At 41.3% G+C, this 144,179-nt stretch overlaps 8 protein-coding genes across 19 annotated transcripts; 4 read left to right on the top strand and 4 right to left on the bottom strand.

The window, feature by feature from the left end:
- Positions 1-27,373: 27,373 nt before the first annotated feature.
- Positions 27,374-38,000, top strand: wfdc2 (WAP four-disulfide core domain 2). Of its 3 annotated transcripts, XM_034086487.2 has the most exons (6): positions 27,374-27,507; positions 27,645-27,776; positions 29,191-29,247; positions 36,931-37,074; positions 37,220-37,357; positions 37,442-38,000. In XM_034086487.2, exons 1-6 carry the CDS (start codon positions 27,501-27,503, stop codon positions 37,573-37,575), a joined length of 612 nt encoding a protein of 203 aa, XP_033942378.1. In that variant the 5' UTR covers positions 27,374-27,500; the 3' UTR covers positions 37,576-38,000. The 3 variants fall into 3 exon arrangements, with proteins under 3 accessions (XP_033942378.1, XP_033942379.1, XP_033942380.1); XM_034086488.2 differs by lacking the exon at positions 29,191-29,247; XM_034086489.2 differs by lacking the exons at positions 27,374-27,507; positions 27,645-27,776; positions 29,191-29,247 and adding an exon at positions 35,163-36,790.
- A 567-nt stretch (positions 38,001-38,567) lies between these two features.
- On the bottom strand, positions 38,568-46,998 carry pigt (phosphatidylinositol glycan anchor biosynthesis, class T). Its single transcript, XM_034086484.1, has 11 exons — positions 46,564-46,998; positions 45,784-45,961; positions 45,484-45,611; positions 45,219-45,319; positions 44,865-45,039; positions 44,615-44,712; positions 42,557-42,713; positions 41,935-42,135; positions 40,365-40,530; positions 40,112-40,195; positions 38,568-40,006 (listed from the first exon to the last, which is right to left on the bottom strand). The coding sequence occupies exons 1-11, from the start codon at positions 46,970-46,972 to the stop codon at positions 39,757-39,759; spliced, it is 1,947 nt and encodes a 648-aa protein (XP_033942375.1). The 5' UTR covers positions 46,973-46,998; the 3' UTR covers positions 38,568-39,756.
- Positions 46,999-47,906: 908 nt separating this feature from the next.
- On the top strand, positions 47,907-80,760 carry phactr3a (phosphatase and actin regulator 3a). Of its 2 annotated transcripts, XM_034086485.2 has the most exons (13): positions 47,907-48,138; positions 66,627-66,791; positions 68,060-68,227; positions 68,739-68,954; positions 70,632-70,860; positions 71,297-71,344; positions 71,483-71,733; positions 74,162-74,315; positions 78,497-78,552; positions 78,955-79,016; positions 79,139-79,279; positions 79,620-79,696; positions 80,179-80,760. In XM_034086485.2, the coding sequence occupies exons 1-13, from the start codon at positions 48,036-48,038 to the stop codon at positions 80,192-80,194; spliced, it is 1,686 nt and encodes a 561-aa protein (XP_033942376.1). In that variant the 5' UTR covers positions 47,907-48,035; the 3' UTR covers positions 80,195-80,760. The 2 variants fall into 2 exon arrangements, with proteins under 2 accessions (XP_033942376.1, XP_033942377.1); XM_034086486.2 differs by lacking the exon at positions 71,297-71,344.
- A 125-nt stretch (positions 80,761-80,885) lies between these two features.
- Positions 80,886-102,876, bottom strand: sycp2 (synaptonemal complex protein 2). Of its 4 annotated transcripts, none has more exons than XM_034086349.1 (47): positions 102,783-102,876; positions 102,208-102,285; positions 101,943-102,083; positions 101,722-101,853; positions 101,528-101,632; positions 101,410-101,434; positions 101,094-101,179; positions 100,897-100,991; positions 100,786-100,820; positions 100,550-100,692; positions 100,372-100,424; positions 100,032-100,077; positions 99,776-99,880; positions 99,595-99,655; positions 99,175-99,323; positions 98,257-98,331; positions 97,953-98,036; positions 97,205-97,313; positions 96,566-96,729; positions 96,415-96,489; positions 96,257-96,320; positions 96,108-96,153; positions 95,877-95,956; positions 95,322-95,755; positions 95,119-95,246; positions 94,289-94,325; positions 94,141-94,205; positions 94,002-94,047; positions 93,820-93,863; positions 93,659-93,719; positions 92,146-92,311; positions 91,936-92,000; positions 91,595-91,810; positions 90,794-90,955; positions 90,109-90,267; positions 89,649-89,802; positions 88,630-88,952; positions 87,601-87,882; positions 87,385-87,436; positions 86,341-86,469; positions 85,461-85,666; positions 84,703-84,797; positions 83,249-83,348; positions 83,035-83,093; positions 81,821-81,899; positions 81,452-81,508; positions 80,886-81,271 (listed from the first exon to the last, which is right to left on the bottom strand). In XM_034086349.1, exons 2-47 carry the CDS (start codon positions 102,229-102,231, stop codon positions 81,215-81,217), a joined length of 5,073 nt encoding a protein of 1,690 aa, XP_033942240.1. In that variant the 5' UTR covers positions 102,232-102,285; positions 102,783-102,876; the 3' UTR covers positions 80,886-81,214. The 4 variants fall into 4 exon arrangements, with proteins under 4 accessions (XP_033942240.1, XP_033942241.1, XP_071059911.1 ...); XM_034086350.1 differs by having other exon boundaries at positions 91,595-91,807; XM_071203810.1 differs by having other exon boundaries at positions 92,146-92,308.
- Positions 102,877-103,334: 458 nt separating this feature from the next.
- Positions 103,335-105,357, bottom strand: ppp1r3da (protein phosphatase 1, regulatory subunit 3Da). Of its 2 annotated transcripts, none has more exons than XM_034086768.2 (2): positions 105,082-105,357; positions 103,335-104,802 (listed from the first exon to the last, which is right to left on the bottom strand). In XM_034086768.2, exons 1-2 carry the CDS (start codon positions 105,088-105,090, stop codon positions 103,855-103,857), a joined length of 957 nt encoding a protein of 318 aa, XP_033942659.1. In that variant the 5' UTR covers positions 105,091-105,357; the 3' UTR covers positions 103,335-103,854. The 2 variants fall into 2 exon arrangements, with proteins under 2 accessions (XP_033942659.1, XP_033942660.1); XM_034086769.2 differs by having other exon boundaries at positions 103,335-104,790.
- Positions 104,702-113,850, bottom strand: ttll9 (tubulin tyrosine ligase-like family, member 9). 5 transcript variants are annotated; one of them, XM_034086763.1, is made up of 15 exons: positions 113,706-113,850; positions 113,307-113,353; positions 112,905-112,997; positions 112,706-112,817; positions 112,393-112,578; positions 112,233-112,301; positions 112,053-112,143; positions 111,878-111,918; positions 111,705-111,792; positions 111,262-111,320; positions 110,847-111,043; positions 110,352-110,465; positions 109,932-110,056; positions 109,672-109,770; positions 104,702-104,790 (listed from the first exon to the last, which is right to left on the bottom strand). In XM_034086763.1, the coding sequence occupies exons 1-14, from the start codon at positions 113,718-113,720 to the stop codon at positions 109,700-109,702; spliced, it is 1,308 nt and encodes a 435-aa protein (XP_033942654.1). In that variant the 5' UTR covers positions 113,721-113,850; the 3' UTR covers positions 104,702-104,790; positions 109,672-109,699. The 5 variants fall into 5 exon arrangements, with proteins under 5 accessions (XP_033942654.1, XP_033942655.1, XP_033942658.1 ...); XM_034086764.1 differs by having other exon boundaries at positions 104,735-104,802; XM_034086767.2 differs by lacking the exon at positions 104,702-104,790 and adding an exon at positions 113,121-113,180 and having other exon boundaries at positions 109,538-109,770.
- On the top strand, positions 105,492-109,444 carry fam217ba (family with sequence similarity 217 member Ba). Its single transcript, XM_034086761.2, has 4 exons — positions 105,492-106,058; positions 106,179-106,278; positions 106,411-106,475; positions 106,580-109,444. The coding sequence occupies exons 1-4, from the start codon at positions 105,952-105,954 to the stop codon at positions 108,033-108,035; spliced, it is 1,728 nt and encodes a 575-aa protein (XP_033942652.1). The 5' UTR covers positions 105,492-105,951; the 3' UTR covers positions 108,036-109,444.
- A 23,657-nt stretch (positions 113,851-137,507) lies between the features above and the next one.
- LOC117449926 (endothelin-3-like) lies at positions 137,508-143,227 on the top strand. Its single transcript, XM_034087858.1, has 4 exons — positions 137,508-137,703; positions 137,833-138,049; positions 141,565-141,723; positions 141,839-143,227. Exons 1-4 carry the CDS (start codon positions 137,634-137,636, stop codon positions 141,891-141,893), a joined length of 501 nt encoding a protein of 166 aa, XP_033943749.1. The 5' UTR covers positions 137,508-137,633; the 3' UTR covers positions 141,894-143,227.
- The last annotated feature ends 952 nt before the right edge of the window (positions 143,228-144,179 follow it).

Raw genomic sequence — 144,179 nt, 5'->3', positions numbered from 1 at the left:
AATAATGCAAGATTTCTTTTCAGCACTGTAGCCAGGCTGACAGAGAGCCACAGCTCGATTGAGCCTTCTATTCCCTTAGCACTCAGTAGTAATGATTTTATGTGCTTTTTTAACGATAAAATTGTTACTCTTAGAAACAAAATTAATGACCTCTTGCCTTCGACCAGTATAGTGTTATCAACAGCTCCCGGAATCGTAAGTTCTAATATTACACTAGATAGTAAACTAGAATGCTTTTCAGCCATTAACCTTGAACAATTACATTCAATGATTCTCTCTTCTAAACCATCAACGTGTATGTTAGACCCAATTCCAACTAAGCTGTCGAAGGAAGTTTTTCCATTAATTAGCACTTCTTTATTAAATATTATGAATATGTCTTTATTATCAGGCTATGTTCCACAATCATTCAAAGTAGCAGTGATAAAACCGCTTCTTAAAAAGCACAACCTCGATCCAGAGGTTTTAGCCAACTATAGACCTATTTCTAATCTTCCGTTCCTCTCAAAAATTCTTGAGAAAGCGGTCGCAAAACAGTTGTGTGATTACTTAAAAAACAATGATTTATTTGAAGATTTTCAGTCTGGCTTTAGAACACATCATAGCACAGAGACAGCTCTGGTTAAAGTCACAAATGATATTCTAATAGCCTCAGACAAGGGACTTGTCTCTATTCTTGTTTTGCTCGATCTTAGTGCTGCATTTGATACTATCGACCATGATATCCTATTGCAAAGACTAGAGCACTTAGTTGGCATACAGGGAACTGCTTTAGGCTGGTTTAGGTCCTATCTATCTGAACGCTCTCAGTTTGTACGTGTTAACGATGAATCTTCCACGCAAACCAAAGTTAGCCATGGAGTGCCACAGGGCTCAGTGCTCGGACCTATTTTGTTCACATTATATATGCTTCCGTTAGGCAATATTATAAGGAATCATTCTGTAAACTTTCATTGTTATGCGGATGATACTCAACTATATTTATCAATCAAGCCTGATGAAATTAATCATCTAAATAAAATTCAAGACTGCCTTAAGGACTTAAAAACGTGGATGACCTTAAACTTTTTGATGTTAAACACGACCAAAACTGAAGTTATTGTACTTGGCCCGAAGAATCTACGAAACAAATTATCTAAAGACATACTAACTATGGATGGCATTAATTTGGCCTCCAGTGAGACTGTAAGGAATCTTGGTGTTATATTTGATCAGGATTTATCCTTTAACGCCCACATAAAATCAATTTCAAGGACCGCCTACTTCCATCTACGTAACATTGCAAAAATCAGGCATATCTTGCCTCAAAACGATGCAGAGAAACTAGTCCATGCATTTGTTACTTCTAGGCTGGATTATTGTAACTCTTTATTATCAGGGAGTACCAAGAAGTCAATCAAGTCGCTTCAGCTGATTCAAAATGCTGCGGCTCGTGTACTAACCAGAGTTAGGAAAAGGGACCACATTACTCCTGTTCTGGCTGCCTTACACTGGCTCCCTATAGAACACAGGATAGAATTTAAAATTCTTCTTCTCGCCTACAAAGCCCTTAATGGGCAGGCGCCATCTTACCTTAAAGAACTCATTATACCCTACTGTCCTACTAGGGCATTGCGTTCCAAGAATGCAGGGTTGTTGGTTGTTCCTAGAATCTCTAAAAGTACAATGGGAGCCAGAGCCTTTTCTTATCAAGCTCCACATTTGTGGAATCAGCTTCCAGTTTGTGTTCGGGCGGCAGACACCCTATCCGTTTTTAAGAGTGCGCTTAAGACCTTCCTTTTTGATAAAGCTTATAGTTAGGGCTGATTAGATTCAGCCCCTAGTTTTGCTGATATAGGCTTAGTTTGTCGGGGGACATCTTACTTCTTCCTTCTCTCTGTCTATACCCGTGTACACTCATGTTCCGATTAACCCAGCTTCCCCAAATGTCTTTCTTTTTGGTGTCTATATACGCTGGGATCCGGAGTCATGGATGACCCTGCGGTCCTGTGTCCTGGATCGCGAGCGCTGGATCTTGAGTCGTGGCTGAGGTCCTGGATCATAGGTCCTGGATGGATATCCTCGTGGATTCATCTTCCTATTATACACACATGCATTTCCAAACATTTGGACTACCTATGTTGCAAATGTATTATCTTTTCAATTTAAACACGGCATCTATTGCACGTCTGTCCGTCCTGGGAGAGGGATCCCTCCTCTGTTGCTCTCCCTGAGGTTTCTCCCATTTTTCCCTTTAAACTGGGTTTTCTTTGGAAGTTTTTCCTTGTACGATGTGAGGGTCTAAGGACAGAGGGTGTCGTATTGTCATACTGATATTCTGTACACACTGTGAAGACCACTGAGACAAATGTAACATTTGTGATATTGGGCTATATAAATAAACATTGATTGATTGATTGATTACAATAGAAAAATACTGTGCAATTTTCCAAACTCAGATTGGTTTCTCATACATTATCTCTGTATAGTATGAGTTCTCATTCATAACACTCCATTCGATGTCTCACTATGGGATGCACCTCATCGCGGAGCAAACAGAAGCATCAATCCTGATTGGCTGGTGATCTTGACGTCAGCGTCAGGGGAAATCACCCCCTATAAGTAGCTTGCGCCACAACGCATGCATAATTCAAACACCTCTTCTCGCTTCAGAGCACATCTCACAGTAGCCGGGCAAGCTTCACTGTCCACAGACTGAACCCAAAATACCATTTCGGTTGACAGGCGCTAGCCGGCTACTCCTTCTGCTTCGCAGGAAGACGGTAGTACTAACGCCGTTAGTACTTAAAAATCGACCTCGCCCTTCTCTATGAGAAAGTAAGGGAGGTCCGATTTTTTCAAGCTAGCAGCACACCTGTTGCTAGCTCGCTCCCTCTCTAACGACACCACGGTAGCGAGGAAGTTTTTCTTTTCTCTTCCTCACGGAGGGGAAAAGGATTAAAAGAGGAGCATACTGCCACACCAGTCAGTATTCTCCGGGAATAAAAGACCCACACCGTCCTTTTTTCTCCGGATTACGGTCAAGGTGGTAATACCTTTTTTCCCGTCCCACCTGTCGAGAGCGGGCCCTCTCCACGCCACGAGGCGACAAAGATGGACGCCCCTCTCCCTCACACCAGAGGAGTCAGGGACTCGGTGGCACGACTCTGCGGCTGCGGGTTGAAGATCTCGGGCACAGACACACACCAGGTCTGTTCGTCCTGCCTCGGGCTGGAACACGCCCGAGGCGCTATCGACAACCCCGGCTCATGCGTTCCGACAGGCTAGCGAGACAAGCTAGCCTGTCGGAACAGGACCCCCCCATGTCCATGGACCCGCCGGCCGGCAGTCAAGACACGGGGGCGCCCGCCACAGGGAGCGAACCCCTCTCCGTGTCGGTCTGGGGCTCATTATCAGCCATGGCCTCAGAACCGGAATCCCGCGCCCTGGCAGGCCGGGACCCGGTGGCGACAAGACACCCAGCTTTACCAAGCTGGGGCTCCCGGTTAGACCTCACCATGGTCTCACCCGCGGAGGATGTCCTTGAGTTGGACTATGAGGAGGACGATGAGGGGGACGCCCTGGCGTTCCTCCTATCCGAGTCGGATGACCAAGAAGAGGACACCTTCATGTCATCGGCCCAGGCTGCAAAGCCTGGAGCGAGGGCTGCTCTCCCGGGCGACAGCACACCAGCTTGGCCCGGTCTGAGCATGGACCTGCAGGCCGTGTGCAAACGCGCTGCGGTCAGACTCAATGTTCCGTGGCCTGAAATGGCCAAGGAGACCTCCAGGTCCCGCTACGAGGGGAAGCATCTTCCCCAAACAGCGGGCAAAGGGAGGCAACTCCTCCCGGTTTTTCCAGAAATGTTAGATGAAGTGTCGGTCTCGTGGAGAGACCGGCCCTTCAGCAACAAGGTCCCAATCCAGGGTGCCTCCTCCCTGGATTGCGATGGAATGGAGAGGCTCGGCCTGCTCCGCATACCGCCCATGGAACCGTTGGTGGCGGGCCACCTTCGGTAGAAGGTGGGCCCCTCACCGAGCAGGAACCCCACGCTGCCAGCAAAGGCACAGCAAAGGCTTTCAGTCCACAATGACTGAAATGTCCTATAAAGCTGCAGTGCTGTCCGCCAGGGCCCTGAACATGTCCTCGCTGCTAACCGCCTACCAAGCGGAGCTCTGCGAGGACCTGTCGCGTAGCCCGGGAGTAGCCACTCTGGACGAGATGGCAGCGGTCACGGACATTTGCCTCCGTGTCCAGCGCTGCGCCGTCCAGGCCACGGGCAAAGTAATGGGGATCATGGTGGTGCAGGAAAGAGCGAGATGGCTCAACCTCACCATCCTCCCTGACCGAGAAAGGGAAGATGTGCTGGATATGCCCATCGTTCCCGAGGGAATTTTCGGCTCCGCTCTCGCCTCCATGCAAAGGAGGTGTGAGACGAAGAAGAAGGAGGACGAGGCACTCCACCTCTGCCTCCCTCGAAGGGTCCAGCCGCTGCCCTCGCAGCAGCAGTCCTTCACCCAAGCGAACTCTGCCCGGTTTAAAGCACCGGTCAAGCAGAGGTCGCAGCCCACCCCGAATCCCCAGCCCAGGCTGGAGACAGGGGCAAGTTGGCCGAGAAAATCTCCGGTTCCGGCTGCAGCTCAGGCTCAGCCAACCCAGAATTTCGGCCAGCAGTCGAGGAAGAAGAAGCGAGCGGCGTGACAGCCCCTCCTTCTCCCCTCTGTGAATGTTTTCCCGCCGCTTCGAGAGATGCCTAAACACCATCCTCAAGTCCGCACAAACACATGTCACATGTTGATTGATTCCTCTGTCATAAAACATTTGCCGCTGATGCATCCAGGCTTCAGGCCGAGGGCGCAGCTCAAAAAAATGAAAAGAAAATCAATAAAACCAATAAACAGCCCGCCAATTCTTCCCCTTTTGAAAGCAGCTACGGCATCTCTCAAAAGGCGGATTATTGACGGGTCTGTGAAGGCACCATCGCCACGCGCACGCGCAGTGCCGGCTGGTTCTTTAAGGGCTCCACCGTCACACGCATGCGCTGTGCCGGCTGGAGCTGTAAGCGTGACATCTCAGCTGGCTCTCAGGAGCATACAGCAGGAGATACTCATGACATCTGCCTGGGCTTCTCAAAACAGTTATACTTTATCTGTTTTCACAAGCCCAGAGAGAGTCAACCCATATTCTGGAGAGAGAGCTTCTCTCTCTCCTAGAAAGAAGGGTTTTATCTATAATGCCCGTCGAGCAGATTCAGATTATGCAGACAAATGTCCTCGTAAAGCACCCGCTCAACATGGGTCTCATAATAAAACTAAACCCTGCGCGCCACGGCGTGCGGAGAGTATTGGTTATTATGTAATGCGTAGTGGCACGACACCCGACTTTTCTAGTGCGGTACGCGCCTACGGTTGCTGTCCTTTCACGGAAGGTGGTCACCATGGACGCATGTCAGACAGGCTGATAGGGTATTTACGAAGGTCGCCCGGTGAGAGGTCTCTAGAGCAGAGACCTCCAGCGGGCGCACGTAAATCACCCGGAGCTTTTAGCGGTGTTCCCCACCCTAAAACGCTTCCTGCCTTCTCTCAGAGGACACCATGTCCTCGTGAGGACAGACAACACGATATCGTGTATGAACCGCCAAGGGAGGTTGCGTTGTCTCCAGTCACACACACTGGCACACAAACTGATCCCTTGGAGCGGCAGACGTCTCCTCTCTCTGAGAGCGACACAGGTACCGGGAGTGATGCACCTCGGGACAGAACTACTGTCCAGAGGTGCACCACTCTATGCAGACTGGACTCCACATCCAAGGATCGTGAGTCCGCTGTGGGTGCGTTACGGCGGAGCCGCGTTAAATCTGTTCGCATAAAGAAAAAATGCTCAATGACAGCTGTTCTCTTTAATGCACGATTTAAAGGCACTGTTAGGCGGGGACGCACTCGTACACGATTGACCTCCGGGTCCTCTGTACGCGTTCCCCCCCTGGCTCTGTTACCCCCAACTCTGGTGAAGGAGCAACGCCACACACTTACGGGCCGTCCACACTACAGCGTCAACAGCGTCGAAAACTCCAATCTGCCCATTCACTTTCAATGGGGTGACGTCACGTTGCCCCGCTTTTTCGCCGAACTGAATTGTGGGTAGCAGAGCGGTCCGTCTCCGCCATCTCCGGCGTCAGAAGTTGAACAATGTTCAACTTCTGACGCCGGAGACGCCGGAGTAGCCAGCGCCAGCCAATCAAATCCCGTTTCTGAAAATCTGACAGCTCAAGCCGTAGCCAATCAAACCGCGTCTAAGCTGGGAGAGATATCCCGCCGTTCATTTCTATATTTCAAAAAAAGTTGGAGGAGAAACTAACCATCGCGGTAGCGAATCACCCGGTTTTGTATGACCAGACCCTCTTCACCTACCGGGATACAAACCGGAGGAACCAGGCATGGAAGGAGGTGGCAGAGACAGTGGGTGAAACTGGTAGGTTTTCGCCTGTTTGGGGAGTTTATATATATATGGCTCCCATACAATCCCCGGGTTTTTTTGCTTTGTATGTCGGGGGCGGGAGATTCATGTGATTGGTTGTTGGTCGTGTTGCTTGAATAAAATCCCCAAGCTCCAGACACGCCCAGCTCCAAGCTTTTTTTGAAGCTGTAGTGTGGACGCTCCGTTACTCTGATGTTTCCGCCCTAGCCCGCAACGTACGGGCTGGCGGAGATATATCAGCTGTTGTGCGGGCAGCCATGGCAGCCCCTACCACGCAGGGACAGATTGTCTCAGGCGGGGGGGGGGCGATCCTTCACCCACGTCCAGAGCGCGGGGCACTATGGGCCTGACCCGTGAGTGGTACAATCTGAATACAGTGGGACTCCCTCAGAAGGTGATAAACACTATTCAGAGTGTGAGAGCTTCCTCCACCAGGTCTCTTTACGACTGTAAGTGGAGGGTGTTTGAGGAGTGGTGCCTTCAAGAAGGACACATCTCTTTTCAATGTCCTGTCGGGGTGATTTTATCATTTCTACAGGACTTGATCGATAAACACAGAGCTTTCTCCACGATCAAGGTGTACCTGGCTGCTATTGCTGCATGCCATGTGGGCTTTGAGGCGTAGGACGGCTAGCCAACATCCTTTGGTTTTCCGTTTTATGAAGGGAGCTCGCAGGCTCCTCCCTGTCTCCAGGTCGCTGGTGCCCTTATGGGACCTGGCAGTGGTTTTAAATGGGCTCAGAATGACCCCATTTGAACCCCTGGAAGGAGCTGACATGAAACATCTGTCACTCAAGACAGTGCTGTTACTGGCCCTGGCATCCGCCAGGCGGGTCAGCGATATTCATGCACTGTCTGTACATCCCTCATGCACTCAGTTCGCCCCAGGGCAAACGAGAGTGTTGTTGAAGCCCAACCCTGCCTTTACACCAAAGGTGGTTGGTTCGTGTGCCCCAATTGACATTGAGGCATTTCCTCCGCCGCTGGTTTCCTCCGGGGAGCAGCAGCAGGATCTGTTGTGTCCAGTCCGGGCTTTACACACATATATGGACAGATCAAAGGAGCTTCGTCTTAATGACCAACTCTTCGTGTCCTGTGCTAACCCTCACAAGGGCAAGCCTGTTACTAAGCAACGGCTCTCCCACTGGATTGTGGAGGCAATTGCTTTGGCCTATACCAGTCAGAATTTGCAAGCACCTTCGGGTCTGCGGGCTCACTCGACACGGGGCCTGGCTACATCCTGGGCTTTGTTCAAGGGTGTTTCCATCCAAGACATCTGTGCAGCGGCGAGCTGGTCCTCGCCGCTCACTTTTGTCCGCTTTTACAGGCTAGACGTCTCCGCTCCAAGCGTGGCCCGAGCAGTGCTGGGCACCTGGTTGATCGGTGATTTTCGAGATAAGCTCGTCTGGCAATACGGGAGCTACAATATCCCATAGTGAGACATCGAACGGAGTGTTATGAATGAGAACAATAGGTTACTTACGTAACCCCAGGGCTCAGAGTAACATCAAGTGAGATGTCTCACCAGACGGCCCTCCTTGCTATGGTGAAGCGAGAAGAGGTGCTTATTTTGAATGACGCATGCGTTGTGGCGCAGGCTACTTATAGGGGGTGATTTCCCCTGACGCTGACGTCAAGATCACCAGCCAATCAGGATTGGCGTAATGAGATTGATGCTTCTGTTTGCTCCGCGATGAGGCGCATCCCATAGTGAGACATCTCACTTCATGTTACTCTGAGAACTGGGGTTACGTAAGTAACCTATAGTTTTCACTCCCTGTGCTAAACGGCTCGATGGAGTTCCTGCCCCCACCCTCCTGTGCGCCCAGTGTGCTCCGATTGGTCAGCTCTGCCACTCTGTTCTGATTAGTCAACCACCAGAGAGGCTCTGCCCCTGTTGACATCTGCCGTAAAGTGGTTTAGCGGGTACTTAGCAACATAGCAATACTAGATTTGCAAATCGATAGATAGATAGAGAGTTATATAGATAAATAGATAGCTTACATATAGCATACAATGACGTATTGAGCATACAATTTCGAACCTCCGTTCGATCCTAGAATAGACCAAATCGCGAGTCTTGCCTCGCCGTTCACTAGAGCAGACCAAACAGTGTCATTGTGTTACGTTTTTATCTAGTATATGTCTTACATTTCAGATGTCATCAGATGTACCTCCAACTGTTGTTATTTAGGTACCGTTGTGGAAACTGCGCTTTGATGCCAAGTGACGGAGAAAACGTGTGCTGCAATAGCATAAGAAAGGTAGCCTAGCTTAGTTACATTATGTCGACAGCTAGCTGAAAACACCAACAGTAGCACACATATACTAAGATATACAGCATACATATTTTTCAAGTCAATAGACTATTATATGCACTTTTAGTACTTCCTTAGTAATTGAATGTTTATTTTGTAAACCTTTCCCATAGTTGGTTTAATTGCTAAACGTGTTTTGTAACACATCTTACCTTCATAGGTTGTAACACGCATGCTGCAAGTTCCAGAACCCATTAACTGCATGGTTGACCACCCAGGACTAGAGCCTAACTGCTTGAACCCATACACCCTGCAGAATCTCCACAATATTTATAAATACAGTTTCGGACCTTTGACAAATACAACGGAAGAAGAGTAAGTTATTGTTACCTGTAATAAACTACTACCGTTTGATGAAAAGTAAAATCATGGTTTGCTATATAGGAATGATATGTTATAGGAGCAAATAATTCAGGAAAGAAAGGCTACTAAGTATTTCCATCAAACTTTATTTTTACAAATGTACAAAATGTGTGAATGTATACACTATACATCATCCATTCCTCTCCTGATAGGTGTTTTCGATATCTTGCGTATCGCAGCTTTGTAAGCTGGTGCTGAGGATATTTAGGGCGAGGCATCAGAGTGGTGATTCCGTCGTGTGTTGTGCTCCGGATCCGCCAGGAGTTTCCAGATCTGGCTGGACAAATAGTAGGATTTCGACCTCCTTTGGGGGGAAACGGGAGAAATGGCTGACAATCATTTCCTCCTTGGGGGGCCTGTCAAATTGAGTTGACAGATCCTCTGGGACGTGGATTCGTTTCAGCTCGTCCACAAAGGGTGTAGGGTCCAGAAAGACTTTGTGAAACACAAGCCTCGTCAGCTCATCCACATAGACTGAAAAAGAAAGCATTGTATAAATAATTTGTTATTGTTATTCACTTTTTGTATTTAATGTAATACTTTTATTGTTCATTGTATCTTTAATCATTTGAAATGTAAGTTCTGTTAATAATAATAAAAACAAATATTTCACAACTTACTGTATGTAGGGTCGTTCTTAACAGGCTTGACCGTAGACTCTCCCCTCTTTGATTTTGGATAAGCCAATTTGAAGACAAGTTTTCCTGCAGCAGTTGTCGCTTGGTTACGCCCAGCATTCTCGTTGTGATGCATTGCTGCTAGACACAACCTATAGAATAGCTAAATAAAATGAGACTTTGTGTTATGACAGAATAACACCCTCATGCCACTAAACAGTGACTGTGTTATAAGATGCTACAGAATAAAGTATACAGTGTATTACCTGCACAATATTCCAATGAAGAGGAAAACCACATTCTTTGGGGTAAAACGCAGAATTAAGTTGTGGAAGAACACCAGGGATGAGGTCTGGTAGTGATGGCTTAGCTTTAGCACATCTTTGAGAACTCTCTTGTTGGTGAGTATCATTTCAACTCTGGCGAGTGTTATTGAACCTTGAGTAAAATGACAAAGACATTAGGTAAATCACCAGCACATTACAACAATAATTTGCCATAACAACAATGTTATATTTACATTCTATATTGTTGATCTTATGAAGGAAGTGAAATATTGAACTTACCACCTTTTAGGTAAGGTTTATTTGCATTGCTTGCGGCTCCTACAGGATGTGTGCACTTGGGGAACAGGGGGTCATCATGCACGTGAACGTTTTGTAGGTGGTTGACCAGTGACGTCCACCAGCTGACATGAAAACAATGTTTTTCATAACATCTCTAGGTTAGAGCTTCTAGCTTATCTTATTAATGGTAGCTTGGTAGAATACACGAACGGCAACTGTAATTACTGACCGTACGGTTAAATCACCCGGAGTATACTGTCTATGAGTATTTCGTGTGTGTTTGCAGACATTCTCCTGCTATGAGATACATGTAAGGCCATGTGCTAACATCGGTGTTGAGGTCTGGGAATGCTCGTTAGCCCTCGTGTTTACCTCGGTAGCATAGCATTAGCATAGCATAGCATTTACACAGTCATGGTAGATACATTGTTTGTTTTAAACAGAATAAATACACAAACCACAATGAATACTTACAGGTTGTGTACCCGAATCTCCCGCTGGACCAAACAAAGTAGGAACAGCATCGTCCTCCAATATCAGCTTTGCAAGTCCGAAGCTAAACATTGTTACGTTTTTAAAGCTTTGGTCCGTGAAATGCCGCGCACAGTCGCACACACAACAGTACCGGCTGGTAAATCAGCTGGAACAGTGTTAAAAAGGAATGTCAACCACTGACTTCGTCGTGGTTCTTCCTTCGGTACTGCAAACATTAGCCGCGTTCACACTGCGGTACTTTTCCCACAAAGGTTCATGCGAACTTAGTTCATGCGAACTCTTTAGTTCGCATGAACCATGCCGGTACCACAGACGGAGGACTGGAGAGCCATCGCTGCTGGGTTCCAGGAGCGCTGGAACTTTCCAAATTGCGTTGGTGCCATTGATGGGAAGCACGTGGTGATCCAGGCTCCGGCACATTCTGGGTCCCTGTACTTCAACTACAAGTCCACCCACTCCTTGGTACTGCTGGCTGTCGTGGATGCCCAGTACCTCTTCAGGGTAGTGGATGTCGGAGGTTTTGGAAGGAGCAGCGACGGTGGAAGCCTGCGGAATTCCGCTTTTGGAGAGAGCCTCCGAGATGGCAGTCTGCAGCTACCACCTGACACCGTCATCCCAGGAGCAGAGCGGCTGGGCCTTCTTCCCCATGTGTTTGTTGGGGATGAGGCTTTTCCGCTGCTGGACAACCTGCTGCGTCCGTTCCATGGACGTCACCTCACAGGAGGCTGTTCAACTACCGCCTCGGCCAGGTTGGTGGTTGAATGTGCGTTTGGCATCCTCTCATCTCAGTGGAGAATGTTCCGGAGTGTCATCACCACCAGCCCGGAGGTAACAGAGTTGTGTGTGAAGGCCGCCTGTGTGTTGCACAACTTCCTCCGCAGGAAGACAATAGGAAGGTCATCATGCACACCTGTCGTCGCAAAGTCGAGTGATGAAGCTCCAACCCTGCGCGATGCACCTATGATGGGCTCAAACAACGCCACACGCCGATCCATCCAACTGCGGGAGACCTTCTGCTCCTATCTGAATGAGGAGGGTGTAGTGTCATGGCAGCATAACGTGGTGTAGGGTCACCATGGCTCCTCCAAACCAAAAGCTCTTTTAAGAGCTACCCATTTTCTTTAAAGAGCAAATGTTCCAAATGAGCCATTTTAACATCAAACATTGCTAATAAACATGTTTCTTGAATTGATATTATTATATTATGATATGACTAACAACCTTTTTCTTTCAGCCCTGTTTTTACTGATAAACCACTCATAATTTCAATATGTTTTCACATGACCAATTACAGAAGAAAGCACATTATATATACCGACATACATGAAGCTTCTGGTATGTTGCAACTGACAAACCACATGAACAAGTGAAGACACAGTATAGCCATAACATACTTGAAATAATGTTTTATTTGGTGAATTTGAGTGAAGTGTGTGTGATGAGTGTAAAAAAATGTAATGTGGATCAGTACGTGTGAAAAAATTATACATTGTTCTCCTGGTCCACCTCAAAAATGAGCTGGTGTACCCCGAGGCGGACTCTTGCCCTCTGTGCCTTTGTCATCTGCCTCATGGTGGGCAAGAGGCTCTTGAAGAATTGAAAGTCCTCGTCCTCCTCCACCACTGGTGGGGTTGGCTGGGCCATTGGTCACAGCAGACAGCAGACTTCTTTCATCTTTTCTTGCAGATGTTCTCTAATGAAATGAAATGAAATAATAAAGTTAATAAATAATAAAGTGAATTTCTTTAATTTACTAAATTATTCCTCCATTAATGAATGCTATTGTTATGCTACATTCCATGCTGGCTAAATATACTGTCTATGCTTGATAGCTGTGAATCAAATCAAGTTTGATTTATATAGCACATTTATAAACGATTTTTGGTCGAGCCAAAGTGCTGTACATATAATAAAATTAGCCTACAGTAGAGACACTTTACAGCAAATACAACAACACAGATTGTTCAGAATATCAGTATGAGAAAAACGACACCCTCTGCATGTATTATATGTTATATATTATGCTTATACTTATATTATATATAATATTTTTTTATTATTATATTAATATATATTATATGTTATCCTACATTACTAGCTAGCTAAATATACTGTCTATGCTTGATAGCTGTGCATGTATTATATGTTATGTTATATATTATGCTTGTACTTATTATAATATTTTTTTATTATTATATTAATATATATGATATTGTAGTGCCGAGAGATATGGGAGTCGGAGGCGATGCATCGAAGGACCACCACCACAATATGTTATTATGCTACATTACTAGCTGTCTGTTCAATGCTAAAACGAAGTAAACTGGATATAAACTCTCCAAACAGTTGAAAACCTACCAGTTTCACCAACTGTCTCTGCCACCTCCCGCCATGCCTGGTTCCTCCGGTTTAGGTCCCGGTAGGTGAACAGAGTACAGTCATACAAGACTGGGACATTTGCCACGGAAATGATTAATTTGTCCTCCATTTTCTGACATAAGAAAAATAGTCGAGACCTGCATACACGCGGTTTGATTGGCTAGCGCTTGTAATGACGGGAATTCAAAAACGGGATTTGATTGGCTGACGCCAGCTTCGAGCAAGCCTCGAGCCTCAAAAGTTGAACATTGTTGAACTTTTGACGCCGATAGACGCTCGCGAGGCTTGCAACGCCTTGCCATGCTACCCACAATGCAGTTCGGCGAATTTTGAAAATATCCCACGTCACCCCATTCAAATGAATGGGCGAAGCGTTGGAAGCCTTTTTTGACGCCTGTAGTGTGTACGGGCCGTTAGGCAAATGAAGCCGCTGACGTCACTTCTTCTGCTTTGGGTTTACTGGCAGGCCGCAACCCACTTCACGGCGTATACTGCCGCCCAAAGTCCCCGGCCGGAAGTCCCCGGAGTTGGGGACTGGCTTCAGTAGAAGCTGCTGGGAGTCCCAGCAGCTTCTACTGAAGCCTTCCGAGTAAATCGCCAGAACGCCGACACCTCCTCATCTCCACCGCTCCCATGTTTTATTTTGTGTTGCCAAAAGTTAGTCTCTCTGCGTTTCTGCGCTGGGCTAATGCTAATAATGCTAATGCGAGGATAATAAAATGGCGGCTTCACAAAACTTTTTGGGAGTTTTACGGGGCGTGGTTTGCAATTCGCCCAGCCAATCAGGAATATAGCTCTTTTCTCAAAAAAGAGCCGTTCGAAAGTCCCTGCTCCCTAGCAGGGACTTTCGAGGGGGTAAAAAGGTTCGCATGAACTACTTTTAGTACCGGCTCTTTTTGGTGTGAACGCGATCATGAACTAAGTTCGCATGAACCTTTGTGGGAAAAGTACCGCAGTGTGAACGCGGCTATTCTGATTTCTCCACACAAGACAGGCAACAGACCCTCCGCGACATGACTGGATAGAGCTTTGAAAAGAAGCATGGTCTTAATATGGTCGGCTGGCAGAGGAAGTGACGTCACGCGGTGCAGCTACGTCACACGGGGCAGGAAGTAAACAATGGAAACTGAGAAATCTCCAACGAGGCTTTTGGGGGAGGTCTTTTCTGTGTTAGAGTTTTACTCCCTACAGGGTGTACTTTGAGGGGTTTTGACTTTGCAGACTGTTTACATGCATGGACACCTTCATAACACACAAGGAGACGGGTAATAACCGGAAAAGCATGCAATGGGCCCTTTAAACATTTGTAGAATACTAAGAGCTTTATTGAGTAGGTGTAACTGTATTAAGGGTTAAACTCATAACTTTATAACTTAGGGTTTAATGTCATTGGAAAACCATTGTGCCACTGAAAAGACAATAACAACTCAGGAGGGAGCCAGTCTCGATTGAGGCCCATCAGCTCTGATCTGCGGCCACTTCCCTCTGAAGGCAAGAATAAACCCTCTCCTAAAGAAATCCACTCTCAACCCGTCTGATGTTATAAACTACAGGCCTGTCTCTCTACTCCCGTTCCTGTCTAAAACACTTGAACGCGCTGTCTTTAAACAACTCTCCTGTTATCTCCATCAGAACAACCTTCTGGATCCGCACCAGTCTGGTTTCAAGGCAGGTCACTCAACAGAAACTGCCCTCCTTGCTGTCTCTGAGGAACTGCACACGGCTAAAGCAACCTCCCTCTCCTCTGTCATCATCCTTCTGGACCTGTCTGCTGCATTCGACACGGTGAATCATCAGATCCTCCTTCGCACTCTCCAAGAACTTGGAGTTTCAGGCTCTGCACTTTCCCTCCTCACCTCATACCTCAAAGACCGTACCTACAGGGTCCCTCAGGGCTCTGTTCTTGCAACCCAGTCTCACGGCATTTCGTGTTCACCAACACGATTTTTTATCTATTGATTCGTGTTCACCAACACGATTTGCCCCTTTTTTTCGTGTTGCACAGCACGATTTTAAAAGCAATGTATTTCTACTGCCTGCAGTACGTCTTTTTCTCCGGTCGGGTCATGGTAGACCGGAAGCTGTGTGGTTCATAAAACATGTTCTTACTCAATATCAAGCCACAATTATTGCTTTTATTTTAAATCGTATAATTTCGGACTTTTGTTGCCGCCTGTGAGAATACGGAAATCTGTATTTTTAAATATTTGTTTCCTTCTAATTCATTATTCTTTTCAAAATAACACACTGTTATTTACTCACCAATAACACACAATTATCCTTGCTTTTATTTATTGGTTTAATTCCATAATCTCGGGCTTTTTTGGAGTCCGTCAGGAACTGAATTTCAAAATAAAAATAACCGGAAACAGACGTAGGCCTATAAGGGACATTTCGAGCATCATTGCGATTGTCAACATTTCTGAGTTTAGGATGGCCGAAGACACTACACTACCCATAATCCCCAGCTATCGTTTAGGACTACAGTCCCCGTAAGGTTGCAGAGCGTCAAACAGCTGTGTGAAATAGAACGAAACCACGCCAGACTATCCAAAACTGGAATCGAACGCCCCCCCAGAACTACACATGCTGGCTATTGTGTTTCGCAAAATGTTCTATGGGACGTCTCTACTGAACGTTTTCGTTTTTCCCACAATTAGAAGTTGCCAGTATTAAACACATTGGTGTTATCAAATGTAAAACATATAATTAATAAATGGGTGAAAATCGCTTGTGTCCATAATGCGCAGCATTAATATATACCCACATGACAGCTCATTGCTACTTTGTAATTCTACTCCACTACAATTCAGAGGTTAACCTGGTATTTTTACTCCACTGCATTTATTTGAGTTACTTTGCAGATTCTGATTAATGATGTGAAATATATAAACAACCCTTAAATCAGACTTTAGTTACACGTGACCTGAGTAAAATTCAGGTAAGGTGATTGTCAAGTGCCAACAATCAGGAGAGATATTTGATAGTTGGTGCTTGAGAAGACTAAACATGTATCTGCAATTGACATGAATGGAAACGAGTAATAAAGTATATTCATTACTCGTTATTCTCTACTAATAGTTCATTAAAGACTGTATATTATGGCTATTTTGCACATCCCTTTCAAGATTTTCAAAGGTTTATTGACATATCATATACACAACTACGGTGTAGTTATGCAATGAATGAAACACTTGGGTCACAGGTTCCTCAACAGTGCATTACAAGACATCTATCAATATGTGTGTACCTCCACAATTAAACTGTCAAATTCTGCACATTTCTTATTCTATCTACATACATAAGAGTATAATTCATATGTATAATATCAGTTAAAATAAGTGCTTCAACATAGTTAACATTGCAGGAAAGCAATATATTAGACGTTAATTACTTTGTCAGGCTTAATATTTAATGTTTAAATAAAGGTTAATCCGTTTTTCTGTTTTGCACCTCCTCCTATTAATATCTTTGTACATCCTGCACTAAACTGTTTTATTGTAGAGATCACTTATAGTATCTTCTTGATTTTTTATATTCTATATTTCTATCACAGACCTTCTAATTTCCCCCTATGAAAGTATGTACTCTTCATATTTTTATTCAAATATTCAAATAATATTTGATGAAAAAAATATTAAGAGTACATTATTGTTTTTATGTGTTATATTATAACACATAAAAACAATAATTCAATAACGTGCTTTAACCACTAGGCGGTGCACACAAGGTACACACAGCCATAATAACTTATTAGTGTAGGACACGTTTTATTCATGCTTTCACATAATTTTACAGCATATTGCTATACTATTTCAGACTCAGTATTTACATTCTTACATTCAAAGAAAATCAGTAATATCTTTAAAAACTACAGTCCTTTTATATCAGCTGTGCACCGTTATGGTGTAAATATAACTTATCTGTGAATTAGATCAAATGTAAAAGTCAGCCGAATTAGTGTTGATACTGCAAGGAGACGTATTGTGTGAAGAGAAATTGAAGATGTTGTTTAATTGTTGAATATATTTATGATCCACGTCAAGTATTCCGTTTCGGCGGCATTTTCTCAGTTTTTCCAAAGGTCTTCTCATCAGGGCTCTATAAATAAAGAACTACGGCAGATCTGTAATATACAATGCAGCCGAACCGTGTATTACAATGCCGTTATGTGATGACTTTCAAAGAGAAAAGCAAGAACACTCGGAATTAAGTATTATTTTATTCTTTTAAAATGTTTTCCGGATTTCATATCATATAAACACCAAATCCCAGTATCCATTGCGGCTAAAACATCCAATAAACGAGCTTAAAACCATAGCTGAGGATCTTGGGTAATCGCTCGAAATGCCTACATCTGTTTCCGGTTATTTTTATTTTGAAATTCAGTTCCTGACGGACGCCAAAAAAGCCCGAGATTATGGAATTAAACCAATAAATAAAAGCAAGGATAATTGAGTGTTATTGGTGAGTAAATAACAGTGTGTTATTTTGAAAATAATAACAAATTAGAAGGAAAAAAAGATTTAAAAAATACAGATTTCAGTATCCTGAGGCTCTGAGCCCCATTTATTTTCCTCACAGACGGCAACAAAAGTCCAAAATTATACGATTTCAAATAAAAGCAATAACTGTGGCTTGATATTGAGTAAGAACATGTTTTTATGAACCACACAGCTTCCGGTCTTCCACGACCCGACCGGAGAAAAAGACGTGCTGCAGGCAGGAGAAATACATTGCTTTTAAAATCGTGCTGTGCAACACGAAAAAAAGGGGCAAATCGTGTTGGTGAACACGAATCAATAGATTAAAAATCGTGTTGGTGAACACGAAATGCCATGAGACTGGGTTGGTTCTTGGTCCCCTGCTCTTCTCCTTGTACACAAACTCGCTCGGATCAGTCATTAGCCCGCATGGTTTTTCATACCACTGCTACGCTGACGACACCCAATTAATTCTGTCCTTTCCCCGCTCAGAGACCCAGGTCGTCGCACGTATCTCTGCTTGTCTAGCGGACATCTCTCAGTGGATGTCTGCTCACCACCTCAAGCTCAACCTTGACAAGACTAAACTACTTTTCCTTCCGGGAAAATATTGTCCCACTCTTGACCTAACAATCAACATTGGCACCTCTGTTGTTTCCCCGACTCAGACTGCAAGGAATCTGGGTGTGATAACAAACTGTCCTTCACTGCAAACATCGCTGCTACAACCCGCTGCTGCAGATACACGCTTTACAACAGCAGGAGGATATGTCCCCAGCTGACCCAGAAAGCGACGCAGGTTCTGGTCCAGGCTCTCGTCATCTCACGCCTAGACTACTGCAACTCCCTCCTGGCTGGTCTAACTGCATGTGCCATCCGACCTCTGCAGCTCATCCAGAATGCAGCGGCTCGTCTGGTCTTCAACCTTCCTAAATTCTCCCACACCACGCCGCTCCTCCGCTCCCTTCACTGGCTTCCGGTAACTGCTAGAATCCACTTCAAGACACTGGTACTTGCGTACCATGCTGCGAATGGATCTGGCCCTTCCTACATCCAGGACATGGTTAAACTGTACACCCCAGCACGTGCACTCCGCTCTGCATCAGCCAAACAGCTCGCTGCACCCGCACTGCGAGAGGGACCCAAGTTCCCATCAGCAAAAACACGTGGGTTTGCTATCCTGGCTCCAAAATGGTGGAATGAGCTTCCCATTGAAATCAGGACAGCAAATAGCTTGCACATCTTCCGAGGGAGACTGAAAACTCATCTCTTTTGACTCTACTTCGATCAATAGAATTACTAACAAAGAATTGTTAACAAAGCACTTATATACTAATAAAGGGCTGGCTTATCTAAAACCAGTTGAGTAGCACTTGAAATGTTTTAGCTCTATGTAACCTGATGTACTTATATGATTCTGTTTTCTTCAAGTTTGTATCTTGTTGGTCGAATGCACTTATTGTAAGTCGCTTTGGATAAAAGCGTCAGCTAAATGCAATGTAATGTAATGTAATGTAACCGATTGTAGCGTGTCTGTGATCCCATCATACAAACAGTCCTCTGTGTTTCTGAAAGAGAAACAACGTGCAGAGGAAGGGCAGCGTTACCCCCGGGACTGCGGTCAAGCCAGCCTGCCGCAGTCCCCCGGGACTGATAATAATCAGTCATCACTCACAAATGAGTTTAGGGGAACAGAGACGAGGCATTTGAGTGCTGCAGGGTTTCCCCGTTAATATCAGTGTTTCGAAAACACATGTTGGCGACTGAAAGACATCCAGTGTTTGGTCTTTTCCGGAAGCATCCTACAGTGTCTCAACTGAAAGAGGACCACAAACACACAAAAAAATATAATATAATTTTGAGATTTTGGGATATTTATCTCCCATTCTTTCACTTTTTCGGACATTTTCGACACCAAACATGTCGTTAATGCCTCTGTTTAGTGAACTACAGCAATCTGAAAGCTTGTACATTATTTATATCACACTGCAAAAACATGCAGGAAATGACTTTTTTAATGCAGTATTTATATATTTTATGATTTATGGCGCAACACAAAGATATAACGCTCTGTGCAAACCTTTGACTAATATGTCAACAACAGGAAACAAAAATATGAACCTGGCTTTATCCAATGTTCACACAAGAGTTCTGTCTTTCCTACATCCTTACACATCCTTCATACACTGTCTCAACTGAAAGAGGACCAGAAACACACAAAATATAATAAAATGTGGAGACTTTGGGATATTTATCTCCCATTCTTTTACTTTTGGAAATTTTACAGACCAAACATGTCGTTGATGTCACTGTTTAACTTGACCAAACTACCACCTTTTTAAAAAATGCATAAAATGATGCAATATATGTTAAATACATGGTTTATACCATACTATCAGCTGACACCAACAGGCAGGAACAGGGAGACAAAACACTGAGAGCACAGCAGCCAAGGTTACAGGTGCGTGTGCTCAGTCAGGACAGTATGAACTGATAAACTGGGTCAAAGTTATGGGCCTTGGAAAATATTTACCCAACAGTCTATGCTGTTTTTGTTAGCTAAACCAGCAGGGTTTCCCCATTAATATCAGTGTTTCCAAAACACATGTTGGCGACCAGTGTTGGGACTAACGCGTTACAAAGTAACGCGTTACTGTAACGCCGTTATTTGTGGCAGTAACTAGTACTCTAACGCATTACTTTTTAAATGCAGTAACTCAGTTACCGTTACTACATGGTGCGTTACTCCGTTACTGCGTTAGTTTTTTTATATAGTCAACAGCCAGGCGAACAGAGATGAGAACTGTACTTAAGTACTTTGGGTACCTGGCTGGAGTGAGATTTTGATATCATGGGTTTAATTACACATAATGCGCACTAAATGACTGCTATCGTGTCAACAGCGGGACCTTAGCATATATATACAGGATATAGGATATATATACAATATATACAAATACACAAAATTGGACACAGACTATAAAGGGCACAAAGTTTCATTCACTAATGAAAGTCAAACACATGTTTGTTTCCACTGTTTTATTGTGTGCCTGTCGCGATAAGCAATTAATTGACTTATCGTACGATAAATTAAAATGAACTCGATACATTTTCATTTACATGAGGATGTGACTAGCAGTTCGAAAGGATGTACTTCAATTATTATTATATATTATCATTATGTCAGGGGTCTAAAATGGTCATACAACGGTGCCGACAATATTATTGTTTATCGCAATAATTTCCTGGAAAATGTATCCAACAAAATTAATTATCGTGAGAGGCCTATACATGAAACACACAAACAAATCTACAGACTTACTCCAAACTGCCAAACATATTAATTAACACACTCTATTTTGGCCTAGTAGAACAATAAGCAGCAGACTTTTACTTTTTTATCATTTCTACTGGATCTTAGATCTGCGCTTGCGCAATACGGGTCGGCAGTTGCCAGAGAGTATTTGTGTTGGGTAATCTATGGTAGGGCTAACCCATACAGTGGTGGGGTGAAGTCAGTATTTGCAATGTAATTACATACACGCTACCCCTTGACAGTGAAACGCCACGCGTGAAGTTTAGATTATTTCCCTGTCTCAATCCAAATTTAACTGTATGAAATAAAAAGGCACATTTGTCTTGTAAATAAAAAGGGCGACCTGGAGCCAATCCTGCAATTTACCCACAGGTGAAAGGGTTGACATGCTGAAAGCCCAACCCCTGTAGGGGGGTCTGGGGGGATTTTCCCCCAGGAGATTTTTTGAAATACTAACATAAAATACACATTCTGGTACTCTCTTGAGAAGAAAAATAAATACATCTATTACTACACGACATATTTAAACAAACGAATGACATTTTAGTTTGTTGTTACTTTGTTCTGAAAGCTGAACCTGCTGCTCCTCACAGAGAGAAGAGGGAAGAAGCTGTGTTAATTACTTTACATTGTGGATAAGGGTTGATAGCCCCCATTGTTCTGTGTGTCAACATGAAAGACAGCCCACACACCTATCAATCATCAAACCGTGGGGTCTTATTTCATTACGTGTTGATTTCTATCAACACGTAATGTTGTATCGATGTATAGATGTACTACAGCAAAAGTATTCTCCGTCGGGACTTCGTGCAACAACACCACGCCGTTATCTTGATTCTGATTGGCCAGAAGACATTATCAAAGATGTTCTATTGAGAAGACGATCACTACCTGACAAAAGTTTTCAAAACCGTTTCTAGTCTTCGGTATTCTTGTTTTTGGCGTGAGAATAGTTTGGGCAGAGTGAGAGAGTGAGATTGAGGGTGAAAGCGTGTGTCACACGCCAGATGCGTGAGAGTTGGCAAACTACCACCTTTTCTGAAAAATGCATAAAATGATGCAATATATGTTAAATACATGGTTTATACCATACTATCAGCCAGGGCCGCCCCTCCCTACTGGCCAATCACGCAGGCTGCATGGGGCCCCGCCTTGCGCAGGGGGCCTCAGTTGCTGTGTGCAGTTCACCGTTCAGTTCTCCGTGCACCCCCCACGAGAGTGAGAGGTGACAAGGGGAGCACGTCTGTAACCCGACACCGTTGCAATGAATCCACATCTGACCAATCACGGCTTTGATACGGCCACTAGTGCAGGTGAAGAGATGTCGGTGAAAAGACAGTTTCAGTCCGGCGCAAGCAAGAGGGGAAAAACAAAACATGAAGAAACTAGAGCATCACTCGAAGGTGGGTTATTGTATGAGTCAAATGTACAACTTGCGAATGTTGTATAAGTCAAATTGCCAATTGCCATATTAAAACATCAGCTGCAATTCACGACATGAAGAAGGCAGTCTCTGCAGAGCATATAGGCTAAAGGAGATGCAGTTATTTCCAGCATTCTTTATTTACCATTCATTCAAGTATGTGATGTCTTTTATCTGCTAATGTACAGGAGGAAGAGTGATACACTGTTTGTCTAGTTGGCTTACATAACAGTTAAAGTGTACAGCCTAAAAAACATGGAGCATTTTTTCCCCTTTTATTCATTTTTATGTCAATTTGCACATTTCATGGTGATGCTCAGCCTCTCCCCTTAACTCCTAACAGTCATCATCATGTCAACCACAACACAGAGAAATACTGATAGAAATGTGTGTGTATTGTTGATACATTGCTGACAGAGACTAGAATACAGATTTAAGAAATATCTGTTTTGAGCATGTCATAAGCATGTTTTATCTTGACTATATTACAACTATATTATAATAAAATAATATAGTATTTATATTATTGAATTGATTATTATTATTATTAGTAGAAGTAATTTATTTGCATTAATTATATTTGAATCTTTTTGAGGCTAGTATTTGGCAGGAAATGCAGACGTAGTCACCATACTGAACGACATACATGCACATTTACCATTTACCTCACTGTATACAAAAGTAACTGTGTTGATAATAATAATAATAAACAGGAATTATATTTGAACTTTGTTTCCAAAAAAAATTGTTTCACTCCTGTCGGTTGGGGGGGGGGGGGCCTCATCTCACAATGTCGCTATCAGCTGACACCAACAGGCAGGAACAGGGAGACAAAACACTGAGAGCACAGCAGCCAAAGTTACAGGTGCGTGTGCTCAGTCAGGACAGTATGAACTGATAAACTGGGTCAAAGTTATGGTAGGGTGACCAGACGTCCCCGTTTGTATTGGCCTGTCCCCAGTTGAAACTGTCCCCGTTTTTTTTAATATACGTTAAAAACACATAGCAAGGTGAAATAAAACGTTCCATGTCAGGAAACACTCGGTAACAGACTGTGGTCAAGCCAGCCCCCACTTCGGAAAACACAGTCAAGCCAGCCCGCACGTTGTATTGCGGTGCGCGAATATCCTATGCATTACGGTAGAGGCCTGTAAAAACTGCCTTCAAAATAAAAGCGTTTACTCGGTCAATAACAAATATACCTAAAAAACACACCAAACATATTCATATATAGCCTACTGGAGCTTAAATTAAGAAATATGTACTATATAATGTGATCAATAATCATTTAAAACAAACTATAACTACCACATTATAACTGAGTGAATGCAGGATACAGTTATGAAGACATATCTGACATTTCCACTGGGTGACTCATTCAATTGATGTTGACACCATCTCAAAACACTCCTAAAATAACATTACTTTCTGAAGCACAATTTAAAATGTATGCGGTTTAAAATCTCAAATTAGATCTATTGTCCATCTATATTTTGATTATTATTTAATGGAAACTGTCCATAATCAAAGAGTCGTTCGAAGTCAATCAAATACTTATTTCACTTCAGGGTGATAGCAGGAGACCCCATCTAGTCAATCAGAGAAAATCAGGACAATCTGATGAAGAATTTCAAAATAAAATACTTTTCAAATCTCATATATGGGCTATCGTCCTTCTGTTTTTCTTTTTATACAAGAATAAATAAAAAACTGTCAAATTATCAGAGACTTATTTCACTTCCGGGTGATAGCAGGACACCCCATATAGTCACTCAGAGAGTATCAGGACAATCTGATGTAGAGTTTCAAAATAAAAGACCTTTGAAGTCTCATATATGAGCTATCATCCCTCTGTTTTTAGATAAGAATAAAACAAAAATTATCCAGCTTCAAAGACTTATTTCACTTCAGGGTGATAGCAGGACACCCCATCTAATCACTCAGCGATAATCTGGACAATCTGATGTACAGTTTCAAAATAAAAGACCTTTGTAGTCTCATATATGAGCTATCTTCCTTCTGTTTGTATCCAACAGTTCAAATATTCGAATTACATTAAACCAGAATTGTCCCACTTTTTTCTTTAACAGTGAAGGCAATTGGATATGTTAATGATATATTGACCGCAAAACTCAAAATGTCCCCGGTTTTCATTTAGAGCATCTCACCTTAAGTTATGGACCTTGTAAAATATTTACCCAACAGTCTATGCTGTTTTTTTAGCTGGCCAGGATGGCTGGTGATGGCTGGTTTACCAGCCATCCTGGCCAGCTAAAGTGTCCAAAATCCCTCTAAACCAGCCAGGCTGGCCCATTTAGCTGGTCAAGCTAAATTCATCAAAGCTCTTTTTGTCAGCAGGGAAGTCCTCCTTAATCTGCTCCATCGAACTTTTCTGCGCCCCTTTTCTTAAATCCAGTCCACTCAGCCTGTGTCCCCCTGCAATCCGAAACGTTTTCAAACATGTTGAGCTAAAAAGAGGCTCTGCTGTCACTAACAGTGGCAGGGCCTCACAATCCCTCACTGAAGGTAAAAGTCCCTGAGTAAACACACAAATTACAGGAGGGTCCACGGTTTAGCATTTACGCAGTTAGCATGTTAGCCAGATCCAAATTGCACCTGTAGGTCTGTTTCATTTAGGTCACTTAGCATGTTAGCATGTTAGCTGGGTGATGCATAACAATCTGTGATTTAGGCAGGTGCAACCTGTTGGGGATTAATTCTGTCTTACTCCTAGGAGTCTAACCTTATTGCCTGTTGACGTTAATAACCAACCCTGACTCTGTTATCTCCTTTAAAGAATGTGCTGCTGCACTCATTCTCAGTTTTATGACCGGTCAACTCTCGGTCACAGAGCCTAGAGAGTCAGGCAAGTGATTCAGTATCTCCAGATGGTGGGGATATCTCCAGTGTTCCCAGGTGTTTACGCACCATATTAATATGTGGATTAACTCTATGTAAACTAGTTAAAAGGTCTATCGAGAGAGAGGCTGGTCAGAATTGATGTGGCAACCCACCCGTGCAGTCAGAACCTCTCGCTGCTGTGACTTGTGATGTGAATTTCTCCGGCCGATACTTGTAATAAACAACTTGTTTGACATCAAAGCTCCAACTCTCCTCGTGTCTCTCTGATTCCTGACTCTCCATTGCTACAGAAGTTTCCCTTACACAACCTTTATTTATTGGAATTATCTATTATTTATACTTTCAATGTTAGGAATTAACTATAACCCAGTAAGTACAATTCTGTGCAATTGTTTACTGATAATCACTAATTATGATCAGCAGGCCAGGTGAGGGACCTTCATGAGTCATTTCCAGAGTTTCAGCTTCTTCTGCTGCTGCTTCTTTTTCATGTGACTATTATTTTCTATTGTTCTGCTACATAAAAACGACTAACAGTTGCCTAAATATTTAATCTAAATGTAAGCCTAATTAGTTCAACACCTGGTACAGCACATTTCACAGAGAGATATTACACCTATTTCCACATGCAATAATCAAACATATCTATAGCCTTCTTAGTTAGGCTACTCAACAGACTGGACTACATGTTTAAAGTATAGTTTAAGTTAGCTTGCTTTCGACCAGTTAGACCATTACAATGGAGTTTACAGTATCAACCACTATGTTCTGCCTCCTTTCTGATAATATGGAGGTGAATGGTTCATGTGATATTACATTTAGAAATGAGGTACAGCAAATCTTTCCATCTTTAGAAAAAGTCATTATGAAAATGTTCATGAATCTGTAGCTTTGACCGTCAGTGTAATGCTGATATGTTGTGCTTTCAGCTGGTTCACCATTACACAGCACATTAGAGTGCATGCATTGGCACCAACTTATCAGGATCAGGGGACTGGATCAGATAGTCCAGTCTCGTTGCTGCAGCGGGAGCCTCAGCCACTCTTATCTGAAATCTAATACATGCAAAGCTGCTAGCTGACTCATGGAGAAGCAAAATGCAATTGTGCAGACTATCTCTTGTTGTTTGTTTCTATCATGGCTCATGGGCTCTGTGATGTTTGTCATGCTCTTAAGCAAAGAGATCAGATTTCATTCATGGAATACAAATAATATTATAAGTGGAGTCATACTGGAAATAAAAAAGGAAAAATAAAGATGATCATAAGGGAATTAAAAAGTAACGAGGGAGAATATTTTAAATTAAACTTTCTGTTCCCTTCAATTTATATTTTGGCAAAACATATTTGTTATTAATGTGTGATCATCTCCCTTCCTATAAAATGGTCAGCAATAGCTACACTTACATAAACACATACCCTTAATTGGGAGTAGTCCCCATATCTCGTCCAAATAAAATCGTTTTTTCCTTCATAACCATGGTGAATTGTAAAGAAAATACCATTTACAGTGCTTTCGGTGTGCAGCATAGTGTAACTGGGAACAGTTTAGATGTAATTCCAGATGTTGCCAATAGATGGTCACACAGGGGCAGGCTGAGTCTCCATGCTTTGAGAGACACACAACATCAGAGGATCTTTATTGTTTCATAGTATAGTCAAATAATAACATGAATGGAAACATGATCATGACAGTGTAATCACCATCTACTATCATTTTCTCAAGAATAATTTAATTATGCCCAATCGTTGTAAGATTATTCATGCAATAATAAGCATGGCATTTTAGATAAGTAATTGCTCCTTTTTTCCATGATAAACTAAAATGAAATAAAATGTTCTGCTGTAGTTTAATTCAAATCCAAATAAAAATAGAGATGAATATGTTGGCTGCAAGCACTCAAATTATGTTCAAACTATTACCTAAACATCATGTAATTTCTAAATAAAGTCAGACACTCTTCATTATTAGGTCCACCCCTCTGACAAGCTCAGGACCCCCAAAGTGCAAAAATATGAATGTAACTCTACAGGCACGAGGACCCAGCATCCTCCTGGGCTGCTCAGCCTGCAGGTTGTATAGATATAGATAGATATTTGTCCAAACGGAGAACATTCTTATGAGAAAGCCGGTAACATGGAGCAGCACGGGTCAGTTTGGGCACTGGTTTTACCACTCAGTGCTTTGCTGCACTTTGACATCGTTTTTGCTGTAGGTGCTGATGACAAGTAAGTTTGTTTTTTAAAGTTCAACCTCCAAATGTGATGTTTGTGTGAAACATTCCACTACAAGGACAATTCCATTAATGTAATCCAAGTTTCCACAGTTTATCCATCTATATGTTATTTTTCTCTTTCCCCTACAGCCAAGCCAGGAGTGTGCCCTCGCAGGAACAGCCCAGGACTGTGTGCTGAATTTTGCTCCAATGACAATGACTGCTTCAATGATGAGAAGTGCTGCCATAATGGATGTGGACATCAGTGCATTGCGCACACAGGTTAGATGTTAGTCAAATCCTCCAAATGTTCCTCTGGCAGGGTTTGAGTGATAAATGTGTTGACAATGTCTTTATTTTGGTAGATACCAGAATACATGACAAAATAAATCTTTGTAATATATTTATATTCTCTAGTTTAAATAATCATACTAGTATTTAAACAATGTATGCTGGTCACCTGAATGTATGCTGGTCACCTGGAATCCTAGTAAGCTTCCAGCATGGTATATTTAATACTGTTATTAAACATAAACTGGTGATAGATCGATGCTGGTGCTCAGCCCAGCATACCGGCTGGTCTATGTGGGGGGAAACTTCTGTGTAGCAAATTAGCAATGCAGTGGGAGTCACCGATTTAGGAAGGAGACAAGAGGAGAGCTGGAGCTTTGATGTCAAATACTGATGGTTTAGCTGGTTTGGCTGGTGCACCAGCTAAACCAGCTAAACCAGCCATCCTGGCCAGCTAAAGTGTCCAAAACCCCTCTACACCAGCCAGGCTGATCAATTTAGCTAAATTGGTCCAAGCTGGTTTTTTCAGCAGGGAAGTCCTACTCAATCTGCTCCATCGAACTTTTCTGCTCCTTTTTTCTTAAATCCAGTCCACTCAGCCTGTCCCCCTGCAATCCGAAAAGTTTTCAAATATGTTGAGCTAAAAAGAGGCTCTGCTGTCACTAACAGTGGCAGAGCCTCACAATCCCTCACTGAAGTTAAAAGTCCCTGAGTAAACACACAAGTTACAGGAGGGTCCACGGTTTAGCATTTGCGCAGTTAGCATGTTAGCCAGATCCGAATTGCACCTGTAGGTCTGTTTCATTTAGGTCACTTAGCATGTTAGCATGTTAGCTGGGTGATGCATAACAATATGTGATTTAGGCAGGTGCAACCTTTATTTATTGGAATTATCTATTATTTATACTTTCAATGTTAGGAATGAACTACAACCCAGTAAGTACAATTCTGTGCAATTGTTTACTTATAATCACTAACTATTGTGAGGGATTAATTTTGTCTTTACTTTAGATATTTGACCTTTCGGCCTGTTGACGTTTTACGACCGAAGCCGAATTAAGGAATGGGAAGTTTCACCTATTGCTGATCTTACCAATTTTATGACCGGTCAACTCTCGGTCACAAGAGCCATAGAAGTCAGATAAAGTAATTCAGTGCCTCCAGGTGTTCACAGATGCCTTCCCCAATATGTGGGTGGACTCCCTGTAAACTGGTTAAAAGGTCAACATTGATGAGAGGGTGATCAGAATTGACATGACAACCCACCGGTGCAGTCAGAACTTTCTGCTGCTGTGACTTGTGATATGAATTCTCCGGCCGATGCTTGTAATAAACTGCCAGTGTTTGACATCAGAACTCCTGCTCGTCCCGTGTCTCTCTGAATCCTGACTCTCCTTTGCTACAGAAGTTTCCCTTACGAATTGGCGTTGTCGGCAGGATACCAACATATCTTCAGAGACTGGTAAGTGTAATTTCAAATCCACATTTGGACATTGCCTTGCCAGAATCTGTGATTGACGGTATCCTAAAATTACCTGTGAAACTGAGCGGTTGTGTTTCATTTTTGGTTAATGAACATTTGGCTGATTGTCTCTGTGCATGCTGCTTGGGACGAAATTACCATACAAGCATGCACAGCTTATGTTCAGAGTAACCTTAAAGAAATAAATCAGTAAAGTGGAACTTCTGTTTAAAAGCAATGTAAAGATTTGTATTGAACAAATCGCAGAATTCTGGGGGTTTCAGCGGCCAAACACAGCAGTTAAAAATAAGCAGCCAGAGATATTTCCCTCCATTGCCTCTGTGAGCACGGCTCCAGCAGCAGCCGGGGGTGTGTGTGTGTAAATACCTCCCCGCGTTTGGGTGGCTGCAGCCGTGCAGCTGAGAGGAAGAAAGTCACAGCCTTTTTGTCTATAAGCTTTAACTCACACCACCGCCATCTCTATTAAAAACGAGATGGTCTAAAAGCACCCGTTGTTTGTGACCGTCTTCTGCATTGCTGGTAAGGCTGGGGCAGCATGAGGTGCGTGCATCACCTGATGCGCCACAGCTCTCTACTCTGCTGGAGGAACATTTCTTACGTTGCATGGAAGCGTTCCCTACTTTGCTGGATTCAGCTGGTGGCGGTCCGGGGTGCATACATAAAATTATAGGCTAATTGATCACAGGTGGGCAGTGGCAAGCAAGCGTAGAATCAAAACTGTGTTTCACCGTTGGGGTGAACTCAATGGCCGGTGTATAGGCTGGTCGTGTAGGACTACAGTTAACTGTGCTGTTTTTGGAGAGAAAGGGTAGCGGAAAAAAGTCTATGTTCTCCTGGTCGGGGGATCATAGCGCCACTAACTAGTGTTCAATCAGGAGAGACGTGATGTATGGAATACATGTTTATTATCGGTCACATTATATAAATGAAACATAATGATGACAGTTTATAACAGAAACAGAAATGAAATGTGTTTGGCGATTAGGCCCAGGTTTTGTAGGACATCATTCGGGAAGGGAAAGAACCGTTTCCGATGAACCCCCAAAAGAAGTGAAGTATGAAGTACTGAATGTGAAGACATCTTACCTTCTGGGATGCAGTGGAAATCTATGGATGAAAATGAGAAGTTAATACATGTGGGAATTTAGATGTACTGATGCATCCCGGCCGTACGGGGCAATCCCGGCCGTACGGGGCATCCCGGCCGTACAGGGCATCCCGGCCATACGGGGCATCCCGGACGTGCGGGGCGCCCTGAACGTGCGGGGCAACCTGAACTAGCAGGGACACATTTATACAGACCCGAAGGTTGACTACCTGGCATACAGGGTTTAGATATGGCAATAATATTAAACATGAACACAGACCCGGAGGTCACAACCTGACGTGCAAGGTTAAACATGAACACGGACCCGGAGGTCACGACCTGACGTGCAGGGTTAAACATGAACGCAGACCCGGAGGTCACAACCTGACGTGCAGGGTTAAACATGAACACAGTGACACGTATGCTGACGTGCTATGAAACCACCACCACCAGTATAGGCATAATTACCATTCTTTTAGTGTTTGAGAGACCTTGGATAGCCAGCACGTGCTGATGTCCGGCGAATGTGGGATGTGAAGGCGGAGGAGGACCACCGCCCGAGTTGCAGGGATGAGGGAGAAATGCCTGATTGCAGCAGAGGTGGCTGCGCCTATCTGAACGAAAGCCCTGATATGCTATTAAGACGCCACAACCAGTTATGCATTATTTACCATCGGTAAACTGAAGAGCTCTTGGATGCAGCACGAGCCGATGTCCGGGCGAAGAGGGAGAAGTAAAAGTAAGCACGAGCTGTTAGCTGGAGTACAGTAATGCATGAATATCATAACCTGATTGACGCGAGCCAAGTGAGCATGAACCCGAGAATATGAATGAAGTGCAGGATGCACGCAGAAAAGACGTACACTTAGTTAAATGCTGAGACATGACCCACGATATAGTATAGCTTAATTAGCAGTTAAGTGCGCCAGGATGAGTCATAGATGCTGATAAGCTGATTGAGTGATTAAGACTGTCTTCCATCATCTGAGTGAGGATGATGGAGGGACGCTAGTGTTAGATCCAGCGAGTGTGATAATAAATGTGTAGCAATAGTGAAAGTCTGAGTGTGCCGCTATGCGGATGATCTCATGCAGATATCCCCCCCAAAGCGGAGGATGTGCAGTGCACGTCCTTAAGTCGGGGAAAACGTGGTCGTCGTGAGGCCGGCGGATGCCACGTCCAGGAAACGGGAGATGATGCGTGCCGAAGATATCCGCATGCAAAGTACGGTTGCCCGGTGAGGAAGAGCAACTGTCGTTGAAGACGTTAATGTGGATGCACGCAGTTGGTTAGAGGAACGTTAATACCATGAGCTTGATGTGATGCCTAGGAACTCAGGTGTGTGACTGGACCTATATTTCCTCATGATTAGGAACGCTGTGCTCCTGGAGGATTCTCCTCTTCTTCTTTTTCTTTCTTCTTCTCTTTTCCCAGTTGAGCGGAGTTATAGTTAGTAATGTTGTATTTGAACACTAGATAGCGTAAAGGCAACGCATGAGGAGATCTCCCTGAGCAGTGGGTGATTTGAACTGGGGAGAGACAGCTATTAATATATTTACCCGAATAGCCGGTGCACGCGTCGTTTCTCCTTACTTGACTGCCGCTTGAGGCTGAAAGAGTTCCGCTAAACGGATGATGGAAACTTTAAAGCGCGTCGTTAATATCTGATTTGAAGAGCCTGCCTTGGCCTGCACGCTATTAAGATTACATTATCTCCGTGCGTAGAAAGGGGGAACATTGACCTTTGTCATCGAGATTGCCCTGAGCATTTAACAAATCGTATTAAATAATGTGATAACAGAACTGTAAACAGAATAGCTGAAAATGTAACAAATAAATAACTCAGTCACCTCTAATCATTAACCCATGTTTGTATAATATAGTTACTCCGTGTGTTGCTGCTAGCATACATAACCATGGCCGTATGTATCTACCATTGAGGTCACCGAGGTCCGGATATTTTCCGAGCTGTGCATAACAAAACTTGTGAAATAATTGCACTAAACGGGGTTCTTTGTAGTACTTCCATTTACTGACCATGGGGGCGCTGCATAACTACGTAGCCTCGATTAAAGCAAAGAAGAAGACGACATGTATCAACAAACCTCCCTAGCCCTGTATCGGAGCAGCGGAGGAGTGATGAAGTATCTAGAGATCTGAGTCCAGCGGGCTGCTTGTGTTTCTGTTCATCAGGACATCATATGACCATCATATGAGCAGATCCTGTGTGAACACACTACGTTAGTCAGTGGACGTCCGACAACATGCACACTAACTTATATTGCAGCTATAGGCTATACTTTGGTTTAAATTGCGTGAATAAACTAGCTAGAGAGCTAAAGTTAATTACGTTCATCCAATGTCAGAAGGATTACATTTTAACAAACGTTGTAATGCTTTTCTTTCATTTCAATTTGAGTAAAACATTGAAGATATAACATTGTATTGTTTTCTTTTTACATTGACTCAGATATAATGAAAAGACTACATCAGTCGATGCTCAGCTTTGGTAAGGAAAAGACAGGACAGGCAGAGAGAGAGAGGGAAGTCAGGGAGGAACTGGAGTCACACAAAATAATGTAGCCCATCTATCTATGTATCTATAACAATAGTCTTCATTTACAATAGGCATAATTTTAATACATACATCTATTGCAGTTATGTCATAACATACAATTGTATAAAACACAATTTGCTTACATCTTTGTTCTCTTTTGAGAATCAAACAAGACAGATTTAAATTAAAAAAGAATGCAAACAAACAAGTGAAATGAACTAAATAGCTGAATTGCTTTTAATTCACTGGCAGGAGCAACAAGTGAGGAGGAGCAAACAGTGAACAACGAGGGAGAGATTGAACAAAGAGAAAGAGTAGAGGACAGAGAGAGTAAAGAACAGGAAGAAGACAGATACTAAAGAAGATGGAAGAGAGGCTGCAGGTTATGGAAAGGAGAGAGACATGGAAAATGAATGTTGTTGACAATGTGTTGTGATCATTTTAGCCTCTTCTGCATGTCCAGATCATTAATAGTAACAATCAACTGATTCTTATGCATTACACTTTCAAAAATAATTGATGCTGACATTGTCAGCCCACTGACATGGTTTGAAATCAATATATTATCCAATGTGTGACCCCCCCACAGGACTTAAAAAGCACCTAACTAGATCATGAAAATCGCGGGGGGTATCCCCCGAACCCCCCCAGCATGTTTGGACCTCGGTATTTAGGAAATCCTGGATACGGCCCTGTACATAACACCTGACGTGGAAACATTACTCGTGGATGGGCTACGGAGCTACTAGAAAGACAGTCGAACCCGGTGCATTCCTCCGTCTGGATGTGGAGCGCTTTTGCTAAATGTTTAGACAAATTGCTCGTGTTACCGCCCTTACATGCTAAACACTTATTGCACTTTGCAAAGAGCATCTCCACATCGAGACAGGTAAAGTTTTACCCACACCTCGGAGCATGTTCTCTCCGCCACCTCCGCAGTGTGCTCCGCTGCATGTAGCAGCTGCGTGTGTGTACAAATCAGGAGAGATCTTGTCTGATTGAAAATACATCATAGCGCATTTGTTTGTCTTTTGTATATTAGAAACGAGTTGCAACACTAAGACTGCGATATAAGGTTTTTTTTTTTTTTTTTCAATAGCAATAATACATGACATATAGCCTATTATAGATGTCTCCGGTACCGATAAAAAGACCAATACGTTGGAGCTTAATGACTCGCTAGCCGACTGGGGAACGCCGTCTGTAGCTTAATCCGCAAGACTGCGGAGCTGATGAATAATGCCTGGAGCTGGGACGAAGCCCTGCTGCTGCTTGCGCGTTGACACCTGGAAGACAGCTGATAGAAAAAGGGAGAGCATATATAGAGGGATTAACAGGTGCGATAATTAGGCTTGAGAATGGAGGGAGGTGATAGGTTTAGCTAAGGAGTGGCGCTCCCTGTCATCTAGTGGAGGGAGCGAGTATTGCCATGACGAGCAATACGGAGTGATCGGTCTTCCTGACTGAACTTGCGCTGAGCTTCATGTGTCGCAAGAGGATAAGCTAGTTATCGCTTTTGGACGGTCTTCAGGCACGATCTTAGCACTTGTACAAGGGTGGATGCGCGAGTCAAGGTGCTCCATTTCAATAATTCCCTACCCCCTCTGAAAAGCTCCTAATTCGGACTAAATTGAGCTGAATGAACTTTGCTGTCGCGCTGGTGTTTATTGCGAGTTCATGTTTGTTTGTCTAATTGTTTCTATATTGGTTTGCCTACCCGCCGTCTTGTGTATGCTTTGAAACAAATAATAATGAATCAGTCCATAGCCAGGGTAAAATGAACTAAACTTTAGTTATCTCACCAAAATTAAATGACTTGAGAAAAAATAAATAATGTAAAGATGTAAAGCAAAATTATACATTGTAGTATAAATGTGCTGCAAAAGGAAAATAAATAGCAAAAGAGTGTTTTTATGTCCTGCATCTGTCTTACACCCGGGACCCTCAGAGGCATCACTGCTGGTCATAAATACCGGCCTGAGGAAATCAGGGTTGCAAAAAAATCTGTCTGCTCAAATAGGTCAATGTTGTATTATTTGTTTCATTTATTCTTAATCTATGTATTGTATGGTAATAATGAATAAAAAAAACGTAATGTATTGAACACATTCCGAAACAAAGCAGATAAGATAGAACTAGACTCAGACATAATACTCATTGTGATTGAAACCTTTTGCGCTGTTGCTGCAAAATGAAAACTTTGTTGATTGTCTGTTCCAACTGGCCACTGGAATCAGATAATTGATATAAGTTGAAGTTCAATTACAGTTTTAAATATAGTTTAACATTCTTTATTAAACTGTTTCAAATGATTTCTAGTACAATTGGTCTACAGACATTACTACAATTCTAATAGTTGTTAAATACTGAGCTTATGAACAATAGAGTAAAGGTTGCTGGTTAACCAGGATCAATATATTTGTTGAGGTTTTTATTGTGTACATAATAAATGTGTTTAAATGAAACAGTGGGAAAACTTTACATGTGTACTCCTTTCTCTGAGCGCTTGGAGCATCCCCAGGCAGCACAGCAAACCATGGGTGAGACTATATGCCAGGACAACACAGAGGAAAAGGCACAGACAAACGGCATGATATGCTATTCAATGTTTATTGAATTCCATTTATTTACAATGGATGTTCCTAAAACAACACATTTAACATCATCATCATGCTGCTGCTGCTAGTGCTTTGACTCATTGTGCTGTCAGTTGACAATCATTGATAGGCACCTGTGGGTCTCCTAACCCTGATAGGAACATCATAAGGGAATTAAAAAGTAACGAGGGAGAATATTTTAAATGAAACTTTCTGTTCCTTTCAATTTATATTTTGGCAAAACATATTTGTTATTAATGTGTGATCATCTCCCTTCCTATACAATGGTCAGCAAAAGCTACACTTAAATAAACACATACCCTTAATTGGGAGTAGTCCCCATATCTCGTCCAAATAAAATCGTTTTTTCCTTCATAACCATGGTGAATTGTAAAGAAAATACCATTTACTGTGCTTTAGGTGTCCAGCATAGTGTAACTGGGAACAGTTTAGATGTAATTCCAGATGTTGCCAATAGATGGCCACACAGGAGCAGGCTGAGTCTCCATGCTTTGAGAGACACACAACATCAGAGGATCTTTATTGTTTCATAGTATAGTTTAAGTGCCATTTTGCATAAGAAGGACAACTGAAGCCACATTACAAAAAATAAAGCAACACACACAAAAACAATTTAGTAAATACAAAGTGCTGATCGAGTGCAGCCAAGTTATGACGGCACAAGGTTTTCATCTTAAAATAATAACATGAATGGAAACATGATCATGACTAATTTATTAAAAACAGTGTAATCACCATCTACTATCATTTTCTCAAAAATAATTTAATTATGCCCAATCGTTGTAAGATTATTCATGCAATAATAAGCATGGCATTTTAGGTAAGTAATTGCTCCTTTTTTCCATGATAAACTAAAATGAAATAAAATGTTCTGCTGTAGTTTAATTCAAATCCAAATAAAAATAGAGATGAATATGTTGGCTGCAAGCACTCAAATTATGTTCAAACTATCACCTAAACATCATGTAATTTCTAAATAAAGTCAGACACTTCATTATTAGGTCCACCCCTCTGACAAGCTCAGGACCCCCAAAGTGCAAAAATATGAATGTAACTCTACAGGCACGAGGACCCAGCATCCTCCTGGGCTGCTCAGCCTGCAGGTTGTATACTGGGATATTTGTCCAAACGGAGAACATTCTTGTGAGAAAGCCGGTAACATGGAGCAGCACGGGTCAGTTTGGGCACTGCTTTTAGCACTCAGTGCTTTGCTGCACTTTGACATCGTTTTTGCTGTAGGTGCTGATGACAATTTAACAAGTAAGTTTGTTTTTTAAAGTTCAACCTCCAAATGTGTTGTTTGTGTGAAACATTCCACTACAAGGACAATTCCATTAATGTAATCCAAGTTTCCACAGTTTATCCATCTCCTCTTCTGCTTTACCGTTTCTTTTTCTCAGCGATTCTTCCCAAACCAGGCCACTGCCCACGCCTTCTTAATGTTATCCCATCACATAAGGGGTGTGAGTGTGATGAAGACTGTCCTGCTGACAACAAATGCTGTGTCTTTGACTGTGGAGCTGTCTGTGTCCCCCCTGCTTTCAGTACGAGCCTCAAACCTTTTCTCAAGTGGACAGTTGTTTAAACTTACATTTTTCAGTGACACGGGAACCAAGAATGGACAGGTTATTGTAACTAATTTATGCTTCATCCATCTTTGTATATGTTATTTTTCTCTTTTTCCTACAGCCAAGCCAGGAGTGTGCCCTCGCAGGAACTGGGGCTCAGGAATGTGTGCTGAATATTGCTCCAATGACAATGACTGCCCCAATGATGAGAAGTGCTGCCATAATGGATGTGGACATGAGTGCATTGCCCCGTACACAGGTTAGATGTTAGTCAAATCGTCCACATGTTCCTCTGGCATTGTTTGAGTGATAAATGTGTTGACACTGTGATTTGTCTCTTCAGTGAAGCGGGGTCGCTGCGCTCTTCCCCAGGGGACCTCCATGTGTGCCGAGTACTGCTATCATGACGGTCAGTGCCCAGGAGAACAGAAGTGCTGCAAGACAACCTGCGGCCACGCCTGTAGCGAGCCCTGCTGATTGGACAGCTCGGGACTCAGCTGCATGTGGAGAGACAATGTGTCATGTTCTCTTTTTCAACTCCATAAAAGCACCCTTTGGAACTATATCCCAGCATTGATTTGCACAAAGTTGGATTATTTGGAGAGGAGAGAAATGTGTCATTCAAATATAGTTAGGATATTATTTTATGCACCTGTACTTTAATAACCAAAATAAAAGTATTTTACTCTTCATTTAAAGAAGTGTTGGCAGGGTGCCATGCATAGTCTTCACAAACCCTACATTATGTTTGCAATCTTATCTTATACTATAACATCTGGGTTTTTTAACCGGTTTTGTGTATGGGTTTTGATATAATACCCCTCATCTCAATTGATGAAAAATGTACTGTACTATACTGCAATTCTTTGTATTTCAACCAATAAACCTGTTTCCAGAACTTAGGAATGTCTTATGTATTTCTCACCTAGCTGGTTATAGGTCTTGAGTTTAACAGGTCTCTTTTGTGGACTTATTAGGCGAGAGCTTGGCTGAATAAACAAAGATGAAATATGCCAAGAATGGAAAGTGCTTACTGGCAGAAACAAGACTATTAAAAGAGGTGGCCAAGATTGTCTGCAACTCAAACTCTGAAACACACATTACCATAGCTGTGAGGAGCCACTCATTATTGAAGATATGCATCCTTAACAGACTGTTTTCTCTGGCTGTGTTTATGTACTTGATTGGAAAGAAAACATAGTTTGCTTGCAGTGGAGCAGATATGAACATCATTTAGGTGGAATGCTGCTCTTTTCTTTGTTTTTGTTCCATGTTGCCAAACGTGAAGGGGTGAGAATCACTGACCGGCCAAACACAGAGTCGTCTGTGTTGGTTCTCTCGAGTCTGCCAGAAGTGGGGCCAAGTTTGTTTACACAAAAATGTGGGCGCTCGGTGGGAAGTAATACAGCTCCAGTGCAGTTTACACTGGCGTAGCTTCTTTCTCAGCTAGAAATGTAAATACAATGAAATAAAGTTGTTTTAGTTTATTGTAAAAGCAATAAAGAACATACATTTTTCCACACACACACAAAGTACCGCTTCAAACATTCTGTGCACTTTTTCCCAACCAGGGGACCAGAATGGACGGACAAACATAACAAAAAAAAATAACAAACAAACGCATGGTAGTGTTTCATGATAGGGTAAGGTCTTTTCCATAATGTAGGACTTCTTTTTGCTATAAGACACACTGAAACGGCTTTGAACTAATGAGTGAGTTAGGCCGACAAACTAAAAGGCATTATATTACGAAGAGACCTTCAGACAATCGCGTTCATCATTCAAGCATGCATCCAAAAACCAACAAGTGCAAAATTAATGTTTGGTAAGAGGGCTGTCATTTTTCTGTGGAGCAAGTAGTTCCAAACAAGCAATGCTATCGCTCAGATGTTATAGTTTTGATTACTTTTCATAGTTTTTGTTGACATGTCTTCTTTTCTTATATATTAAAACTACTATAAAACAGTTGTCAGATACCACAAATGACTTAGGGACAAATAAATAAAAGAACATACCACTCGGTGTCCCATAGTTACATTTTGATGCTGTGTACATTTCTGGTTTGACACGGGAAAGTTATTTGATATCCTATAATGACATAATGTGACATTCAAACTGATTATATGCATTTTTTTCAGCAGGAAGATAACAAAACGGCAGGTAAGGAATAGAGTATGAAAACAAAGATGATCATCCTTTTTTCCTTTCAGCTCTGAGGCTTTTTATGCTGTGAGAGGCAATCAGTTTACCCTAAACATCATCTTACCCTATTGTAACAAAATGGTTAAATATTATGATTTAATGGAGTTATGGCTTAAAACATTCAAAAAACAATAATATTCGAACCAACCCACAGTGACGCGCTATCCTCTGCAGCATAGTGCATAGCTTTGGTTCCTTACAATAACAGAGCTCTTACTTTCCGTCTAGGTAGAGAAACGTCTTTATGTATTTGTCCTTCCCCGGCATAATAATTCAATATTCAGAAAAACGATTTGTTGTCTGTCATTTAAAAAAACAAACCTTCAAGATGACTGTTTAGAGAAACATTCATAGCAGTGCTTGACTCAGTCCCTGAGTGTCACATGTTTACCAGTGGTTTCACCAAGAGGAGAACGTCCATCCTAAAAGTAGATCCAGTTGGCCTTCAGTCCAGCCTCAGAGTGGCGGTACGCCCCTCATCCTGCGGATGATGTTGGCTAACCGCTTGGCCAATCCCGGGCTGGGCTCCTCTATCTGGAAGCTGCGGGTCAGTAGATTGTAGAGCGAGCCGTAGCCCACGGCAACCACAGTGCAGGTCAGGCAGATTACGTTGTATGGCATGCTGAAGTCTGGAGTGGGCAGGTTGACCAGCAGAGGCTCCGTGTAGACGCGCACAAAGAAGCTTGACTCCTCTTTACAGGGGAAACTGGGGGAGATGGGAAATGTGATCATTGGTCAATTATAAATAGACTGTACAATGTGTTCCCCCACAGGAAGTCAACATCAGAAAAACAAAATACTCTATACTTACAAGCTGCTGAAAAGTGGCCGATCCATCGTTATGTTTGTATCCATGGCGACAATGCTCGGTACAAGAGAGCTGATTACTGAAGACCTAAATGTTGAAGAAAACAATGTTAGTCATTACGAAAGAGAGGAAAAATGACTTTAAAGACCTTCCACTCTTACACCCCTGAAACTCACGCGACACCACACTGTGTGAAGAGACACAGATAACATGTGCTGGAAACAATTGGTTTGAAAATACCCTACATGTTGCTTACCCAACATAGAAGCCGTGGTTGGGATCGGGGGTGTATTCAGTCCACTTGAGCAGAGCCCTCTCAAACTGCACCGTGACCTCTGTGACGGAGTTGGGAGGAAGCTGGACGAGCATCTCCAACAGGTGGGGCCTCAGGCGATCCTTAGATGGCTGGTAGTGGATGTAGCCTGGTGCAGGAAGAAGACCATTAATACACTATTGTAATGTTTATGCTAATCCTCTGCAATTTCACAAGTTTTATATACTTATTGAACAATGTGACAGTGAAACTCGATGACTGTGCCTTAAATAGCTCTTAAAATAGTCCAGCATTTTCAGAAGCTAAATATTTGATCATATCTATTTAATTCTCAATTTTCGTAGATTTCCAGTAGAAAATAAAGAACAGATTCAGGGTATATGCAGGAATCCTGAAGTCAAATGTAATACCTTTTAAGACCTTTTTTAAGACCCTTTCCATACATTTTAAAACCTCATCGCCACTTCGAGTTTTAACCGGTTACATTGGCGACACACTTTACCTCACATTATACAGTATTGATTGTCCTTCCTCCTTATCTTCCAACCATTTGGACGCAAACTTGCATTCCCCTATAACGAAGTTGTTTAACAACCGGCGTAAACGGACCGTTGCACGCTATCAAGCAATCAAAGTGCGATGTCCTGTTTAGATGACGTCAAATCCAACGGGATGCCATAAACTACACAGAATCACACTACACATCTACGCAATGATTACATTCAGGCAGACTTTAGAATACAACCTCTTTGCACAATTTATATACTTATTGAAAACAAGCTACAAAATGTAATACCTTGGAAAATGCCGTTTAATACTTTTTAATAGCCTTCATTTTCGCTAAATTGATTGATCAACTTTTAATACTTTTTAAGACCCCGCGGACACCTTGAGATTGTAAAATACTTCTTTAATGTTTTTGAATCCATGAATGGCTCAGCACTTTCTTTAGTCGTTGACATGGTCAGTGAATGAAAAAAAAGAGAGTTGCTAGAAAATATGACTCGTGTTCTCCTCCCTCTGGTGAGATGAAGCAATTGCAGGAAATTAGATAAAACAATGAATCCTGTAGGGATGCTAATGTCCAGTGTATAACTTATGAAGCTACAATAATTAACCTAGCTGTGAAGTTTTTTAGGCTTAAGGTGTGAAATCTCAAACAATAAAAGCAGTGTAATTAATATTGGGCAGAAATGTTCTGTTGTTATCCGTGCTGCTGACGATGCATACTACCGTTGGTGTGAGTGGGACATGATGGTAGTTTTAACTCAATTTGAGGGGAAGTAATTGTGTGTAAAATACAGGGAGTGTCAAGAAAACAGTTTGCATGGTTAATTAAAGTATATTTAAATAGAAATGTCTCACTTAATGTTTGCTCTTTGTTTGTTTATTGATTTCTATAATCTCCAAATGTAACCACTTGTGAGTTTCTTCCAATCTAACCAATGATAGAAGAATAGTTCCAGCATTTGGCACAATTCTAATTGTTAATCTCAGACCCTAATAGTGTGTGCAGCACAGTCATACGTCTGGACTTTCTAAAGTGACTCACTGGGCTTGTTGTCCTTCCCCTTGCTAGTCACAGTGAGGGTGTGGATGTAGAGACGGAGGTACCACGGCACAGTGTCCAGCAGCAGCACAGGGAACGACCTGTACGGGTGGTTGTTGTACATCAGAGTGTGAATCTCTCCTGTCTGCAGCCCGTAACCTGCCACGTAGCGCTCAGCATGGAGCAGGGGACGCAGCATGTCTCCTGCAGGGGGGGGTATGAGACATGGAGGATTATTGGTCAACCATATGGGAAACATTGTGCAGAGACAATAAGACACATGGGTAATGTTTCATTTCATGAAGTCAGAGAATATCATTTATGACTGAACTCAAAAATATCCGTTAGTATGACTAATGTTGAGAAACTAGGGAGCCTCTGGGAACAAATGAAAACTATCTGTCTTCGGTACAAAACACAATTATCTCAGACACTAGAAGTGTTTTCTTCTTTGACAGCCAACCCTGAGAATAGCAGAACAGAAGATGTAGCCAAGAGAGCGATGACAAACAGATGCAGTTGAAACATTTAGTTAACTCCTTCTGGTTGCATTAAATGTGTGAGAATACTGTATGTCCGGCCTCTTGTACAAAGCGGTGTGTCATCCTCTGCTCTGCTCACTCACCCTCACTGGATTTCCAGCGGATCAGCGGGTTGAGAGAGCGCACGGTGCCGAAGGTGACTGGCTGCGTCAGATCGTAGACGGAGAAGGTCCGTCTGTCCCCGAGCACCATCGCCTGGCTCAGCAGGGGAGTGGCCGGGCTCAACTCAAACAGCTCGCCCTGCAGAATCACATCAAATTTCTCTTGAGTTGCAAAACCCATACACACTGTAAAAGATAGAATCTATTTTGACATGTTTCTACGTCTGATCAAGTTATCTCTAACAGGTACTGTGTGGAGTTTCCTTATAGCAAACTAATGTTGTGTTTACATTCCGGACGTTGTTGCTAATCCATGACTCTAACAAATGTGTTCAGCGCATTTATTCCATCAAACATAGAAATGGTGTTTATTTAAAATCTTTTTATTTATTTATCGTAATATATATCCTAGGGCTGCAACAAACGACTAATTTGATAATCGATTAATCTATCGATTAATGAAACGATGAATCGATTATTCGGATCGTTAAGGTTTTAACTGTACTACTACTTATATCGATACTGCTTATCGATCCGGTCCTTTTAACGATAGTATTAACGGTTCTTTTGACAAGAAATAAGGTAAACTAACTAAACAAATTGTGAACAAAACTAACATCGCTTTTTATTTTAATTAAATGCATAATATTTCACATCAAAAGAAACAACAATGTTTTAACAAATCATATTAAATAATGTGATGACAGAACTGTAAACAGAATTGCTGAAACTTTAACAAAATAAATAACTCAGTTACCTCTAATCATTAACCCATGTTTTTATAACTGAGTTAACTCTGTGTGTTGCTGCTAGCATACAACACCTGACGTGGAATCGTTACTCTTGGACAGGGCTACAGAGCTGTTAGAAAGACAGTGGAACCCGGTGCATTTCTCCGTCTGGATCTGGAGCACTTTTGCTAAATGTTTAGACAAATTGCTCGTGTTACCGCCCTTACATGATAAACTGTTATTGCACTTTTGGTAACGAGTATTGTCCACATCGAGACAGCTAAAGTTTAACCACACCTCGGAGCGCGTTCTCTCCGCCATCTCCTCCGTGTGTGTGTGTTGCTGCATGTAGCAGCTGCGTGTGTGTGTAAACTGCCCCGCCCCCTCGCAAGCAGGCGGGGGAGAGATCTCTCGTCTGAATTGGGAAGATCGAAAATACATTATAGACGCATTTTGTAGTCATATTGCATATTAGAAACGGAGTTGGCGACACTAAGACTGCGATATAATGTTTATGTAGCAATAATACATATGACATATGTTTTAAATGTCTCCTGTACCAATAAAAAACAGCGATAACGTTGGAGCTTAACGGGGTGTTAACGAATCGACGACTGAATTAGTTGCCAACTAATTTGGTAATCGATTAAGTCGATTAGTTGTTGCACCCCTAATATATCCTTCATTGTTAACGCCATGTTTACTTGTGAGCAGTCTTCTTCTTCACTGCTTTTGTTTGCGCATTGCAGCACATTTTGCCAGCTCATCAACAAACAGCTCCATAGCTAATAAAGGTCAAACATTTCAAAGGGGGCTTGGGGGTCACCCTGGTAGATTATATGCCCCATGCAATATAGTCCTTACCGCGGGCTGGGTGTGATCCGACCCACCGCCCATGTCCCCTCTATTTCTCCTTTTTGTGTTTATCCTTTTACTATAGAAGTCTTTCCAAAATGTCCTCACTTCCTCATTTTATCCTATAAAAAGGCATTTGTGCGAAATGGTCATAAAAAGCGTATACATTTTTAAGTTATGCTCAAAGACGTGTTTTGTGAGGTCACAGTGATCTTTGACCACCAACTTAGATTATCTTTGAGTTCAAGTTGATGTCTAGGCCAAATCTGAATAAATTGCTTTTAGATGTTCCTGAGATATCGCCTTCACAAAAATGGATAGACGGTCATCTCAACACAGAGGCCATAACAAATATTAAACTCTGAAGGGAAGCTTTGACGGTTCAGTAAAACTCAAATGTTTTGCTTTGAGGGAATAACTAAAACTGGGTTAAGGGCATATTATGTAGTCAAACCTGAGGGTCGTCTGTGATGTCGATGTAGATTTTACTGGAGGAGGCCAGTGGACAGGCTTCTGTCAGGGTCCGAGAGAACATCTTAAACAGAGACCACTCTGAAACAACAAACAGCTTAGGTCAAAACAAAGGTAGGTTAAACAGGCGGGGGGGGGGGGGGGGGGCTGATCTTCTATTCTAATACAAAACACACAAAAACACCAATCAATCAATGTTGGATGAATGCTGAAAAGAATGCACTTTTGCTCACCTCGTTTGCCCTGACCAGAGGTGTGCAGGTCAAACACGACATTCAGAGTCTGCCTCAGCTCCCAGGAGGTGGTTTTACACTGCCAGTCCTGGCACACAGGTCTGATGTGCACTGCTTGGGAATGAAAACTGCTGTGGAACAGTTTCTCTGACTTCAACAGGACAGTGAGACCAGCCTATGAATCCAACATCGCCAACAAAAAGAAACGGAAGGAAGAACTGCGTTAGCTGCAATCAGCATGTCGGCCTCATATAGTTTTCAGACCTGGTTCAAGATGTCAACGGGTACATAAGACAAAGGAGACAACGTGAATTTTGAGATGTGTTAAAAATACAGACAAACATAGACGCCCACCTTTGATCCACACGGCAAGAGTTTCTTCCAGGGTGTCAAATTCTCAGTACAAACTATCTCTCGTGGGAGGGTGGCATAGCGGAGGAAGCGGTGGTCTGTCACTGCAAGTTCAACACAAAAAAACATAAATAACGCATCTTGGAACATCTCTGTAGCACCGGCACGCTGCCATCATTTAAGGTTTCCAATTATACCATTAGCTTTTATTCAGGATAATCAATAGAGAGCTTTACAAAATGCAAAGGGAGATAAAGCATCACTTTACCGTTCCCTATTCCCAGCGGTTTGAAAGACGCACTGGGCTGAACTGTGTTGGTGGAGTCAATGAAGTTCAGTGACGCACAGAAGATTCCAGAAAGAACATTTGTCAGCTCCTTCCACGTGCCATCAACACTGAAAAATGAAAGGAAATGTTATAAGCATATTGAAAAAACTGACAAAGCTCGTCCAATGAGTTGGATGGTAGTGCTAGTGTTTAGGGATGAAATTCTTTATAAGAAAAACATAAACACAGAAAATATATTTCTCCTCTGATGCCCTGCAGCCACCAGAGGGCCGTACTCACTCTGTCACCGAGTCCTGGAACCACACCCAGAGCTCAGCTCCAGGGGGGGCCGGCTGGAAGGGCTGCCCCCACTGCATGGTCCTCCAGTAGCCCTGCGTGAAGGAGATGTGCAGCTCTCGCACTGAGAACTTGGAGATGACCTGGCCCAGAGACTTTGGAAAAAGCCGGTAGTGGGACACTGAGAAACAAACATTACACAGTTAAGGCTTATAGTTAGCAAACTCATTGTCTACTGATGTGGGTGTGAATGAACAAAAGGAAAAACTGGTATTTATCAAAATCATCAAGCTATGCAACTTTGTTTACAGTTTACCAGTGGTCATAGTGTGAAGCTACATTTGTGGTAAAAAATAGAAGCCTGGCTAATAGCCTGAATGAAAAGCACTGGTACCCTTACTAAAATGTTGAATGCAATACATTTTTTTTTAGTATAGTTTATACAATAATATATCGTTCCTGAGGTAAATAAAAGTGCCTGCAAGTTACAATTTTAGTAAAGTATTTTCGGACCTCCTTATGTCAATCAGTAGAGTAGAAGTAAATCCAAATGTATAACTGAAAAAGCAAACTAAACACAAAAAATACCGTAGTTCATATGTTCCCTATTCTTACCAGACTATAAAAGTGAACCAGTTAAAAACCGGAATATTCACTTAAATACCATTACAGAACTTCCGTGTACACTACAATCGTCACCTTCGTTTAAATGGAGCGTTTGAATAATAACATTAGAAGGTGTGTTTCTGACTCAAATTAAATCAGTGCTAACAGTTAGCTTACCTTTGTTTCCACTCATGAAGTCAGTCTCCCACAGGGTGCGGAACTGGAAGCTGGCATAAATATCTCCTGAGTGCAGCGGTCTGATGACTAGCTCCTCCTGGAAGTCGTCTTTGGGCTGTGGTACCGGGGAGGGGGCCTCGGTTTCAGGGGCAGGAGTGTCCTGTTTGTCGGCTGCAGCTTCATGGAGAGTCGCCTCTTCAACCTCAGTAGCTTCCCATCTCCTCTCCTCCACCGCGGGCTGCTCGGACGTTTTTCCCGCTGCTTCTGTGGCTGCTTGTGGATTATCCTCGACCGCAGCAGCATGGTGACCACCAGATAGAGTCGTGTCTTGACTGTCTGTGACAATAAACACTGACACACTGCAAATAATCAGCAGCAGAGCCGAGTAGCTGCAGCCGTGCGGTGCCATCTTTCTCTTCCGGCGGTGGTTCACTTCCGTATTACGCGTCACTCTTGGAATAAACCAATGGGCTGCTTGCATATGTATTTCTGTGTCAAAACTGGACCTTCTTTGTTTTAACTAAAAATATTGTAATTTAAAAGATATTTACGGGGAAATGCTCATATAAAAGTGTGTTTTATTTTAAGCAATTACTCTAAACATAATAATATTGTAAAACAGCTTATAAGGGGTTTTATGTAAGGTAGCATAGTGTTTGTATGCATTGCTTGGATTTTAGATACGGGGTATAGACAATGTGCTTTTAACCATGTGCACATTAGGTTTTCTGACTTAAAACTTTGTTAGTTCGTTTTTTTATGAATAGATTTTTCTTTTAGAGTTTGCATTTTCTTTAATAAATGCTCTGTTGGCACCTACACATATAATATATAGGCTATTGATCAATGCACTTTTTCAGTATTTCCACATATAGGCCTATATAAGAGTAAAGCCAATGTTTGCCACCAGTGGGCCAATGTGGTGTATTTTAAATAATAAACCAATTAAAGGCGATGTCATAAATGTTTGATAAATAAGCTATTATGCGTTCTCGACTTAATCTGGCATTTTATAGCGTTATACTAGGGCTGATTAACCTATTTTATAGACACAATATAAACGATGCGAGAGGGCGATTTGTTATGAAAATAAATACACGCTGCAAAAATGTATCAATGTTTGCAACATGCTGGATATGTGTTGAATATGTTGTCGTGTTGCTGGACAGGGACGGGCATCATCGGGGGCATATCACCCCTCCCACATCCACACATCGACGCGCGCACACACACGCACGCACGCACACACACACACACACACACACACACACACACACACACACACACACACACACACACACACACACACACACACACACACACACACACACACTTCAGCCATGGCTCCCTGGTAGATGCTCAAAACGGCGATTGTCGGAGCGAATTAAATCTGTACGCTGCTTTCCTCCTGACCTTGCCTGCCTCTGGTTGGGTTTTCAATATTTTATTCAGGATTCCAGTGCTGTCTCCCCATGGCTACATCGGATGGACTAGACGGCTGTCTGAATCGAAGCAGATCTCAAAGTGACCCGAACATACTCACCGAACCGGGCATCGATTTGGCTCATGGCACAGGTAAGATAAGCGCGTTATTGTCTGGATATTATTTTCAAATGTATGCAAGTGTTTTTATGTTTCCTCTTATTTGGCGATTCAGCGGTTTCCAGCAGGCATCATCGCTTTCCCAGCGGGATGTAGCAACACTGAGGGATAATTAGCGCATATGCCTCCAATCTTGGACGTAAAGTGCAGGCTGTAACACTGAATCGTTGAGCTGCAAATTGAAAATTAATGTGCCATATCAGCGCGTCTCCAGATTTGCGCGTTATAAAGCTGCCTGTAGCCCTTAGAGCTGGAAGTAGTATTTACGAACAAGCATGAATGCCTTTCTAATGCCTTTCAGTCCATATTGCCACATGATAACCTCTCTCTGTAGCACGTATATTTTTCGTCACAAAATCCGCATGCATGTGGTTCAAGATGCTAAACTGAGTGTATTTTGTTGTTTTATAAGCCACCATTATCGCTTCATTATTCAGGAGACACATGGGTGTTTGGTTTTAGTGTTTCAAAGGGCACAGGCACATCTTTTTTTCTATAAAGCCCTTCGCTCTGACCCTGGGTATTGACAGCTCTGTCACCCCCACCCCCTTCACTCTTCCTCTCACTGAAATGATCACTGTGTTGATCAATGATCGACCGTCCACGTGATGTAGGCTTTGGGTGGAAATACGCCAATTCTGCACAGCTTTTCACGCGGTTCACCAATACCTCCTGCTGCAGGTGTGCTTTTCCAACATGGAGCATTTGTTTATCTCTCCTGTGGTCTGTTAGTCACCCCTCTGCATAAGGAATAATGAATTGATCTTTCATTAATAAAATGAGAACACCAGGGAGCAGTCTGGTTGTGAACTACCCTGATGAACTCCTGCAAATAGACTTCAGGTGGGTCTTGTGTTTGCTGTGAATCCTCCTCGCTCCACAATCTTTCCTCCGCTGCAAATACAATGTTAGATTTTTACATAAGTGAGGCTATTTATGGTCACATTGTGTGGGCTTAGAAAGAGTCATTTGCTATACTCCCACGCATGGTGAGTTTTACGCACATGAAGAATGCTTGACTGGATGATTCAGAAGAAACAAATCCACTGTCCCTCACCTTTCAACTGTTTACTAATGAGGCCGGTCTTTTTCACATCTCTTAAATCGCACCTGTCTGCAATCATCAACTGCCCATGGCACATTTTAATGGACCCTTGCTGAAATAAACCCTCCCGTGGATGATTTAATTCACACGTTGTTGGATGTGATAATGTCACACTGGGTCTGAATAAACAACCCAGCAGCCTGGCAGATCAGCCATTGCTAGTGTTGAGAGCTACAGCTATCGGGGAACACTGAATATCATCCTCTTACGCTCGAATATGCACAACTGCACAACTGTCAAACATGTGAACACCGTTGTCAATACACTGCAAGGACAATGTCAGTGTCTGGTGACCCAAAGTACACAAAACATGGCCCATCCCCTCTCTGCGTGGATCATCACTGCGCTAGCGTCTGGGACACCAGTCTTTGCCAAAGGATTACTTTGGCAAAGACTGCCTTTTTCCCCCAACACAGTGGCCTTTGCAGCTGCAGAGGCTGACACTGTATTCATCCCCTTACTCGTCATCACTGAGGAGAAGAGTCAATAGAGACAGAAGTCACAGATGCACATCAGAGAATCCTAGCTGTGTTTTCTCTTAATAAAGGTGCAGTTATAATACAGCAGGACGTCCTGAAAACAATCTAACCCTACTTCTTGTGTGTTTAGTCACATTTGCAAAAGTTTTCAGGTTTATCTCTCAAGGATTTATAGTATTGTTGCGATTGTTTGTCTTGTAGTCTGAGTGGAGACATTCTCTTTGAGCGGTTGCTGTTATATACTGTATATATCAAAGATATTTAGGAAGTCCAGTCAAAGGTGCCATATTGTAAAAACATGTTAAGTCAGTTTGTCCAGACAAGGGCCCTTTAGATTGTCCTGCTAATGAAATGTCACTTTCACTCAGTCATCGCAGAGTGTCGGTCAAGGTAATGGTGTGGAGAGGACACCTTGAGGCTTTGTGGACAGGGAGCGTGTCCAAACAGGGCTGTCCCTGTAGCTTCATGCCTCTGAGTCATTCCACTGTCCTACAGAAGGATATAAACAGCAAGAGAAGCAAGGTATATTTAGGCAGGAAGTTTGAAAATAGTTACATCGGACACACAGGGTGCTGTGTTTGCAAGAATCTGGCAATAACATAAGTGTCATGATATAAAGAAAACAATTCAACATTTTGCAATATATTGTGATACTGTAAAACAATGCGATATATATTGCACAATTTAAAAATAAAATGTACATCAACCGTAGTATAAAAAACACACCATATTTGCATACAATCTGAGTCAAATGTTTTACTGTTTTTTTCAATCAGCACATTAGGATCATAATTGATCTCCATGCCACTGACATCCAACATCATAGCACTGTTTTTTGTGCAGTCTGAGCCACTGTCACAATACCACAATACTCAAGTGTATCAATATGTTCCTATTTGCTACATTGGACCTATATCAGGATAGAGTAGAATGGGAAAATCAGCAACAATTCAGTTTATAAACACAAATTGAGACATGGCTGCAACTAACAGTTATTCCTATCAACAGCTCAGATAGAAGGGTAAAAGTGATTATCACAATTTACCAGAGCATAGACAGCTAGAGCAGGAACTTCTCTAGGGAAGTCAGAGCTCAGGGTAAATGAAAGAACAGTGTCCTCAGAGCCGATAGGTATTAGTCACTTTGCTCAAGGCGACTTCAGCCTGGTGGATCTCAGCCCACATGGCGGCTTAAACCCTTGAACAGTCGGACCCAATTTGTTCGGTTGTAGGACAGTGTCTCTTACCACAAGTGTCCCACTGATCAGTGATCTTGTTGGTCTCATCCTCTTCCGCGGGCCTGACTGATACCTGGGTAATCCTCTCAGATCTGACATCAGAAGAATCTCTGAGGATTGCAGGTTTAAGTGGAGCCCCCCTAATGAACAAGGAGACACGTCAAACCCTGTGAAAGCAGATATTGAGGCATGACGATGACTTACTCCAAACCAGAGCAGAGCAGTGTATGAGATATAATACCTCATGCCTTCATGAGTAAATAAGGGAAAATCTGAGTTAGCGGGTATTATATAATATTTTCCCCATGCATTTACCAAAGCTTTGGTTGAAAATGAAGTAATAATGGCAGAACATTGTATTCTTGCCACAGGAAAATCTCTAACCATGCATCCATCCATCTATCCATCCATCCATGCATCCATCTATCTATCTATCTATCTATCTATCTATCTATCTATCTATCTATCTATCTATCTATCCATCTATCTATCTATCTATCTATCTATCTATCTATCTATCTATCTATCTATCTATCTATCTATCTATCTATCTATCTATCTATCTATCCTGATTTCAGATATGAGCTCTTTAAACCTGTTTTGCTCCTAAAATAGCGTTATGGTAATAAAGGTTTCTGAGCATGGTATGGGCCTAAAAAATACCATTACGTTACTATGGTTTAACAGACAGCGGCTAGTTTCCACAGTTGTGTAAAGGGGAAGGGTGAGCGGAATTTACTCTAAGCTACGTAGATGCCACCAAATCCTAAACAATGTCCCTTTAAATCCCGTTATACTGAATATCTTTCACTCAAGACAAGTTGGATATCAAGTCACTTAATAACATCACTTTGGAATTTGGAAAAATGATATTCACATTAATAATTGTATTTTGACCTTTTATAGATAAAACAATCAAAGAAATAGTGTCAAACTATGTGTGTATAGAATGTTCTTTAGTTGACACATTTCGTTTTCAGAAGAAGCGCCCACAACTACAGGAAGCCTGAACTTATTTAGGTCTTTCTTTCTTCTTTTTTGGTAGCAGAGCTGTAACTACTCACTCCTCATGGTCACCCTGAAGGGACTGAGTCAGTCGAGGCCACCTGTTAGTGATAGACACTGGAGAGCAATTCATTTCCATCCTTCTTGATACTATAGAGGTCCCCACAGGGGCCAAGGAGAGACGCTCAGCCATCGAGTCTGAGAGCAGTAACAAGATATCTGCTCTCAGGAGCCATCCTGAAATGTTTACTGTAGTATTATTAATTGATGTGGTTGAGACTGTATGCTTTAAAGCTGGCACTTTGAGAAAGTGATACATATCTGTTGATCCACGACTAGCAGCACGGATTCATTCACTGAGTTATTTTCAAGTCTGATGCCTGATGAAGGGTAGGCCATATAAATACAAGTATTATAAAGCATTATATGCAGTAAGGAATCTGTCTTACTGCTCTACCAGGTGAGGGACCAAGCTGCCATAACAATATATTTTAAACCACTATAGTCACCGGCATAAAAATACGAACAAAGATTTTAGAAACATAGACTTCTGTTCGGGGCACAAGGAGTCACTAAATGGTTTAATTAAATGATATGAATCATATGCTGTGACCTTTACAGTCTTATTTCAGACTTTTGTTCTCTACGCACAGTTAAATATATTTATGAGGAACCTTGTTCATTCACTCCGGTTAATATCTTAGAGACTCTATGCTTTTATTCACTTTTTCACATTGGTTTTAACTTTTAATTAATTTTTTTATAAGTAGGGTTCTTCCTATTCGATGGAAAAATGATATGTTATAATTAATGAGTTCGGAATTTCTAGTTTTTGACTAGTCAATTTAAACACTTAAGGCACTTTTTTCATTTATATCAAATAAACAATGCAATAAAATCACTGATTGCAACACCGTCCACATTGGCTTGATTCAATTAAAGATTTTTACATTATACCTTTCTAGAAAATGTATGGCTGGACGAGGAAAATTCAGAAAAACTTCATTGTTGTCTTTTAGATATTGCTGCAACTAACTATATTCATTGAGACTATTTATTTTAAAGATATAAAATAACGATACAACCATAACCATCACAGTTTCATCACAAAGTCAAATATCTTGCTTTTTTCCAATCACCTGTCTGTAAAAAAACCCAAATGTTTTCAACTTACAATGTTACAAAACACAAAAGCAGCCTCATTTTACATTTGATAAGCCTGGGCCAGCCACTCCTTGGCTTTGTGTAAGTCTATCTTTCTCCTCTCTGTTTCTAACATAACTGCATGTTGTTCCAACTGAACTGTCACATTGTGGATGCTCGACCGCTGAGTAGTGAATGGGGATAAGCTGCATCTGGACGCCTTGTTGAGCCCCGCTCTCTGCGGATGCCTTAACTCTCTTTCAGCCGCCCATGAAAATAGAGCACAAAAATGAGGAGAACTACACTAGCCCTACATCATGCCTGCTCCCCGTGGAAGGGGGAGCACATTAGGCATTTGACAGTGTTTGAGCCATGTGTGTCTGCGCTTGTTGTTTGCGTGCGTACACCTGCGTGTTTCTTTTTTTGGCAGGTGCATCCAAGTGTGCATTGATCTGCAGGAGAACTGGCAGGCCTGAGCAGACTCATGCAATGAAAGAAATCTCAAAATCAGTCTGGCTCCAGAATATCCAGGAGCCAGACAGAAAGGCAGGTGGAGAACACAGAATTAGGACCCAAGCAGACTCAACATATTTCCCCAGCGTAAAGGCAATATGTAATGGCACTATTTAGCCTTTAGAGACTAAGGTTAAATGAAGTTCAGGAAGTTGCATGCACTATGCTCTGAAGGGTAAATAGCTAAGAGAGGGAAACACATTTTTGGAGGAAAGGAGAGGGAAATGAAAGAGCAACAAGAGAATGTGATGAGGAGAAGGCTGCCTCTGTTGGAAAACAGCCAGGAAGTTGTCCCTGTTGCTAACTGATGATGGATAGTCTACAGGAGCAGACCATTAACAACAAGCCAGTGGCTGTGTGGCTCTGATTTGGAAATCCTCAGTATGAGCAGCACGGGACAGTTTCCCATGGATCCCGTTCAACCTTAACGTGATGTAGAAATCTGAACTACTTATTTTGTCACAGAAATAGGAAAAGATAGATAACATTTTTGTTTGATTAATTATTTAAATAATTAAAGTAATGTAGAACTAGTGTCTTTCATTGACCATGTTCCTTTTCTTTTGAACGTTGTAAACTATTTATAATGAATTTGTTTCAACATTAACACCGCAAGTTGTGTCCTTTAAACTAGGAAAGCCATAATCCTGTTTTCGTATTGTACATTTTTCCGAATAGCTGCCCAAAACATGCACTCTTCTTTCATTGTAGCTCTGGTTTTGGTCCCTTCACACGGCTGCTTTAACAGCTTATTGCTCCGCTATGTTCACCATATAGTTTCTAAATGTGCCAGTCTGCTATTTGTTGCTGGGCCGGTAGCCTACAGTGAGTTTCTAGAGTTGTTAAAGCTACCCGTTGCTGCCAAAAACGACGCTATGAGAGCAGCGTGAGCGAAACAAAACGGTACAATTTCAGGCAATAATACAAAAACAATGAACTGCAGAGCTGGGTTATATTCAGCGTGTCCATCATTGCATGCAGCTTATTCAAGTATTCATGTGATTTATCAATATAAAAAAAGTGATTGGATTCGCTTTTAATATGTCTCGCTCCCTCCTCCCCCAGTCAGTATGTTCGTAACATCAGCAGCACACCCTCTCCTTCTCTCTCACACACAGAGACACTCATAAATCGATGTTTTTTTACCCTCACACCTGTTCTTATCCGCCGTGTCCCTCTATCCTAACAAACCTGCCAGATTCAGTCAGAGATAGATGAAGAGGGCAGAGGGGAGTCCCCGGCCCCATAAACGATAAAAGCTCCTGTCTGGGACGGAGAAACAAAGTGGACAGGCAGGAAGGAAGCACACATTAAGGATGGTGTGAGAGAGAAAGACGAAAAACCTGAGGCAGGTAGAGCCTAAAGTAAGGGAGGTATAATGAGGCAGAGTGACGGACTTTAAATCACCGCAGAGTTGAGATAAAGTGGTGTGAGGCCTTCCATAGAGTGACTGTTTGATGGGCACTTACACTATACAGTATTGTTGAACATCTCCACCAGGGCCTCTCAGGAGATGCTAAATTAAATACATAGCCGGATCAGATAACTGCACAAGAAGTATTACGGTCATAAAGAGGAAATGAATCGAAGCGTTTCATTGTGTTGTTGAACTGACTGTGTGTGAGGTAAAAAAAGTATATTTAAGGGAAGTGAGTGGAGGCTGAGAGAGTCTGTTCATAAATACTCCGTTCATTCAATAGTCCCTATATAGTGAAAGAGCCCTCACTAGTTTACCTATTTTGAAATGTATTTATGATTTTGTTTAAGTACATATTTGCTAAAGCCAAATACCAAAACACAAAAATACATTTTGAGTTTCACATATTGATTCTCAACATACTGTATATGTACAAAGGTAAAGTAAATCATTGTTTAGCACCATCACTGATTGTTGTAATGTCATATAGCGATTGTTTTTACATCTGTCAAAGGGGAATGCCGGCAGTGTGTGAATTTAAGCAAACGTGTATAATACATATGCTAAGTAGGCAATTTTCTTTATTTTGTTATCTGGAGTAAGTTGTTTTGTTGACCTTTGACGGCACATTGCGCTCTGTGAACTTGATATTAGACTTTTTTTCTTAATTTCTGACATACACTAAAAGGTTAATTAAGAAGAAATAGATAACACGAATGCGGAAACATCCTTCTTCTTGCTACAATATCACACATTCTGTTTGCAATAATGTGGACAGTTTTCACACTTACAGTTTAACAAAATAATGGAAGGGAAATATATTGCACTGAGCTGCTAATAGGGAGTGATGCTGGACTTGGTTTCTCCTGTATTTCAACAGTGATTTTCAGAACCATGGAGAGCACCAGGCTTAGCTTTGCAGCGGAGCCATGTTCTGAGAGCTGATCAGTCCGCCCCGGATCACAGAGGCCTCGTCCCAGCCGGGCTTCTGATCTGCCGGGGGAAGGACCCGGCATTTCTCTCTCCTACCCTTGCACTGATTAGACACATTAGTGAGGAAAGCACATTGTGCAGATCCTGGCACAAATTCCATTAATTTAATCATCCCATACATTCATGTAAGCCAAAAGCTCAAATCCAATCCCATTAAAACTGCTATTAGAACTGAGGCCAAGCCTATAGTACAGAGTGTGGTCATTATTGATTAGTTAGTGGCTTCTAGCACCTTCTCCATCAACACTGATTCATCATATAGCCCAAACCTGTTGGACTACCAGATAATGTATTTGTTCCCAGCCCCGCAGCGTCCCTGTGGCACGGTGACACTGCAGGGAAGCCTTTGTGCTGTGTTTGTGGACAGTTTTCCCATCTGCCATCAGTCCCAGGCAGCGCTGACAACAGTTTCTGATCCAGCACTGACTCATGTTTGCTCCAGACCAAAACAGCAGACCGTTTTTCCCTCTTTAAATCATTTCAGTTAAGATATACAGTACCGAGATCTATGCAAGTGTTTAGAATTAAGTTGGATGCATAAAATCAATACTTTAAGAGATGAAGCATAAAATCAATTTGGCAGCAGAAGCTTAGCTTTAATTACTAAGGTCATCATTTTAACTGCAGTCATGACTGCTGTGATTATATTACGCACACATTACATTTCCTATCTGTGATCTCTCATTAGAACCAGGAGGCAGCGTATTTGTTTGACCCCTTGTCCTCAGTATGTTCCATCATATGCATGAGATGGCTATTGACATGGTTATTACATGGTTTGATGATAAATGCCTGTACTGCCTGGCTTGTTTAAGTATATCTGTACGTCCGTGACAAATGAGGTTACTGGACGGTTAGCGCGCTGACTCGTGTCTGTGCTGTTTGACGTCACAAAATGAGCCATTGGCGACTGTTCATCCTGGCCGGCATGATATCCAGAACATGGGATAAACACAGCTTTTGGGGCAATAACATAATTACAATGTCATGCTATGTTGTGTTCCCTTGCAGCTTTGCACACATCACAGTACACTGTGATTAGGTTCCTAGCCTAAACCACTACTTAGGCCAAGCTGTCCCAGGCTCCTCCACTTGAGGGAATCTGAATGCGAGTGGCATCCTTGCCGTGGGAACACGTTTGGAGATACAGCGCTGACAGTGGTGATTTGTTCAGTTCCTCTGTGCACCTCCCATTGTCTTTCCTGCCTGGAGACCGTGGTGTGCTCTCCTCCCTGTAGAGCCCTGTGGAACTGAGCTATCTGCTTCTGTATCAAGTGTAGACACACAAACATGTAGACAGACTCATGTAATCACACAGATTGTGGTTGCAGTGAATATTTACTCCCCTGCTCTCCCTCTCTGTCTCACACACTCTATATGCTTTGTAGGAATGTTGCAGGCAGGAACAAACGACACACAATCGCTCACCCACCTGACTCTGATACCGGAGTCTATAACTAGCCTTTTAGTCTAAAGAATGCCTCCACACAATGGAAAACTCACGATTCCTTCACCTGAGCGTTGACTTTGAGAAACCGGCTGCTACCAGTGAGGAAAGACTGCTCACTTCTCAGAGAAATACAAAAGACACAGTACATTCAGGATATTGTTCAAGGATGTCTGAATAATACCCTGTTGATAGACACAGCGACTGCTGCAGGATGAAAGCTGTGACCTTTTTGTTTTGCTGGGAAACTCGTTCAAAGCACAAGGCTGCATGCTTTTTTGTTGCCATCAGGGACAAAAAGTGTAACTTAATAATTAGATAATCTCTCTGAAGAGGGAACTCTTTTGCAAGCAGCACTTTTGAAGAGCTGCTGAATGAGTCAATGTGAATCTGGTAGTTGTTAGATTAAAGTGATAGACTGCAGGAAGAGCACAGGGTACAGAGGGTGAACCACAACTTCCATTACCTGATTGGAGGCAGCGTTTTGATGGAACAGTATGAGATTTATTTCAACAGGAACACAGTCCAAAACTTAACTATGTCCTGGAAGTCTTCCTGGACACATTCACGGTCTCCATTCTTCTTCTGGTGGTTGCTGCTGGGTGGGCAGGCTGGAATGACATTTTCTGACGCTCGCCCTATTGTGTGGGTGACAGGAAAAAGCACTTTTAGCAAGAACATTTTCGACCCACAGGATGGATGAGATGACTGTAGCGATGCTTTCACAGTCGGTCAAAGATAGCCTGTCTTTTTTTGGTTCAAATGCAGAGGCGTGTCTGTGTGTAAATGTGTCATGTCTGTAAGTAGTTCTGTTTAGAATAGCAGTGGTCTCCATTTTCAACTTCAAAAGTCAATTACTGTCTAGGCCAGGACCCATTTAAAATTATTTGAGTAGAATTAACCTTCACCAGTGCAGAACAATTGTCAAACTTGCTTTATTCAGTCCTTTCTGTTCTTACTCACCTTTAACCTACCTTAATAACAAATGTACAGTTTTTGTTATTTCACTTGAGATTACAGTAGGGTGTTTTTGTGTGCCTTTCTCAGTTTGTCGGAAGTGGTCAAGTCCGAGTTGGAAAACATCTTGGGTGCTGTCGTGGACCGTTAACACTCTAGTAACATTTAAATCAAAATGTGATGACAGTAGATGTGTTGTTTCCTCCCACACATTCCTGATGAAGAGGAGGAGTTTTGGCTTTTAGCTTGTTGCTTATTAAGTCATAAATACAGTTGCAGATAATAATGTTGTATAAACAATACTTTTTAGATTCAAAACCAAGCTTTATGGGGCTTTGAAATAATACTATATGAATACTATACAAATCCACCAATATATGAGGTACTTGTAAGGGAAGAGAGGATGAGATATAACACAGGTTGAGTAGCACTTTTGTACTTCCATGGCTAGGAAACGTTTCTTAACCAATGTTACTAATTCAGTTTTGAGAAGGAACTACATGCTTAGTTCTTCTTGTTGATGCTGCAGCAAAGGCTTACACACAAAGCCACCCACTGGTCCACATTCTCAGCTCGAACATATGGTAAAAACAAGAGCCCCGGGCACTTCCCATTGGCTGCTGGCTTCACTGACATCATTCCCCTCTCTTGATGCCAGAAGCCCACTCACTGGAGTTTCACACTTTGGCTGTAATCACTTTGATGATGTGGAGGCTTGACCTTTGCTAACTCAAATAAATTAGTTTCCAGAAGGAGCTTATTTTGGTTTCTTTAGACCAGAACTTACTTATTTCTTTCAATATGGACAAAAATGGTATACATGTGTTTTATTTGTAAAACTAATACACATTTGAGATGCTAGTAAGAATAAGCTTGAACCCCAAAAAATAAAACCGTCAGTGCTGCCGACTCTTTTTCAATGAAAATAGCGAGCAGCACTAGCTTCAAAACGTGCTAAATCTAGCAAGAAACTTGACATGTTGGCAACATTGACAGTCCTCCATGCTTCCCTGAAAAAACATTTTGATTGTTTTTCTTTTGTTTGTCAGAGTGTTTCATTTACTGATTGCTGTCAGGATGTAAATATATCAAAAAAACGAAAATACATTACCCACCCTAGCTCTAAGGTCATCATTTAATTCCAGTTAGGTTGTTAAATGAGAATGACATGTGCGCTTTCAATGGAGAGACTTCTCTGCTTTATGAAGTACATTGTTGTGGGGAGAATGGAAATTAACAAGGAAACAAAGGAAATGACCTTTTGCGTCCTGAATGGTGATTACTGTCTTCCAGTATAATAAAGCTTTACCTAAGGGAAAAGTACTGATTAGTCATTCAGTTGTTTTGTATTGTTGTAGCAAAGCTTGATAGGAAGAATATCGGTGATTGGATAAACATTTGATTGGAAAAAGTTTAGAGCTGTGACTCTTTATGAGACAAGGCTTTCAGATGTTATTAATGAATTGTAAGTTGGTCTTTGTACTTTTTAAAGACAGAATAGAGTCATTTTTTAAGGTGTTCATAACTCTCTCTGCTTCTCCATTAATCATTCTGTACTTGATCACTGTCGTTCTTAAACCCAGCCTTTGTCTCTCATTCATACTTTCTTTAATTCCACAGTGCTTTATCCCTTCTGTTCTTCGCTCTCTCCCTGCGAGTGGTTAGCTGTGTGCCCTGACTGTGCCTAGGCCCCTGAGGCAGGGGGCTACACACAGATGGCAGCACAGTTGTAAAGCCAGGGGGGTAAAATGAGGAGGTTATCTGGCGTGGCAGCGGGTAAGAAGGTGGTCCATTCAAGGGCACATTGTCAGTTGACATGGTGGAAGGAGCAGAGCAGCTTTAGCCAGGAACAGAGGCACTGTGGGGCTCGCAGAGGTGATGAGAGTCAAGGACCATTCTGACGTTATTTATAGCTGTGATGAGAACACACACACACACACACACACACACACACACACACACACACACACACACACACACACACACACACACACACACACACACACACACACACACACACACACACACACACACACACACACACACACACACACACATTGTTAAGCAGGAATGGTTGCACAGTAAGATGTATATGTTTTGTTATTAGCCACGGGTTTTCCTGCAGCAAGGTACAGTATAGTATACACGCCTTGCTAGCAGTGGTGTTAGGCTGCAAACTGCAAATGCTAACCTGGTAACATGCTCACAATGCTAACATGCTAAGGTTAAGTAGGGATACTGTTTACCATTAACATTTAAGCATATATTAGCATGCTAACATGTGCTATTTCACCCTAAATATAATGCAGTGGAGGAATATTATTAATGATGCAGGAAGTTAGTCATGAACCAAACTGTTGTAGGAAATACAATTTTGACTTGATGAGGCAGCAAAAGGAAAAGGAAAATGATAACAAAAGTGCATATATTATTATTATTAACACATAGCCAATGTTAAACGCTACTGTGAAAAACAGTGCAACAGACTGGACTCGTTGTAATTGGTAAATAATTGTTTATTTTATGTTGTAGCCTACTAAAAGTAGTAATAGTATTTCCCTGACTCACTTTACAACCCTCCAAGGCCTTTTCATCGTTTTCATTTCCAGTGCTGATTGTGTTTAACACCTGTTTGCAAAATAACATTACATTTGGATTTGGGTTAAAGATGATACATTCTTGAATCTTCAACGTTTTTGTAATGCAGTCTAATAGTGCAAACATTAATAACATCATTTGTGTCAAAGTGAAAGGCCACTCATTAGATCCATCTGTCAGGTCATTCTGCATAGCAAGGCTTTCCGCACACAACCTCAGTGCTGAAACTATCCTAATCCTCAGTGTGAATGTCTGGCAAAATCTGTAAATATAATTTACACGTATTCAGAGTTGTTTTCGTTGCTTACTCACATGCATTGCCTTTGTGATTGTCAGTGTTACAACAGAGCAGGAACTTTGGGAGTTTGGCACCTTGACAAAGCATTCCTTCTATTAACGACCGTTGACTTTGAGAAACAGACTGTATAAAAGAGCTATAGTTGGTTACTGGTTATTAGTGATTTGTAAATTACAGTGTTGAAGCTTTACATTTTGGCCGTGGCCATCTTCTTTTAATGTTTACCCTGCTTAATTGCCTATAAATAAATGTACATCATAGACGTAGACAATGTTTACGAAGGAGAAAGGCAAGTGTGAGCTCTTTCACATGGGCTTTACATTTCTGACCTGGTTGTGCATGCTATTAGACTTTCTTCATTTATATTCCTGTTCATTCGCTCACTATAGGCACTTGAGAGGGAAGTTCACATGTGGGGTGAGATCCTAGGCTCCTGAATGTGCTGACAAGCTAGTTTAGAGGGGTGTGGTCCTTGGTAGCACACTAAAACACTCTGATGTAGTTTCCTCGCCAAGTGAAATGATCATATTGCCTTTATGTATTTGCTTTGCTTCATTCCAGTCCTAAATCATGTTGGAGTTCACACTGTTCTACTGCAGCATAGATTGTAGGATTCACATGGTATATATTTAATTATATGACGTGTTCTGTTGAGAATTTAATCTTTTAACTTGTGTAAATCCGTGACGCAACCATCTCATTGGAATTACAGTATGTGCAGATTTATTGGAGAGGACCATGTGCAAGCAGCAAATGGTTATTGGGCTTCTGCATCAGCATGACACGTGGATTTAATAAATCCTATTTGCATTGCCATATTAATTAGAACCGCCACATGGTGCATGTAGTTCATTCATGCTTATCTGACACACATTTCGACATATCCTCATCTGTTGGATCAAATAAATCTCCATGTGCGTGCGTTTTCACCTAATTCTTGTGCTCCTGTCATTTTCTCTTAAAACCACCGCTTCTACGAAAAATGAAGAGTTACTTGATATGCATTATAAATAGCTGCTCTGTGATTGGACGAGCCCAGATTCTCTCTTCCGTATAGCAACAGCCCCCTCCCATCCCTCCTTCTCGCCGCTTCTCCCTGGAATCCCCTCTTTCTTGCCCCCCCTTCCATCTCCTTCCTTCTCCCTTTCAAAAAAACGCAGATCTCCTTCTCCATGTGGCTTCACCCCCTACCCACAATGCACTGCTGCCACTGGCTTTAGATGTGGCAGGCAGTGTCTGTATGGGGGCTCCTCCTCCTCCTCCTCCTCCTCCTCCTCCTCCTCCTCCTCCTCCTCCTCCTCCTCTCCTCTAAGCTACAGACAGACTCTCGCTCCTCCCGCTGGCTCCCACTGCTGTGGCAGCATCTGGATGTGGATGTGGTCGCCATGGCAACAGCAGCGGGCCTGACCCCACCTCCTCTCCCCTTCTCTTCTCTCTCCCTACACACTCACACACACTTTTTCCCTCTCACACAGACACAACGCCTTTACCCCTCCTGCTCCCCCTCTCCTTCTCTTAAGCTTCTCTCTCTCTCTCTCTCTCTCTCTCTCTCTCTCTCTCTCTCGCTCTCTCTGTGCGACTGGGTGCGTTTCCTTGGAGCTTGACCTGATTCTGCATGCGCCGCCACGTCTGCCACGCTGCTTGTGACAGCAGTGATGGTAACACAGACAGAGGGGGTGTGCGGGGTCGACTGACCTGTTTCAAGTAACCTTCAGGGTCAAATGTCAAGCTGAAAATGACTTCCTGTCATCTCATCTTTCCTCCTTCACTTACTCCCTTTACTCCCTCTGTTTTCTGACATGACTTTCCTTTCCTCACATCTGGCTGTTTACCCGTCCCCATTTCCTCTTTCCACTGCCTTTTCTTTCTTATTTTCCCCATCTCCTCTCCCTCTTCTTTCTTGGACCACCTGTCCTTGTTTTTCATTTCCTTTTCCTTTAACGTTTCCTTTTCTCCTATGTTTCTTCTTTCCTTTCCTCTCCTACATTGTGTCTCCTCTCCTTGTTGACTGTCCTCTCATTGTTTCTCCTTTCATCTTCTACTCTTCTCTCCTCCCCCAAACAAAACCACCATCCTCGTTCTACTCCCTGCTGCTTTGCTTCAGGGCAAGGAGCTGCAAGAAAAGGCGTGAAAAGGAGTCAGCTGTATCCTCCCTCCTCCATCACTGTACTGAACACACACCCGATCCCCTCTGCACCACCCTCCCTCCACCCCCCAAACCTCCCCCATTACAAATCCTTGCCTCCTCCTCAACTGAATATTTGAACAAAGATATCAGCCTCCTGAAGGCATATATGGCTGCCTTTTTGTCACAATGACGCATGTAGCTCTTAAATACATGGAATATATTCTACATTTACTGTTTCTTGGCTCTCTTGGTGATTGCAACCCAGCAGCAATGTTCACACATGGATCTGTAGGCCAACACTTGGCCTGTTATGAGTCATAGCCATCGTTGAATGAAATACACATTTCCTTTAGAGAGAAAGGGGCTCTCTGTGCAAGTATAGCAGCACAGTAGGTGGTTCAGCTCATTTATATTATAAATAAATGAACTGCATATGGACTGCACTCGTCATACATTGCTGCATACCGGTACTTTCATTAGTATTCATCACTTTTATCAGTTTGTAAATGAAACTGTTGATTCTTCCATATATTTATCTTCTTTACTGTTTTTTTTCTTGTTTTATTTGTATCACTTTCATTGTAAGCGATTGTGAGCTCATTTTCTGATGTTATAGTATGTTCGGATACTGCCTGTGCTTTTAAGTTGTTGTGCACAACATAACTACTTGCATGTATGACATTATCAAAACAGCAGATCTTACACACCCATATCATAATGGCCTTTGTGTAATGCATTTGATTTCAAAATGAACAGCAATCCTTATTCTGCCTTTTTCTTGCCATTATAATCCATATTGTAGAGATATTTACACTGAGGACACTGATCACTTCGGAGACATGTATGCTGTGATAGCTAGGACAAAATGTCATATACAGTGGGGCAAAAAGTATTTAGTCAGCCACTAATTGTGCAAGTTCTCCCACTTAAAAAGATGAGAGAGGCCTGTAATTTTCATCCTAGGTATACCTCAACTATGAGAGACAGAATGAGAAAAAAAAAATCCAGAAAATCACATTGTCTGATTTTTAAAGAATTTATTTGCAAATTATGGTGGAAAATAAGTATTTGGTCAATAACAAAACTTAATCTCAATACTTTGTTATATACCCTTTGTTGGCAATGACAGAGGTCAAACGTTTTCTGTAAGTCTTCACAAGGTTTTCACACACTGTTGCTGGTATTTTGGCCCATTCCTCCATGCAGATCTCCTCTAGAGCAGTGATGTTTTGGGGCTGTCGCTGGGCAACACGGACTTTCAACTCCCTCCAAAGATTTTCTATGGGGTTGAGATCTGGAGACTGGCTAGGCCACTCCAGGACCTTGAAATGCTTCTTACGAAGCCACTCCTTCGTTGCCCGGGCGGTGTGTTTGGGATCATTGTCATGCTGAAAGACCCAGCCACGTTTAATCTTCAATGCCCTTGCTGATGGAAGGAGGTTGTCACTCAAAATCTCACGATACATGGCCCCATTCACTCTTTCCTTTACACGGATCAGTCGTCCTGGTCCCTTTGCAGAAAAACACCCCAAAGCCTGATGTTTCCACCCCCATGTTTCACAGTAGGTATGGTGTTCTTTGGATGCAACTCAGCATTCTTTCTCCTCCAAACACGTCTCGTTGAGTTTTTACCAAAAAGTTCTATTTTGGTTTCATCTGACCATATGACATCCTCTCAATCCTCTTCTGGATCATCTAAATGCTCTCTAGCAAACTTCACACGGGCCTGGACATGTACTGGCTTAAGCAGGGGGACACGTCTGGCACTGCAGGATTTGAGTCCCTGGCGGCGTACTGATGGTAGCCTTTGTTACTTTGGTCCCAGCTCTCTGCAGGTCATTGACTAGGTCCCCCCGTGTGGTTCTGGGATTTTTGCTCACCGTTCTTGTGATCATTTTGACCCCACGGGGTGAGATCTTGCGTGGAGCCCCAGATCGAGGGAGATTATCAGTGGTCTTGTATGTCTTCCATTTTCTAATAATTGCTCCCACAGTTGATTTCTTCACACCAAGCTGCTTACGTATTGCAGATTCAGTCTTCCCAGCCTGGTGCAGGTCTACAATTTTGTTTCTGGTGTCCTTTGACAGCTCTTTGGTCTTGGCCATAGTGGAGTTTGGAGTGTGACTGTTTGAGGTTGTGGACAGGTGTCTTTTATACTGATAACGAGTTCAAAGAGGTGCCATTAATACAGTTAACAAGTGGAGGACAGAGGAGGCTCTTAAAGAAGAAGTTACAGGTCTGTGAGAGCCAGAAATCTTGTTTGTTTGTAGGTGACCAAATACTTATTTTACCGAGGAATTTACCAATTAATTCATTACAAATCCTACAATGTGATTTCCTGGATTCTTTCCCCCCATTCTGTCTCTCATAGTTGAAGTGTACCTAGGATGACAATTACAGGCCTCTCTCATCTTTTTAAGTGGGAGAACTTGCACAATTGGTGGCTGACTAAATACTTTTTTGCCCCACTGTATATGTAGCAGAGGAGCGGGATATTAGAAACAAAAATTGGTTGAAACAGTAAAAACAATCAGCCCTGTTTAACTGGCCGATTCTAATGAAGTTAGTCTCCGAGGAAATGCATTCTTTTGGAGCTTTATGAGGCTGTCTGTGTCTGTGCACTCAATTCAATTCAATTCAATTCAAAGGGGCTTTATTGGCATGAAAGTTAAATTAAACAATGTTGCCAAAGCATCACAATACAAAATAATTAACAACATTAACATACATTTCAAATGTTTACATATTATTGATGATATATATACAGTGATATGCACTCTTATCTTTCCAAATTTAGACTGTAAGAGATATTTATTTTAATGCGTGACGTATGGCTTGGAGGGAGGGAATTCGCAGGGAAGTAACAGCATTGAGGGAGTGTGCCTCGATCAAATTAGTCTTTCTAATTCAATCTGTTCACAGCACTTGGAGTCCATCATGGTTTATTCAGTAAGGTGAGCATACTAATTGTGCTCTGGTTTTTCTCCCTCTTTTTCTCTCTCCCTGCTCTCACTTTTTTTTTTTCATCCTTGTATCCCCACCACCATGCTCTCTCTCCCTTTCACCCCCTCTACAAACCCACACTCATTTTTCCTTACCCCTGTATTCCTCCTGCTACAACTCTTCCAACTGTCCCTGTAGTAGAGTTGGTGGACCAGCAGAGGGTGCTGAGGGGCGGCTGTCTGGTGAGCGGGGTCCACACTCCACCCATCCGCCGTAACAGCAAGTTGGCCACCCTGGGGCGCATCTTCAAGCCCTGGAAGTGGAGGAAAAAGAAAAATGAGAAGCTAAAGCAAAGTTCCACAGGTATGGTGCTGGATGGGAAATTGTTGTAAAAAGATAACTAAATAGGATCACACCATCATGACACAATTACAACATGTCCCCTTCTTTGCTTGCTTTTAAAAGCAGCCTTAGCCGGTATCTACAGTTTTTCCATCATTATATTGCTGATCAGATGGCTAAATGCGAGATGAAGTGTGCTTTTTAATCAAGATGATATACTGTAATTGGTGAATGTCATTTAAAGGGGACATATCATGCAAAATGCACTTTGTGATGTCTTTTATATGTGTCCCCGGTGCGTCGGGGAACTCACGCAGCGTCAGAAAATAAAACCCTCTCTCTTTTCCTCCGTACCCAAATCTTTTAAAAACAGGGGTACAACGAGGATACAGATTTGCTGCCGATCTGACGTCAAATCGGCAGAGGACCCACAGAAAGTTGCTATCAGAAACAATGCCTGACGTGTTTTGGACGTAATCTCGTCTTTGTTTACATTAGCAAGACTCGCTAACACTCAGAGCTAACTTGTACTGGAGAGCACATGTGTTTAAAAAGCAGGAAATAAAAAAAGGAACTCACCTTGTGATAAACCCGCAAGAGAAAAAGCATTTGAGCTCCATACTGTTTCAGAAATCATCTTTGATGTGGCTTAGAACAGAATGGCGTTTTATCAAAGCAGAATTTAACTTTATCTCGGGTAGAATTCTGATCAGGCATTAGCTCCACCTCCTTTTTTTTTTTTTTTTCAAGCTAAGGACCCAAAATCCGCGTTTCTCTAACAGGGCTGCAAAAGAGGGGTATGAGCAATATGATGCATGGCTACAATGGGTGAACTGTTTGGTATTTTAAGCACAAAACTTCACAGACATGTTATATGTATGGCCCTACAATATATGTTTCCAATATAGCATAATAGGTCCACTTGAAGGAAATTGTGACATGTGGTCACTGGTCACTTCATCCCCCATTTGTTTTTCTAATATAAAACATGTATTTCTTTCCATTCATATAATAACTATTTATTGAAAGTGTATTTCCACTTCTTTTGCATAGTTTATTGTACATTTGAAAGGCAATACTCACATCAAGGCATAAGTTGCGTTCAATGCTTCATTGTAACTGCCTGCCTTATGAAAACAGAGAAAATAGGGGGAAAGCAACAGGAGGAACAGCGTCATTATTAGAAATTACATTCTATGATTGGAGATAACTCATATGAATGTCACAAAGTTTTATGTATCCACAACACAGACATCTTGACATACTTCTCCCCTCCTTTCCTCCTACAGATGTAGCATTATCAAGCAATCTTCTATGCCACGACCCCTGTTCCCCCCCCCAGGGCTGCTGCTCAGACGGTGCAGTCCGGCTTGGAGGGTTCGGGGGGTCTTTGACCTCAAACCTCACAGTCAGCAGTGTGGAATACCTCTGTCCTGAGGAGGAGCTTCCCCCACCAGGTAGGACAATCGATCACTGTGGAGTCACCTCATCAATGCACATCTAAAAGGAGAGCAGCAAAAGCAACAGATGAGGGGGAAATTCATATTTGTAAAAATGGATTGGTATATTAAGAGGTTTTTACTGTTTTCGTCCAACAACAAGCCTTTATTGTTATAATGTAATTTATTATTTATGCATCACAAGTAAAGGTTTAGTATTTTTGTAATTCTTTAGCTGCTTATGATATCAGCAAAGCTATTGCTAGATGAAACTGAAACTAGTGTGTGTTTATTCTCTATACATGTACCTCTAGAGGGCAGCAAAGTCAGTTAAATAACCTTCCTGGCCTCCACTCCCATCTGCTATAAGAGGTCTACAGTATGCATGTTTATAAAAGCAGTACATTTTAGAATTGAACATTGTAGAAACATGTCATCAATAGGACCAACGCAGCTTGGCAAGACTCTACAGAAAAAACAATTTAACCTCAATGTTGATTTCCTCTTTTCCTTAATTTCTGTTCTACAGCAGTCGCCCCTCCTCAGGACTGTGAACAGGAGGAGGAGAATGTACTACCACCGGATGAGGAGGGGGGTGAGGAGCTGCACCCTGCCGGGGATTTACCTGAGGGGCTGCAGGACGTGGGCGAGCAGACGGAAGAAAGAACAGAGGAAGAGACTCCTACAGGAACGTCCCCACCACAAGTACCTCCAAAACCATTTCACCAGCTGAGTCCAGGCGATGGTGAGTGCAACCTGAATGTAAAAAAACTCCATTACAAGTAAATGTACTGCATTCAGAATACTACTTTAGGACAGAAGTAATTTTAGGGAAGTATACAGAAGGCTTCAGAAGTACTCTATCAGTACTCCTGTGACTGGTGGATTATAACACATTATTGAAACTGATACATCAATGTGTACGCGGCATATGACTGTTGCTGTGAATTTAAACCCGTACAGTTTGGTAGATAGGTAAATCTGAAAGGTCTATGATTACGGGTATCAAATAATAAAGTTCTACTTCACAAATGTTTATTTTACCTTTGAAAGATTAGAGGAGAAGTGTCTCTCTCTTTGGTGAACAAACAACTCATTATCATCTGAAACTTAACAAGGAATAAGACACTGTTCAAGAGATCACAAATCAAAAAGGTTACTGGTGAATTCAAATGTATCTATAAATAAACATGACTAATGACATGCTTTGTCAATGGTATGACATGGTATACACTTCCTGTCACTTAAGTGAGCGTGGTCTAAAGTACTTATGTCTTGTTTTGCTAACATTCTATATTTACCCAGGTAACAAACATATTTAGTATTGTGAAAATTAAGGATCTAAGGTGTTCACAGACATTAGTTAATGTTTGCTTTACATTTACAGTTACACTCTGTTGCCACATCTCACAAAAGTATGTTGTTCAGACAGATACATTGGTCTCAACCAAAGTTAATTTCCCCCCTATGTGTCTGTCTGGGAAATGTAATAATGAGCTCAATATTTACTAGGTGACTATGGAGCTATAGAAAATCTGAACGAGGAAAAAACTTCTAGAAGAATTATGTCTATCCCTGCAGGAAGTGTTCCAGAGGCTTATAGCATTATATCTTCTCTGGTGGGTCAGGGTGACTCGACACGTTATTTACTGTGTTGTTGAACAAATCCTACTTTTGGTACAGATACATTGTTTGAAAGCCAAAGTTGAAGTAACTCAGGTTCATCTAGACTCCTATGCCCATACCGACTAGGTCAAGCCAAACTTTTAGACATTAAATAAGGAACACACGTGCTGTAGATACAGTGCAGAGGACAGGTTGGCAAAGCCGTTAGTGCTCTAATTTCTTCAAACTCCAGATGTGTAGTCAAGTGTACTGAGAAGTTTATATTCCCATAAAAGACGCCCATCACCCCAGCTACAAACTGTTCTGTCTGCTGCCGTCTGGCAGGCGGTACCGCAGCATCAGGACTAAAACCACCAGACTCAGGGACAGTTTCATCCCACAGGCCATAAGAATGTTAAACACCTGAACTTTGAAACAACATCCATAACATTCATCTGTTTGCAACTCATATATATCAATATTCCAATTACTGTATATAGACTATTCTGCACAGTTTCTATCATATTCTATTTCTATTATATTCTATTTTATTTACTTGCACTATTATCTGTTATATTGTGTTGCATTGTAGGAGGAGCCTGTGACCTAATATTTTCATTGTCATAACTACACTGTAGCTATGCACACATGACAACAAAAGCCTTGAAACCTTGAAGTATACATGTAAATGTGTTTCCCAAAGCTCAGTTCAGTATCAGTGAGTCCAGCTCCCATGAGCCTGAAGATATGAGGTTATGAGGAAATTGGATAATTGTTGTTAACTAACCTCCATATTTCTGTTCGCCCTCCCTTTCAGATTCAGGCCCTGCGTCGCTCCCCACCCACCTGCCCAACTCCTACCTCCCCAAGGAGCCTCCGCCCAGGGCCACAGAGAGCATGGTCTCAATGACCCTGCCGCTACGAGGCCACCTAGCCAACAGCTCAGGGTCGCCACATATAGGCAATATGATGCATCCTCCCATGCCTCCTAGCTGCATTATGGAGGAGCTGCAGAGAGCCTTTGCTTCCAAGAACAGACAGGAGAGGTGAGTCCTCAGGCTGACCAATAACATCTGATCATGTTATCAACTTCTCTCAGTCACTGGGACTGGGAAGAACAAATGTTGGTTTGTTTCTGGTGTGCTGGCTGTGGTGACTATAATGTACTTTGCTGACAATTCTTACATTCCTGAAAATACAACGATATGTTTACATTTCCCCCAATGAATTAAAGACAAAGTTTACCCCCCAAAACCCACACGTTCCACTAACAGTAACACATGTTTTTCTTTTTTGAAAAGTCTTGAATGAATTCAATTAAATGGAGGGTTTAACCACTGCACAACTATATCACTACAACATATTACAACCTCCCACACAACCCGTGCAATATAATCAGGCGTGAGACTATTTATGTGTTTTTTTCTTTAAAGTTTGTTGTTGTTGAACACATCTCTTTTTTTGGATTCTTCATTAACCAAGGCATGTGAGAAAAACAAAGTTTTCTACAAGAATTCCAGGTGACACAGGGTGAGCAGTTTGGTGGTGGAGTATTCCTTTAAATATTGCTTTGTAGGGTGGCACCATTAAAATATTCTACATTTCAGACGTTTGCTCCCCCTGTCCTCCACATTAATCCGACATGTACCCTCCTCTGTGCCCCCTCAGTGTCCATGAAGGGTGTGAGCAGGCCTCACCCCCCAGGCTGTGGTGCTCAGACGGACGGCTCTCTCGCTCCTGCAGCTCTGAGAACCAGCGCACTTTAACCTTCGGGGGCTGTGTGGGAGGAGGAAGAGGGTCCGACTGGCCCAAGAAGGAGGCGGAGGAGAATAAGGAGAACATGCGGCTGGACCAGTGCTTCTCCAACACCTCAGGCCTCCCCAACGACCTGGAAGAATGGAATGACTCCGTAATCTCTGGTGGGTTAAAGAGCTTAAAGGTTTACAATGTAGTCTGAAGCATCTCCACATTCACACTTTCTTTTGTTTTGGTTATGTAGTTTACATATTGAATTTTAAATCAAACAATGGCTGTGAGGTTAAAGTGTTGACAATCGTTTACATTTGAATGCGCTCACATTGATACTGGGAGATCGTTTAGGAAATGTAGCTCCGTCATCGTCCTACAGCTCTCCTGAATCCTACCTGTACCCTGGTTTGTCGTCGCAGCAGTTTGGGAAATGTAGTTTAAAACATTTTTTTCTGCTATTCCACAATGTAAAGCTGAACCAATTAATGTGTATTTCAGCTCATTGTTTATGTATTATGTTTTTCAACTTTTGTTCAATCAAATGAATTAAATAGGCTTTGATACTATATTTTTTAACAACTGTGTTCGATCCAAAACTTCTTACTATTCAATTTGATATAGTGCTCAAATATACCGATAGTCATTTGTAATTTAATATTTGAATGGGGCAGAAGCCTGGTTTGCACGATTGGTAATCCAGATTTAGCAGTTACATATGAAAGGTGCTCAGTTCATACAGCCTGACTTTAAAGTTGTCACTTTAGTTAGTCATTTTAAATCAATGTGCTGCAATACAGAGCAAATTGAACAGATTTTTCATAAATGTAATATATTAAACTGGAAACAGACACTAGGATTCTTAGTAGAGCATAAAAAGGGTTTAACCCTGTTAAGCCCCAAAGACCCCTTCGGCAGGTCTTTTTTTTTTTTTTCACGACACTGAGTCTCAGTGCATCTTAATATTTAAAAACCTATTAATGCCAGATTAACGGGAAGAATCTCAGCTAACTGACGATACAAACAATGTTTACCAAAACAAAACACAAGTCTCATAAGAAGCATCTAAATGACCCCTGAGCAGGAAAATGCTAACGCACTTTGGCACAGAACTCAAGATAAAGATACCCTTATTACTTATCGTAACTGCACATACAAGATATTTGATTAAAGCTGAGACTCCACAGATTATATAGGTATAGTATCATCACTGAGCGATCAGAACTCGCGACAGGGGAAGCAAACACTGACATCACAATACGTAGCATTGCGGAGGAAAAACGGGAGATCGTCTCACGTTGGCTCTAGCAGTTAAAAAGTTGTTTTGCTAAATCTCTCTAAAAAGGTCAAATGTCACTTGTTTTGCATCAATCTTGATACAGGGTACTTATTATATGTTGTAGTTTGGATTCCTAAAGCTTTTAGTCTACCATCCCATCATTCAAGGGTGGTTTTCACTATAAGTAATTTTTTTTTGTTGGACGGACTCAATAATTTACATTTTTGTACCGTGTTCAATCTGAATTTACTAGGGATGTAACGATATATCGAATATCGCGATAAATAAATGTCTCATTACCGTCGTGAGACTGACAAAATCTACCGCGATTTAAATAACTTTTCTTTTTTTTTAAAAAACCTTTATTCAACCAGATGGTCCCATTGAGATAATCGATCTCTTTTTCAAGGGAGACCTGTCCAACATGGCAGCAAGTAGGTTACAACATGAACATAAAACAACAGATAACACAAAAGGTCATACATTTAGGACGTATTTACAGGGCTACATGTACATACCTAGAGACATTGACAAGTACCAACAGTATATTTATATCTCGCCCTGTCAATAAGCCTCACCTTCTTGGCAACAACGGTATTGTTTTTGAAGTGGTGGAGAGACAATGCACAGTTTTACCCACTGCTGTTACCCATGGCCAAAACATATCTCTCTGTCCCAGCAACATCAGTACCAAGCAAGAGAGTTTTTTCCACAGCAGGGGATTTTGTAAACGCCCAAACATCCCAGCTTCTACCTGGAAATGTGGACATGCTCATATTCCTACAAGATAACCCTGATGATGCTGAGTGGGTGAGTTAGAGTTGAGTTACTTGAAAAACTAAAGTGAAACTTGATTTATTCTATTGCCGGGTCTGATTATTATATTGTTGACACTTTAAAATACTACTATCCTACTAAAATGCTGTACAAATCAGATTTATTATTTAATAAAGAACAAATAAATAAAGTAAAAAAAAAAAAAAAAACATTTTTTCCTTTATTTTTCAATATCGCGATAAATATCGTACCGTGGACTTTTTATTGGGATATTATCGTACCGTGAGTTTTTGGTATCGTTACATCCCTAGAATTTACTTTAAATAAAAATATCTATATTGATTCTGACACTTCTACATCCAACTCACAGATGTAACCTTGCTTTGAGAAAAAAGATTTTTAATTTAACCCTTTTAGAAGGGAAGATATGGTCATTTGTTCTGGGAATGTCATTTTCGAGCCTGAGACCTTAAAAACAGGCTCAGGGCTTAACAGGTTAATAAGTACATGTTTTCTGTGTATTCATCTTTGTTTGTGTGGTTCAGGCACACTTCCTCGCAGGCTAAGGAAGGAGTTGCTGGCTGTCAAACTACGAAACAGGCCCAGCAAGCAGGAGTTGGAAGACAGGAACATCTTCCCAGCCAGGAGCGACCAGGAGCGCCAGGACATTCGCCAGCAGATCGAGATGAAACTAGCCAAGTAAGAATTTCAACTTTTCCTACTTTGCCATCGGAGTATAGGTGTTGTAAATATTAAACTTAACAAATATATCAGTCCCATAAATTATCTTCGTCCTCTCCTAAATAATATCTAACTGCAGTTAGGCAGTGTAACGATGCAATCCCATGACAGATGTAGGCAATGCTTTGCAGGGTAACCTGTATGCTTAATTGCGTTTATATATCAACCACCAGTAGGCGGAGGAGAGATAGAATATGTATGTATGTTCTGAAGGGATTATGTGATTGTTTTGCCCAGACTTGATTTATTTTGTGTAATCTACTGCTGCTGCTCTGAGGTCTGTTTGAGTGTAACGCTCTGGCCAAATCTTCATATTGGGAAGCTTCTCTATTAAATTCCAGAAAAACACTCAACCACTAAAACTGACAAGAATCCCAATGGGGGGAAATTATATATCTTATCAAACTAGTAGGCGGCCAGTTGGAGTAAAGGTCAAGGAATACACATGTGCAGAGTACATTTCTGGATGCTCTCAAAAGCATCTGCTTCTAGGAAATCCTCCTGCAAGACGCAACGCAGATGTTTGTTTGTACCCGCCAGGATATTAATAGAACAACTGGCTTTTGTAACACAACTGCAGAACTTAATGGGAAAACCGACATCAGAAGTCTCGTGAGTGAATGTATCACAAGACCTAGGTGTTTTTAACACCGACATATCAAACAGGGGCCAACCACAGCATTACATAACCTGCTATGCAAAAACTCGCAAACAGGCACAAATACCACCCACACTTTCTAGAGAACGAGATGTATCATCTGTCTGTGAGACAACCACGAATACTGCTTCACAGATCTATTCACTGGAAGAACATTTTTTGGTTATTTGTGAATTGTATAAGTGTTCACAACAAACTGCTTATATAGAGAATGAGGATGGAGCACAACGCGCATAATAGACAGCAGGGTCTGTGTTTTGAAGACAGAGGCTCCACTTGTGGCACAGCAGTGAGAGAAGCTGCTGGTTACATAAGGTCGTGTTTCTACAGAGCAGCGAGATCATGAACCCATTTTCTTTATTTATAGCAGTTTTTGATTTTAGAATAATACAGAAAAAATAATGATCTTAGGAGAACCAAAACGGGCTCTAGAGGCAGTTTCATTTTTGTGTTTCTTCCTGACGTTGAGAAAATCCTTTGCTCCATGAATTCAGAGGCTGTGTTAAATGTAATGTAAAAGGCTTCTGGTGTTGTTGTTATCTGTGAAGCACTAGCGCTCTTAACAACTTACATTTAAATATGATTTAAAACAGTGTCAGAAATATGCAAGAGAATGCCTTTTTATCCTACTGTACAGTATATACATACATTAAAAGCATACTGCACCACTTTGGGAGGAAATCCTGGCTAAAAATAGCTCCAAATGGTACGGAGGAGTACAAATCTAATTTCGCCTGGGTATTCATACTGAAAGACAAAACAATCCATCACACCCTCCTCTGGATTTGCTCCAGGTAACTCCCACAATAGATTCTGCCGCCCTTTTTCGCATCCTGTCTGCATCTCGCAATGAAGACCTACTGTTGCATTTCTTGCCGATCAAGCAGAAACTGCCATCAGGTATTATGGCAGATAATGACACCTTGTCTGTCCATTGTGTCGGTGACAGATGACCTTTCTATCTTTAGAGACTCCAGGCCAGGCGATTGTGCTGCAGCCGCACTCTGCTGTTTCTATTCTTAACTCCTGACTCTGTTCAATAATGCATCTCCCCATGCTCGCCTTTCTCTCCACAATGTGTTGTCAGGGACTTATACCAGCAGATATAGCGGGGGTGGTGGAGCCTGTGGGGGGGGGCTGCTACTGTACTTAAAGGAAGAAAAACTGGAAATGGCCATTTGTGTCTCCCTGCAGTCGATATGAAATAAAAGGACAGATTGAGAGCCTCTGCCACCCACTCGTTTCTTTACTATTCCTTTGTTTGGATTTGTCATCCCTCACGTGGAGGACAGAGTTAGATTTTCTTTTGTTACTAATTTTTTTGTTTTCCTGAGTGGGAAATGGGAACCCTCATGCCAACAGGCGTTTATGCGTCATCATGGGGGATACCTTTCAAAATCTTATTATGAAATATCCTAAACCCAAATGTGGAAAGCAGTAGGTTCTGATGATCTCATTATCAATACATAAACCATCTTCTGTCACCCAAGAGCAGAAGAGTGATAAGGTTTTTGATTATTGTGTCTGACGAAGGACATGTGACTATGTGACCAAAATAGTGTTTTGTATTCGCAGCGATCTCTGATTTATTCGGCTCCGCGCCATAGAGATGGTGTGATGCTATTAATAGCTGGAGACTCTCTGTAAAGCACATACAGCTCTGTGTGCAGTCCTGAACTCCCCATTAGTCTGTTGCTAGGGAAAAGCGAGAATCTCTGCGAGGAGATGCTATTGTCTCAAGGATACCAAGTGTTGTTGCTTAGCAACTCCGCGGCCAGGTCAATAATACAGTGGCTGGTCGTATTCGCTGGGGTTTTGAAAGTGATTTTCCGTGTCATCTGTTTGAAATGTAATACTGTAAGAGCTTTGGACACTGTGTGGACACTTTGTCTATTGGTTAGTTTAGCGGAGAGTCGTGAAGCGAAAGAGTCGTCGTGTTGAGCCGTTCCCCGCCTCATGACATTTTATGATAGAAGCATAAAACGTGGGTAATTTCATCTAAAACTGCTATAATAAAAAAGGGGAACCTCCCAGAGAAGGATGATAAAAAGCAAGAAGAAAGACATGGATCAAACACCTGCTTACTGATCATGAGACTGAAATGGCTCTGGACCACCCCCTGTTAGTGCTACATTTGTTATCTTATTTCTCAGAGGGGAGTACAAATATTGCTTTGTTCCTCATGGTATTCTGGGATGTCTCGTCACATTAATTAACACAGACCTGATTGCTCTTGTACTCATTACTGTATACATATCTACAAGTGTAATTGTCACCCACTCTTTCCTCTGCCAATGTTGTTATGTTAAAAACTCATCTTAAAATCTTATACGTGATGCAGTTTAGTAGTGAGGCATTTTCTGTTTTGATGGAGGTGCCTGGTTTTGAATTTATTCAAGTCCCACTTTAAGGCCAACATAATTGAATTAGCTTGTCAGTGCCCATCATGCCAGTGGTACACAGAGACACTCACTGGGCCATGTGCTTTGTGGGCGTCCAGGTCTCAGTCTGTGTGACCTAACTTTGATCTTTCACAGGACAGATCAACAAAGTGTCCGGTGTTATCTTGGGTGAAGGCATAGAGAGCCCTGTTGAGTGGCGGCATTCTGCCCTCTCTGTCCTTTCCACCCCTGGAGGTGTGCTGTGTGGGGCGTGCCACATGCTGTCGGGCTGAGCCCTGTTGTGCAGCTTACATTTATTATTTATACAAAGTATGAATAGTTCACACGCACAGGGGACTCCGGGAAAACATTTGATTTGGAAACCTTTCGGATGCTTTGATGGTGAAGGAACACGACAGCCTGAAATTAATGTAGGCTACTGTAAGTGTGATCTGAAAGGCTTATTAGAATAAAGAAGAATATTAGATCGTAAAATAGGCTATCACATATTCCCTGTTGAAAAATATGATTTATTTCTTTGTAAGAACTGGGGGTTACGTGACCAGAAACAAGATGAGCTGTAGTAACAACGTGGGTATATGATGTGTGCCAGTAGCCCAGTGTACACAGGAGGATGCTGGGGATGCCGTGAGTAGCAACCTGCTAGGCTCCGCCTCCTCCTCCTCATTATGCATGCAGTTACCGGGGAAACTAGGGGAGTCTCGCGCCGGCAGCCCGTCACGACTCACTTCAAAAGCGCCTGTAGTCTGTGTCGGATAGTAGAGAGGCCGAGCTGCTGCTGCGGAGTACATTTATCGCCATACGGCAGCTGCAACCGAGATACAGCACCTTGAAAACGAGAAGTAATCTGGTGGGGGATTCTTAAAAAGGAGAATTGCGCTTCTTCACTATTCCAGATGTGGGGAGCGCCTCTGCCGAAGCACCACAGCCGGGGTTTGGATGCAAGATGGAGACATAGGGGATTCCTCTCGAGAACGCGCACAGTGAAGAAGCCAGAAGACAGCCAGTTTATAGAGGGAGAGCAGCGGGGCTGTGCAGGGAACAATGGTTCAAAACGTGGTTTTGGTGTTTCTCCGCAGGAGGCTGAGCCAGAGACCGAATGTGGAGGAGCTGGAAGGTCGGAACATCCTGAAACGTAAGTTTAACACTTTAATGTCTGTCTCCAAACTGACATCTCCGCCCCGGAATAATAATATTTACTAAATGTATATGGAAAAGCCACGATGAAAAACACAGGGCAAGATGATGCATTAGTGATAGCACAGATCGTCCAGTGTACATTATTCAGGAGCAGGAGATCCGCCTGAGTGCACATCTCCTCCCCACTGCTACAAGTGCCCTACTATAGCAACTGCAGCTGTACACTTTGGATATGCAAACTTTATATGAATTACATATTTCTACACTACTTTAATTACATTATGGGCATTTAATCTATCTTTGTTCATTTTTTATTGACCTAATACCCTGCTGTGTTTTAAATTGTTTACTTACTGATATATTTACATTCCTTATTTGTCTGGTTGTTTTTTTCCAGAGAGGAACGACCAGACAGAGCAAGAAGAGAGGAGGGAGATCAAGCAGAGGCTAAACAGAAAGGTACAAAACAGCGTGATTTTGTATTCTCCCTATATATTCAAATGAGTTTCTGATTCCAGCAAAACATGGAGACTCCTATCATCGGCTCGTTCTTAATGTTTGTCCAATTTCTTGTGTTTCAGCTAAACCAGCGGCCTACAGTAGACGAACTGCGAGACAGAAAGATTCTGATCCGCTTCAGTGACTATGTGGAGGTGGCCAAAGCTCAGGACTATGACAGGAGAGCAGACAAGCCCTGGACTCGGCTCTCGGCAGCAGACAAGGTGTGCATACTGTGGAGCAAAGAGTAATGAATACTTAGTAACAGTAAACAAATAACAGCTACTGACCTGCAAACAATAACTTGGACTGATTCCTAAATCAAGTTCACTACTTGATTTAGTGTGATTAGAACATTCCCAAATTCTTCTGATACTTTCATCGTCAAAATGACTGTTATGGCTTGTTGTTGTTATTTAGCTTATCACACCAAAACACCTGTTCTCTTTAGATTTTCTTTGGTTGATTATATTTCCTTTTCTCCTGCTGTTGTTTTGCTCTCCAGAGGATGGAGCCCCACAAAGGCTCAGGGATGCTAACGCTTTTTCTTTCTCTTTCCCAAAGGCTGCCATCCGAAAGGAGCTGAACGAGTTCAAAAGCACCGAGATGGAAGTGCACGCCTCAAGCAAACACCTAACGAGGTCAGTATTGTGAAATAAATGTCTGTGCGTAGTCTGTGTTTTGGGAAATGCATGCATGTTCTATTCTGGGCCACTGTGGTCTATTTTTAGCCCCCCTTGCTCACCAAGAGGAGCTAAAGATAGATGGGAGTGCTTGTAAAATGGGGAGGGGGGCGGTGGGAGTCATTGTCCTTCTGGAGAGCTCGTACTGCCAAGCAGAGAGAAATGATAAAAACAAAAACACGGCGTCCTTGGCTAAGCTTGTTAGGAAAGCAGGGGTCTTTGCTGCGAGTTGTAAAAGTGATCCGGGGGGGGGGGGCTGGATGCGAGAACGTGACCAGTCCCTGCCTGCACACATATAATGATCGCGCTAAGAATAGCCTCACAGATCTGATTAATAGCTGCTATGATAGCTGGCTGTGTGCAGACAAAGGCACCCTCTGTTCTCACTATGTGTACTTCTCCCCTTCACACTCGACTTATCTGCATGTTTGTCTCTCCAGGTTCCACCGACCGTGAAGCGAGGACTTTCTTCTGTGAAGAAATGCTGAGCTTGTTAATTTCCTGGACAGTTTAAAGAGCCTGGAGCCTTTTTGTCTTCAGTGGTTCTTTAACATTCTTCCAGCACCCTTGACTGTCATATCACGTGTATGACAGCCCGGGTGTGGGAGAGAAGATGACGGTAATGTTTGCGGCAGTGTGTCCTGGAGACTACTGAATGTCGCCACATGGAAGCTGGCTGGTTGGAGGAAGACTGGTGGAGCCTCTGCCTCTCTGGATGAGAGCGGAGGGAAAATAACAATCTTGTCATTCAGTCAGTGTTGTTTTTTGTACTATTTGATGGACTCCTTTGACAAGGCGCTGTGAACCCGTGTAGTGGGAGGAAGCTGTGCATGTGACCAGCTTCACCTTTTCTTAACTGATGAAATAATGTGTCACTTGGACTGTGTAAAGACTGTGCAGTCTGGGGGAGGTGGGATTGGGCATGAATTTGATATCAACTGTACATACAGTATGTCAATCTGAATGGGATGTCTTCACTGAAAAGAGAAATACCTTTGTAAGCACTACTTGTCTTCAAAATACAAGGTCTTTTTTATAAAAAATGGTTTTATCTCAATATTTCCAACAGTTTTATTCTCAATCAAGAATTGTGTTGAAAAGATATTTACAAACAAATTATAGATTTAACAATTTTATTTTTTTCCAGTAGTTAACTTCCTTACATAAATATATCAGGAATTTGTTTTAAAAACATCACAGAGCAGAAACAACTCAATGTTTACTTTCAAGAACACTAAAATGATTAAAACATTTCATCAGGTGATACATATTAGAATAACATAACATTACCATTAAAAACAAACATTGAGCAACAATGCATCAAGGTCAGAATAAATTAGAAACATCCACATGGAATAAAATCAGAACCTGGAACAATCAACACTTTTAAATTATACAGCGCGGTGTGCATGAGGCGGTGTAATACACAACCTTGTTTACAGTGCAGGATGGTCTTCAGCTCAACATATGGCTCTATCAGGGGAAAAACAAAGCATGCAGGCCTCTCTTCACACTCTTGATCTCCCCGTCTTGCTGCGAAAAGGTAAACGAGCACAAAGAAGACAGTTCATTTGATACCTTACACAACATGATCTGAGTCACACGGGCTTTCAAATGAGCAGTGTTACTGCTGACAGAGTGAAGGACACAAAAGGAAGAGCCAGAGTAAACGTTTTGGTCTAATCCTCGCTGAATGGTCACATGTCCACTCACCATCTCGCTAAGGAGTCTGTCCTGAACTGACTTCATGTCTTTCCTTATCAGGCACATCTGATGGCAGGCAGAGCAGCAACGATTCGGAGGTGGTAACAGAATATGACAGTCAGGACAAGCAGGGGACAAGTTGACACATGAGACAATGACATAAGCGAAATTCTATTAAGGCTACTCAGCGAAAAATCCTTAGACAGACAGGTTGACGGATAGAGGTGACACAAGCTCTATTTAAAAAACAATAAAGAAAGTTCAACTATGATTGAAAATTCTTCATATGCCATCAGAAGTCTTGATTTATACATCTAATAATGGAGTCTAACACTTGGACAACACAATGGCGCACATATTAGATGTGAAGGTTTTAACCTGGGATGTGAATATTGTCTCCTCATACTCCAAGCTGTGGCACACGTTACTCTGGAGGGCCGTCTTCAGGGTCTCATTGCTGGAAAGAGTGACACACAACCGCATGAGGGAGAGGCAAAGTAAAAACAAGTAAATGTAAAATGTATATTGACTATGGGTTGAAAGGGGATAAACATCAAATGTACTTAGAAAAGTATGGAAAAGGTGGTTTACTTGACACAGTGACAGTTCATGGTAATTCAAATTGCTTTAAAGATATACTTGATGTGCTGTTGTTCATGATATGCCTTAAAAAGCACCATTGGCCCCTTTCAAATATGACACTTATTCAAAACCAAACACTTTTGGTATGATTTCTGATAAAGCTCTACAGTAAAGTCAAAGATTTGATCAGAGGCAAAACGGTTTTGGGCATTTATGTAAGTAGCCAAAAGCCTCTTACACACCAACATAACCTCTCTGAGCCATGGTGGCAGTAAGATAAGAGGGAACTGAGATACTTGACTCTTATATGGACAGAAGGAACGATGCATGGATACAAATCAGAAACTGCGTATGATGAGGAAAGTCAGACTTCCTTTTGTCCAGTGAAACAATGTTGGAATCTTAATTATCTTATATAAATATTCATTTTTAGAAATGCTGATTGGATCATAAGTGCTGATTAAAGCATAGAGAGGAGAGGTATGTTCATGAACCTGCATCGCTCCATGGTAACACAAAAAGTACTGTTGTGGCCATTCTCTTGTAAAGGTCACAATGAACTTATATTATGTGAAAGCCATTTGCTTTGACCGTGAGAAATCTGGGTATAACAAGAAGGCCAATTCCAGTCTGGTCAGCGCTGCCTGGCTGGATAATGGCTTGCTGAACAAACATCAGTGAACTCAGCTTCGTCATATGAAGAAACACTGGTCACATCCCTCCGAAAAGTAGGTTATCTTAAGCCTGAGGAAGAATTTGTTTTGCAAGCTTTTTAATCCATGTTGCACGGAATAAACAAGTGTGTAGGGCAACACACACGCACGCGCACACACACACACACACACACACACACACACACACACACACACACACACACACACACACACACACACACACACACACACACACACACACACACACACACACACACACACACACACACACACACACACACACACACACACACACACACACACACACACACACACAAAGAGAGGCCTAACTTTCACCTCGTGGTTTCCCGCTCCTGGTAAGAATGGAAAGCAACAGCCTGCTTTTTCCAATACACCTGTGAGAGAACAGAGACAGAGCACTGATCAAATCAACATCGAAAAGACGTCACAATTAATGACAATTTCATTAAACAGTAGTTTAATAGTTTTCTTTTGGCAATATTTCTTTCGAAATTCTTCTCCAAAAAGTCAAAATGTGAGAGAGACATACAGTCAGGTCTTTCTCCATGCTTTTAAGCACAGTGTCATTCTTCTCCAGTTTGTTGATCTCGTCCAGCAGGACCTTCTGAACCTGCTCCAGCCTCTGAGTCCTGCACACAGGAGAGAGCATTAACCAGTGGAAGTGGAAATCTAAAATGTAACACAGACCATACATACAATGTGTTTACAGGCCGCAGGGAGGCAGAGTACTGTAGACTTAAAGCCCATCAAATGCACAAATGATTACGTTAAGTACTAACCAAGTATACTAAGAACCGTTTAGGGAAATGAATACTAACTGTACTCATTTCCTCTAAGAACTACATCAATAGGCAACTAGCTTCCAAAATAGGCCTGCAACAAACGACTCATTTGATAATCGATTAATCTATCTATTCGGACTATTACTGTACGCCTTGCACAATTTCTCAAACGCTCTTATTTAGCCATCAACTTTTAGATTTAGCTTGAGGTTGTTTTAGGCATGTGGAAACTAACAATGAAGACAATAAAGATGAATACTTGATTCAAAAATACATATATTATTAAATTAACTAAACACATTTTGAACAAAATTAACATTGCTTTTTATTTAAATTAAATAAATAATATCTCACATCAAAAGAAACAATAGTGTTTTAACAAAAATCGTATTAAATAATCTGATGACAGAACTGTAAACAGAATAGCTGAAACTTTAACAAACTAAATAACTCAGTTACCTCTAATCATTAACCCATGTTTGTATAATTGAGTTAACTCCGTGTGTTGCTGCTAGCATACAAGCTAGCATACAACACCTGATGTGGAAACGTTCCTCGTGGATGGGGCTACAGAGCTGCTAGAAAGACAGTCGAACCCGGTGCATTCCTCCGTCTGGATCTGGAGCACTTTTGCTAAATGTTTAGACAAATTGCTCGTGTTACCGCCCTTACATGGTAAACTCTTATTGCACTTTTGGCAACGAGCATTTTCCACAAAGTTTAACCACACCTCGGAGCGCGTTCTCTCCGCCATCTCCTCCGTGTGTTGCTGCATGAAGCAGCTGCGTGTGTGTAAACTGCCCCGCCCCCTCGCACACAGACGGGGGAGAGAGATCTCGTCTGATCGAAAATACATCATAGACGCATTTGTTTGTCTTTTTGCATATTAGAAACGAGTTGGCGACACTAAGACTGCGATATAATGCTTATGTAGCAATAATACATGACATATATTTTTTAAATGTCTGCAGTACCGATAAACAGACCAATAACGTTGGAGCTTAACGGTGCGTAAAACACATGTGATGACGTCACCAACGAATCGACGACTGAATTAGTTGGCAACTACTTATTCAAGTCGATTAGTTGTTGCACCCCTATTCCAAAATAAGCTATATCTTCATTATGTTGCAATGTATTAGCCAATATGAACAGTACAGGTAAATGTTAGTTATTCAACAGTAACCACATACTAACTGACCTGTGCTTGGTGACCTGCGTGTTGAGGGAGGAGACGTGCTGCTGGACGGTCTTCAGAGTCTGCTTGTTGTACATCTCCACCATGTTGTGACGGTTCTGAAAACAAACACATTTCAGGATTAAGAAAGCAGAGCTGACAAGAGATAACAAGTGCTGGGAAATATTCCAAGCTCAGCCACTGCTTTCTAAAACACACACTGTCATCTTCTTTTATTTACGTTGAATAGGTTTTTCTTTCAAGGTAAAAAGTGACTTGTTGCCGCCAGTTTTTGTTTAACCTGTGTTGGACTATGGAGATCCTTTTTATATGCATAGCTCAGAGTTTGAATACGGTTCACACAGCTTATTATGCCTCCCTGAGGTTCATTCCAATTGTTGAGTTCTGCCTCATTACTATAAGATTACTCTTGTTCTGTTGGTCTTTGTCCCACACAATACCTTTTTGTTTGCATTCTCAGGCTTTCTTTATGCTTTCATTTCATCTCTCCTTCTGTGTATTCTGTCTCTTTATCTGTGTGTTTTTGTCAGCCAGTTCTCTCTTGTAAAGTTCATTTCAATGGGCCTTACCTGGTTAAATAAATATATATATTTGAATTAGTGGTGTTAAGTACCTTCTGAAATTCCTTCAGGAAAAGGGGAACTACATAATGCAGACGTCAGTAGTGCAGTTACTGTGGCATATTCTTTCTCCTCTGTGGACTATTTAAACGTTTGTCGTGCGTGTGTGTGTGTGTGTGTGTGTGTGTGTGTGTGTCCAACCTTGAACTTATTCTTCAGGTCGTTGCTGAACTGCTGGAACATGCTGCTCTGGTTCACAGCCAGCTTTGGTAAGTCGCAGTCCTCCTCCTCCTCCTCCCCCTCCATGTCTCCGTCTCCCCCCTCGGCCTCCCAGCAGTGACTGGAGCTCATTGTGTGGGAAGAAGACATCACGTGGGTCACCTCAGCGTCAGCAGACATCCCAGCGACTGAGGGTAACAGGCAGACACACTGATCGGTTAGAGTGAACATCCCAACAACAACAACAAAAAAATATGATTTTATATATACAGGTTGCAATCGGTGTATTCTTCCAAAACCAAAAAACAAGGCCATGAAAACACAACTATTTTCAAAGAGCTTTTTTTGTCTACTCTACTATTGTTATATTTTTGTATAATGTAATATCTAAAATTGGATTTTACATGTAAGTATTACATCTTATTTTAAAACAGCTTTGTGATTTCTGGCAGTCTTAGACACGCCCAGAAATATTTAGGGTACCTGTACCATGAGTGCTTTTATTCAGTCCTATTCTGGTCTCTCTGATACACTTCTGTATTCTTTCCTTGATACCTTTGAAAGCATTATCCTTTGACTACATTCCCTTTCCTCTAAACTGCTCTGCACCTGACCATGAGGTCTGGTTGAAACGATGAGGAAATATGTGTACCATCAAGAGGCCTTCACTTAATAACTAAGTTTCACAAATATAACTTTGAGTGATTCATGTTGTTCAGGTTTGCATGTGCACTTAAATTCTACAGACAAGACGCACTGATTCCTTAATAAAAGTTTCTCTACCAGGAAATGTCATTCCTGCCTGAAATAAAAAACAAATGTACTTTACAGCGGCTCACTGGCAGTCAAGAATACGTCTTACAGGACTTGAACAACTTCCTCGGTTTCATCCGAGGAGAGCGCTGCCCTCTGATCTTGCTTTTTTTCTTCTCTTCCTTCTCATCTTCCTCAGAATCACTCGACGATGAGATGTGGCGCTTGCGACCTGGTCCTGTAAAAAGAACCATCTGTTATAACCAATGACCCGGTATACAACTGTTTCATAACACAGGGGTTTCCTCTTAAGCAGAGTCTCATTTGACCATGGAGTAGGGATGACATTACCATAACGACTATTACATTACATTTAATTTAGCTGACGCTTTTATCCAAAGCCACTTACAGTAAGTGCATTCGACCAAGAAGATACAAACTAAAAGAAAACAGAATCATATAAGTACATCAGGTTTCATAGAGCCAAAACATTTCAAGTGCCACTCAACTGGTTTTAGATAAGCCAGTCCTTTGTTAGAATGTAAGTGTTTAGTGAGTATCTATGTGCTTTTTTCCCCTTCATTTTATTGCTCAAAGTGGAGTCGAAGTAGATGAGTTTTTAGTCTGCGCCGGAAGATGTGTAAGCTTTCTGCTGTCCTGATGTCAATGGGAACTTGGGTCCCCCTCGCAGTGCGGGTGCAGCGAGCCGTTTGGCTGATGCAGAGCGTAGTGCAAGTGCTGGGGTGTACGGTTTAACCATGTCCTGGATGTAGGAAGGGCCAGATCCATTCGCAGCATGGTACGCAAGTACCAGTGTCTTGAAGTGGATTCTAGCAGTTACCGGAAGCCAGTGGAGGGAGCGGAGGAGCGGGAACATTTTGGAAGGTTGAAGACCAGACGAGCCGCTGCATTCTGGATGAGCTGCAGAGGTCGGAGGGCACATGCAGGTAGACCAGCCAGGTAGTCTAGGCGTGTGATGACCTGGACCAGAAGCTGCGTCGCTTTCTGGGTCAGGAGGGGACGTATCCTCTATTTAATAAGATGTCATTTTATACTGAATTAAAACGTTGTTTAGGCGTGGAGGCGACCTAGAGAGGTTAGTATGTAGCAACTGGGAAATACAACAACAAGTTAAACACAAAAGGTATTTTACCTGAGATACGAAGCTGCTCAGAGTTTCGTTCTCGGTCTGAAGATGGTGTTTTCTGTCATGATGGACAGTAATGCAAAAGCCATTTATTAAACTGGTTAAAACTATTCAAAATCACAACAGCAGTCAATGGACTTTCATTGCTGTTATCAGTGAGTGCATGTATTCATCTAATTAGAATCAAGCGATCATAAAACATGAAGTGTGGTAAAGCCATACCTCTCTTTTATGAGACACAGCCAGGCTGTCATCGGGGCTTTCCTTAACTCGACTGGTGAGCACTGATGACTTAGTGGACGACTGGCTGGAAACCCAGGATACTGAAGACATTTTACTGAAGCCATAACGGCTGCTGACGGTGACTTCAGGGATCGGAGACTGAGGAGGAGAGGTCATGGGGGGCTTCTCCTGCTCGAGGAAGGTGGATGTCAACAGGGGCCGAGCGGACGGAGACAAAGGCGATGGAGGCGCTGAGTGCAGACTCTGCTGGATTGAACTTATCTGGAAACAAATAAAAGAATGAAGAGGGACAGAAAGTGATGAGAAAATGATGGACAAGAAGAAGTATGGACACTCACTTAGTGGGTATCTAATCACCATGGCTGTCAGAGATTAGGGACAGAACAGACATTTCCAGCAACGCATTAAGAGGCACAGATGAAGTGTTGCAGTGCTATTATCTGCTCTGTCTGGAGTTAAATAGGTCCTTTTAATCATTCGGATCATCATGTGGAATTCCACCATTTGATCCTTAATTACTTCATGTATTTATCTGGGGAAGTTGAAACTCTTAAATAGCCACTTCAGACTAATGGTTACACACATCCACCCCCTGAGAGCGGCTGTCAGTTCTCTAAGCAATGCTTAGGTCATAGTCATACTCACTTCAATTCTTGGTTATGAAGGCCTCAAGCTATGTAAGAATTCACACCTCCATTCATGTCACTCTCGTGAATCTCACATGACTGTGGCATAACGTAAATAACTTCTATGTAGTGTGAAGGTGTGTTTTTTAATCACTCCAAGATGTTAAATACCAAGAAAACCCAGCAGTCATCGCAACTGATGAATAAGACGTTTGTAGTTGAGAATGACTTATAGTACATTTTCTTTGCTACTGTTTGTATCATTTGTGTGAAAGTGAGAATGTGGTATTATGCCACGTTAAAAATGTAATTGTGACCTTGAACACGGAATACATATATGGCCATGTGACCTCCATAAGGTGTCAGATAGGTGCTCTTGTACCTCTGCTGCACGAGGTCCAGTGGGGAAACCTGCAGCAGGGGTTTGACCTTTGGTTGTTTGACCTTTGCGGGTGAGTGAAGAGAGAGAGCGTACAGACTGGACCGAGTGAGTCTTGGATGATCTGTGCTTCTTATCCACGCTGCAGAAAGAGGAGAGCCTGAAGGTCCCTTTACTGCTGAGTGTAGAGCGAGGTTTGGGAAGCAGCAGGATTGGCGAGGGGGTGTCCTCGCAGGGAGGGTCAGGGGAGGCAGGGAGTGGGGATCCCAGCGGGGTGAGGAGAGGGGAGCAGGTCAAACCGAAGGTTGGGGCTGACCTCTCGGCAGCTGTGAGGGACCAAAGTAAACACAGATGTTCAAGCAGCTGGCCTCAGAAGTTGGACAGAGAGTATAAGGTCAATATATACATGCTTTTCTTCATATCAATTTACAGTTAAAAGGTTGGAGAGCAATACGGTCATTTATGTAATTGTTTTAAATCTTTCTCTATAAAGTAAAAATTCCTCTAGTGGCAACATCGTCCAGTACACACATTATGTTTTGCACATTTTTCAGAACTTAACACAAAATATCTCATGACTGAAACAGGCAAAGCAAATCCCTTGAATACAATAGGTGCAAAACGTTGGGGTTTTGGGTCAGGGATATTTTTAAATAAGACCTTCAGAAATTCAAATCTTTCTTCTTGTCTTAAAATGTAAACTGATTTTTTTCCCCATTTTTGACCATAGGGCTTAACTTTAAGGCCACATGGGGACTTAACTGAGACGAGGTCAGCCCCCCCACCAGGTGAATCATCTCCAAAGGTTTGAGCTAGTTAAGGAAACATGCAGCGTGGCTACACTGAGTGAAAACCAAATACTATGTAGCTTTACAATGCTTAAATAAAGGGAAACTAGTTCCAGAAGTATCAGTAATGTATGGCTACTGTGATGGAGTTAGCTTATCATTTGAATCACTATGACACAGGCTGATGTCAAATGGCTGTTATCTAACTTTTGGTGAGTAACTTTCCACTCTTACATCTCATCCTCTCGATCAGAGGAGGGGACGGACAGAAAGAGCTGTGGCGGGCTGCCCAGGAATCCTTCACTCCATTCATCTGATCTTTGGCATGGGCGTAATTTTTCTTGTTAAACTTCGAAGTTTCCGGAAGAACATTCTTAGGCCGCAACTCCTGAAAAGCAAAGTGTCTCTGTTATATGTCAACAAGCATGAAAGCCATTCTGAACCACAATGTGAATGTTCAAGTTCAAGACTGTGGCTTATTCGCAGCTTCAGAGTTAAAAAGTAACATCTTGATATTTCCCACCATTTGCTATACATAAACATATACAGCTATGTGCTTAGTTGAAACAGCTTTTGGAATGTTTTTAATGCTTTTACTATCAATTGATGAAAAATGTAAATCATGTTGTTATTTATATAGCCTTATGCTTTTCAAAAAGCACGCTGAAATGACTTAAAGGGGCTGGGCTCCCACCTTCGAACCAGATGGCTTTTTCAGATCTGACTGCTTGTTGCTGTCCGGTCTCTGGTGTGTATCTGTGGATTGCTCAGAGGAGGTGTTTTTTCTCTTCTTCACCTCTGGAAACTCTAAACGGCTCTTCTCCACCTTCCCCTGCTGGCCTTCAATATGTTTCTGTTGGCAGAAAACCCAAAAAGGGATGGAAAATATTCTGCAACAATCTACTATTAATGCAACGCCATCAGGCTAAAATGATTTGTTAAGCCTACAGATCTCAGAAAGTAGAGTGAGAGTACGTCTGTGTGGATTCCTGAAAAAAAGGGTGCCCGTGGCTGAACCTTTCTTGGTCATTGTCTGCCAATATACTAATGTGTTCAAGCCCTTTTTATTTTCCTGCCAGTGTATTACTTTCTTTCAAAAACAACACTTTAAGATGCCTGGAGAACAGCTACATGCGTCTGCGTTCACTTTGAGTGCTAATGTGACTCTTTAATCATTCTAGAAAGATCGATGCCTCCTTATACATGCCCACTAGATAGATTTGCTAGGGCTTTAATAAAATACAAATTAAAGTCAGAGTTAAAGAGTTACCATGTGGTAATATAAATATTATTTCATATATATTCAGACAGGTGCTTTATGCCATGCAAAATAGATATAGCTTGATCACAACATGACACATCAACTCAACGACCTCTACCTTGGAAGTGAGTGGCTGTAGTGCCATGAGCTCCGACTCTGATTCGCTGCTTTCTGGCTTCCTGTGGCTTTTGGTTGGTTGTTTGCTGGCAGTCCTTTTCTTGGTCACTTGGGCAGCCTTGTGGGTTTTCTCAGCTTTCTCCAGATGATTAGTGGAGGAGTACTATTATTATGGGAACAAAGACAGTATGATTTCAGTCTATTTGCAACAGCACTATAATTAACTGCCTTCTTTCTAAAATACATTTACATTAGGTGCAAAACAGTCGACTGTGTGCTCCTAATGGCTCCTGGTGGTTTTGCTTGTGTGCGTGGGATGAGGAACAACTTTATGCATCTGTTACTACTACTTCTACTACTACTACTACAAAATGTTTGTTAGTATTTTCAGATATATTTTTTTTAACACCTAGCATGGATTTGTTAAGGATAAAACACAAAATATTGAAACAAATGTCTTGCGTAACAAGGGATGTAATGGCTTAGACTGGATCAAAGATGAGCTCATTAACGGATGTATTATTTAGAGTTAAGACGTAGGCTTCATTGTAATGCCTAACGAGTTTAATACTACTGGTCAGTAGCATTCCTTTTATTAACAAGATTCCAAAATGGCAATTGTTTTTGGCAGATCCACAATACTTGGAGATCAAATGTTCTGATCAGGTCAAACCTAGTCACACGCATTACTCTATTAGAACAAAAATGATTCAGTAATTTGTTCAGTAATATTTCAAAAGAGGATGAAATGTACTAAATGTGAAAATGGAAATGAAAGTAATATATATGGAAATATGTTTGCCTCGGGAGACAGAGGTTTCTCTGCCTCGGACTGGCTGTCATCAGTGTCTGGATCCCTGTAGCTCTTGGTAGAGATGGCTGCAGTTCTCCTGGGCCTCCTGCATGCTGCTTGAGCTCTGCTGGGTGCTGCTGCTGCTTCGGGAGCTGCTGCTGCTGCTGCGGGGGGCTTCGGTGTCTTTTTCCGCTGCTCCACTCTCTTGATAACGTCAGGCTTCTGCTGATTAAACAACAATGACACACTGTGGCTGAAAGGGATAGTGCATGACTTGATTGAATGCTAGTTGCTGCCAAATCCTACACACTGTACCTTTGAAAACCGAATCAAAAACAATACTGGCTTACCTTTTTCAGTTTGGAAGTGCTCTTGACAGGTTGTTTAGAGGGTAGGGGTAAACCTGGTGATTCATCTGTAATGAAAGAAAACCCTTTTTACATGAAAATACTCATTCTAAAAAGTGAAAAACATATACAAAGTCTTCAAATATTAAGTTAGTCTTAATGTAATAACTTCCAAGTTAAGAGCAGCGTGAATGTGTGACTCTAAAGGCCTACATGGAGTATGAAGAGACACCGCTTTAGGTTTGACCGGCGCCTGCCTGGAGTACGTGGTAACTTTGGGTTTGGGTTTCCGGCTTGATTCCTTTAGCCAGCTAACATCTGTCGTGGCATAGTCAGTGTCGGTGTCACTGAACAGATGCTTCTTCACATGGCGCTTCTGCTGCAACACACAAGGTGGTGGAAGACAGGGAGAATAATAGAAAAAGAGAGACAGGGAGGAAGAACGTTTGTTGGCAAGCACATGGTGTATTTCAATTTTGTGATTACCGCGGAAATATTTGCCTAAAAAGAAGCGTAAAGGTATACAATCACAAATAAACCAAGCATGTCGTGTCTCTACCATCAACTTCTTATAGCTAATATAATATCTCTGGCTTTTGTATAATTATTTATTTATTCATTTAGTTCTTTATTTTAATATTTATAACATAACATAGGATTTCATAAAGTATTTTTAAAATAGTTTATACATTATTCGAATATAGGAATAGTAGATAGGATTACTTAAAATATAGTACCTTATATTTCATCTTTTTTCCCTTTAGACCCTTGTGGTTTATTCTTAAAAACCCTTACCTTTACCCACCCCCCATTTTCCCTCTGCTGGTCTATGGCCTTGTAGAGGGTAACGGGGTACAGAGGGTAACGGGGTACAGAGTCGCTTAGATAAGCAGGGGAGTGCATCTGACGAAGAGATAGGTTGTTGTGCTCCCTATCTCTGTTTCTTATCCTATATCTAATAGAACTGCTCGGGTCTTGATAGATTGAGTGGGGAAGTTCATGAGATCTTTCTAGAGGGTTATCAAGAATAACTTTTATCCAATGACCTTTTCCCTCTCTGTCTGTGTCTGTGTATTCTCTTGTTCCGATTAACCCAGACAAATATTTGTTCTTGTTTTGTATCTATATCTACGCCAGGACCCGGAGTTGAGGCTGATCCTCTTGCTGTAGTCCTGTGTCTTGGATCCTCTATCCCGAGTTCTGGATTAAGTCGTGGACTTCGGGTCGTGGCTGAACCTGTCTCTGCGGTCCTGCCTTGGGTCTCGTCATGCTGCTTCCCTGATGGCTTCCACAGGATTGTAGCTGATATCCTCGTGGATTCATCTTCTTATTACAGACACATGCATTTCCTAACATTCGGTCTATATGCTGTCAAATGTATTATCTCTTCGATTTACACACGGCATCTATTGCATGTCTGTCCGTCCTGGGAGAGGGATCCCTCGTCTGTTGCTCTCCCTGAGGTTTCTCCCATGTTCCCCTTAAACTGTGGGTTTTCTCTGGAAGTTTTTCCTTGTACGATGTGAGGGTCTAAGGACAGAGGGTGTCGTTTTTCTCATACTGATATTCTGAACAATCTGTGCTGTTGTATTTGCTGTAAAGTGTCTCTACTGTAGGCTATTTTTATTATATGTACAGCACTTTGGCTCGACCAAAAATCGTTTATAAATGTGCTATCTAAATAAAACTTGATTTGATAATATACTACAGTAAAATGAAAGTATACTTTTGCAACAGGTTCTGCTTTCTTGGTTGTACTGGGCAGTGCTGATGAGTCCTGAATGCTACTGTCAATAGATATTGGGAATATAAATGAGACAATTGTTAATAACAAATCTTAACACAAGTTAACTGTTGCATGAGTCCATTCTCATCTGGCAGACCTACCTCCTTGATATGAAAGAAGTGCTGGAGAGGGTTTTGTTCTTTCCCTAAAGAACAATAACAAGGACTTTAAGCATTAAAGTGACAAGTACCCAGATATACTGGATGCATTATATCTGGGTTCAACTGACGGTTGATGCAGGTTTTTCAAGGTATCAAATAATTAACATGAATCATTTGTTTACCCCAGCACTCAATGGTGCATCAGTGTTGAATGCAAAAACATCCTTTCTGTGCAACACAAAAAAAGGCATTATTACATTCTTAAATGCACTGAAAGCCACAGAAATGACTTAATGTGTCTAAAGTATTGAATCAAATTACCGAGTAGTATTTGTTGTGGTTTTGCTGTGGGACTTCATGAGGCTTACAGTTCCAAACTCGTCCTTCTATAGCAGATAAAGATCATCTTTATTCAATCAAGCAGCACTTAGTGGAACTCCTCACCATTGATGAAGTAATGATCCCTTACTTTAGCAGTCGATAACCAGCTCATATTGAAGATAGGCCTGTAACAAAAACATATTCCATAAGCAGCAAAGTTATGACAGTGATTTGTTCATTTAATTAACCCTAGATAACAAACTGTCCTTCACTGCAAACATCGCTGCTACAACCCGCTGCTGCAGATACACTCTTTACAACATCAGGAGGATGCGTCCCCAGCTGACCCAGAAAGCGACGCAGGTTCTGGTCCAGGCTCTCGTCATCTCACGCCTAGACTACTGCAACTCCCTCCTGGCTGGTCTACCTGCATGTGCCATCCGACCTCTGCAGCTCATCCAGAATGCAGCGGCTCGCCTGATCTTCAACCTTCCTAAATGTTCCCACACCACGCCGCTCCTCCGCTCCCTTCACTGGCTTCCGGTAACTGCTAGAATCCACTTCAAGACACTGGTACTTGCGTACCATGCTGCGAATGGATCTGGCCCTTCCTACATCCAGGACATGGTTAAACCGTACACCCCAGCACGTGCACTCCGCTCTGCATCAACCAAACGGCTCGCTGCACCCTCACTGCGAGGGGGACCCAAGTTCCCATCAGCAAAAACACGTGGGTTTGCTATCCTGGCTCCAAAATGGTGGAATGAGCTCCCCATTGACATCAGGACAGCAGATAGCTTACACACCTTCCGGCACATACTGAAAACTCATCTCTTTCGACTCCACTCTAAACCTAATGTACTTATATGATTCTGTTTTCTTCAAGTTTGTATCTTCTTGGTCGAATGCACTTATTGTAAGTCACTTTGGAGCGTCAGCTAAATGCAATGTAAAGTAATTTAAAAAAATGAAATGTACCTGTTGACAAGAGGAGGGATCCAGCTCTTAGGGATCGTTGCTGCAGTTTCTTTTACTGAAGATTTGGGGGTCATCTCATAACGGCTAGAGATGAGCTTCACCATGCTGCCTGTGACCTCTGCATCTCTCTGCATGGACACAGTAGGTGTGAGATCACAATACACTACATTAGAACAAACAGCAAGCTTACACAGAATGTATACCTTCTCTTTGCTTGAAAGGGCGTTACTGATTTTATCCTTAACATTCGATGGATCTCTCTTCTGCAGAGCTTTGGCTGTGGAGGCCTTGGCCGGAGCTTTGACTGGAGCGGCATCTTCCTGCAAGGACATCTGGTGTTTGCTCTTCCCTTTGGCCAGGCTATTTTTGTGGGCCTGCTGCTCTTTGGGACCACACAGCGTTGAAGCACTCGGGTCTGCAGTGCGTCTGCCTTTGGCGTGGTCTTTAATATCAGACACCTTCCTCTGTGCTGCAGCAGGCTCCTGTGGTGCAGGGTCCTGGTTGCTCTCCCCGAGGACCTGTTGCAGGCGCTGGGTGAGTTCACTATGGAGCTGCTTTTGGCTGTGTTTGTCTGAAACCGAAAACCTCTGAGCTGAGGAGGGGCGGTCCTGCTGTTGTGCCAAACTTGAACGAGGCTCTAAAGAGAATAAATCATTTAATATAATTACTACTTTGTACTTGCTAATATGTGTGTAACTAGATTATAATATGCAAAATATTTGGTTTATTGTAGATAGTCAAGATATTTGAGGACTTACCACTTCTTGGCAGAGAATTTATTTTCTGTGTAGGCATCATTAGCATTTCAGAAACGGAGAGTTTGCTCCAGTTAATGGATCTGCAATTTGAACAAATAAATGTTAATGAACGCTCTATACAAACATACTGTATAAAGCCCACATATAAACAACATTAACATTCAGAGCATCATATTCTCTAATAGCAGTATAAATATAATTATAATTAAAATAACAGTATGGAGTTCTTACAGGTTTTTCCCAGTTTTGGGTTGGCTGTCAGGAACACAATTAGGATCTGTAAGCAAAAAGATCAATGGTGCGTTCAAGAATCTTGGTAGAACAACAATATTTGTAGTTCCTGGCTAAGCTAACGTCTAGGTCAGTATAGCATTTCATACCAAGAGACTGCTCTTCTCCCTGTCCAGCTAGAACCATTTCCACTGCTTTTGCCAGTGGTATGTTCTGTAGGACAAGGAAAGACAACAAATGCAGGAGAGTGATAATAGTTTGCACCATATTAGAAGAGGGATTATTAAACATTCATTTGGTATTTTACCTTTTTGTGTAAATCCAATCCAACATTATTCTTCATGGAAAGTTTGGAAGCTGTTCTCTGTTGAGATGATTCACTCTGAAACAGACCCGAGGGAATTAAAAAGAAAATCACATTTTGGGCTTGCATGGAGAACATTCAGGACGCGCCATACCTGCTTTGTCATGCCACCTGTTGCTGTTATTGTACTGTTAGGTGTTGTGCCATTACTGGAGGTCTTAGCAGTCGTCCGGAGCTCTCCGAGGTAAGAGTCACCTTTCCTGTCACACGAACGAACCATCTCCAGAGACGGCTTCCCTTTACCCTTGGCGGAATTATCTAAAAGGTAGGGGGGGGGGGAAAGATCAATGTCCTGGAGCTGAATTGACAAACCTTGCTTTAACACTTTGTGGACAAACACAACGTAAGAAATAGAAAACATCTTTCTTTGATTTAACATCACCTATCACTAGATGTGACCTAAAAGGATCTTTTATGACTGTCTCATGCATAACTGTTAAATCTTACAACCTTGATCACTGCTAATTCGTCTTTGACATGAAAAAGCTCAAAAAGCCCTGTAATAAGAAACATGTGATGACAAAGTTTAGTATAGGATATATAATGCAAAATAAATGTTTACATGTTGTACTATTAACTCTACTTTCATCAAAAACAAAAAAATGTATATCAACCATTTACAATTCCATTTGAATCGTTTTAAAGTATGTCAACTTTTAACTTTCAAGACTTTTCAGGACCATTCCATCAACTGGTGTGAAAGCAATTCAGGACAATATTTGTTGACACATACTTGATGACAGGACCGCAGAGAGGGACTTAGCATCATGCACACTTCCTCCTGCACCACTGCAGATGAAGGTGGTCGACTCTGAAAACCTCATCCTGGTAGGAGTCACAAGCTGGAAGAAAAAAAGAAAAAAGAATATTAAAATAAAACACATGAAAGATAACAGGAATACTGAAAGAATGAAAATAAGAAAATACTGCCATCAATATGAATAGAAGGTCTAGGATAGCGGCCAGCCAAAGGATTGATTCCCTTGGTTTCTACGCCCCCTACTGGCCTTGACTGATCGTTTTTAAGGCTGAAGATCCGCAACCAATAATTACACTTTTGGGTAATATGTCTTCTTTTTATATGGCCATAGTAAAGGATGGTAGAAATGTGGTCCAAATGTAATTTGTAACTACTCTACCATCCTATTTGTCATCTTAAGTATCCTTATATTTATTTTCCAAAAAAACAAATGGTGAGTAATCTTCTGAAGGCAGAAGAACATAGCGGTGTTATTTTGTGTACTTTGACATACAATTAAATCCTTCTATACAAAATAGTGTAATAACTGGAAAAACACAGTTTCATCTACTGTAAACATCAGTTTAATTTCCCTGGGCCAATCAGAAGATAATATAATAGTAACTATTTTCAGAACCTGGAAAGCCTGTTTTCTATCTTTATGAGCTCAGTGAACTGAATGTGATAGTCTTGGACAAACCTCTATGTTTTTAAGTACCAAAAAAGTACAAAACTGTTTCACCTGTAAAGGTGCAGCTGGGGCCGGTAAGTAAGGACCAGTGTTTTTCTCACTTTCACCAAGAGACATCTGACTCTCTGGAACAACCTGCATGGAGAGCAGCATGCAGGACAACACACAAATGCATCAAAGATGTCATGCTGGTTTGGACATTGTATAACAACAATTTGATCGGCATTGATCACAAAAAACGCATAATATGCAGAATATAGTTCAGACCACATAAGCAGTCGCCCCAGCTGTCTCCAGTTAAATACATCGTGGCTTCTGTATATCCACAGCATTATGATAACAGACGATTGGTTACCTGGGAGATGCTATCTTCCATTTGTATTTTAACCGTAGTGTTGACTACAGATATGCCTGACTTCCCCACAAATTCCTGCAAGGGAAACACGGTTGTTAATACATACTGCCAACTAGTGTTGTCACGATACCAATATTTTGGTTTCGATACCGATACCAAGTCAAGAATTGCGATTCCGATTCTTTTTCGATACTTTTCTTAAAAAAAGGGAAACAGTCTTAAATGTAATTATTGTGCTTTATTTCACACCAGAACCATAACCATAACACAAACGTTTAAATAATGAGAACAATAAATAAAATAAATGACAATAATTCGTAATAAATAAAAATAAGCATCATCTCAAACTACTTTTTTGTCAAAATAGATTTGTATATTAAACAACAGAAATGACATTCAACACAATGAGGTCTCTGACAAAAAATAGAACATAACCTCACTGTCAGAGATATAGCTAAAATACTTCCAAATTTCGCTTCTGGCGTCTTTTTTGTCAACAAGCCGAGGCGCAGCGGCAGTTGAACTCTCACTTGCAGCCATGCTTCTCGTTTTCTCACATGCTCTGGCAGCTAGCGAGTGCACGAGAGAGGGGAGGGACTAAGTGCGTGCTTGAGAGGGGAGGGACTGCAGGCACGGCTGCAGTGCAGGGAGTGGAAGCAGAGCGCTGAACACACACACGTAACGGCGCTTTCTCACCGGAGTACTTTTCCCCGTCATTCTTAAAGCACCGATACTAATGAAACGGAGGAATCGTAACGTTTTTAACGGCAGGGTATCGCGGTACCTTTCAAGTATCGGTACACCGTGCAATACTACTGCCACTACACTTTTACTGTTTTGTATTTTGGTGTCAAAGAAAGCAGAATATTCCTGTTCACATTGTGGCCAATGAGATGGATTAAACAAGCCGTGACCTACTGCGCTCTTGCTGTGTCCATAGACCGTACGAGCAGCCTGCAGGATGTCCAGGGAGGAGCTGAAGTGGATGGTGAGGCTGGAGCCTTCCACCGCACCCACGACCACCACCTCCGACAACTTCAAATGCAGGACTTTTCTCTTGCCCTTCTCTGGAATAGAAACACACACAGACATACTCAACTCTCACACACACATATTTAAGACATTTGCAGTCACATCAAAATCAAAAGGTGATGTTATCTTCCTAAAGTGTTGTGCTTTTAAATAATCTATTAAGCTTATTTAGTTCCTATCAATTTACTTCATGAATGAAAATACTATGGTTTAAGAATCTAGAAATCATTGAATATCATAATACAAATCAGATGTATTGACTATCTGGGTAATTAAATACATATGTAGAGTTTGTGCTTTGATTACCTTTAACAGTGTAGCGTTGGACTTCATTCTCATTGATACATATTGTTTCCCACTGGCTCTCCTGCATGAAGAGGACATATCTTCCTGTTAGGCTTTAACACGTCGTATATTGTCCATTTAGTGTTGATTCTGTAAATGTTGCAGTTTTTGATCATCACTTTCAGGAATTCTTGTGAGGTACCTGTGCTACTTCATCACCCAAAGAGAAGTAGAAGGAAATGCTGTGGCTGTCCAGGTTGAAGTCGATCCAAAATTCTTCAAGCTTCTCATCAGCAGGCATCATTAGCTGACAACATAAACACAACCCTTTCAACACATCTGTGAATACACTTAGGACAGCATTGTAAAAGAAAGGTTAATGACACCAAGAAGGCAAACGTGGACGGACAAATTCTGTAATTGTTTTCTATTATTTTTGTGATTCTGGTGATACTTACCTCATTCTTGTCCAAATAGACCTCCAAACAGGGATAGGAATACACTCTAGAGTAGAAAGAGAATTATTCAAATGTGCATCTGTCTTTGCATGTCTTCCCTAACTTCGTTCTGTCAAGGTCCACCAAATACTGTTTGTATTTAGAGGTTAATGATAAAGTTAAAAAGGAACAGAATTAGAAAATGGCTTATTCTATGGGTAAATGATATCACTGAGTAAAGAGGAAGACATCTTTTTCATTCTCTCACTGTGCTAGAGTAAAGGATATGAAATAACAGATTAATTACATTATTCCTATCTCTAATGGTCTTTGGAGTTACTGAGCTTTGGGATTCGTATACCTTCTCCGGTCTCCCTGCATCCCATTCACCAAGTTCAGAAACTTGCGACAATCCTGAAATCACACAATCTTATATTAAAATTCTATGTAGCTGAACTCCTGTTGTAATATTATACGAAATCATTCCCACTCATGATTGTAAATGCAAATGAGAGTCAAAGGTGATAAATTGCTTTTACCGTCTCAAACTCAGAATCCTGGATCTTGACAAAAGCACTGGCCACATGCTCCATGCTAAACCATCGATGAGCCAGCTCCTTCCTCTGGCCAGGAGTAGCCATTCTGCACAAGGCCTCCATCAGGGCTGTCTGCAGGTCGTAATCTGACAAAAACAAACTGCGTTGTACATTTGTTGTGTCTATGTATGGTCCAGGGTTTCGAGCGATGGACGGTACTATGCATAACTCCTACTTACCACCTCCCTTCAATATCTGACCAGCCAGCTTGATCCTGTCAAAATGTAATAAACAAGTAAACATTTGTCTGTTATAGTGAAAAAAGAGCAAAAATTAATTCCAATACATACATGATATCTGAGGCATCCTGAGACGTAAGGATCTTCCTCTCTTTCTTAAACTCCACTGGGATCTTGTCCAGAATTAAGTTGAATTTGCGGATTGCCTGTTAGAACATTGTAAGCAAGTTGATTTACGAGCAAATACATGACCCACAGACAGTTGTAATGCTCTTCCAAATAACTGGTTATTGAAAAACATTTCAAACCTCTTTTTGGATCAGGATGTAGATTCTGGGGTCTACTGCCAATTCACCAACAGGATACAGAAAGGACTCTGTGATTTGATGTGTTCCTGCAAAAAAACAAGGGGGGGACAGCAATACTGTGAATAGAGACAAAGCTAATAATGTTACTTACTAACCGTCATCATGAACGTTGTTGGGTATACTATAGAATACAATGACTTCAATATTACACTAATGAATAATAAACCTTTTAAACATTTAATAATACAAGTAGAATATACTACACATGGCTCATTGAACTGACAAAACAAGATATTTTACAAATGTACAAAAGTACCCTCTTTGCAGGCTTCATGAACCACCTGTAACAGAGAGAACATAAATCAGTTTAACATTATGGACACAAATATGAGTGGTATATTGTTCGTATGTTTTACTGTAACAAATCAGCTCACCAACAAGGCATCAAAGAAGTCCTCAGAGAGGTTGAACAAGGTCTCATCCCACTTTGGGCCACACTGGATCCATAGTTGCCTGCATTTCTCAAACCACTGCACCATGTGCACAACACAGGTTTAATATACACCTGACTAAAGCAATAACTCATACAGCACTAACAGTGTGAGTCTGTATTATATCTTTCACTTATCTTTTTGATCAGGCCTTGAGCAATTATTCCTGACAGTCCCTGACGACCACCAGGTCGTTTTAGGTTTTTCCCACACTTGTAGAGGATAGTGAAACCCAAACTGGCTGACTTTGAATCGTTTTCATCCAAACTCTACATAAACAATATAGATGTGGTTACATTAAACATACAGACAACATATTACCATGGCATGTTAGTGAGTGTGCTGGGATACATCTTACCCTGCTGACAAGCTTATCCAACTTGGTGAGAAACTGTTGGGAACATTTTATGGTGGTCCCTTCACCAATGTTCCTTTGCAAGAATAAATGCAGGGCTTGGACTTGCCCACTCTTCAACACCTCATCAACGACTTTCTCTAACTGCACATGAAAAGGGTTCAACTACGTTTACTTTACACCACTACGTGCAACAACAACTATTTAAGTGACATTGCGTGAAGTGATATGGATGTTGACAAGCTTGTTTAAAGTGTTCCATTCCCACCTGAGTGTCCTGCGCCGGTGCCATGTTTTCTTCCGAGATAGAGCTACTGCCGCCTGGCCTCTGCTGTCTTCAGAAACACTGTAAAGATACACCATCAGCATCAAGCTGTCAATAATAACGCCAGGATTGTATTTATTGTACATAACTGTAATCTTTGAACTAGTAAGTCGTATCTATGAAACTCCATGGACAGTAATAACAATCTATTACCAGCTAAGAACGAGTGAGTTTGGAAACTCAACCGAGCTGATATGAAAGTGAACAGTTAGCTAACGGTTGACTAGCTTACCTTATTACAGTTGTTCAATGCTAGTAACGTAAACCTACACAAGCTATTTAACTACTGTTTACAGACGTTTTCCATAAGCTATACCACTATGACGTTTACCATACTGTATTAATGGTGGCTACACGACTCTATAGTTTGCTCTGGGAAAGTATAATAATAGATACCTGCGGCTAATGCTACTAGCTAATATAACATCTCCTAGCTAACGCTCGTTGCCATCGTTAACGTTCTGCGGGCATTGAATAATTAAGGTATTTGATTTGATTGATCTCGTAACGTAACCTACCGTGATGTCAAATGTCGCCCAGTAACATAACATAATGACTATTTATCTTTATTTCTTTGACAGTTTTGATAGTTCCATCACAAAACGCGCGAATATTTTTCATTTATCGCGCATGCGCGAGAAAGGTCGCCCAGCAGTCACCTCAACAGTTCGTCCAGTTGTGTGTGTACTTTGTGTGTCGAGGATGACTTTCATAAAACATAACGGTATTTTGGTAGGGAAAGTGTACTCAAAATTAAATGACACTGTTTATTTATAATATTCAAACATTTTGTATTGATCCATCAATAAACAATATTATTTATTATTTTACCCCTAATTTTAAATTGATACGATTTAATGTTTGATATGACTAAACTTATATTTAATTTAAACAATCATTTATCAGCATTGTCAACACCTATAACATTTAAAACCTGTAATAAAAACATAAACAAAACTATGTATGCTTACTCTTCAATTTAAATGGCTACCTGCATACATGAAACATATGTTCGAGACTATTAAATAAGCTATACAGGAAATAATAAACATATCAACACAAGCTGAACATTATGTGGAATTGTGCTTTATTGTTAAAACAAAATATGCGTTCATTTCTGATTCATCTATTGCATGGTTATGGCATTTGGTCTGACAAAAATAAACTCTGAATACAGAGCAATTTGTTTTGCAGACAAAAGTCCTGCAATGTATAAACTGATAATCCAAGTCAGACACCTAGCTAGAGGTGGACTGACATGCATTCATTTCATATTGTTCAGTGGGTTTCACTTCTATTGGCTAAAAATCAGCCGCAAAGATCAAATAATAGAGTGCAATTTTTAAAAACGAACCCCAAAAGTATAACAGTGGCACTTAAGTTAGTTTCAGGTGCATAGAGTGTGCAACCTGACTTGGTTTGTCCAGAGTTGTCAGTTCTTATTGAATCTCATTCGATTCAAAGATATCACCTGCAGTCACCAAAATTAATATTATATGTCAAAAGCGGTTATTCATACATAATAGGTTTATCTGATAAAAGTAAAGTCATAAAGTGCTCTAAATGTAAGTTGTACCTTTAGTCACCACCCTAAATGAAGTGCACCATGCTATCCTCACATTCTTTGGGCACAATAAGCTTGTAGTTATGGCACACTAACTTATAATTCTCTCCATTATTGTTGTCCCAATATTCAGTCCCACAGACTTTGTATTGAATGGCAAACTGTAACACTGCTCCCGGATGCAGGAATGGAGGAACAGGCAGGTGGAAATGAAAGGTATCACAAGTGAGTTGACCCTCTCCTTCTTCCCAGGCCTTGGTGGACACCCAATAGGCTTTAGTTTCTGAGCTGCTCTTCCACTCTGTAAATGAATAACGAGCTATTACATCTTTCTCAAAGTCCATATTGAGGACCTGGATGATTCCGATAACACACAGTTCAAAACACAAGACTCTCTCCAGGCACACTTTTTGCTCATGGAGGCGATGAAGGAATCCTTGCTGGTCACCAGGTTGCTGGGCAAAAACTGGCTTTAAGTATGGCAGAGATATCTCGAGATGCCTTCCATCTGCCAACTCTGCACCCATCAACAATCTAAAGGCAACATGATGCGGTACAGATGGATGATCGGCAGATTTGAAAAGCTTTATGTCCTCCAGGTCGAGTCCCAAAGAGTCAACAAACCGCACACCAACATTTCTGAATTGCTTCTTCTTCTCTGCGGTGGAAGGCAGAGAGTGGGATCGCTGTCTGATGATGGGTTTAGGCGTGGGTTCACAGGATAGACTGCGATGAAGCTCTGGTGCTTTTGTCAGAGATACTCTGGGAGTCGGGGGGCGGATTGGAATTGTCTTCTTTGCAGCACCAGGTTTGTCAGCTTGAAGCATTTCAGTCACTTTGATAGTAATGCAGGGCCTTGAGACACTGCTGGAAGAGCTGGGAGTCTCATCCTGGGAAAGGGGAATCCTCTCATGTCCAATAAACCACCCTCTTTTCATGTTCTGTTTCATGTTGTCCTGCACCTGAAAGAAAAACTGTTAAGCATTATTTATTAGTATTATGTCACAATCATCCATAAAACACACTCTTATCCAAAGCATGATCTAATGACAGAGTTGTAACAATATTAAATAATGAAGGTGTTTGTTGTTGTGCTGCAAATATGACAAGAACAGTTTTGTTCTTAACATGATATGACAGAAACAGTCACATGAATGCCTACAGCCCATTTCTGTCTTTGTGCAGTACATTGACGCTTTACTCAATCTGCCTTTAACGTGGTTTAATAAAACAAGACAACGACCTCACCTCACCATATACATGAAGCGTTAGCTACATCTAAGCTGCAGGGTGAAGCCTCAGATCCTCCATTAAAAGTACTATGTGTTAGAACTGCGCGTTCCCGTGAGTCACAGAGTGCCCGCTGTTGGCTGCAGTCACGTTACCTAAAGTGCTTTACATTTCCCCAATTCTGAGACACATATGCATGTCCTCCATGGCGATCAGCTAATATGCGCGCAGTTATCAGGAAGCTGCACACGGACCAACACGTCACAGACTGTTATATGGGACATTGAGTAATTTCAGATCAGAAGGAACGTTTTTGTGCAGTGGTTTAACTCTTTTGTTCCCAAATCTAGCGTTGACTCTGTCGCTCCTGTCTTGTGTATTATTTTACAATAGTAACTAGTATCCTCAGAGATCGTTTGGATATTTCGTTTGGAAAAGCGGCTAGTTTGACTTCACTCCAACTCCCACAATGCATCTGTATCGCCCAGTTGGACCCAAGCAGCGAGCCAGTCAGCAGCAGGTAAACAAACCAATCTGAGACTGGGACAGAGAGCCAAACAAAGCGTATGTGCTGTTAGACAGACCGTCTTACATTTTTAATAGCGAGGAGGATGACAGTCTTAAAAGAGGCACGTCTGCTGACAACACGTCGTTAAAAACAGTCGCTGCATTGTAATTCAACAGAGAGGCGAGTCGACGGCAAATAGAAGGCCGACTTTAACCTGCATTGGCTGTCTGCGCATGATGCATTGCAGCACTTTCGAGAAAATGGATGTTTTTAGCCTCAACCTCAGAATAGAGTGTATGATCCGAGATGTTGGTTGGGTTCTTTAGCCACCGTGTCATTGGCTAGGACTGGATTCAAAACAACATTCCTACTGGCGACCTGCAACATGGGGCCCATCATGCAGGAGCGCACAGCATCCACGACACTGAAACGCGTCGTCTCCAAAGAGAAGATTCGAGTAAAACATACTGAAAACAGCGAACCAGTAACCAGGTGGGCCTAATTTTACAGTGACACATTTACGATTAAACTAAAGGTGTTGTGTTATTTCTCAGACATACGTACGTTAGAGACGAACCTGAGTAACCGCTATCCGCTATCATGTTTCCACAGTTCAAAGAAAGGTAACAAGATGAAGAAAGCAGTGGGCCAGATGAAAAATTGCCTCCCAGGGCCAGGTCAGGATAAGGACACAGTGACAACACTGCAGAAGGTAAGTGTTCAGCATCCTTGTACATTCAAAAGAGATCATGTCTAAATGAATGTCCTTGTATAAGATGTGTTCTGGGATATGTACTCATATAATCCAAGGCAAAAACATATTTCTATAATGATTGTTTTATAGGGCACACAGTCAAAAGGTGGCAGTGTCAAATCTGGCACGACACGCAATACAACCAAACTCTCCAGGTACGTGTGGTGAGGGTTTTGGTTCATACTGCATACTTTGTCTCAAGTATCTCTATCTCTAAATCCCCAACAGCTTTCTCTAACACTCACTTGTCTCGTTACAGCCCTGAAGCAGAAGGAGATGTGAAACCTCTCCACCGCAAACATTTATCTGTGCACAGAAAAGAGGAGCAACGCGAAAATCAACGGATGTCACAGTGCAGCAATGAGCTCCACCAGAATCGTGGGGGGATGGGGAAGAATCGCCGAGCTCTCTCGCTGCCTCTATCCCCAATATCAGGGCTTCGACACATGCCAGCACACCCCCTAACTCACTCCCCGGCCCCCACCCCAGAGGCACTACAGCGACACTACAACCAGAAAGATGTAGACACTGACAGTGCGAGTGATCTGTCAGACTCTGAGAGGCTGCCAGTGCTGCCCTCTCCCTGTACCCCCTGCACCCCTCCTCATCTTAACCTCCGGGCTGAGGTCATCAACAGTAATGACTTTCCCCCGGACTTCCCAGGACCTCATGGCGCAATGGGTGATGAAGATGAGATTGATAAACCCAGCTACAGTTACCCAGACTTTCTGCCTCCTCCCTTTAACAGCTGGAGCCTGAGACAGCTGGCAGTATTTCTTCATACGGATGGCCGGGGTGCCCCTCGACCTAAGCCTGTAGGGACCCTCGAGAAGTACTTGGAGAGGCTGCTGCAGCTGGAGTGGCTCCAGATCCAAACAGGGCAAGCAGAGAGCAGCCGTGTGCCAGGGAGCCGCCCAAGGCCACAGAGCTTCCCCTCTGCCACCACTGCTCATCCCCCTAGGCCGCACACGGCTCCACCATCCCGACTCAACTCCCCTAAAGGGCTGAGGCAAAGCCAGCGATCCTTTCCATTTACACCTGTCAACAACCCCCCCTCACCTGCCTCAGCCCAGCAACCGCACTCCCGCTTTCCAGTTTGCCCTCACTGTCATATCCGCTACCCGTTGTGCAATGGAAGCTGCTCGGCCTATGCCTACCAACGCCACTCAAGGCTCAGTCCACTGCTTGAGCGTAAAGCCAGACCTGGAGCACCAGCTAAAAGAAGCAGCAGTGAGACCAGAGCAACCTCAACGGAAGGGAGAAGCCCTGGAGCACAAGGTGGAGGAAATGGTGCTGGGGGAAATGGTGGGGGAGGAGCCCAGACCCCACTTAGCCCCTCAGGTGGAAGGAGTCATCTCAGAAACATGCAGGCCGCAGGCAATGCTCGTAAGCAACCCCAGGAATCTGGAACTAACCCGAACAGCAGAGGTCAGGTGAGGAAAAGCCGTGTCAGAGCTAACTCTGAGACAGATGTGAAAAAAGAGCCGGGTGGCAGCAAAGCAGCGGGTGCAGAGAAACAGGTTGGTGCTGCAAGTAAGAGAGAGGTCACAACCTCCAAGAGAGTGGAGAAGGACTGGCAGAGGACAGAGGCTGTAGGTCAAGCCTCTAAAACTGCCATGAAGAGAGCTGCTAAAGAGCCGCAGTCCCTCTCCAAATCCTCAGCTAGTAGTAAGCAGAATGGCAAAACAAAAAATGTGCACTTTGTTGCAAAGTAACCCCTATACATCTACAGTATAGTGCTTTATTTACTAGAGGTTACTTGGTACAGGAGCTTGAACCTAGGCTTGCTTTCTGTGTGATCTGTGTTATACTAACATGTTGTAACTGTTGAACAGCAGTCTAAACCAGTCAGTGGTGTACAGCCTTGTAAAGTTCAAAACTAACAAGAGGTTCAGCTGCTATAAAAAGAGGTAAAAACAGCATTTATTTCAAAGAAAAATACTCAAATAGAACAGAATATACATGCTGTATTTCATTCAAAATGTACAGTAAGTATACAATCATAATGTTTTACTGTGTTTTGACAGAAGGCTCATTATGACTCAAAGCACTACTATGATTCCTAAATAACAGCTTTTATGTAAATTGAGCTCTGCTGCACTGCACATCATCATCTCTAAGTATACTACTAATGTTCAATAGGCATCACATAAGCAAGTACTCTGCCATAGGATAACTGTCAGCATAAATATTCCATAGTGAAGTTTAACACATCATTACATTCAAGTCATCAAATGCAACCATAGCGGTAACTAGTGGAGTCTGTGATGTAGGGATGTATTTGTTTGTAATGCTTTTACTTTACTTGATGTGGCATTTATTTCGTTTTTTTGGAGCCTCATGTTACAAGACATATGTTCGGTTAAAGCATCTTTGGCTGAAAAGAAGGACGCACATTGAGTGGTGGTGTAATGCCGTGCTGTTATTTGTTTCAGAAATATTTGTGCAATGGTTGAATTGTTTGTTACAAGGGCTTCTCATGTTCAACAGCTTGAATTGTAGTCCATGATGATAAAGTGTATTTTGCATTGAGCTGAGCTCTCTCTGACAGAAAGTGTAATGTTTGCTACGAATGTAAATGCCTATTTTTCCAAATTTTATATACCATAGTTATATTTATGAAAAGTGTTGTGGCTGACTTGTATTCATCATTAGAATTGTTATGTTTACATTGTCATGCACAAAAAGAAACAAAAGATGTAGTCAAAGAGCTGAATGTATATTTAATGTCTACTGTGCCATACCATTGCTCATCCCTGAGATTCAATGTGATTTCAACACATCATAGCTGTAACATGGTAATGTTATATCACACTGCATACTTGAAGTCTGTATGTCACTGTGTTAACATTAGATTGTCTTATCTGTTCGTTGTGATTTACCACGAGCACTTGATCCATGGGAACACCACATCAATGTAAATAACACGATATGTATTCAGATTGCACCTCTTTACTTAATATTCATGTAAAGTATCAAAGCCATAGATAAGAGGCTACAAGGGGCGATGTTATTATAAATGTGTACATTATGCTGACACGCACGCAGAAAGATTGTGGTATGTATTTTCTCAATGTTGAATGCAATTATTTGTAAGGCATAGAAATAAATGTTTTGCACTCAAGGGATATTCATTCACTGGCCATTCTTTGCAACACGTGCACACTGTTAAAATCCCAAACTTAATAGGGCTTAGTTTAACTTAAATGATGGCAAGTTTCATTTATTTTCATATTTAAATGTCAACCTTGTTGGATGGATTCTGATCAGTTCATCACAGAGAGTTAACTTTTTATGAATATGACTAAAGTTGTTGTGTTTACTGGAGGCTGTCCTCTCCCAGGCACATACCAGGTGGGACATAAAAATGATGAGTGTGTTACATCCTTTTCTGGCCTGGAAATGGTTTAAGGAGCCGCCGCAGCTGCTTCTCCCTGTCATTCACACACCCTGCAACGAACAACAGGTATATATTGGCAGCATGAGTATGTTATCATAGCGCAATAGAGGCTTTCCAACATGATGCCAAATGTCCTAATTGCACACACATTTTTTATAATCTGAAGAAATTGAGACATTTGTTGCCTGTAACATTTGCTTTGGCAGGTTACCTAGGTGTGTGTTGGCAGAGAAACATGCACTGCCAAATGTTTCTAGATTGACGTCCTCTCTATAGACGGGCCCATCATTCCACATCAGATCGTAGCCTCCCACTCTTTTCTCCTTGCCAGAGAGCCTGAAGGGGGGAAACAACGAATTGATTAGAAAGCAGCACCAGTGTGTTAAAAGAAACATATCTTATCGTGTGTTGTGCAGTATCTTGTGATCTGAGGGAATTGTAGAAAATTACTATAGTTTGTTTGCACCCACATCCTTTACTTTTATATACAACACCCAAGATTACCCTTCCAAAGGTTTATAGACTGTTAAATAACAAAATAGTAAGTGATGTCTATAATGCATGCAGAGAAAGAGAGCCCTTACATGTTAATGACAAAAAGGCAAACACAGAATGGGAAGGTGGCCTTTACCTTCCCTCCATATCAACAACATTTAAAGTGTCTTCCACCAGACTGCACTTCATCTCGTAATCCTCTTGACTACTGGGTGTGTGTGACGGAGAAGCATTCACCTCTATTAACCACCTGCAAAAAGATAGAGGATGATATTATTCACCAAAACATATACTTAGCATGTCGAGCAGACATTACCTCATTCCATGAGAACTCAAATGAATGTATCCTTATTTTCACTGGAGAGGGATACTGTCACTGGTGCGTTTTATAATTTACAGCAGGATTATTGCATATTTGTCTTCTTTTTTTTGTTGATACACCCTACAGATTTACGAGGTATTTTATATAACACTAGAAGATGTACTGCTTTGTAGAAAAACAAAGCAACGTGTGCTGTATTTGCTTGTCTGTGCTTCTCTGTGCTTTACATTTCCAATAATGAATCCCTTTGTGCATGTTTGTTCTGTGTAGGTGATGATGTGTAGGCTCACTGACCAAAGGAGCACTTACGGTTTAAGGTTCTGATCCAGTAGAATGTCGTACCCATAGAGCTCAAAGCAGTGTTTGTCATTTATAATGACTTTCTGAACACTCTGAAGACTGCGGACAAAGATGTTATCAATCTCTTTGAACAGGGTTTCTATTGTCTCTCTGCCATGTTTTGCAGTGAGGTATCTTCGAAGCTGTTGCAACTGCCACTTGCATCCCTATTTAGAGATTGACAAAGAAATGCCAGAATAAACAGGATATTGAATACATAAATATGCAGCTAGAATCTTTTATTAACCATGGTACCAAACGCATGCATTCCCGGATAAGATGGATGCTGAACCACAGACATATCTAGCAGAGTTAAAACATATGGATACACATACCATGAAAACACAATCTGTTACCTATTTTCTGAGCTTCTTGAATCACAAACCTTTTCAGGATCATAATCTGGTGCTGTTTTCTGTACAGCCACATTGGTGAGGTGCATATCTGATGAGAGGCGCTAAGAAGAATTTGGGAACTTTTATGACTTAGTAACACTTTCCATGGGGACGAGGATTAAAGCGACACAATTAGGAACAACTGCCTTAGAAATTGGGTCAAACCCAGGCTATTTAAAGCTGACTTTGTTTAAATATTTCATCAGACAGAAGCTCAAAACTAGTTAAGGGTTGACTAATAATATCACATAAGTGTGTATATACATTTAAATGAAATGCAAATTGAATGGTAGCATGACACTCCATCTTATGTTCATTTTATGACTGTCATTGTGCTTCTCCTCCCTTACACGTACATATTAGAAATACATATTTGATCATAAAAAAACAACATTCACATGAAGGATTCAAAAATGTTATTAAAAAAGGATACACTTGTCATCAATACTGCTGAGGGAGAAGCGAGTGCTTGAAAAGCGGCCAAAGCCATCTCGATACAGCCAGGCTTTCAAGGGAACGTACTAAAACACATGCATACTGATTCATGTATGTAGCAACATTTATATTTTGTATAAAACATTATGATTTACAAGGTTCAGTACTTACTGACGTGACCAGCACATAGACCCTCAGATCAAATTTCCGGCCTGTGGGGACAAATCAAAAAAAGTAAGCAGGGATATAAATCCAAATTCCCCTTTCCTTGTCCATTTTTTAGTCGTCGTTAATCAACATTCATTTCTTTTTAGAATAAAAGTGCATTTCTCATTAAGTTTATTACCATTTATTAGGTAAGGGTTCTCTATATAGCGTTGTGCCACATAGCTTTCCACTTGAGCGGCATCCTTCTGTTCCTCTGAGCGTGTGCCATCCTGTGTTAACACAAAATTATCAATCTGAATTATGTGGATGTAGTAATTTAATTTACAGCAAATGCCTTTATGTAATAAATAAACAGTACCTTCTTCCAATCCATGATGTCTTTCAGTTTCCTGAACAGAAAAATTCCTTTCCCTTGCGATTTTGCCACCTAAATAACATTGCTAGTTAATTTTGATGGTGAATTGATGATAATAAAGATAATTTGTATTGCACTAGATTTAATCTATTGCCTAGCTTACCGGCTTCATGATCCAGGTGCTACCAGGGCTTCTTTTGAATTCCTCTACAAACAGATGATATTCGCTTGGCAGTGCAAAAGTGCAGGGGAAGAATTCACATTTGGATGCCTCCATGCGACCAACATCTCTTTCAAGATTTTTCCTATATCTTTTGAGATTTTTCACCATGAGGTTTTTGCGAGTCAGCTGTAACAAAAGCTCAGAAAACTCAGAAAAAGACGTCATAGCATTTGATAATATGAATGATAAAGAATATTAATGTTGAAATCTACAATTTATAATCTCAAAGCATGCTAGACTGAAGCTGGCTCACCTCATAATGATTGCGAAAGTGGTTTATCCTCACATGTTCCTCCATGTATGAATGATCAAAATTCTCCCTTAGCCAGCCCACATCACACCAGTTGAAGTCCCACTCACCTTCACTGTGAGAAAAAACGTGATGCCATGTTCGAACCACAAATATGACTGAATATAGGTAAAATGACAGTTAAAATAACACGACTACTTACTCTTTGACTTCAACCCAACCGGGCCTTTGGCGCAGGACATCCTGTATGGTGTTGAGTAGGCCACACTTGTAACGCACACAACTCCTTCCCTCCCTGAAGTGTAACATTGCCACTGTTACCAGTACTTTCGAGGTTTGTTTAGTGTTATTCACCAGAGGAATGTAATTAGGTACATTTACTCATGATGTACTTTAAGTAAGTTTGATTTCGAAATACTTTTATTTTCTTTCAGTCTTTCCTTTCCATGCCATTTACTTCTTGCCAACAAAATGTCCCCTATGTGGGACAAATAAAGGTATTCTAAAATCAAGATTTTGAGTATATTCAGATTTCTTTATACTGTACAACAAAATACACTGTGAACAACTGTTTATTGACAGCCAACTTAAGAACAACACTCACCGCTCCTCACTTTTGCCATAATCATTTGTCCCTTTGAATCCAGATGTCTGCAACAATGAAAAAAGTTAAAACATATTTAGCTTTCATCCAGGTTGTTTTGGGTAACTTGTAAAAAAACGATTTTACAATTTTAAACTGCAAACTACACTTCAAAAAGCAACTCCTGGTTTGCTTATAACTTACTAACCTACTTACTTTCTAATTGTTTAATACAAGTATATTCTTAAGTCCTATCACTACTTTAACGCTTAAATAATTGATGGATAAGCAGTAACTCTCTGTAACGCTAGTTGGAACTTAGCTAAGTCAATCACACAAATAGCTAACAATAATAAGTTAACATCAGTCAAATAAAATCCTACAACACAACAAAGCGTACACATAGTGCTTTCTACTTACCTTACACTTTGACATGGAGGCGCACGCTATGAAATATTAGAAGACTAGGTTTATATTACAAGAATATGCGTAATTAATGATAAGTAACATCTAGTTAGCAATTAAGCTAGCTCGTCTCAATGCGTTGTTTGGCAAATGTTGTCATGGCAACCATCACCGAATGACATAGGGTCTCCGTCTTCATGTGCTTACCGTAGAAAGACAACGGGTGACCTACTAAATTCACAGCAAACACGCATCACACAAAGGCTAACAAAGTAATCATATTTTAAAAATAAATAAGTTTATCTTCCGTCAGAAATCATTACAATTCCCAGAAGTTTGCCGTTAGAGTGAAATTATTGCATTAACAGTAAGACCACTGGCAAACATATTATCTTGCCTCAACTTTACAATAAATCCACCACTTAGTGGCGCCAAAACCACATCTAACTTTTTGTGTAGCATAATGTTGATCCATTATAATGTCTAAAAAATGTATTAGGTTGTGATTTGAGCATTAGATTATGCTTAATAAACACAATTATCACATCTACTTATTTATTCATATAGTATTCATGTCAACAGATATCAGCTATCAGATTGATTGATTGTTTGTTTGTTTGATATGTGAATTGATTGCTAAATGGGCCTTACTGTAGGTCAAAATCAGCTAAAACTTGTTTATTGCCAATCCTTTTTGGTGTTTTATCTATCATCACTTTGCAAATGCTAATTCCCACTGGCTTATGTGATATGTGACACATTTACCATTTGACCAAAATAAACAAATGATAAACGTCAAATCAACACAAATGGTACAATTATCGAACTATTATAGTTTTTAAATATTTAAAGCTAAATGTGATCCACAAATAAAAGAACACAATGAAACATTTTTGGTTTTATGTTGCAAACATTGAACTTTTGGCCCAGTTAATGCCCCCAGCAATTTACATAGACAAGAGGATTATGGAACAAACATTTTGTAGTGAAGAGAGATGGATCATCAGACCTTTGATCTCTGAGGGTTATATAAGACCCTCGACGACGTATTGAGGACCACAATGCCCTGCATACCAAACCCCACATATTACCTAATGGTTGATAGATTGTATTGAATGTTTGTGTTTCTTTACTTTAATCAAGGAAATTAAATGGTAAATTATCGCAATGATCCTTTGGTTGTTGTTATGTGATCAAATCTTCGTGCACTGGAGATAAAGGCCATATTTCTGAATGATAAAGCACAATTACAGCTCAATATATAGGCCTATCCAAAAAAACGTACATTTATTGCTTTTAGCCCCTTGATGTAAATTCTGTAAAAGGAGCTTGCACCTGAGTCAGATTCCTGTGTAAAGCCAAATAAATGGGTTATATTATCGTTTCCTATGTGCCTATTGCCTTTTTAACATTCTCAGCACTCCTCCACTAATCAAACAATCAACCATACTTTAGACTCTGACATACATAATCAGGACAGTTTTGAGGTAAAGGGGCTTTAAATTGAATTGGTTTGGGTCAGTTAGAAAGAACATAGGCCAGGCTTCTCAGCAGTGTGTGATAGGATCGCTCTACTACTGTAGCTAAGTCAAAATCTAGTCTCGAAACGTCCCTGTCATGAACATAAACTATAAAATCAAGTAATTAAGTTGTGTCATTTCACAAATTGCATCAGTTACAAAACATAACATATGGTTAGTGTAATGGAAACTTCTGTGTAGCAATGCAATGGGAGTCACCGACTCAGGAAGACAGGGTAGAGCAGGAGCTTCGATGTCAAACACTGGAGGTTTATTTGGAGTTACGGCCGGAGCATTCACATCACAAGTCACAGCAGTCACGGTCTGACTGCACGGGAGTGTTGCCACGTCAATTCTGGAGAAAGTCTCTCTCGTTAGCCCATTTAACTGGTTTCACAGAGAGTAATCAACATATTTTGATAAGATAGTTTAACCAATTGGGCACACTGAATCACTTGCGTCCGTCACTTATGGCCTCGAAGATGTCATACCTTGGAGTCCACAAACAACAAAGAAGGAAGTGTCCCAGTACACCCACAACAACAGACCATCTGTGACCTAGTGTTGACCGGTCACAGAATGGGAACAATAACATTATGGCTCAAGCAGCCTATGTCCTTAAAGGAGATAAACAGACGTCAGGGTTGGTCCTGTACGTCATATCTAGGTGTCTAGGTCAATTATTTCCCTAACAGTTAGAAGAACTGACTTTCTATGTGCTGTCAAATAGGAATTTTAGTATTATTTCGAACAAAGATTAAGAACAGACAAGAAAGTCTAGTGAATTATGGCAACGCTAATATGTTTCATATCGAAAACAGCTGGCTATAAGATGGCACAGTTTATTTCAAACTTCATCAACATCTGCTTGGGGCGGGCCTCAGACAAGAAAAGCATACTCATCTTTTCTTTGACGATGTTTTCTGCAGATGAGATGTACATGTGTTAATTCAGTCTCCAGAAAATTGTTAATAAATGTTTCCATCACCTCCAGATTAGCTGTACATGTCTAATGATTGCTTGTTGGGAAAAACAAGATTGTGATTGTAGCAGTCATTCAAAATATCAAACTGTGATAAGTTAGGGATTTATAACTGAGATTTGCCCAAATCCAATCATCTTCAGCTCATTAAGAATGCAATGTGACAAGCCCAGAACATTTTGAGCTTGAAGATGCAATGTAAGACGTGGCTCATTTGCTGATAGTATTTCAATATTTTTTTAATTTGCAGATAAAAACATTGCAGCAAACCACTTTTAAAGACTATGTTTATCTAGATCTCATTTAACAGAATATAGCATACAATTACAGCATTAGCCTTTATAATTTGCTGTTGCTTTCATTGCCAGTAGTTACCATTTACATCACCATCAAAGCATTACAAAATTGTTTTCACCCCCTGCCCACCCAAAACTCTGTTTCTGAAGCCTTAATAATCGGTTAAACCATATGCCGATCAGGGGTCAACCTTTCAGCAAGCTTTTATTTTGAGGTCGATTTCTAGCATTTCTGTTTTTGCAATGGTTTATGGTTTGGCAGCCATTCCTGCAGAGCATTTATATCATAGTAGCTGTACCTTATGCATATCATTTAGGCTAACCACATACACTCCATACAACTCCATGATCACCAGTATCTTGGAATGGATATTGTTTTGAGGATCAACCCATGGGTTTGACTCTTTTAAACACGTAGCCCATATTTTGTATGGATCTGAAATTAAATTCCAACCCTATAATCCAAGTTGGATTGTCATTTTAAATCTAGATTTTTCTTTGAAAGGCCTTCATGCTGGCACAGTGGGGATCTTGCATTATGCATATGTCTCATAATTATTTGTGTGAACATAAAAATAATTTGTGTGTAAATATGTGATATGTAAATGTAAAACACCATCCACAAATGCATTTAAAAGATTTGCAAACTCACAAATAAATGTGCAAGTGTAAAACGGATCTGCAAATAGGCTAAATATTTCACAAATAAAAAAAAGATCTGTGAATATCTCTTTAACATTTACAACTTTCGATCAGGCATTTGTGAATCCATTTTGTATTTGTGGACCAAAAATGTACTTGCGGATCTCAAATCTCTGCTCGTGGATCTTACATTTCTGCTTGTGGATTGTCTTTTTACACACACGGAATTTTGAGACATATTTTCCGCCGGTCTCGGCTAAAATCTACTCGTGTCACTCGGTTATTTTCGGAAACCACGTGATGGCCTGCTGATGACGACATTTCCCGCTTGACTGAATACACTATAGAGAGGCGAAGTCCCTCCCTTTCCGGGAGCCTCCATGGGACCCCGGAAGCGTAAAATTATACATTGAAGTCAATGGAGAGAGAAAGGGTATCTTTTGATCCCGTTTGAATTGTGCCACGAATGACACATATGATGTTTGTCAATTTAAAAGAATATTTTGCAAGTCAAAAAAATTAAAATGTGTCGTAAAACTGTGAAGTTACAATTTTTTGTGTGTGAAACCGCTGAGTGAACTACAGGTCTCTGGTCTCGCACAATACGCGTCACCATCACAAAGACGGCCGTCACGTTAGCAAATTTCACCTGTTTCTTTCAGAATGAGAATAAAAGTATAAAACGAGGTGAACATCACTACAAGTCTGGACACGTTGAGAGCTGTACATACACGAAAGGGGAGTTAGTCGGTTCTGTAAGAGCAGCGGGACCGGCTTTACAAGGTTTCGGTGAGTAATATGAAAGTCTCTGTGTATGCTGTGGATAACATTAGTGTTCACAAGAACAAGGTAAACTCCCGTGTTTTGTTTTAGTTGCTCTTCAGATTGAAGCGGCCAGTTTTATATCGACTATACTGTATGTGTGATCTCCTTTTACATCTCGTTGTGTCATTTGAGTTTATTTGCTGTGTGTAGATTCAAGGATTTTGGTGACATGAACATGACCATCGCGGAGGCAGTCCAGTTACCATCCTTCTGTCTCCGTGAGGAGGGTGGGTCATCACCCATACTGGCACCAGTCCAAGGGCAGCTGCACATCACAGACCGGAGTCTCTGCTACTTTGTTGTGTGGACCACGAAGGAGGCGATCATCATCCTCATCCCCAAAGACCCTGCATGGCATGGAAATCTCCTCCTCCTGGAAAAATTCTACACCCAGCAGAACTGTGTTGGCCAGTAGAGAGGAGGACATTTAAATAAACATACTCTTAACACCCTCAGACTCTGCGTTGTGTTTCGTATGTGTGATGGGGTGTTATGCAGAGGGGAGGAAAACAGGAGACAGCAGATTGGGATTGTGGTGGAGATGCTGAGCAGTTATTTAATTGTTGCATGTAATTATTATTATACTGCGTGCTTCTTAGTTATTCCATCTTTTGCTGTAACATGGATCTGTATGTAACTCTATATTTACTTGTTATCTACCACACTCCCTTCTACATCATACACCATCATTATACATGATGGTGTATATAGGATATATATATATTTGTATACATATCTGTAAATTGTATAATTTTATTTAAACGTCTTTTTGATCTCTCAACAATAAAGTTGACTTTGAAAAATATATATATTCTTTATGAAAATAGTTGCCTGTTGGCGAAATGAATCCAAATTAAACGTTGGACTGAACTACAACTACGCCTTTAAATCTCTACGGACTGTTCTTCAGTGGGATGGCAAGTTCCTATCTTTAAACATTTATTAGTTTTTTCTCAACAGATTTGATTTTCTGAAGTTAATTTAACTTTGCCGACCATGTAAGGTCATTATTAAAAAGGTACAATCAATTTGTTTAGGGTTGAATCAAATAATGATAAACATTTCATTTGGATAATTTACTGACAGAATAAGAAACTCAATGATGGTCTACTCACCTGTTCCCTTTTTATAAAGTGAAACCGTTGAAACGATAGATTTGAGTAAACTTAAAAACAACCTTCTCCAAAAGCTATCAAGGAATATACCGAATACTTGTTTTAGAACTTTATTACATATTTTTATATAAATAGTTTGAATGATCCATAATTGACAGAAGCTTGTGTTTACACTGACCTGTTACTCATATATTAATGTCTTTGTAACTTCAGTAAACCACTACCTCACTAATTTCTTTCATTCATCACGGTTCAGTAAACGTGATACATGAACCAGTTTAATAATTATAATAACGTAGGATTGCAACTCTTTGAAACTGTAGGTGGCTCTTAAAAGAGCCGTTGTGTTTGGGTGTGCTGGTCTCAGGTCAGTTTAAGCCCTCTCTCGCGGATGCAGCGGGCCAGCTGGATGTCCTTAGACATGATGGTGATCCTCTTTGCTTGGTTCATCTTACTGGGGGGCAGCTACATGGATGTCGGTGCAGTCCACAATCATTGTGCAGTTGAAGGCAGAATGGATGAAGGCAGAATGAATTTATTATTGACTCCGAATGAAACACAACTTCATGTCATACAATACATTGACTTTATTTGTAATTGTGTAAAAAAATATGAGCATTGCAAGCAGGACCTGCAGGAACAGAGCATGGTGATGAATGGAGCTGGGAAGAGAGAAGAATAAAGAAAACAGATCAACTTTATTATCGGATATTAAACATTCAATTTCAAAACAAGTAGCCTCCCCTACAGTTTTCTAGTATGTAAAGATGATTTCACATGACCTATGCAAAATATCACACTCAATACATGTGTGTCTCTGGGGGGTGCATTGTGCCTTTGATGTATATAAATAATATACCATAACCAAATACTATTACGTACAGTGGAAATCAGGTTGCCAGAGCAGGTCAGTCCAGTGTGCATGTTCCTCAGGGTCTCAGCAATTACAGGTGAGGGAAAGGAAATAAAAGAGAAAAAGGTCAGTAACAACACTTTAAAGTAACAACAATTTGAATAATTATCTCTTTTAATAATGTTCTATCAGTAATCACTCAACTACTGTCTTTCCAACAAACAGATTGACTCACTATCATCACAATGAAACACGTCCAGAAGAATGGACCACAGATGGAAATGAGCTATTAGCTATAATCTGGAATATTGCATCTCTTCTCTTTGCTGAGATTAATGTTTTTGTATGCATGGTCCTTCTATAAATAAATACATGTCATGCAAAGCTGCCTGCCTGCCTTCCTTCCTTCGACTCTCCTTGATCTTTTAATGTTCAATGTTAACCATTTGAGCAGATAGCATTACGTAGAAAAGATCGCAGATGCTAATGTACCGTTAGCCTACCTCCCGCCCCCTTAGCACCTGGTGGATGGGGCGATAGGCTCCTCTTCAAATGTTTCACAAAATACTTACCATCATGACTACTCTTACTGTTTAACATTTGGGTTTATTTCATGTTAAGGCTAATACAAATGACAAGGCTAAGTAATGTGATGCTAACTAACGTGCTCGCTACTAGCTATGTAGCTAGCTTGACTGTGTTCCATGCACAACATGTGTATTACCTGATATGTCTGATCCAACGACTCCTGGTCCTTTCATCAGACGGGAATCGATAGAACGAGCAAGTGGTATGATCACTTATGTGATTACAACCTGGTACAAAGCACACAGGCATCTTGTAAAAGTGAATTTATTTTTAGCAATCTCTTATGTATTGGAGGGAATAAATCAGTTATGAGATCTTCTTCTTCTTCTTCGCTTTAATTACGAGTCGCAACCACTTGGAGCATTATCGCCTGTGACATCACTTACGCGAGCCAGAATGGGATTTGGGATTTGTAGTCTTTGTAGTCGCGTATTTTTCATAGTCTTATATTTCAACAGTTTTACGACAAAATGTGACTTTTTTGACATGGAACTTATTGTTTAAGATTGACAAACATCATATGTGTAGTTCGTGGCACAATTCAAACGAGATCAAAAGATACGTTTTCTCTCTCCATTGAATTCAATGTAAATGTTTCGCTTCCGGGGTCCCATGGGCCGGAAGTAGATGGGTGTGACTTCGCCTCTCTATAAACAATGAAGAAAGAGTTTTATCTGGGCTGCTTCGCTGCCAGCTGCTCCCCCCGGGACCCGAAAGTGGCGTATAGCCTGTATTTCAACATCAACGAAAGTGCTCGATATATGCTATATTGATCCAATAAACTAACACAAACTGTATCACTATAACATGATGATGATGATGATGATGATGATGATGATGATGATGATGGCGATAAAGAATGCATCTAACGTTCCGCTGTTCATTATAATATAAAAACAGAGCATTAAACAAACCATCATGCTCTTACTTTGAAATCATGCGGAAATGTCGTTCATGGAAATGGATTCACAAATGCCTGATCGAAAGTTGAAAATGTTAAAGAGATATTCACAGATCTTTTTTTTATTTGTGAAAATATTTTGCGTATTTGCAGATGTATTTGTGAGTTTGCAAATCTTTTAAATGCATTTGTGGATGGTGTTTTACATTTACAAATCACATATTTACACACAAATTATTTTTATGTTCACACAAATAATGAGACATATCTTTGCCCATATTGCATACATCTCAATACCACCACTCACTGTTAGGCATCCCACAGGTCATACTTTTCCCAGTGGATGATAATCATCAATAGGCGCATTCACACTGCGGTACTTTTCCCACAAAGGTTCATGCGAACTTAGTTCATGATCGCGTTCACACCAAAAAGAGCCGGTACTAAAATTAGTTCATGCGAACCTTTTTACCCCCTCGAAAGTCCCTGCTAGAGAGCAGGGACTTTCGAGCGGCTCTTTTGTGCAATAGAGTATGGCTGCAGACCAATAGAGTCTGGCTGCAGACCGCAGCAAGGAGGCGGATCGTATAGGGGCGGATCGTATAGGGGCGGATCCTATAGTGAACGACGGGAGCCGGCTCTCGCCCGCGAACGAGACGTTTTTTGTTTTGTTTTTGCGGAGGGATCTAGATCGGCATGAAGGTACATTATGCAATGTGCAATGTGGACATTATCCCGCTTATTACACATGGCCACATTCTCAACAAAGTAACGACATGACTCCCAATAATAATTGAAATGCTTTTATGGATTTCGAAAAATATTTTATTGATTTAAAAAATAGTTTTATGTATTGATTTAAATTGACATGCATCCGCTAAGAAAAGTAGTCCGTTGTTACTGTTTGAACCAAGCGGCAAACTCTGGGGAAGAGCAGGGAAGCCAATACGGAAGTGCCACACACTGCAGTTCATATATTGGCCGATAGGCGATGGCTGCAGAAAGGAGCAATTTCCATAGACCCCATGTTAAAATGCCCAATTTTACAGCAGAAAAAAACATGTTTCTACCCCTGGCTCCATACATTTTTATTATCGATATAGTTAGATTCCACCTTCATGATTATGAATCTGTGAGTGAATTTTTTTGTAACGCGACCCTTTTATTTATATTAGCTCTTAAAGTTTGTGCATAAATTAGGGCGTGGTCACATTGAGTGACGGCTCTGTCAAGTGCCTGCCGCTGTTAGCTTCTTGTCTCTCTGCTAGCTGCTCCGTGAAGCTAGCTACAGGGACTCTGCCTGCTCAGCTCATCCAGGAAACAAAACTTGTAGCCGGCCGTGGTTGTTTGTTCTTCATGCTTATATATCGGACTATTGTGACTCGCTCTGCGGTTAAAACAGACGGTGCATGAATGCGGTAAGTAAAATTCGAGTGCTTTATTTATGTGTTAATAATTTTAATCAGCTACGTAATGAATGGTAAGGCTTGGGTTAGCATGTAAGCTAGTGGTAGCTACATCGGTGCTAACGATGCTAATCGTAGCCTCCAAGTTAAAATCATAGACTGTATATATAAATGTTAAAACGAAATAGACAAGTGTTAAGTGGGATAATACTGTTGAACAAACGGCTTCTGTTTGAGGTTGATAAAATAAGGTCATCCTTGTAACTTAGAGATATTTTATTATGTAGGTAGAACTGTATGCATCTAAGGTTAATTTAAATTGGCTATGCTCAAGTATGTAGACAAGCTAATGTCGAAGTAGTGTATGTGAAATCAACCTCACAATAAGATGTGTGTATATTACAATTATTAATGTCATATTTCAAGATGATTACTTAGATATTACAATATGGTTGCTTGAGCTGGAGTTCATTATTGAGCTTTCACGTTAACATCACAGTCATCTGAAGAACGAACCCAAACCTTATTGTTTTTATTAATTGCATTACCAAATGGGTATCAAATAAACAGTAAGCATTGGTAACACAACTTCCAAAGTTACAGTAAAATAAAAAGGACCCTGACTCGGACAATACACAATCCAACATGTTCAACAGAAGAGAATCAGTTATATTGTTTGTACACATGGTACTTTACATATATATATCTGTTTGTTTAAGGTGTCCAGGTGATGCAGACAGGCTGGACGAGAGAGTGAGAGACAGAACTGGACTCCTCACAGCAGTGAACTTCAGCTCAGGTACAAAGACTCTTTTTTCATACTGTACAAAGAATCAAGAAAGATATTGGTTTAAATGAATGAAGTATTGACTTTAATACACTGATATACATTCCATTAAACAATACTAAATACTAGATCACCTACACATCAGTTAAGTTGAGGGTTTATTCCATGCAAAAAGTTACATTTAGATGTTAACAAGCAATATGATTTTGTCAGCTTTCTAATTTAATGTATTGAAGGCAAAGATATTTAACACATAGTGAGAACTGCTACTATTTATCTCTCAATATTGTCTGTAAAAAACGTGGTAAAAGTTATTCTTTCAGTGAGACAACAGAGCAAGCTTCTACAGTTGCACTACGTTTTGATAACAGTTAAATATTATTTTGATAATAACATATATTTCAATGTTGATGAACTTCATACTGTTCATTCTCTGATTGTCTTTGTAGCTCACTGTTGAAATACAAAAAAAACATTACAATTACAAAATAATGATATCTACAGCCCCGAAACACACAAACACACTGCTTTCATAAATAACACACTTGTTCTGCAATAATATGTTTTATATTTCCTGTCATTTTTGTTAGGAAAGGACATGCCTGAAAGACACAACATTTTCTCCTTCTCTGAGGGTCAAGAAGAACATCCAAGAGGAACATTAAAAGCTGATGTTATGAGATTTTAAGACCAGTACAAGACATTCACTAAGAAACTACTTTTATTGTAAAAACAGTCAGCTGATCGAATGCTCCTACACTCCATCAGCTGATTATTTCTATTTGCCTCACTTTATGAGCTTCACATTGCTTGTGCCTTGTACCGCAGAGTTTGCAACATCACAAATAAATGGGGCCAATCTTCAGTCAGATGTGAATGTGTAATCTACCATTTTCAGTAAGAATAATGGACGAAAGGAGTGCAAATACAAATACAATTTATTGAAATGTGAACCAAAAGTTAATCAAATGTTTTAAATAAAAAGCACATATGGACAGAAGGTGTAAACCTATTAAATGTAAGTAAACACATTTAGTCAAATAAAGTGACAGACTAGGCCTGTGCAGTTGGTATCAGCTTTGCCCAGCATGGGCTCCTCCATCAGGCCTGGTCCTCCTCGCAGAGGAGAGACCCTCAGTCCTCTCCAAACCAACAGACTGGACGTCCATCACACGGAGGTTTCTCCCTGAAGTCTCTGCAGCTATCTGGACACCATGCTGTCTCAATCCGTCCACACTGAATATGAGAGGGGGAAAATGAAAATAATAAATGCTTTAGACAATAAGAAACATAAAGTTGACTGTTGAGTTGCTCAGTTTCTATTACTGTATAACTAATATATCAGGTTAAGAGGCACATTCAAATAAAGATTGGTCTTTAAATACATGTTGTCTTTTGAATTGTTTGTCTAAATCAAGGACCTAGAACTGGTAATTAGTTTTAATGATACAGTCTGGTTATTATGCTGTTTGGAGGAGGCCTCACAGGTAAGAACACTAACTAGCTACCATCACATGTACCTTAGCTTGACTTAAATGTATTAAACATGTAGTTAAGTGATATCAAAATACAAATAACTAATGTCATGCAAACATATTAATATTTGCTTGATTCCAGTGTTGAATTTAGCACAATTGCATACAAACATTAAGGGGTTTTAAGATTCTGAAGTATTATGCTAAAAACTCAATAACTTAGATTATTATTTATAGTTTTGCTGAATAGTTTTATGTCCGCTTACCTTAGAAACGTAAAATGCGACGGCAGTGTGCAGATGGGGAGCATGTTAGCTTAGCTTGGTAGCTTCAGCTAGCTCTGGAACTTCCAGCTCGGTGGCAGCAGGTCCCGCCTCGGCTCCGCCTCTTTGCCCTTATTTGGAGCAGGCGGGAGTTGAACTCTGACGTCACTGTCGAGCCGTTAGTGGCCGACTCCGCCTACTAACGGCCCGTCCACACTACAGCGTCGACAGCGTCGAAAACTCCAATCTGCCCATTCACTTTCAATGGGGTGACGTCACGTTGCCTCGCTTTTTCGCCGAACTGAATTGTGGGTAGCAGAGCGGTCCGTCTCCGGCGTCAGAAGTTGAACAATGTTCAACTTCTGACGCCGGAGACGCCGGAGTAGCCAGCGCCAGCCAATCAAATCCCGTTTCTGAAAATCTGACAGCTCAAGCCGTAGCCAATCAAACCGCGTCTAAGCTGGGAGAGATATCCCGCCGTTCATTTCTATATTTAAAAAAAAGTTGGAGGAGAAACTAACTATCGCCGTAGCAAATCACCCGGTTTTGTATGACCAGACCCTCTTCACCTACCGGGATATAAACCGGAGGAACCAGGCATGGAGGGAGGTGGCAGAGACAGTGGGTGAAACTGGTAGGTTTTCGCCTGTTTGGGGAGTTTATATATATATTGCTCCCATAAAATCCCCGGGGTTTTTGCTTTGTATGTCGGGGGCGGGAGATTCATGTGATTGGTTATTGGTCGTGTTGCTTGAATAAAATCCCCAAGCTCCAGACACGCTTTTTTTGAAGCTGTAGTGTGGACGCTCCGTCAGGGCTTCATGGCAACTCTGCAGATTTCTATGGGTGACGTCACGGACCCTACGTCCATTTATATATACAGTCTATGGTTTGAACTAACGTAACAACGGCAGGAACTGCTTCTATAGTGTTTTTGAGGAGCTTTTTGATTACAGATTTGAAAACATCGTTGCTTGTGTAACCCAAATGTCCCGTGGCCTCTCTGAACATCTGCGTTGTGTTTGTTATTGGTGATGGGATGTTATGCAGAGGGGTGGAAAACAGGACACAGCAGATCGGATTGCGGTGGAGACGCATAGTATGGAGTCAGATTTGGGTCAATATTCTAGCGCGTAAAACAAGCTACTCACGAGCGGAAAATGTGCTTTTACACGCGCATAAAATTACCCTCGCGCGCAGATTAAACCCCCGCGAGCGGGTCTGCGCCCGCGAGCGGCTCTGCGCCCGCGAGCGGCTCTGTGCTCGCTCGCGAGAGAGACAGCCCTCTTGCTTGCTCGTGGGAGTGTCAGCCTCGCGGAGTCTGTCTACGCGCGCGTGAAAAGTTTCTGGCACTTTGGGGCGGAGCCACTAGACTTTGATTGACAGCTGCAAGGAAACCCGGAGTTGCCAGGTTTGATAAATGACTGAACTACCAAGAGCCGAGGAGTGACGGCAGCAAAATCAGTTGGACGAGATTGAATAGTAAAGTTGTCCATATGTGTATAATTGTTGCATTTAAGTGATATATTGGTTGTAAAAATTGTTTTTTTATTTGCTTGATACAAAAGGACATTCTTTATAACCAATTGCTTTATTATCACACATTTGTAATATTTGTATGCTAGAACTTTTTGTATTCTTTTTGAAAAATAAAAAATAAATAGCTGACTTGTCATTCATTTTATTCCTTAATTATCCATCCAACACTGAAAAGGTGGTCCTTGTGAAGAGTCTCATCACTATATTCCCTCAGCTGAAAGTCATTTACAACAATAGTTTGCTGAAGATTAAGTTTGTTTTAACCAAGGTATAAGGTTTTTTTAGGTGTGATTTTATGAATTATCTATTCTGTCAACATTTGATGAATTAGACAAATATTCATGTTTTTAAATGTTAACAATTATTTTGTGCTAATGAAATCCTTGTAAATAAATGTCCAATGAATTTATTCTTGCATTCGATTTTTTGAATAAAAACCATATCCACCACCTGGTACTTCCAGTAATCGTCATTGACACACAATGTGCAGATATAACACAATCAAATGTTAATTCTGGTTAAAGAAATATAACACAAAATGTGCAGAAATAACAAATGAGTGTGTTCATCTTGGTTACACATTTATGACACACAATGTGTAAAATGTGCACATTGTGTGTTAGGGGCATCTAACACATTTTGTGTGTAAAAATGATTTACACATAAATAAATACAACACGTGTTGTCCCTGCGCACACTCTGTAGGTGTGTTGAAATTCAACACATGTTGTGTCATATTTGACACATCCCTTCTAAGAGTGTACAGCAGACAGTAGCTAGCAATTTTCGACAGATACAGCCCACTCAAAAATATATTGTTTTATATAAAATAAAATTATATATGCAATTTTCGACAGATACAGCCCACTCAAAAATATATTGTTTTATATAAAATAATTTTTTATATATATATATATATATTAGCTGTACACTTTACGAATATAATAGTTTTTTATGGACAATTTTACCATTTAATCTCGTCCAACTGATTTTGCTGCCGTCACTCCTCGGCTCTTGGTAGTGCAGGCATTTATCAAACCTGGCAACTCCGGGTTTCCTTGCAGCTGTCAATCAAAGTCAAGTGGCTCCGCCCCAAAGTGCCAGAAACTTTTCACGCGCGCGTAGACAGACTCCGCGAGGCTGACACTCCCGCGAGCAAGCAAGAGGGCTGTCTCTCTCGCGAGCGAGCGCAGAGCCGCTCGCGGGGGTTTAATCTGCGCGCGAGGGTCATTTTATGCGCGTGTAAAAGCACATTTTCCGCTCGTCAGTAGCTTGTTTTACGCGCTAGAATATTGACCCAAATCTGACTCCATACTGAGTATGAATATAAACATTAGCGTGAATATAGAGTGAATATAAACATTAGCGCCAAGATGGCGGCCGCACCCAGAACAACAAGAGAAATACGGTGTCCCACAATGGACAAAAAACAACAATTTGCTGCGCAACAGCAACACCTAGTGGCCTGTCAAGGCTGTTACCTTACATCTACCACTTCTTTAATTGATGGCGTCCCAGCCATCAGGCCAAACAAAATACAACAAAGGCCATGTAGCACAAACAATTTAAACAGTTAAAGAGAAACAAATAACCTTTCTGTATGTATGAGTGTCTTATAAAATGTGTGCGTGTTATACATTTCAACAGTCAGAATGTTGTGGCTTGATTGTGTCACCCCTGTCCTGCTTCTCTACTTGCTTTGGCCCTTTGCCACAACTTCCATCCCCTTTCTCTCCTCCTCTGGTCCTCTTCCGAACTCAGGACTTGTGACTCACATGACTGTCTCTTCGGGGAACACCGATTTCTTGGTGGATTTCTCCTAGGAGCCTTGTCAAGTGATTTGGTGTCACTCACAGTCGTACTTTCCTCATCTCCTTCATCCATTTGTCCTTCAACCACATCCACTTCCTCCATTTGTTTGGGCTCATCGTGTACCACTTGTGTCCCAGGTCCCACATTCTCCTCAACTTCCTCTGTATGATCGATCTCACAGTCCTCTGCTGCATCCGATTCAACCTCTTCTCCTATCACTTCACTGACTCGTTCCACTGGAAGGAACATACACTGTGTGAGGAGGTTGCGGTGCACCACTCTCTCTCTCTCGCTGTCCTCCAACCGTATCACATATACAGGTGTGTTGAGTTGTTTCTTCACCACAATGTATGGACGTGCCTCCCATCTGTCTCCCAGTTTCTGCCTTCCCTCCACATGACATACTTTGACAAGGACTCTATCCCCCGGTATGAAGACTTGACCCTTTGCTTTTCTGTCATAGTGCTTTTTCTGTTGAGCCTTAGCATGCCGAGAGGTTTGATTAGCCTGTGCATATGCCTGTGACAGACTGTCGTACAGAATTTGGACATAATCACTGTATCCACGTGGCTCACTTGCGGTGGAAAGCCCAAAAATCAGGTCCACTGGGAGCCTAGGATGTCTCCCAAACATCAGGTAGTATGGTGTGTAACCCGTTGAATCATGCTGTGTGCAGTTATAGGCATGTGTCATTGCGTCAAGATGCTCATGCCAGCGGGGTTTCAAGTGTGGCTCCAAGGTCCACACTTAACACTTAACTTGAGAAGGCACTGTCAATGACTGACTCTGAGGTGTACCTGACCAAACCTGACTTTAAAACCTGACAGTGTGAGTGTGGGTGTGTGTCTGCATATGATCAAGTGCAACTGCATGATTTAAAACAATGACTAATCAAACTAACACATTATTTCTGGGGCTCTGTGTGAAATGAGAGGTTTCCTAACATTCCACAAAAGGGGAAACCGCACATGTGACCCGTTTCTAAACTTGATATTTCACTCCCACAGGAGGTGGCAGTTTGCAGAATGTGAAACTCAAACTAAAACATGAAGATTCTGTTTCTTTTAGGACTGAAAGATGGAGAGAAACATTTCATTTCACTGAAGTGTTTACTGTGGAAATGATGGATGTACATTTGGGAAAAATGTTTGGTATTTTCTTATAATCCATTATTACCTGAAGGTTTTCTTCCCATACAGGATTTTGTTTACACATGAGTTAATGTGTAAAAAAGGGGGAGTGTGAACTTCACAATGTACATTTTTCATTTAGGGACTGAAAGGAACCTGCTGCCCCAACTCGATTGTTCAATCTGACCATTGATTGACAGTTTTAGAATTGACCTGCTCCATATCTGGGGATAAGATACTGTTTGATGAATGTTGACATGTCTCTAATATTGATTGAGTTATAGCAGGTAACACAGATAAAGAATCAGTGGCCAAGGGGCTACTGTGAGAGATGTAAGTCCAGAATGGAATATTGAAGAAGTTGACCTGTGAGTAATGTTTCAACTAATGTTTCAGGTATTAAAGTAACTGAGGTTTGAAATGTAGAAAGAACATATTTACAGTTAAAGCTAAAACATAGTAATGTAATGAGACACAATTTAATTTAGACAACATCATGTAACTAGTCTGGTAAAGAAGTAAAAGCCATAGACTTTATTGTTTAGGTCATTATGGGGATATACATTTCATCTAAATGTATAATAGAAAGACATTTGATGACAGTTTGTTGGAATTCTGTATTCATTTTTTCAGCGGGATAATATCTAAGCACTGACGGGTAAAAGCAGTATCACCAGGAAGCCATTCACTTTGTTAGTATCGTGATTTTGGTTGTTTTTGAATCCATAACATTAGTGTGTTTCTTTACCAGAAACATTAGCAGTTCAAATCATATTTAGATTTTTAATGGGATCTCAAGGATTTCATTTAAAAATAAACACAGATGCTTGTCAGAAATTCAGAGCTATTGAAATATGTTATTTAGTTTACCTAAAGATGTTGGGGTTCTTATTTAGTTGGCACAGTCCAAGTATTAAGATTCTGAAGCTGTACAATTCATTTAGAAAACCTGTTCACAGACGTCTGTTGTTTTAAGACACCCCACCAACAGGCTCCAAGTGGCCTACGCAGTGGTGGGTCAAACAGCCGAGGGCCCCGGAGCGTAGGCTTGAGGGATTTGTATCAGATTTCTCCACACAGGTTGCTGACGCCAAAAGGGGGACCCGAGACGCAGGAGGCTGACGGTCATCAGGACAAAGTGCCTCAACCCCAGGCTCTCCGGCCCCGACCGAGTGACCCAGCGGATCTCTCATGCCGTCCGCATAGGAGGAAAGGGGGACAGCTCGTACCATGGGAGCCAGTGTGCGGCGGGGAAACCACCTGCTAGGACCAGGGGACGACATCAGGACGGATCTGGCTCTCGTCATGGAGGTCGACACGGATGCTGTCATCAGCGGACTGGAGGAGAAGGACCTCGAGGACATCCATGCAGCAGACGACTTGGAAGCGGCTGGCAGTGGGCTGGGGGACTTGTCGAGGCAGCAGAGGAGTCTACTTCTCTCTGATCAGTTCCACCCGTGAAGGGAAAGCCGCATCAGATTTATACGATATTGGGGGACAGACACAGTAGATATGTTTCAAAATGCCTTGTGTAAGTTTATCTCTTGAGAAGGAGATAAAAAGGGGGATTGCAGAGTATTATCATCTGATATTTAAGAAGTGTGTTACATTTGAAATGGCAGAAAGTCTTGTTGCAATTTCCAGATATTAAAAGAGGTCCCTTGAGTTTCTCTGGTAATTATCAATAGTAGCAGTTAAGTGAATACTGTTCAAACAATACCTGTGTTTGTGTTTTATATTGATTTCTCTGTTTTATCCTTTCATAAATGTGAGGACTAAAATGGCTATAAACAAGGGCTAGTTGGAGTAAACAGGGTTTTATTGCTCTATGGGGGAGGTGTAGGTATGCAGGACAGGGTGCTAAGTGGATGAGAGTATATTCTGCTTAAGATCTCTAGCATGTCATGTTTCAGGGAAGTCTACATATCTTGAATAGTATATGTGTGGGTTTAATTACTTTGTATTAATAATAAGCAGTCTGTGTAACCAGAAGTTGGAGATATGAGAGATGAAATCGTTGTGTTATCTTTGTGAGCAAGACCCCACTGTGGTCTCTGGAATGTGGGGGGATGTGTGTGTGTGGAGGCTGCAGAAATATGAGACAGTGAATGCCAGAGGTGTTTGTTTGAGATGACCGGAAAAGACGACCAGTTAAACTCCACCCCTTCCTGTTTCTGTTGGTATTGAGAGCCTGTGCATCTTTTTGTTCTGCTTCTCTTCTCGCGCGGCCCGGACCGGAGGGTCGGGGCAGCACGTGAACAAGGCCAGGAGTAGGCATATTCCTGACATTACGCATATGATATGATATGGCTTTGTATGGTATGGTAATGTATTGATTGTATTGCATTGTCATATTACCATTAAAGTAGATTATTGTTTAACGGTTACTTGTATGCTCTGGATTCCTTCCTGTATGATAACCAGCTTGTTAGGGACGCGCGGAGATTTGAAAAGCGGACTAGTTATCCCTCAAAATCTCTATCACGTCAGTGATAGTGATGACATCGTTTGCAAAATTATTAACCGAGTCATTTTCAAGATTGAGTTACAATGATAAACTGGAGTGGCAAAGGATCAGCTGCATGACCCGCCATCAAGTGCTTCATCCAAAAGGACAGGAGGATGGACTTTGTGTTTAAGTGATTTGATCATCAAAGGTAGGCCTAAGTCATTTTCAATGTAGGCCGCCGTGCCGACTTCATTCATTTGTAATTGTTACTTGGCTGTGGGTGCCCTGTCATGATAGGTGTTTATATAAATGGTGTTGTTTTGTGTGTTAGAGGGTCGCTGTCATTGATGCGTGTTGCACCCCGGGCCGCTGTTTTGATATTCCGCTGAAGTTTACGGTGTGACGTAATATCTCTTCTTTTTTTCCGAGGGAAGGGGGGGTCAGAGGGCCTAGGTATAAAAGTCACAGCTCGCCACTGAGAGCAGGTAGTGTGACTTAAGTCTATGTTTCTTTGTGTATCAGTGGCTTTGCATCCCATTTAAATTTCACTTCCTTTTTTACCGTTATCAGATTTGAAGAACCATGTTACATTACAATTCCTCTTGTTCATTTTAACAGGCTTACATATCTGCAGCCTCTGAGATGTTACAGTTTTTCTCGATTGCTAACACACTAAAATTCTACATAAAGCACAATTATTTTAACTGACACTCAAAGAGCAAAACATCGGCTCAAATCTCCAAAACTCTAAACACGTTTTCAGCTTTTCACACAATTTGCAAATCAACATGGCACTTTTTGCAAACCACTGCACACGTTTCTCCCGGTTTCTCCACGTAAAACACAGGAGTCTGACATGAAGTCACGTGTTAGCAGGTTTAAAACACTGATATTCAAAATGCCTCACACATGGACCAATGATCAAGAAACACGTTCCACCTGACCAAAAACCTGATAGCATCATTGTTGGCGCATCAATCAGGATGTTAGCACTATAAAAAGACCACAGGTGAGTACTTTCTTACAGCAACAATGGAAGCCAACATGGAAGCAAGATCAAGAGGAAGAGGAGAGGAGGAGGAAGAGTACTCTCTAATTAAATGAAATGTTATCAACCATGGTTTGACGATGAGAGAGGCTGGACACAAGGTTCAACCTAATCTAAACCGATTTACTGTCGCCTCTGTAATCCGGACACTTAGACTTGAAAACAGTTTAGTTACCAATTTGTAGCTCTGCATAATTCATGATATATCAGCGCTTATATCTGTTCTGTGAAATGTATTTACTTCATTACTGTAATTGAATTGTTAGCATGTTGCATACATATAACTGTACACAAATCCTGCACAATGCACTGTGGTAAACTCACTTTAATGCAACACAGACACTGATCAACCACTATATCTTTGTTGTTTATCTGAAGGACTGAGAAACAAAGAGGTGCAGGTGGAAGGCTAATGATGTTCAATGAGGCACAGGAAGCAGCAGTTACAAACTGGGTTTTGGAAAACAATGCCATCACACTTAGAGAGATCCGAAGCATAGTAACTATGTGCTAAGATGCATGTTGCACAATGTTATTTTTGAATAAAATGTGATTTTGTTCAACAACTCATTTGTGTTTCTTCATTTACTGTATTTCTGTAAACTCAAGCAATCTTTCTCTGCAGAAACCTCTATGGACAGAGCATAGCCCATAAAAGATGAAAGTGCTTTAGATTATGCTCAGCAGTGTGTAGTTGGGTGGTCAAACCATCTAGTATTATGAATGAAGTGTGATATATTTGGTGCCAAAGTAATGTAGTTTTGAGTGCAGTTCTTCATTTAGCAGGAAAAATTAGGAGTTTTGCACTTTTGGTGTGTGGTTTTGTGAATTGTGTTTAGTGATCTGAGAAACTGAGCAATTAAAAAATAAATGTATGTTAGCAATCGAGAAAAACTGTAATGCCACCTGTTTATTGTTTTTATGCTCGCTACCTCTGATGCTTCCCAGCACTCCAGGGGTAATGACGCTGCAAATCCCAAGGCTTTGCGCACCCTGAAACTTTTCTAATAAAACATGAGGAGGCCAACAAAAACAGGACAGAGTGGCAGCTGGAATCCTCCTGAAATGTATTACATTCCCTCATGTCTCACAAATAAACTGAGAATCCACCGTGGTTTACCACTGCTGCACTATAATCAATGCCACACAAGCACATGTTGGCAGGCAGACATAGTAGACATACTGTACTGTACAGTGGATACTTTATGCTACAATGTGTACCATATGTCTGACTTCTTGAGGTAAAACAGGGAGAATACCAAAGAAAATAAATATAATTCTGTGAAATTATTACAGGGATTTTGGAAGTTTCCTGCTGGGGAACACGGTGGGTCAAGAATGGGTTTTTAGGGCATTGATAATAAACAAGAGTTAAACAATTTAATTAGTTGAATGCGTTACATAATTCAATGAGGCTCAAGTGAGGGAAACCTAATGAAAAGAAGCTGGCTATAAGGTTTCATGCCTCATCCATTTGTATTGCCTTGATCCGTCATTATGACAAACCAACGTACCACGGAGATTGTGCACCTATACTTTATATTTATACATCAACATCTATATTAGCATGAACAGCCTTCATGATCATTTGGGCTCTCAATGCAACATCAGATTCACCAGACCTCCTTAGCAGAAAAAGAAAACAAAATATGTTCTTAATTTATCTGGAATTCTCTTTTTCCCAGCTTGGGGAATGTGCCAGAGAATTGGGGTATGGCACAAAACCATGGCTTTGGGGTATTTGGGAAGAAACCAGAGGGCAATCATGAGTCAGACAGATTTAGGTTTTACTGGATGCCTCAGTAGCAAAGTACAAATCTAAGACACTTACTAAGAGAGCGAGAAGGTAAACTGTTTGGGATACTTTGGATCATAATGTCAAAGCATCAAAAATAAAAGCCCCAATTTTCCCATGCAATTGCTTGTGCATTTGTCCTTTCTGTTTGGATATTCTCGGGATATGTGTGATTATAATGCCAAGCAGAAAAGACTCAATCTTTTATTTCAAATATGTTTTAAATCAATTTGCATCCTACATGCATTTTTTCATTTTATAATTATTTCAACATGTGAAGGAGAACTACAATACAGTACAGTCAGACTGGATTATTGCAGATGTACTCTCCTCTGTTCCAGTCTTTAATGGCTGTCTACTGTTTGATAGTAATAATCGCCCAAGGAGGCAACACTAAGTGAAAGGAAATTGGAGTTGGAGGCTCCGTAAGGTAAGTTTGCTTTCATAACAGTTATCCGACAGCTCGGTACACCCTCATAAAATCTGTGTTTTTTTCAGTTCTGCTATGTGGACACAATATCTCCTGCAAAAACCCAAAGACATTCTCAATCAGCTTCCCTTTTACTTCAGCTATCTTACATGTGATTCACATTTACCCTCAAGCCCCACAATGGTTTGATCAATTCAATTGAGTTGAATTGCTCACAGGGGCTTCAGTGCCAGGAGCAAGGCCGGGCGTGGTCCTCACAGAAATGTGATCGGCATTTTACATTTAATTGTAAATCTGTCACAGACTGCTTGACGTCAACGTCTCACATACATCACCTCACATACATCACCAGATACATCTTCTGGTGAAGCTGACCCCAGGTTTCACTTTCAGTCTGCTCTTCAGTAAGAGAAACACGCTAAATTTGACTGAAGTTTGGTGATTGGCTCGATCAGTCAACAGCATTTCACTGTTTGGACCAATAAAACACAATAGAAGTTTGGCTGCATGTTTAGGGTCATCGTCCTGCTATATTATCCTCTCTATGTCTGACAGATGAGGTGGTTTGCCTTGGACTATGAGCTGTTCTTTTCCACTTTCCACCACACTGAAACAATTTGACATGTCTGTCCACAACAGTTAGTTTCAATACTGTGCAGACGCAAAGCGTTAGCCTACCTCGTCTTTGTATTCTTCAGAGGGTTCTTGTTAACCTTCTGAAACTATGCTGGTGTCATTGGCACACTGAAGGGTGTTCTTGTTCTATGGGACAGAAGGTCCAATTAGGCCACTCACTTCATTCATGGTGTACTGGTTTTGACACTTGTGGTCATTTTTCATTTTAGACAATCACACTAAAAGTCAACAGCAATTTACTATCAAAACAGTGCCCCCCTCATTGAGACCTACAACAAACCACGAGTGTTACATCGACTACATTTCATTATTTGTGATCCATTTCAAGACAAATACACTTTTACAATATGACGCCGCGTCCCTTAGTCATATTAACATTAAGCACAAATAGTGAGCTGTAATTCTATGCAAATTGTTTGATCTTGACAAATATGGTATATTTATGTACACCTAACCACTTGTCAAAGCCTATAGCTCTCCATGACAACAGACACAGTAATACTGCAGATGGACTGCAGAGGGAAAACAGTACCTCTGTGTGGCGCAGCCAGATGGCCTTGGGGTTAGTGTGTTCAGATCAGTGGGGTTATACTCTCACAAACAGTTAGCTAACTCTCCTGCTCATAGTAATAATATATCATAGCCTGCCTGGAAACTGTACATGAATTACATGCATATTTCAAATTACTCTCCACTGTAAGAAATGTTAAGGAAAACTACATTTACCATATTACCTTGTGATTTATATTTTCATTTTGGATAACCCAGATTGATAATTTTGTGAGGTGTTAGTGGTTCTGATTTAGAGGTAAATTACAACATAGAAGGGAAAGCCTTCATTACCATATGGATTCATTTGCAGTATAAAGACAATATCATTAATGTCCCATTTGGATGAACAATCTCTTTTATCGTCTTTAAATACAACAATGATTATATGTTACATGTTGTGCAGGAACTTCAGTGGAGTATTCATCTCAATGCACACACACTGTTATGTTGCTGCGTTTGACAGAGAGGGTTGGGCCTATGGCAAGCGTGGGCGTGTACCCAAAACTCCCCAAAGCCCTTTACCTTTGATTTGGGGCTTTTAGAATGCGAAGTGACTCAGAGGAGAACCGGTGCTATCTTTGCTCCACAGATCCCCACTTCAAAGCACCCTTTTGCTGTGTGATGGCAGAGCGATTTGTTTGGAATTAACGCAGTTTCCTCTCACTTCAAAGTGTATGCTACAGGTATGATTTACGACGCGAATCTATACATATGAGAGGAACCGCGCGACCAGCATCCTCGCTTTTTTATTTTTATTTTACATCTGGACCGTATAAGATGAGTTGAACATGGACATGTACACTGAAGTTAATGGATTTTCACTCGGTGCTGCTTGGAGAATCATTTGACAAGTGCGCTGTATCCTCACCGGGCTATGATTCAATTTGGGAATATCTGACATGGCAAGGACAACATCCATCCTCACAGAAATCATGCTTTTCAACATGCTAGTATTAATTCTCCTCCAAGGTACTTTGGAGTCGTTAAGCTCAAGACACTTTTATTGTATTTCAATCATTCATTCCTAAAAATGTTTCTTAATTATTACCTCTATATAGCTTATTTCTAACTTTTTTCTCGTTTCTTGCTCTATACAAGCTGTGTTGTCATCCCACGCCTCCCTCACATCCGAGGTCATCCCCGGGTCTCTGCCAGCCTCCAGCAGTGCGTTTGGCTCCGGGAGGTCTTTAGGTTCACCGCTGTCTGAAGCAGCGGAGGCAAAGTCGAGACCTAAGCGCTGTACCTGCTATTCTTACAAGGATAAAGAGTGTGTCTACTACTGCCACTTGGATATAATCTGGATCAACACTCCCCAGTAAGACATGCTTTGTGAAGTGCTGAAAAATACCTTTAATTCCGCATGATCCACCCAGACGCGCTATTGAGCAAGTATCTCCGGGGCGGGCTTGCACAATACATTTGGGGGGAGGGGGGGTTAAGAGTGGTAATTGCTTATATAAAACTGATTGACATGTGGCGGTTTTGTGAAACCTGCTAGTAGCAAGTCACGCCCGGTAAAGGCTTTAGGACGCAGTCATGGTTCAAGTGAAGTCTAAGTGTCCGGATTACAGAGGCAACAGTAAATCGGCTTAGATTAGGCTGAACCCTGTGTCCAGCCTCTCTCATCGTCAAACCATGGTTGATAACATTTCATTTCATTAGAGAGTATTCTTCTTTGTCCACGTCCTCTCCCCCCAGCTCTACCTCTACCTCTCATTCTTCCTCCTCTCACTCTCACCCCAGCTCTTCCTCCTCCTCTCACTCTCAGCCCAGCTCTTCCTCCTCCTCTCACTCTCAGCCCAGCTCTTCCTCCTCCTCTCACTCTCAGCCCAGCTCTTCCTCCTCCTCTCACTCTCAGCCCAGCTCTTCCTCTTGATCTTGCTTCCATGTTGGCTTCCATTGTTGCTGTAAGAAAGTACTCACCTGTGGTCTTTTTATAGTGCTAACATCCTGATTGATGAGCCAACAATTATGCTACCAGGTGTTTGGTCAGGTGGAACGTGTTTCTTGATCATTGGTCCATGTGTGAGGCATTTTGAATATCTGTGTTTTAAACCTGCTAACACGTGACTTTATGTCAGATTCCTGTGTTTTACGTGGAGAAACGTGTGCAGTGGTTTGCAAAAAGTGCCATGTTGATTTGCAAATTATGTGAAAAGCTGAAAACGTGTTTAGAGTTTTGGAGATTTGAGCCGATGTTTTGCTCTTTGAGTGTCAGTTAAAATAATTGTGCTTTATGTAGAATTGTGTGTTAGCAATCGAGAAAAACTGTAATGATGGATTGTTCGTGTGAACGCTGTTTTTCAGGCTCAATTAAAACGAATGTATTCTACTAATGACAATAATAAGAATTAAGATATGAAGTAGTCTAAAATATCAACGTGTCCCTAGCAAAACTAGGCAAGGCAAAAATAAAACAAAAATCCATGATACAGGAGATCCGGAATCCATACATTCAGAAATAACAGTCGATTTCTCTATGAGTTTAAGTGAATCTAAAGTTTGAGGCAAACATTATGAAAAATCACTGGTGAAGTTGTATTCATCTGGCACAGACACTGTATTATTTCATGTATACAGTATTTCAATTCGGTGGATTGAACCTGGGAGAACCAACACAATTGGTTCTGCTCACCAAGAGCCTGTCCAGGCCAGAGGTACTGCCCACCGTCAGTTATGTTGACTCTGCGGGTGAAGCGGAACCATGAAATATTACATGACCAGTTGGCATAATAACAGCCAGAAGACTTTCTTACCACACATGTGCTTACAAGGTGTTTTCAACATGTGGCCTGTCCACCGCAGATTAGTAGCAAAACCTTACAATTTAATTTCCAACACCTTTTTCTTAAGAGGACTTTGTTTTGCCACCTTCTTACCACATATTACAATCTCTGGCAAGACAGTAGGAAAGAATTCTTTATTACTCTTTCGTCATGTGCCAACTTTGCTGTCGGCAACACAAAACAAATTGAAATAGTTTTAAGACTGATATTATTGTATAAAGCGGTAGGTCTGTTTTCACATGTGTGCTCACATTGTGGGGTGCTCTGCCTCCGTGATAGAAGATTAACCTCCTAAAAAACGTTCCTTTGAGCTAACGTTTCATAAAGTCACTGCATTAAAAGTAGAAAAAGGAAGGGTATTACCTACCTCCCGTAAAACTCAAATTCTCCAGAGGAGCTATTTATTATTGGCTCACAAGCCTATAGCTTGCAAGCATCAGTGTGTGTGTGTGTATGTACGGCTCTTTCTTGTCTTGTGACCTCTTCTCCACAATGCAATTATAATTAACATGCTTTTACTCTGCTTTCCATATTGTTTTAAAGGCAGGTTTCCATTAAGAAGTCCTTCTTCCACTTCAGATAATAGTCAAAGCTGATATCAGTATTTCCAGACCCTATTGTGACACATTGAGACACAATATCGAAACACCAGTGCCGTTTCTAGCTGTGAAGCCTTTTACCCTGAGGTCAGTCAGGTATACAGTCATAAATAGACAGGCTGCGTGATTGGGCTCACACAGTGGTAGCAGCAGGTATTCAATCATATAGAGGCCGCAGTCGGAAAATCTGGCAAATGTACAAGGAAAATCCATTTATCTACATAATGTCAATCTAGTTTTTATCTCAAATGTCTTATGGAAACAGACTTGATAGATCAGTGCGTTTTTTTGCCCTGCTATTCTGATGCTTTGATTGGTTTATTGTACAACACATTCTTCTTCCTCTTTATCCCTTAAGACCTTATAGATCGTAAAGCATATTTTGTGTTACTCAATCTATTACAGATTTTTTTTAAATAGATGAGTGGAAAAAAGAACAAAATGATGCCAACTTGACACCAATCATTCACAGTGGCATCCTAGATTTGGGGGGCAGGGACAGACATTTTGACATTTTATTTGATCTATAGGAGATCACCACTACCCAATGGTCACTTAACTAAAAACACATGTTCACAGGCAAAGTGTTTCATCAATAGTCTATCAGTTCTAGAGTTTTTAAATGCTGGGCCCTCAGTAACCTAGGATATGTTGTACTGAGGGTACTGCCTGTATCATCTGCATGCTTTTAATTGAAATCTTAACTTCCCCGGCAGTCAGAACTCTCACTCTATAGTTGGAGAAAAAAAAGAGTATACATGCCTGTTTGATGGCTACTAAAGTTGGGTCCACAATTGATAAGTATCTCATGTATTACAGCTTCACAGAATGGCCAAACAAAAAGTAGAGGCACGAGTTGCTGTGCAAAAATGGAAAAAAGCAGTAGTGAGAGGCACCCCAACCTTGAGCTGCTGATGGAGATGGCTTGCTTAACTTAAGCTTGTCGAGGTGAAGCGACTTTAAACGCTGAACTCACCGAAGACCATAGATATAGCCTACAGCGATACACTGAAGTGTACCCCCACTCAGGATACCACCAAAAATAAGAGAGGCAAAAAAAAGTGGCAAGATCTTCAAACCTGCCCGGTGACTCACTAGTCAGGGTGCTCAAAACTGAAATTGCAAGCTGATAAACTAATCAAATGCCCAACTAAACAAACAGCAACAACCACACTCAACCAACCAACTCAAAATGAACTAACACAATTCCAGCACTGACCCAAATAGAACACAGATTCTTCTGCTGCTGAACTGGAGCTTTTAACCTCTTCCTTCTCCAGATGCACCTTGTCTTAACCTTGTTGCAGCAACACAGCACACCTGTGTAGAGGAACTAGAGGGAAACAGAAACAGGGAATACATACAGCGGAAATAATAGCTACCAATATTCAACATCTGTTGTTTTTCGTTTTACTTAAATACCTCTGTCTTCTTTACCTCGTCAGACGCACTGTGCCCTATGGAATGTCGAGCTACAGAGGATCTCAGCGAGTCAGACGGGCTGTCACTGGACAAGCAACTGAGCGTGAGGGGGCAAAGACTCAGCGCTGCATTTGTGCTGTGCTTGATGCAGACCCTGAGTGCCAAGATTTCTGCCTTCCAAGGTTAGTATCTCATTAGGTATCTTATCACATCAAGCTAAATATAAATGAAGACATAAATGAATTACCCAGAATAAGGGCTTCTGCTAATAAACAATGTGAAATGTTCTCTTCAAAGCCGCATGCAGACAGTGCCCGCCAAGAGTCTCCACAGAGTCCCTGGTGCCGGATGACAGCATGAGGCCTCTCCATCGTCATTCTTCTTCTTGGAGGAATGGACCCTTCCCTTATCTTCGCACCCTTCACTCTCCATTTGCCACTCTTGCCTCCACAGGTTAACACTTAAGGAAAACACTTTGGAGTTTAACAATTCAGACATTCCTAAGCATCACAACTCTTGGAGCAAGTTCCATCAGGTTAAAGTGGTTTCAAGTTATCTTCAGCATATTCAATACTGGTCCCTCGAGGCGATCCCCTCTTTGTTACCTACTGAGAGCAGAAGGAGAATTGCTTTCACTCTGATATAATAGCCGATGACCTTGCTTCTGTCAAGCTTGATAAGACAAAACCTTTGTTTCCATACCTGTTAGTGTTGAGGACTACACTTGACTCTTTCTCTTTCAACAGAATGAGATAAGCTTGTATCAACCTATAAGGGGACAACAAAGACATCTCTACAACAATGTTGGTAGACAATAGTGCCACAAGGAACGTCGTTGGACAAGTAGGGGCATTACATGATGTTGTGATTTCTTATCCTTTGAAATATTGAAAAAAAAGAGGAAATAAGAGGAGCGCTTTTGGCCAGCCCCAGCTACGGGGCATATTACTGAGCTTGATTTATGGAACTATCTGCAGTCAGTCTGGAAAGCATTCACACCCTGATAGTTTGCATACTTTGCTCTCAACACATCTTTCAACAATAATATATCATTTGTGTTCTTCACAACTGAACTGTCAGACATATTCACTGTGCTTTACCTTACTACCACTGGTGTACTGTGTAGAAACTGTTTTAGCTTAAGCTGTAGTGTCCTTTACAGTATATTCAACCGATCATTATTGAATCCAGCCCAAAGGAGTCCAAAAACCTTTTGTTCCGATGTAACGAATCACAAGACTGGGAGACATATCCTTTAGCTGTTGCATGAAGTGGTGGATTACTTGTATGTTAAAGAGTAATAGACATTACTCTGTTCTTCTCAAACTGTCTACAGACTAAACCAGCAATTAATTGGTTGTAATAATAAGGATTGCCTGTGTAATCAAGACCTGATATATCTGAATTGTCTGTGCATATTAAGCTATAAAATGCAATAATTCTTTGCACTTTTTGACCCGTTCCAACATCACAATGAACAGTATATTAAGTATATTAAGGAAAAGGTTCTGAAATTATTCAAGGCCCCCATCCTCGACTGTTATACTGGAATATATCTTATTATTAGATAACTATTATTCATGCATTGATGTAAAAGCAGTATTTTACTGTTTTAGTTGGTTGAGGTAGATCACATTCTTTTTAACTATTTATAGCACTGCAACTAATAATTATTTACATTATGGATTAATCTGCAGATTATTTTCATGAATAATCGACTTGTTTCAGATGTACTTGTATATACTGTTGGGTAGATTAATTTATAACAGAACCTCTTTTATAAGCTCTTCCTATGTTTTTTATGCAAAATGGGGATTATAATAATACTACTGTATAATTCAAAGGTAATTCTTTGGCCAAAAAATAAATGGCAACAAAAATGTAAATGTATACAATAGTGAAACATGAGCAAAATGACTGCCAACACTTAATTCCATTTCAATTTCACAGCCCTTCCCAGCCACATAACATAACACTAGAGTGGTTGCAATAAGCGAATATAACAATTATAAAATTAACTTTATAGCACAATTAAACATCACCAAACATTACCAGCAGATAGCATGATCATATATAAACAATATACAGTAGCTGCAGTCCACACACGCACATATTAAAGCAAAGACAACACTGCACACTTTTCCAAACCATCAAACAACCAAAGAAGAATGAGGCATTTCAGGGATAATTTTAAACAAAGAGCAGAAAGTCTTCACATACCTCACTAAAGGTAAAAGTTCCTCATTGAACGCACAGGTCACGGCTGGAGGACCCACCATTTTAGTATTTAGAATGTTAGCCAGGCAGTGGTGCGTTTGATTTTGGTCACAGGTGGTGCATTTAATAATGAATTGAAGTGGTTATGAAGTAGATATTTATATAAATAAATATCTGTGGTAAATAATCTATCAACGAATGAGATAACACAATGATGAAATTATTACATTTTTTTTATATATTTGCAATGATATAAACTGTAGCAACATTCTGCTAATGCAAAGCGAAACATTTCCTACTGCTGCAGCTTCACATTAAAATATTTTTACTGGCTAAACATGAGTTGACTTTTATTATACGGTATTCACAGGAATTTGCAATGTGTTTGTCAATGAGCTTGACCATGATAATGTTTGTCTCA

This window comes from Pseudochaenichthys georgianus, chromosome 7 (genome assembly GCF_902827115.2).
Source record: "Pseudochaenichthys georgianus chromosome 7, fPseGeo1.2, whole genome shotgun sequence".
Lineage (NCBI taxonomy): Eukaryota > Metazoa > Chordata > Actinopteri > Perciformes > Channichthyidae > Pseudochaenichthys > Pseudochaenichthys georgianus.
This window is presented reverse-complemented; position numbering and strand designations above follow the sequence as displayed.

Excerpts from the sequence above, each read along its gene's own strand:
- wfdc2 (XM_034086487.2), top strand. Across the intron at positions 27,777-29,190 it reads TCAGTGCATTGCGCACACAG|AAGTTTCCCTTACGAATTGG; the intron begins GTTAGATGTTAG and ends CCTTTGCTACAG. Across the intron at positions 37,075-37,219 it reads CTGTGTCCCCCCTGCTTTCA|CCAAGCCAGGAGTGTGCCCT; the intron begins GTACGAGCCTCA and ends TTTTTCCTACAG.
- pigt (XM_034086484.1), bottom strand. The coding sequence starts at position 46,972 with ATGGCACCGCACGGCTGCAGCTACTCGGCTCTGCTGCTGATTATTTGC. Across the intron at positions 45,040-45,218 it reads TCTTGCCGTGTGGATCAAAG|GCTGGTCTCACTGTCCTGTT; the intron begins GTGGGCGTCTAT and ends TTGGATTCATAG. Across the intron at positions 44,713-44,864 it reads CTCTGGTCAGGGCAAACGAG|AGTGGTCTCTGTTTAAGATG; the intron begins GTGAGCAAAAGT and ends TTGTTGTTTCAG.
- phactr3a (XM_034086485.2), top strand. The coding sequence starts at position 48,036 with ATGGCTACATCGGATGGACTAGACGGCTGTCTGAATCGAAGCAGATCT. Across the intron at positions 68,228-68,738 it reads GGAGGAGCTTCCCCCACCAG|CAGTCGCCCCTCCTCAGGAC; the intron begins GTAGGACAATCG and ends TCTGTTCTACAG. Across the intron at positions 70,861-71,296 it reads TCCAAGAACAGACAGGAGAG|GCATGTGAGAAAAACAAAGT; the intron begins GTGAGTCCTCAG and ends TCATTAACCAAG.
- sycp2 (XM_034086349.1), bottom strand. The coding sequence starts at position 102,231 with ATGGCACCGGCGCAGGACACTCAG. Across the intron at positions 99,656-99,775 it reads TGGGTGATGAAGTAGCACAG|GAGAGCCAGTGGGAAACAAT; the intron begins GTACCTCACAAG and ends CTCTTCATGCAG. Across the intron at positions 93,720-93,819 it reads ACTTCTTTCATATCAAGGAG|TAGCATTCAGGACTCATCAG; the intron begins GTAGGTCTGCCA and ends ATCTATTGACAG.
- fam217ba (XM_034086761.2), top strand. The coding sequence starts at position 105,952 with ATGGGGCCCATCATGCAGGAGCGCACAGCATCCACGACACTGAAACGC. Across the intron at positions 106,059-106,178 it reads AACAGCGAACCAGTAACCAG|TTCAAAGAAAGGTAACAAGA; the intron begins GTGGGCCTAATT and ends ATGTTTCCACAG. Across the intron at positions 106,279-106,410 it reads CAGTGACAACACTGCAGAAG|GGCACACAGTCAAAAGGTGG; the intron begins GTAAGTGTTCAG and ends ATTGTTTTATAG.
- ttll9 (XM_034086763.1), bottom strand. Across the intron at positions 112,302-112,392 it reads GCACCTGGATCATGAAGCCG|GTGGCAAAATCGCAAGGGAA; the intron begins GTAAGCTAGGCA and ends AATGTTATTTAG. Across the intron at positions 111,919-112,052 it reads GAACCCTTACCTAATAAATG|GCCGGAAATTTGATCTGAGG; the intron begins GTAATAAACTTA and ends TTGTCCCCACAG.
- LOC117449926 (XM_034087858.1), top strand. The coding sequence starts at position 137,634 with ATGGCAAGGACAACATCCATCCTCACAGAAATCATGCTTTTCAACATG. Across the intron at positions 137,704-137,832 it reads AGTATTAATTCTCCTCCAAG|CTGTGTTGTCATCCCACGCC; the intron begins GTACTTTGGAGT and ends GCTCTATACAAG. Across the intron at positions 141,724-141,838 it reads CAAGATTTCTGCCTTCCAAG|CCGCATGCAGACAGTGCCCG; the intron begins GTTAGTATCTCA and ends TTCTCTTCAAAG.